Consider the following 144,179-nt stretch of genomic DNA (forward strand, 5'->3'; position numbering starts at 1 on the left):
ACTCCCGCACCCTGCGCCAGGGCTGGGGGAGTGGGCACCCGGCGGCCAGCGCTGACACCTGGCGGCGACCCAGCACCCAGCCCACGTCAGGAGCCGGCGCTGCGGGGCGGATCCCAGCGAAAGGTTACAGGGGCCGAGAACAAAGCGCCCCCATTGGGGAAGGCGGGCTAGCGGCCGGCGGCTGCGGCGGGAGAGCCACTTTCTAGGGACCCTTGGCAGCTCTTCGTCGGCCACGTCCCTCTTTAGAGAAGACAGACCTCCACCAAAGGTGGACAATGCATCCCATCCAAAGGCCTCCCTCGGCCGCGAGCTCCACGTTTGTCCCTCTTTCCCCGCGACTCTACTGGGCGGGCCAAGGGACCCGCCTTCCCTCCGCGCAGCTTCAGCACAAAGCCGAATCGGGGGAGGGGGAGAACGGATCCGAGGTCCACTCGCGTGGAAGGCTCTCTCGCCCCTCGGCCGTGCCGGGCACAGGAACGCGCTCTCCATGGGCAACACAACTTCAGCCGCTCAAAAGTTATGCTCCTCGGATCTCCAGCGTTCCGAGGCCAACTTCCCGGAACCTCCCGCTGCCAGCTCTGTGGAGCTCACCTCCGGCAGCCAGGGGAAAGCCCAAGGACCCCACGGCTACCCGCCAGAGTCCCGGCGCAACCCTGGTCCAGCTTCCTATTCGGCTCCGCTGAGCCCAAACTTGCCTCGGCGCAAACCACCCTGAGCTTGGGCTCGGCGACACCGGGCGCGCAAGCCCTGATCTGGTTTGAATTAGGATCTTCAGAAGGGACGTTGTGGCCGCGGTCACAACATCCCTCCAGGTCACTGGCGGAGGCCGGGCCGCCGCGGGGCCGAGAGCGACGGGGGTGGTGGGAGTGGGAGGCCCGGACGCCGCCGCGGGCAGGGGGACTCCAGCACATGTGGAGACATTTTACATAATTGAACGCGGGGCACCCGGAGCGGCGGGATCCGAGTGGCGCCAACGGACGGCGGAGGGAATTGGGACGCGAGCCCTGATTTCGGGGTTCACCGTCCCAGGACCCGCCGGGCTAGAACGAGAAGTCCCCGTTCCCCTCCCCCTCCACGTGCCGCTGCCGGCAGCGTTAGGTGGTGAGCTCCGGCTACCCACCGCCTCCCAGCTCGGCCTCGCGCCGCACTCACCGGCAGCGCCGGCTGCATGCGCAGCGCCAGCGCGCAGAGCCAGAGCCAGAGCCAGAGCGCCGCGCGCCTCATGCTGTCCAGACCGGCGGCGGGAGCTCGGCGGGCTGCGCGGGTCCGGGCTGGGACTGAGCGGAGATCCGGGCTGGCTCTGCTGATTGCGCTGTGCCCTGCTCCCTTGGGCGCCCGCCCAGCGCACTACTGTCCTAGGCGAAGACTGCAGGGTCCACCGGCCGGAGTCCGCTCCAGATAGCCGATTCCTCTGCGTTCGGCTCTGCTCTAGCCCTCACTTCTCCCGCCGAGCTCCGCCTTATAATAAACCCGCAGGCCTTTAGCCGTTGCAAAAACTAGCCCCCCACCCCCAGCTCCCTCAGGTCTCCGGGCCAGCCCCAGTCCCACCCCCTAAAGCCCCGCCCCTGAGCCACTGTGCCAGGCCCCTTGGAGCGCCCCACCCCCGCACAGTCCCCGCCCCCTAAGGTCCGATCCCGCCCAGCTCCCACCGGGCAGGGTCAGAACCCCGCCTTCCTCTCCAAGCCACAGTCGGGGGTAATCTGTGGTTCCCAGCGTTGGGGCTGGGCTGATCCTGGGCTGATGGGGTCCGGGAAGCACCCACTATCGCGTCGGCCCCGGTATTGAGGTGCTACCCCGGAGAAGGGCGGAAGGGGCGGTAGTTGGTATTATGCGGGCGCAAGTCTGCAGCGCCCTCTGGGCGTGGACTCGTGGCGCCCTCCAGGTATGCAGGACTCCCAGATTACAGTGAGAACGTTTTCGGGGGCGAGGAGCGGGGAGCAAGGAGATGAGACCTTAATCCTCTAGCGCGCGCGCACACACACACACACACACCCCACCTCTCTCCTGGCCGAGGATGGGACTCCCTGCGCCCGGTCAGCACAGGTGTTCACAAGCATTCACGTTATCCCAACATCCACAAAGTACTGAACACTCTTAGGGCTGTTTTTTAAAAAGGAGTTTTCAGCGTTTTTCTATAGAAGACAATGCCCTCTCTCTTCGTATTCCGAACTAAAAGGAAAAATAAATAACTGCTTTGTTCCCAGATGACTTTAGGCATGCCCATCTGAGAAGCACCGGTCGAGTTGCTGCTCCTTTGCTGTTCCTTCGGTGTTTCCATCAGGCGCATCGGACCAAAAGGCCACAGAGAGCCTGCAGGTGTGGGGCCAATGACCCTGAGAGCAAAGGGAAAGAACCAAACGGCCTCTGCCCACGATCTGGGTGCCAAGTGACCTTTACACCTGGACCTGGAGACTAAATATGGCGTCTTCCTCAGTAATCTTCCCCAAGCAGAGGGAAAGGCTTCTTCCTGTCCCCCTGCATTGAGAACCAGTAGGTTCTCCTAACGGCTCTTTAGCGTCTCAGAAAGTCTCCTGTGTTTTCCTTTTAAAGGACTAAAACTTCCTGGGTTCTAGGTAATGCAGGAAGGGAAACTGCCTCTGGACCCTAAATATCCCTCCACTCATGGAGCAGGTTTCCCTAGAGTGAGGCAGCCTCCTGCCACACTCTTCAAAGGTGACGACCACCTTATAGCACTTTGCATCGTGAGGGGAAAACAACATTGATTTGGGCAGGATTATTCAGTTTGTGGGGGAAAACAAACAAAAATACAAAACCCCATCAAACCGGTGATTTTTAAAATATGAAAAGACTGCCCATCAAACCCTCTACCCCATTTTTCCTATTTTGAAGAAGCAGAAAAAGATAAGCTATTGAACTGACCCACTTTTCCCCTCCAAATTGGGTTGCTTCTGTCCCTGATCCTGAATACCTATTTGATCTCAGGCAACCCTCCCTTTGGGGTCTCAGTATCCCCAGGCCTATGGGTGGTGATAGTTACTCATCAGGACTCTGGGGGGGCAGACACTGGGTATCTGAAAATCCTTAATGATGGATCATCTATCTCGCTGCTGGCTAGGACCTCATAGTAATGGCCTACCCTGGAGCTCAGGAAGTCCTGGTGGGTTAAAAATGTCTTTTAGAAACAGACCCTGAATGTATCTCCCAGAGGATGGTCCTCACAGTCTGAGGTCAGCTCTCCTGATCCAATCACTGGCAAGGGGAGTTTGCTCCCCAATAAGGGTTTAGATTGATCCTTTCAAGATTTGAATCTGGGAGAACCAATACCACATCCACAAAATGTTTCAGCTTCCTAAAAATCATCAGATGCATGTGAGGGCATTCCTACTTCAACCCCATGCTTATATTTTCTTCAACCCCATTTGGAGGAAAAATGGCTCAGTTCCATGTCTTATCTTTCTCTGCTTCTCAAAATAGGAAAACTTGGGGTAGAGGGTTTGATGGGCAGTCTTTTCATATTTCAAAAATCACCAGTTTGGTCTTTTTTACAAACTGAATAAATTTTCCCAGATCGATCTGTCTGTTTTGAAGGGGCAGGCTGAAAAGAGGAGGGGTACCACAGAAGGGCCCCATGACGGAGGTTTGGGGCTTGCCTTTGGCCTGGCTAACCCCTACCCAGCTCACATTTCCCCCTGCCCACACTGGTCTTCCTCCAAGACCCTTCTCAAAGGACTATGTACCCAGAATCCCATGTTTCCTCAGACCTCCTCCAGCCCATAAATGCGGCCCTGTCCCTCCCTGTCTACACAATCCACACATGACCCTCTGCCAAGAGATCCTGAGCCTTTACCTCATCTAGCCACTAAGGGGTCAATGCCTGGCTCAGCAGAGAGCCTCTGGCTTCCCTCCCTGGCACTAGGCAAGGTATCCATCCTGAAGTGTGTCTTTACCATGGATTATTTTCCACCATCCCTGGTGAATCACTGTGCTCCTTTCCCAGTAAGAGAAAGAAAGCTACTGGAAGGCAAGGCCAGCCTCCTCCCCTCCTTTCTCCTGTTTTTCCTTTGGACACATAGGACCTCATTCTGGGAGAAATGCTCTTGACAGGGGTGGCTGCTGGTGACAAGTGTGTAGGAAAAGCGCCCAGCACCTGGCTACAGAACTACCCCATCCATGCAATAGGCATCCACCTGATCAGGCATTCTCTGGGCAGGCAGACAGCATCTATCAAACTGGACGCACACTGACCCTTTCACCCAGGAGGTCTCCTTCAGTGCATTTTACTCCTCGAAAGAATTTCCAGTGTTCAGAGAGCCAGTATAATGCCCTACCCTAAAGGGAAATGGGAAAGTGAAATAACCATGAGCATTCCCATACTGTAATTCCATAAGGTTAAGACCCGACCTGAGAAGTTTCTTCAAAATCTATTTTTAGGTGAAAAGAGTGAGACTATATAAAATGTATACTATATATACATATATGTATATATTAATGTATATTATATATATTAATGTATATATGTTAATGTATATTATATAATATATACATATATAATACACATATTATATACATATAATAAAGATATAATATATACATATACATTATATAATGCATATATTATAAATTATATAATATAACAATAACTAAAGAGTGATATATATTTTCTTATTAATGGCCAAAATTTTCTTAAAACAAAAATATGGTGATAAATATATGATTATATATATGTATTACTTATGTATGCATACATATATACATAATATATGTGTATATACATGTAATAAAGAAAGTCATGGTGTAAATGGTGTAAGATGGGATGAGAACAGTATAAAAGAACTTTCATGTTTGTTCTGTTTTCTTAAGTGTTTATAATGAGAATATTTTATATATATATGTGTGTGTGTGTGTGTATATATATATATATATATATATATATATATATATATCGTCTAACTTTTTTAATTAAAAGTTATTTACTGACTCAATTAAGATGTTTCAAATCTCAATCCATAAACCCTCCTCAAGCACATTAAATAAAATGATGTTTGTTACTAATACCCATACCCACATTACTCACCATACAACCAAAACTCCGCACCCCTCAGAACCAAGCTCCTCCCACACGAAGCTCCAACCATCCCTGTGTGGCTTCATCCTCAGGAGGGCAGCAAGATGGCGGCATTCCATCCAGTATCACATGTTCATGGCTAACAGAGCCATGTTCAAACACGAGACCATTTCCTCCTTGTGTTTTTCCTGCGAGTGAGGAAATATCTCACAAAATCCCTCCTCCTCCATTTTTTCTCCCACCACACTGCCCCTCAAAGAGGGTCCCATGCTCTCCTGAACCAATCACTGGCAAGGGGAGTTTGCTCCCCAATAAAGGTTTAGATTGATCCTTTCAAGATTTGAATCTGGGAGAACCAATACCACATCCGCAAAATGTTTCAGCTTCCTAAAAATCATCAGATGCATGTGAGGGCCTTCTGACTTCAAGATAACACAAACACAGCTTCTTTCATACCAACTTCTTCCCATTGTGAGGCATTTGAAAGGATAGCTAGTTATTGTGAACCATATCAAATGTAATAAAGACTAATATAATGAACACCACAACCACCCAGTTTATAAAATTTTAATGTGATTTTTTTCTTTTCTTTCTTCCTTCCTTTCTTTTTTTTTGAATGAAATGAAGCATGGCAGATTGTGATGGTTAATTTTATGTGTCGACTTGACAGGCTAAGGGATGTCCATATAGCTGTAAAATATTATTTCTGGGTGTGTCCATGAAAATGCTTCCAGAAGTGATTTGAATCAGGAAACTGAGTAAAGAAGATCCACCCTCACCAGTGTGGGTGAGCAAGATCCAATTATTGAAGGCCCCAGTAGGTTTGTGTGGATGAAGGGCAGATTCTCTCTCCTTGAGTGGAGACATGCATCTCCTCCTATCGTTGGGCACTGGAACTCCTGGTTCGAAGGCTCTGGAACTTGAACTAAATTACACCACCAACTTGCTTCCATCTTGAGCGTATAGACAGCAAATTTGGGGACTTTTTGGCCTCTGCAATCTTGTGAGCCAATTCCCATAAGAAACTTATTCATATTCATATAAATATTTAGTTCTGCTTCTCTGGAGAATCCTTAAACAAAAACAACTGGATTTTCTCAATTTAGATTATGTTTTGAGATTTATGCATGTTAACACATATAGCTCTGATTCATTTATTTTAATTGCTGTATAATAATTCATGAAATTATTGTATACAAAAAATGTCACAACTTATCCATGAACATTTTGTTGTTTCTAGTTTTTTAAAAAAATATATATTTATTTTTTAGGTGTAGATGGACACAACACAATGCCTTTTATTTTCATGTGGTGCTGAGGATCGAACCCGGGTGCCACTCGTGCTAGGCGAGCGCTCTACCGCTGAGCCGCAATCCCAGCCCTCCAGTTTTTTGTTTGTTTGTTTGTTTTGTTTTGTTTTGTTTTCCCCTAAGATAGGACACACAATTCTACAGTCAGTTCTTTGTTTTTTGTTTTTGCAGAGGTGGGGATCAGACCCAGGGCCTCACCCATGCTAGGCAAATGCTGGACCACTGAGTCCTGAAGTCAATTCTTAAACCTGTCTTATTCATGCCCGGGTGAGACTTTTTTCTAGAAATGGAGTCATGGCTTAGAAGTGCAAACATCTTCAACTTTGCTAGGAATTATTCTAAGCAATTTCTCTAAGCAAATTAGTTTACAAAAGGCTTATAGCAAAGTATGCTTTCAACAGCAGTTAGGAGAGTTGCCAATTTTCTCCCTCTTCTGAGGCTGGACATTTTATATTTTGCCTACCTGGTGCAGTTTAAAGTGGTATCTCATTGTTGTTTGATTTTGAATGCCCTTCCCATCATGAAACATTTTGCTGAAGTCTTTTGTTGCTGACTGGTTGGGCAGACTTTCTGGTTGCTTCTCACATCTGTTCTTTTCCTCTTTCTCCGTAGAGATCCCTAAGTTTCAGCCGGGCTCATAGTAAATAAATACTACGTTTCCCAGCATCCCTCATAGCCATGTGTAGCTCTGTGATTAGGGTTTTGCCAATGGTACATGAACAGAAGTGGTTCATGCAACTTCAGAGGAGTATCAAGAGAAGGAAGTATGCTGTTTTCCTTCCCTTTTATCATTCTTCCTGACTGGAATGCAGATATAGAGGTTGCAACTAGAGCAGCCATCTTGGACCATGAAGTAAACTTGGCAACAGGACAGAGAAACACGTGAGAAGCAGCTTGGGTCCCTGGCCCAGAAAGCCCAGCACCAATCCTGGACTGCCCACTTAATCCCACTTCAATTTGTACATGTTAGAGGGAAAACTTTTTTCTATAAAATACTGTTATTCTGGATTTTCTGTCACTTGCCAGTAAATCTAATCCTAACACACAGATCAGTTCAGCCTTCGACACATGACTAAGTGGATAATCCCAGGAGACTGTAGGAAGACAGCTCCTGAGAAGAGGAGAAGGAGGGAGGACCTAGACACTTCCTTAGGCCTGGACTACATGTTCTTCTTTGGATGTGCCTCAAGCCATCCTGAAACCTTCCTCACTCCAGGCTCCAACCATTTTCTTTCTTTCTTTTCTTTTCTTCTTTTTTTTTTTTTTTAGTTGTAGTTGGACACAATATCTTTATTTTATTTATTTATTTTTATGTGGTGCTGAGGATCGAACCCAGGGCCTCACACGTGGTAGGTGAGCACTCTACCACTGAGCCACAACCCCACCCACAGCTCCAACGATTTCTAACGTATAGTTTCCCCCACTTGCTAAGCTGCCTCCGATATTTGATAGGATTTCAGCAAGAGAGAAAGAGAATAGCATGCCTTTTGTAAATATCATCAGAATTTACACAGCCAAATCAGAATATCTACTTCCTTTCAAGAGACCACACCTTTTACCTGATGCTGCCCATCCTCCTGGGGAGACCTAAAAACCCTTTTTTGTCTATGGGAATAGATTTCTTTTTTTTTTTTTCCCGAGGCGGAGAAGGGTGGTATACAGTCCATTCATCTGACAAGTGTGTCTAGAGCCTCAGTGTATCCCACCCCAGGAAGCAAGGCTCACAGTGCCTCCCATGTAAATGCATCCCTTGGGCCTGTGCTGTAGGGTCCACGTCTCCTGGCTCTGGCAGAAATGGTGCTGTGGGTGGACCCTCCTGCAGGACCACAGCTGCAGAGAACCTATGGGAGCCTGGTCCAGGGCTGGTTACTGGGGACACAAAAGTGAAAACATAAGGTTCTCATTTTCTAGAAGTTCAGTCTTTGGGGATAAAAAGATATAAACGATCCTTATAAAACAAAGCAGTGTGTATAATACTAGCTTGTTTACCAGCAGCTGGAGGAAACAATGGATTCCAAATGCAGGGACAAGGTTCCAAAAGGTTTCACAGATGAGGTCAGGGGCAGGGGTGGATGGAAGCCATTAGCCCCTGATCTTGGATGAAGGCAGAGGTTGGGGTAGTATATTAACTTCCTGTGGCTGCTGTAACAAATTACTACAGATTTGGTGGTTTAAAATAACACACAGTTATTCTCTTACAGTTCTGGAAGCCAGAAGTCCAAAACGGGTTTCACTGGGCTGCAGTTAAGATGTCAGCAGGCCGATGATCCACCCTCAGCTCTAGGGGCGACTCCTGGCCTCTTCAGCCTCTGGCAGCTGCCAACATTCCTCAACTAGTGGCAGCATCGCTGGTTCCCCCTGCTCTGTCTTCACATTGCCTTCTCATCTGTGTGCCTCCTTCTCTTACATGAATAGAGGCTGCTGGGCTCCGTGGTGCAGCCCTGTAATCCCAGGGAATGGGAAGGCTAAGGCAGAGGGATCACATGTTCAAGACCAGCCTGGGCAATTTAGCAAGACCAGGTCTCAAAATAAAAAGGGCTGGGGATGTGGCTCAGTGGTACCATACCCTTGAGTTCAATCCCCAGGAGTAGAACTGGTGGGCAAAAAAAAAAAACCCCACAAAACAAAAAACACCCAGGTGATTGCATTTAGGTCACACCCAAATAATCCAGGATAACTGTCTCATCTCAAAATGCTTAACGTAAACCAGGCACAGTGATTTGTAATCCCAGTGATTTGGGAAACTGAGGCAGGAGAATCCCAGACTCAAGGTCAGTTTGGGCAACTTAGTAAGGCCCTGTCTTAAAGAATTAAAAATGAAATAAAATGTACAATCAGAGATATGAAAAATTGTGCTCTATATGTGTAATATGAATTGTAATGCATCTTGTCATATATAACACATTGAAATTAAGAACAATTTGAAAAATTAAATAAAATAAGGGCTGGGGAATGCAGTTCAGTGGTAGGATGCCCTGGTCAATTTCCGGTATAAACACACACACACACACACACACACACACACACACATACACTTAATCACGACTGACAATTCTGTAAAAATACCCTTCTCCTCGCCCTTTTTACTTTCTTTCTCTTTTCTTTTTGTCCTATTTGGTAACACACACCCAGGTTATAGAATCATGATGTAGCTACCTTCTAAGGGCTGTGATGCAGTCTACCTTGGACAGGTAGAGCAGGCCTAGGCCATTCCTGCGGGTCACCGAGCAAAAGGTAGGCAGGAAAGCAAGGCACAGCTTCAGACCTGGAGGGAGTCTGCAGTGGCCTGGACCCAGGCTCAGGTTACCCAGCAAGAGCAGTGCTGCTGACACTAATGACCACTAACAGGCCATGCCCAGGCAAGAAGAGCCACAAACCTCTCGTGACGGAGAGACAGGCCCAGGTGGCATTTTGGAAAGATCCTCTGGCCACTGTGTAGAGCTCAGGCTGCAGGGTGGGAGACTGGAGGAGGGAGTTCGGGAAGACCAGAGGGACACAGATGGTGGCAATGGAGTGGAGCAGGAGAGTCAGAATAACGTGAGGTAAAGGACGCTGTGCGGCCGGAGTTGCTGGGCACCCTCCGTGTTTGCATCCGGCTTGTGCAACTGGCTAGCTCCAGAGGGGCCTAGCGAGCATGTGAAGAGGCCTCCAGGCTGGGGCAGCGCTGGGTACTGAAGTCAGGCGGTGGACACCACCCAAGGCTCGTGACTCAGTCTAGGTTGCCTCAAGGAGTCGCTTTCGTTGGAGGCGTGGACGGAAACTCTCTGAAAGGTAGGTGTGCCAGGGCAGCCACACCCTCCCAGGTGCACAAGGCCCCGTCACCCTGAGCCACTTCCTGAGGTAAGGCCACTGGCCCCCACCCCCCACCAGGCCTCCCCACAAGGCTGAGGTGTCATCAGTGATGGATGTGTGAGAGGCCCAGGGCTCCCTCTGACTCAGCACCCTGGTGGAGGAGAGAAGGGGAGCAGGGGTGTCTGTCCCGCCCACCCTCAGAGCTAGGGGTGAGCTTTACGAAGTCCCTGCATGTATGTAATTTCCTTTGGGTAAGTACAACTTCTTTGCAATTTAATTTGACCCTCTGAATAGGGGAAGGGTTAGTACCGCCCTCAGAGAGTTGAGGAGTGGGTGAGGCACACCTGTGGATGTTCCCTGCCTGCTAAGGATGTAGTAGCTGTCCACAGTGGGAGGTGGGGGTGTGTGCATCTCAGCCACACTGCCCTTTCTCCCTGTGACCTTGAGCAAGTTCCTGAAGCATCTGAATGCATTCTGCATCATGCATGGAAATTGCTTTGCATTGTACCCCCCGCACAAGGTGGGACCCTAGAAATAACAGAAGTGTTCTAAAGCCCGTCAGGGGTCGGGGGATATGAGGTGGGTTCTAAAAGGATTCCTGGGCTCACCAGCTGGGTTGTATAAGTTCTGGTGATTTTTTTGGTGCATGTACCTGTTTGTAGCACAGGTGTGCACATCTTTACTTACACATCAGGTGTGCCTCACCTCCAGCCCCGGGATGCACATACAAATTTACGTAACACAGGGCTGGGGATGTGGCTCAAGCGGTAGCGCGCTCGCCTGGCATGCGTGCGGCCCAGGTTCGATCCTCAGCACCACATACCAACAAAGATGTTGTGTCCGCCGAGAACTAGAAAATAAATATTAAAAATTCTCTCTCTCTCTCTCTCTCTCTCTCTCTCTCTCTCTCTCTCACTCTCCCTTTAAAATAATAATAATAAAAATATTGGCATGGTGTCTTAAAAAAAAAAAAACAACAAATTTACGTAACACATAAGTGACTGAGATCCTCCAACTTATGGTGACTGTATATTTCATTGATGAGACCATACGGGGCAGAGGTTTCAAAGTGACAGCTCTCAAAGCTACATTTGCCCTATAGAAGTGTTTTGCCCTTACAGTGATAAAAAACAGAAGGTGGCAGGAGGGTATTTCCATATAGGAATTGCACATTGAAAATCCAGACTTCTGCTAGTCATGGTGGTGCAGGCCTATAATTCCAGTTACTAAGAAGCTGAAGCAGAACATCACAAGATAGAGGTTTGTGAGACAATGTAAAGAGACCTTGTCTCAAAATAAAATGTAAAAGGGGAGGTAGCTCAGTGATAGAGTGCTTGCCTAGCATGTATGAGGCCCTGGGTTCAATCCCTAGTGCAAAAAAAAAAAAAAAAAAAAAAGAATCCAGACTTCTAACTGTTGTCTAGCAGAATCAGGAGAACTAGCACACTGGACCACATCTTGCCATGGCAAGGATGAGCTGAAGTCACGAGTCATTAGCTCATCACTACTTCCTGTGCCCTCAGGGATCTGAGTCCCAGAGCCTGGAACCACAGTTAAGTGTGCTGGCTCTGGCATCAGACTGTCTGGCCCTGCCATCGAGTCATACAACCTTGTTAAAGCCCAGTCTCTTCTTCCGTAAAATGGGCATAATAATATCACATGACTCACAGAGTTGTAATAGGAATGGTCTGAGTCCATTTTTTGCTACTATGACAGAACACCACGGGCTCAATAGTTTATAAAGAACAGAAATTCATTTGGCTCATGGTTCTGGAGGCTGGAAAGTCCAAGATAGAGGGGCAACATCTAGTAAGCATCTTGCTGTGTCCTCCACAGTAGAAGGCCAGAGGGGAGAGAGAGAAGAGAGGACCCAGCTTGTCCTTTTATAAAGAGATAAAAGACTTTATCCCATGCGTAAGTGCGGTGCCCCAATGACCTTAGCACCTACAAAGGTCGCACCTCCCGATGCCTTCACGCCATGGATCAAGTCTCCAGCAGAAGAACTATGGGGACACAGTCAAAGCACAGCCCGGGTGCACGGGGTTGAATAGGAACAGTACTCAGTGTCTGCACTTCTGACGGATTCTATATTTCTATTCTATCTGAATTTATTATTATTTTATCGTGTTTATTTTTGCTCTTATATTGAAGGGTGCAAGGAACCTTCCTCCGCTGGCTCAGCTTGTCCTCCTCGGGTCTTCCTCTGTTGGCTGACAATCCCTGAAGACCACAGTGGGTGCTGGAAGTCTCTCCTGGGCCCTGATGTCTCCCCTCGGCTGGATGCTGACCACCAATGCACGCGTGCTCCCAGGCCCGATGGGGAGCAGTGCCATGGCTGACACAGAGCCCCTGTGAGCTCTGATGGGCACCCGACTTGGTCCTCTTCCCATCCTCCTTTTGGAATCCTGTGGCCTGGAGTGTGGGTGAAGCTGGGAGGGAACTGCTTTGGGTGAGATGACTCAGCTGCAGGGATGCGGGGCCAGGAGATAGTCTCTGCCCTCCACCTTCTAGGGGAGACATGCTGCTTAGGCAGACAGAACCTCATTCAAGATACTGGGCCCAATGGGTGCCAGCAATCAGGCCAGGTTCAGAGGGGGCCTTCAAGAAGTGGGGAGACTCCCATGACTTGTCCAGTAGAACAGAGAAGGAAGGGCACTCTGGGCAGAGGGCACAGCATGAGCAGCACAGGGAGGCTGGCAGCAGGCATGCTTCACTGGTGGCCACCAGTTGTTGGACCCCTGCTGGGAAGGTGGCCTGAGCTGGGGTCACACAGGGCTGTCAAAGCCATCTCTGGGTGATGACCACTCCCATAGGTAGTAGGGAGAAGGGCAGTGATGGTCTCCTGACTCAGCTGGGGTGGCCCAGCCACCTTCCACTGCTCCAGACACACTCTCCTGTCTGGGGAGGCAGGCCAGGGGGAGAGCCGGAGCCCCTGCAGAAAGGTCTCCTCACCTCCATCTCATTCACCCGCCCATTCACTCACTCAAAACTCTCTTTAGAAAATAGGCCCATTGTTTTAAGAACAAGATTACTATTTGCTTATCATAAATCCAAACAGTAACAAAGCATATAAAATAAAACTTGAAAGTTCCTTTCCCCCAAGTTCACTCCTCAGGGTGACCACTGCTGTCAGGTTATCTGAGGCCTTCCAAATTGCTTTCTTCTTTTTCCTTTTCCTCTTCCTTTTCTTCTCCTTCTCCTTCCTCTTCCTCTCCTTCCTCCTCCTCCTCCTTTTTTTTTTTTTTTTGGTACTGGGATTGAACCCAGAGGTACTTCATCACTGAGCCACACCCCCAGCCCTTTTTTTTAATATATTTTTAGAGACAAGGCCTTTCTAAGTTGCTTAGGGCCTCACTAAGTTTCTGAGTCTGGCTCTGAATTTGCAATCCTCCTGCCTCAGCCTCCTGAGTCACTGGAATTACAGGCATGTGCCACTGTGTCCTATTGGTGGGGGCTTATTTAGACTTTTTTCTCTGCATTTATATATATATATATCAATGGTACCAATGTGAATGTACTATTGTGTGTGTTTTAATATCTTCTGCAAATTTGTATTTTTTGACTTAGTAATATGTCTTAGAAACATCTGTCATCTATAGGCCAGAGCTAAATATGTTAATGGCTGCTTGGGGGTTTGGGCTATTTGGGCTGTTTCTTGATTTATTTAGCCTTTCCCTTCCGATGGATGTCATTGTGTGTATGTGTGTGTGTGTGTGTGTGTGTGTGTGTGTGTGAACTTCTTATTTCAATGCACCTAGGCATACACAAAAGTAGATGATATGATGATCCTCCATGTATCCAACACTCAACATCAACAATTATTCATGGTCAACCTTATCTATATGAAGCTTTTACTTTTCCCCATCATATTTTGGAGTGAATCCCCTTGACTGTATGATTTTATCCATAAAATAGGTCACTAAGTATCTCATTAACAAGAATAAAATGCCCAGTAGGTGTTTAAATTTCCAGTCGCTTCATACTGTCACACTTTTAAAATTATAACCATCCACACATGGAAACCAGTTGACATCTTTCTTGTTTCTTAATCTGTAGTCTTTTCGAGTCTTTCCCCCCCCCCCATGTAATTTATTTGCTGGACACAATGGGTTGTTTGTCCTGTACAGTTTTCCAGCCTTGGATCTTGCTGAGCGTATCTCAAACATATGATCTAGCATGTTCCTTTTTCTCTGCATTTCCTGTATTAAATCTAGGCATGTGATCAATTCAACATCATTTTTTTTTTTTTTTGTGGGAAGCACTGTTTCCTGGATGATTCCTGGTGTTTTTCTATCAGGAGGTACATGCCTGCATTATCCATTAATTTATTAAGGATTACAAACTAATGCTTTTATAATTATGCTATATTTTCAGTACCAACTTCATAGAAACCTAACTTCCCTTCACCTATTACTTAACCACTCAGTGATACAATTTGTATAGAAATGATGATAAACATGATTCTTTTTCTTCATTCACTCATTTACAAAATAACAAACTGTCTTACTTGTATCCTCTAATGGTAACTAATCGCTGTGGTTCCCCTCCCCCTTTTAAGTTTCATTCTGATCTCATGCCTTTAAACATATTTGGTGTGTTTCACCCTCTGCAGTTATTATCCTTATGAATGCTGGGATTGTTTCATCTTGGGCCTCTGGGGGCATCCACAGGGTGGTTTTTACATGACCCAAGTCCTCTGAAAGCTTCCTTGCTTTCTGGTATGACCAGATGTTTATTACCCATCTTGTAGGTTTTCTACTCAAGATCTGCCATCAGCCATTTCTCCCAGCCTATCTTTTAAATAGGAAGTTGTTTATCAAGATCATAATCTGGTAATAGAGGCGCTAGTTGCTCCTGGCTTTGATTCTAGACCTCTTCTGGGATGAGATCTCATATTTGGAGGATTTTGAACCTCCTCTCTTCTTACACGTGTATCTGCTTACCTACTCCCACACAGGGTGTCCAGTTGTTAATGACCCCCTAGGCCAGCTTCCCCACCTCCTCATTATATCCAGAATGGACTCGACCCTCCCAGCACTGCCGCCATCTTCCCACCCCTGCCCCATCATTTTTGAATGTTTTGGTATCAAAACAGTGCTGCAAAACATTCTCATGTGAACACCTGCCTACGGCGTACAAAACGTTTTAGGGCAAAATAGACAGGTTGCATTGGAGGAGATTCTGAGAACTCTGCTAATGCTCTCTCAAAAGGCTGTGCTTTTAAATTGTTCCAAGTGCCTGTTCTGAGCCAGGTCCCGGAGGTGCACCATGACTCAAGCAGAGCCCTGCCTGGAAGGGCTCGTGGCTGAGAAGAGAGGTCACCAGGTGATGTAGGGCGATTCAGGAGGTGGGGCCCAACACTGGGGGAAGAGGGAGCTCAGGGAAGGCTTCTGCGAGGAACCAATATCCAGGTAGAAACCTGACTGCAGCGGAGCCACCAGCCAGGCAGAGGAGCAAGTGGGAAAGGACGTGCCAGGTGGACGAGGGTCAGCTGTCCAGGGCCCTGCAAGGGCCAGGACCATCCACTCACTGCTGAGTCACAGTGTCCCCCTAATGCTTAGGGCCAGGGAGAGTGGCACAGCAGAAAGTGAGATTGATGCCAAGATGTCCCTGAATGGTAAAGGGCCTTCAGTGCCAAGCTAAGGCATTGTCACCTGTGAATGTCACTGTAGCAGGCTGTTAGAGATCATGGCTGCTCATATTCAGTTGAGGAAGTCTGAACCAGGGGTGGGGTGGAGAGAGGGCAGGTGCCGGTGCGTGGTGTCAGGAACTCACACCGGGCAAGTGCCCACCGGGAACTAGGCCCTGGTTGGGGAGGGGTGCTCCTCCCTCTCTCTCTTCCTTTCTTCCTTCCTTAATTAATTAATAGGCTATTTTTTTAAAGGACACTTTTAAGTTTTTAGAAATATTGAACTGAAGGTACAGTGAGTGTCCCCTAACCTCTCCCCCAACACAGTTTCTCCTTTTTGGGCGGGATGGGATCTTGCTGTGTTGCCTGGACTCTTTGAGGGGATGGTCAGACTATGGCAGCTGCTATCAACAGTACATGTCATTTTTACGTGGCTACCAATTTTCAGTTTATTTGGATGAATACCAAGAAGCAGAACTATGGGGTCACATGGTAAGATCCCCTTTTCATTTCATAATATAGTGAATGCATTTGCATTGTAAAAGGTCCAACAGTGGGACTACGGATAACACGGAGAAACTGCCTTGGCCCCACCCCCAATCTCATACTGACTGACCATATTTTACAAGGAAAATGTGTGACCTGGAAATATAAGTTACTTCCTTCAGGCTCCACACCAGGAAGATGTGGAACAACTACCCGCCTTCCCAGGACAGAGGAAGTACATAGACAGGGAACCTCAGCTTTGGGGTTGCATTGACTTCTGGAAGTCACACCTCACTCCGAGACACGTCTGTGGGTAAGGTGTGTGCTCTCGGCAGAGAGCACTGGATAGGAGATTCAGGTTCGAGGGGACCTTGCCTGGTGGCCTTAGGAGTGGAACCCTCAGGCAGAGGAGATGGAGGAGACACAGCTCAAGGGTATGCAGGACAGAGGCTGAGTGCAGAGCTGAGCACATTGGGGACTCAGGGAGAGGCTGAGGGCAGAGGGCTCAGGAGAGCCAGCCCTGGCCTAAAGTAACATCCTACCTGGGGCATGACTGTCCCACGATGGTGGTCCAGGCGCTGGTCAGTATATCTTTCCCACATGATCTAAGTCAATAAATTGAAAGAGGTGAAATGACCTATTTCAATGCAGCCTGTGGACGCCAGGCCAGTTGGTGTAAAATCCAGTTAGAACGGTGGTCAGTGGTCAGAGCTGGGGAGATGTCTCACTACAAAAATCCTCCTTTTTAACTTGGACCCTGTTGTTGGAATGAGTTAGGAGCCTGACCTGCTGTCACCTGTGGCTGAGAAGGATGCCTTTTAGTCTGACATCTCTCCCACCCAACCCAGGAATGCTGGCCCCTCAGAAGACCCTGAGAGACATCAGGGAAAAGTAATAGCCTGAAAGGTGGGTGAGAGGTTTTCCCTCACCCCCCAGGCTGTGCTGGCCAGAACCCAGGCCTGACCCTGGGCCCCCAGACCATGCCGGGAGGGCACTGACGAACCAATAGAGACAGTGAAGGAATGGACTGAGAGGGGCCCGTCACCTATTAGGTGATAATGTATATTTGTCCTTTGACCAATAACTGGAAATTAAGGACAAGGTTGATCTCACCCAGACCGCTCACTCATTCACTCGCTCACTCAACAAATATTTATTAATATTTAGCCCTGTCTTCACATGGCTTTCTGTGCATGTTTGTCTTTGTGTTCAAACTTCCTCTTATGAGAACATTAGTTGTATTGGATTTAGGGACCACCCTAATACAGTGTGATCTCACTCCAAAAATCCTGCTTCCAAAGGGCTGGGCACTGTGGCACATGCCTGCAATCCCAGTGGCTCCGGAGGCTGAGGCAGGAGGATCTTGAGTTCAAAGCCAGCCTCAGCAACAGTGAAGCTCTAAGCAACTCAGTGAGACCCTGTCTCTAAATAAAATATAAAACAGGGCTGGGGATGTGGCTCAGTGGTCAAGTGCCCCTGAGTTCAACCCCCGGTCCAAAAAAAAAAAAAAATTCTACTTCTAAATAAGATATGATTTACAGGTTCAAAGTGAACATCAGTTGCAGGGCAGAGGCACCCAAAATTCAACCCAACACACCATGAATCACATTTACTATTATCATGAGAGGATACTATTATTCCTTCTTCACTCATTATTTGGAATACTTCTATAAAGAGGACTTATCAACTCTTTGGTTTCTTTGAGTTACAGTCTATACTAGAAAGTCTGGTCTAAATGTTCGCTCTTTTCCTTATCTAATTATTTTACAAGTAATTAATTGTTTCTCCAGCATCTCTAAAAATGATCCATTAAAACAAAAATCTTGATGAACTCATGGACTTTTGATGTGTTTCAATCTATTTGCAGTGATTATTTGGTGATTCTTAGTCTTAACAGTGGCCAAAGTTCCTAGTTTTGGCCAGTGGTACTCCTTCAGTTTATATTCTGGGTTCTTTCGACATGACCCACAGAGTTCTTAATAGTTGAAATTTTCCAAAGTTAGATATACGAATATATCCTATTCCACTTGCTTTTCTAACAACATGAAACTGCCAACCCTCCATCCAGAGGTGCAGTCTATATTCCCTTCGCTTTTAGTGCACTTTAGTGACTCTCCCTGATGAGGCTGTGTGACTTTGGAGACTAAGCCAAAACAGGCAATTCAGTTTCTGCTTAGTCTTTGCCCCCTCCACCTATCTTGTTCCCTCCGCCTTTAGAACCTAGGTCCCATGAATTGGGAAACCCCAGGTTACATAGAGAGGCCATTCTGACTGACAGCTCTTACTTAAGTCCCACCTGACAGTCAACATCAAATGCTGGACATATGATGGTGAGCTGTCAGATGATTCTAGCCACTTAAGTGTGTGAGTGTGTTCATTTGTTTCGATGGTCCGAGGGATTGAACCCAGGGACACTCTACCACTGAGCTACACCCCCCCCCCCTTTTTCTTTTGAGGCAGGATCTGGGTAAGTTGTCCAGGCTGGCTTTGAAAACTTGCCATTGTCCTGCTTTAGTTTCTCGAGTTGCTGGGATTACAGATATGTGCCACCGCGCTTGGCTCTAGTAGTTTCTTGAGTTCATTTATCTTCAGATTTCTTCAGACTTCCTTGGCTAAACGTTTTTCTCTGAATAGCTTTTGGCCTGAATCCTTCGGGTTTTGATATATAAGACTCTCACTGTTATTAATTTTGAAATTACTTTATATTTATTCCAGATTAGATGAGTTCTTTAATTTATGAGTTATTAAGAAGGCTATTTTTTAGTCGAGGAGGGGAGTGGTGTGTGCCGTGTGGCGCTCGCTAGAGCTACGGGTTAAGAAAAGTAAACATGGAGTACAATGAAAACTCAGTGGATTCAAAATCCATTAAAAATTTGAACCAAAGACCATACATGGAAGCAAATCAATGGACTCTGGAATATCCTTGGACAATCTTTACAAAATGGATTATCCTGAAATGGGTTTATGTTCAATCATTAATAATAAGAACTTTCATAAAAGCACTGGAATGGCCTCTCGGTCTGGTACAGATGTAAATGCAGCAAACCTCAGAGAAATATTCATGAACCTGAAATATGAAGTCAGGAATAAAAATGACCTTACACGTGAAGAAATTGTGGAGTTAATGCACAATGTTTCTAAAGAAGATCATAGCAAAAGGAGCAGCTTTATTTGTGTAATTCTAAGCCATGGTGATGAAGGAATAATATTTGGAACAAATGGACCTGTTGACCTGAAAAAATTAACAAGTTTCTTCAGAGGAGATTATTGCAGAAGTCTAATTGGAAAACCCAAACTTTTCATTATTCAGGCCTGCCGGGGCACAGAACTAGACTGTGGCATTGAGACAGACAGTGGCATTGATGATGACATGGCATGCCACAAAATACCAGTAGAGGCCGACTTCTTATATGCATATTCTACAGCACCAGGTTACTATTCCTGGTGAAATTCCAAGGATGGATCCTGGTTCATCCAGTCACTGTGTGCTCTGCTGAAACAATACGCTCATAAGCTTGAGTTTATGCATATTTTCACTTGGGTAAACTGGAAGGTAGCAACAGAATTGGAGTCCTTTTCTCTTGACTCCACTTTTCATGCAAAGAAACAGATTCCATGTATTGTGTCCATGCTCACAAAAGAACTGTATTTTTATCCCTAAAGAAATAGTTGATTTTGTTAGTTTGTATGCCAAGTGAGACAACAATATAAATAATACTTTGTTTTCTCTCCCACTTAAATTTTATCTAAAGATGGTACTTTGAAACATACCTCTTCTGCAGTAGAACCACAATGAAGCTACCTCAAAATTAGGTAGTTGGACTTGAATTTAATTAGGAATAAATAAATATGAATAATGGTGCAATTATTATGAGAGGAAATTATTGTAAATTTACATCTTTCATAATTCACAAGATTTAGTGATGCCATGCTATGAATTTTCAATAATTTATGAAGATTAAATGTTTCAGTAATGATGAATTTTAATATTTTCCTCCACACACTTAAGACTGTGCATTCTAGTTTTTGTCAAACTATATAAATGATGATGTGGAATTATGGACCTTAGAACTTGGGGGACATTGGCGTGTTCAAAGGCTTAAGCCTTTATCTTAGAATTGATAAATGGAAGTCAGCCAACTGCATTTTTACATCAGTTGTCATAGCTTATGGTTTTGTGCTATTTGTTCTGAGAATGTCTATTATAAAAAAATTATGTTTACTTGAAGAGAACTAAATATTTTAGAGAAAGTATGAGCAAGCTGAGTTGATTCTTTTAAGGCTAACTTGCAACATTAATGGACAGACAGAATCGTAACTCTAAGGTGCTAAGATCTACCAGCATATGTTTCTTCTCATTTGTTTTTATGCAAATCAACTTTACAGACCAACAAAATGTGTAAAGAACTAATATAAAAAATTCAATTTTTGATTGTTAGGCTAAACAAAGAACTACTACAGGAACATACTGAAATATGATGTGTACAATAAATAGTGAAAATATAAGGAAAGAACAATAAATGATCAGCTGGGCACTCCGTAATTTGAGAGAAAATAGTTTGAGCCTAAGATGTGGGACAGCCTATTCAGTGTAGGCAGAGCCATAGACTGGGCTTCAGAAAAGCACCACTGCTGCAGGCTGCTTGGCCCCGGGTCGAGCGGGCTAGCTGAGCTCCGCTCCTGCCGCTGCTGTTGCCGAGCACTGCCTGCCGCACCCCTGCTGAGCGCTTCCCTGCTGGGCTGTCAGTGCACGCCGGCTTGCAATCTTGCAACCCGGTTGGGCACAAAAACACAAGCCAGTCAAACTGAGACAAAGTTTTATTTTGTGAGAGGCCGTGTGCGTCCCCTAACAAGTGGGTCCACCACGTGTGTTCTACCTGAGCTGGGGGGGCTCCACTTCCCCAGGAACACCCTCCTACCATCCTTTCCCAACCAATGGGAACTCTCCCATTACAAGAGTGACATGAGTAACCTGAGTCCCGAAACGGGCCCAGGTAAACAGCAGGAGACAATTACCATAATGTAACTTAACATAATCATAATCTGAATGGCTGGTTGGCAGTCACTAAACCCAAAGGTGCCTGTATCAATATTTTTGCTGTGGCTCCTAGCACACCACCCCCCTGGTTTCTTACATGTACAGGTGTGCGTGTGGCAGATGCTTCTTAGGCATGTCATAAGAAGATGGACCAAACCAGAAACTTACAAAATGGATATTTTTCCAAGGTGGTGAGAGTCATAATAAAAATCATGGTATTCCTTGTGGTAAAACTTGTAAATGTTATTTTCTGAAGTTTACAAAGTAAAATAGTGGCAAAATTGTATGTAGTTATCTGAAATAAAAGGACCATGCACACAGGACTTCAGAAGCATCAGGTGGAAGCCTGTCCTGTGCACAAAGGGAACCTGGAGGCCAGAGCTTAGGCCCAGCCAACGAGGCCAGAATCCTGGCTTCCTCACACCTGGAAACATTGAGCCATTACTGACTATACTGGCAGGTCTCACTGGCTTTTGTCCAGCATTTCACATGAGCTTTCTTTTGCCCAAAGAAAGGAACTCATGTTTTAATTTACAGCTAATTGATTCGATCTATTGACTTTTTCTAAGACAATGTAGCATGTAATGGTATCTTATGATGTGTTCCTGAGTGACAGTTTTGTAAAAATTTGTTATTGCATTTTTATTTCAAAACATAAATTCAAACTTAAAATCAAAACAAAGAAGGCTATTTTAAAAATTTCTAAGCTATTTTTCTAATTCATTCTAAAATATAGACTTTTCTAATAGATACAGTTCTCTCTCTAGAATATAGTTTTGATCCCCTTAATTCTACAGTATTCTACTCAGTGAATGTGTTCTGTATGATTTCAGCTTTTTGGAATTTATTAGCCTTTTCATTATGGCCTAATAAATACACTGAAAAAGACTTGGAAGTTACATTGTTAGCAGCTGTTAGCAGTGAGTGGGGGAGTGGAACTGAAGGGTAGTGGAGGTAAGGGGAGAGTTTTTTGTACTTTGTGTGGTTTTGATTGAATTTTTTTTAACCATAAGAATTCATTCAAGCATAACACTTTTTTTTTTTTCAGTGCCAGGGATCAAGCCTAGGTCCTTATGCATGCCAGGCAAATACTCTATCATTGAGTCACACCCCCAGCCCAGTGTAGACCATTGAGCAGAGCAGCTGATGAATCCCATAATGGCCCTTGATTGAGACAGACCACTTAAACCTGGCATTCTTGACTTTGGCTCTTTCTTTTGGAAGCATTTTCTAAGTACCTAACATCAGGGTTCAGGCAGAGAGAAAAGCATCTGGTCTGGATTTCCAGAGGTTCAATCTGGCTGGAGAAACCCACGAAAACAAGCGATTGCAGTATTTAGCCATCAGAGAATCAACACATTTTACTTGAAGTCATGATCCCCTGTATCTGTCTAAAGAAGTCTCCAGGGACTTCCAGGGATGATCTAGAAGAGTGGGGCAAATTGGCTCATCAGAGAGAGAGGCAGTAGGGTTCCAGATTAGCAAATGAAAGCATGGACACACAGTTAAATTACAGGTACATTTTTTAGTATTACTATATCCCATGCAATATTGGGGAGATACTTATAATAATAAAATTAGTTGTCCACCTATGGCTTTAGGTGCCAATTAATCCAGGAAGGAAAGAGGATGAAGAAGAGGGTTAAGAAGATGGGTTCAGTTTGGGACATATTTGGGGAAGATGCAGTTGGAGATGTTGGATTTTTAAGACTTCAGGGTCTGGGTCCTAGGAAAGAGATTTGGGTTGGCTAAGGTATGACTGCTAGGATATAAGATGGAGTTGGGGGCAGTCATGAAATGACTGTTGAAGCCACCGAGTTGGTGGGTGGGGATTCTTTCGTTGTGCAGGGAGGTAGGGCACGTGTGTGTAATGCCCAGGAGTGATGGGCTACAAGTAATTAAAGGAAGAACACTTCTGGAGCTTAAGAGACTCCCCAAGGTGCAGGGCAACTTGACTTTGGGAAGGCCCCCCCAACACGCAGCAGGATGGTGGGAGGGCAACGCAGCTCAGGCCCGGCCGGCAGGGGGCGCCTCAGCCTGGGCAGACCTGCCGAGTCAGGCCTGATGAGCAAGCTGAAATCCCAAGGGTTGAGGGTGTCTAAGGCGACTCAACCGTCTAAGCCGATGCTTGCACCCAGCTGTGGGGTAGCGGGATTCTGGGTCACCTGGAGACAGCCCTTTCCTGACAGCTTGGACCTCCAGGTCCCTTCTTTGTTCTGCACCCTACCCGGAAAGGAAGTGGAATTGGCATATAAAGTCATCCTCCCATTCCAGGTGGCGACCCTCTCCCTCCTCAGATCTCGGGTGCCCTCTATACCCCACTCTCAACCCCAGACCAGAACCCGTTTTGAAAGGCGTGGAACAGAGCCGCTCTCAAACATCCCTTCCTTCTCCAGGAGGACCCCATCCCTGGTGTAGGAGAGGCCCAGCAGGTGCTTCTCAAGGCTTCCTCCCCTAAGAGGCCTGCACGGGTGATTCAGTGCCAACTATGCAGTCATCCCCTTCTTCCAAATTCTGTTGCTTTGTCCACCCTGTTGGTGGGTTCTTTGCAGCACTGCACCCTTCACTCCCCTGCTCAAGAACCTGGGATGCCTCCCTATTGCCAACTACAGACTTGCTTGTATTCCAGAACTTCATTCTGTCTGCATGCTGCATGCTCTGGAGCTGTATCAAAGCATCTAGAATACCACCTGACACAAAGTAGGTGCTCAATAAATCTATCCCAGCCTCCCAGTTGTCTCATCCTAATTTATTTCTATAGCTCCACCTAGCTTTCGCCCTGAGCTGCACTGCCTACAGTGAAGGCAAGGCCCTACCCCGATTTTCAGCAGCTTTCCAGTCACTGCTGGGGACCCAGGCCACTCCTGTAACGTGTGAGCAAATCACCTCAAGCAGCCCTTGACTTGCCATAGAAGTCATTGATGGTTGGGCTCTAAGGAATTAGTAGGCAACATTCTTTAATAATCTTCTGACTCAGAAGGTGACACCTGTGATTTTTAAGTACATCTTCACTTTGTTCAGGCAGATGCCGAGAAGGAATGATTTAGAAAGATCTTTCTCAATTCAGTGCTTTTTTTGCCTAGAAGTCAAATTAGCATAACTTTTCTGAGCAGTGTTATTGTGGTTTACTTCAGGTGGATGGACACACACTGAAAGTTGTTCTTCACTTAGCTATAAACCTGTGGCTCAACTCTAAAACACATTAATGAATCATCAGATAGCTCTTCACACCCAGGAAACACTGAATTGAATGAAAGGCTTCCTTGGTGAACATAAAATTTATACTGCAATGTTAACCAATGAACTGGAGAAATGCCCTATGGAGGTACTCAAGTTTACTACCACACACCAGCACTGGGTTCCCCAGGGTCGAGTCCTCTCCAGCTCTGAGGTTCTGTGCACAGCAGTCAGGCTCCAGGCTCTTCCCCAGCACGACAGAAAACGTCCTGACACAACTACCTAGGACACTAGGAAAGTGGACAGTATCTTTCTTAGGTTGGTAAGCTAGGGTAGAAAGAAAGGGTAGCTAAGAATAAACCCCAATCAAGATAAAACTAAACTTGGGAAGAACCCAACTTGTATTTTCTTTAACCTCTGCCCCAGGTTCATGGGGAAAGGAAGCACATACCTGTGTGTAAAGGTATGGGATTTAATTTTCAAAACAGGTTTTAAGATGTATCATTTCCCTAATCAGGAAACAGGCTCTGTTTCATCCTATGAAGAATGAAACTAATCATTGCATGCAATTATTGTTAGGTCTAATATATTAATCAAAAGATGGGATTAACACCATTAGAAGGATGTGACCCCAGAACACCATCCACTGGATAAAAATATTGTTTTCTTTAAGTCGGAATAAACTTGAATGGGCAATCTTAATTATAATTGAGATGCAGAGGGTTATTTTATCTAGAGAAAAACACAAGACCAGGTTTATTTCATACAATGTTATTCACACATTTTTCATTTTCTAATTTATACATAATATACAAAGAAGTGAAGATAACATTTCAAATGAACCAATAAGAGCCAGGACTTAGACAAACTGGTCCAGAAACAACCTATATCAAAAGGAGACACTCAAAGAGTTGAGCTTAAGTGGTTCTGCCCAGTTAATTTCTTTATTCTGAAATGTCAGACTTTACTAAAATTCCATGCCAACATACTAAAAGGTAGAATAGGGAATTGGGGTGGGCAGCAAAAATGGCAGACCATAAAGTTTCCACAAGAACAGGAATTTTTCTAGAATATACTTAAGTATTGGGAGGGTTGTTTCCCAATGTAACATTCTCTAGGACTTGGAATTTTTAAAACTGCAGTGATAACTGCCTGTGCCAACAGAGTATGGTAAGGATAAAGGCAAACTAGGAATAACTGTATTAATGCAGGAAAGTCAGTACCAATCTCCAACAAGAAAAGCTTTGATCCTGAGACCAGGGGCTGAAAGTGGAAAGAAAGGTTTGACACGGGGTGAGACTCTTGAGGCTGGCAAAACAAAATTAGGAAAGGATGAAGAGAGCAGCTTTTTAAGGGACTGGGGAATACTGATAACTATGAAAAGGACATGCTGATGAGCCAGTGTGACTGAGAAGGAACAGTGAATGACAAGTGGTTGGATTTAATGGCGTCACCAAGGAATGTCGGGTTAGAAAACTAGAATAACAACATCCAACATAAAAGGTATTCCTGGCACCCCAATGTTTATGCTATTATTTTAAGGTTCAAGATATGAATGGCTAAGTGATAAAATCTTTAAATTCAATAATATTGTGCTCAGAAGATTGCTTTTCTTCTGCAGACCTCTAGTAAAAAAAATCCTTTCCATGTTCAACTCATGACAGATAGCATGTTCATTTTAGTTTTCAGCATTAAACATAAATGGGTCAACATAAATGTTTATACAAAATACTGACTTCAACAAAATACAAAGCACTTTCTTTATCTTTCAGAAACTGAATATACAAAGCAAGTTTTTTTCCAAAATATTTTCATAGGCAAAGGATTAAAAACGATTTTAATTATACACATATGGTCACAATTTTGCCTTAAAAAGATTGTTGGGAAATGTACATAAGGCCGCTTGTAAATGTACATCATGTTACTGTTATAATGTCTTATGTCCAGAGAAAAAAACGTTATCATACAGATTTGCTCTTACTTGGGAGTAGGCTATTCAAAAATACAGTACTCTTCTGTACAAAGAAAAAAAAAATCACATCACATTTTAATAAGATGGAAAAAGCATTGGCCTCCTTGGTAAGCAAATATCTCAGTCCAATACTTTCTATTATGCACAATACCCTGACTTCAATTGAAAATGATCCAAATCCTAGCATGTCCGTATTAACAGAGTCAACAACTATGTTATAAAACAAAATGTTTCTCACAATAATAAAAAGAAAGCTGGTTCATACATCTGAAACCATATAAAGATAAAAAATTTTTAAAAAAATCACTCTCAATTTGGAGAAATAAATTTACATTATACAACACTATATTGCCAGGTCAAAGAGGGCAGGGACATAAATGTACACTAAAATGCAAATGTTTCCCAAAGAGATAAAACAAATTCCATTTACAGCATGAAGGTTTACAAATGTACACCTGTACAACCAAGGAAAGTGTTACTACTAAATTAGCAAGGCTTTTATAATAAACATTGAAACAAGATTTGCTTTTAAAGTGTAAACTTACATCTATTACTACACACACAATGCATATATTTATAGGAAGCAAAAAAAGCTATCTGAATATGTAATCATGCTTAAATGTTGAGCTATCAAATTCACTTTTCAGTGGCCCCTTTTCACCTCTGTTTCCTACTTTCTGCATCTACTAGGAAAAAGCAAAATAAAGCTCAACACGTCCTCAACATGACTGTAATTCTATAAGCAAAACAAAATACAAATTTCCACTCTTTCTCATTGCAAACCAAACTGAAAAGTTAATGTGAAACTTCTCATTTAGTGCACTTAACTGGATGAAAGTGTCACCATGATTTTTTTTCTCCTGTTTCCTAACTCTTACAACAATTACATATGTAAGTATATACAATACTTCTGTACATTGCCAGAGACATTATAGGGCAGTATTTGTATTAAAAACCACATCAACCGTAAATAATGTTAAGTTCCTTTTATCTCAAATCATTTTATTCTTGTCTTAATTGCTGAGTTTTTATTTGCATGATAGTTTGTGAATTATCAAAATACAACTTAACTTTTTCTTTTTAAAATATTAATAATATTTATGCAGTTGATTGTTAAATCTGTTATAAAAGGCTTCACGCAAAGGAAAAAAAAATAAGGACTATAATTCTATATACATCTCTATAAACCTGTTGTGCTATGGGGTTGTAGACCTACCAGACTGCAAGCCAGTTTTTTAAAAGAATACTGTACTTTTTCCTTTAAAAACTATTTTTATGACTTTACAAGGTAAAAATTTACAAAATATGTGACAACTTTTTTTTTTTTTGATACAGTTACATCATATACAGGCATTCTGTGCTTTGCCAGCAATCCAATCTGATAGGTCTCCATTCAGGGCTGAATATAATTTATAATTCACCACCCCCACCCCCCAAATATACACAAGAACCTTAAAAAATTTACAAATGGATGAATAAAGTCAATAAATAGTTTTGCATTAAAAAAAATTGAAGATTCATAGTTGAGTTGTGTTTTGATAATTCACAAAAGAAATATTCTTCTCACATAGTTAAATCATCTTCCTTCTTTTTTCCTTTACAGCATTCCATTTGGTGGTCCTCCAATAGGCCCTAGATCTGGGCTATTTTTCAAATAATATTTTTCCAACTTGGCCAGTATATGCTTCCCATATGTGTATTTGCGCAAAGTAGTAATGTGAGGTCGAATCTGAAAAACAAAATATCTGCTTAGGAAATCTGTTATTTTAGGTTCTTAATTATTGTTGTTGTTGTTCTTTAAACCAAAAAAGTATATATATAGTTGTAGTTGAACACAATACCTTTATTTATTTATTTTTATGTCGTGCTGAGGATTGAAACCCATTGACTCGCATGTGGTAGGTGAGTGTTCTACCACCAAGCCACAACCTCAAATTCGGGTAATTCAGAGAAATAATCACAATTTATAATTTTAAATTCAAAGCAGTTCTGATCCATTCAATTTCTCCAAATATCTGCTCTCAAAATTGTTAAATGAATAAACAAACCACTACTTTTTAAAACAATGTCACATGCAAATAGAGGAATACATAATACAGTGGGAAAGTATCGTGAGGGAGTAATAACATTCTTTAAAAACCCTATCTCTATCTTTCCTTCCAGATTGGCAAGGCTAAAAATAAATATAATACCTGGATTGATGAGCATAGTATAGTAAAATAGGCACTCTTCTCACATAACTAGATAGGCAGACACATATCTTGCATGAGATTTTTTGAGTGCAACTTGGCAGTATCTATTAAAATGTAAAATGTTTACATGCTTTGACCCAGTCACTCCATATCCAGAAATCTACAACACCCAAACATTTAATTATGCAAGTTTTTAATATAAATACTTATAATCTGAGTTTTTAAACATGATGTTGGCTTATAAAGCACCAATAAAAATTATGGAAAAAAAGAGACAAAAATAAGCACATACTTATATAATCTGAGTTTTAAAATACGATGTTGGCTTAATAAATTATGTAGCTGTTAAAAATAAGATCAAATTTTTTTTTTTGTATAATTTTAAGCAGAAACACTGAAGTAAAAAAACAGGAACTTTAGTACAAGTTAAAGGATAGATTTTAAAAATTGGCACTATAATTAATAGTAATTAATCATTATATATTAGCTACTAATTGACCCCCAAACACTTTTATGGCAGGAAGGGATCTAAAGCCTTTAAGTCCCAAGTTTTCAATTCCAAGTTATCACGGCAGTATGTTTGTTGCTCAATTAAGGTTTTTATAGGTGCTCTGCATCTGAGATAATGGAACAAAATGGGTTAAGAGATCATTTCCCCTCTATATGAAGAAATCCAAAGAGGATATAAAATTTGCTTCTGTTTCCTAAAGAAATAAATTTAGAAAAAGTTCCAGAGCATTAAAATATCATTTCTTCTTCTTCTTTTAAAAGTTTTCCTATAGCCATTAACAATTTCTTAAACAGTCATTAGATTCTAGGGAGAAAACAACCTCAGAAAGTATTAGGAGGTATTACTACATGAGGTGAAAAATCATATTAACCCAAAATTCTCTTTGGAAAGACTTGACCAGTTAGTGGGAAAACCTAATTACATTTTTAAAGATCAATGTTCAGTTCATGACTATGAACTAAATAAGAAAGGGGAGGAAAAGAATAATGTTAAACATAGGTAACAACATTCATGTGGATTTTATGAACAGGTTACCTTAAGAATTTAATAAAAAGAAAATCATCTATGGAAGGTTATCCATTTTTTTTCCCCCTCTCCAGTTATAGCACATACAAAGAAATTATACCTAGGCAAGTTTAAATATGTAGCCAAAGTCACACAAACTATGTATTACCTTGTGCATGATTATCTTTCTCTGAGCAGGTTCAGCCATGTCAATCATCTTCTGAACCACATAATTGGCATACTGATCCTTCATCATGGTGTATAAGGCACTGTGAGGACCATCGTTCTGGCAGCAAACTTCATCAATCAGTAAAGCTCTCTCAGCACGGGAGGCATGAGTAACACACTTTTCTACCACATTGCTAGAAACAAAACAACCTTGTTATTTTTTCTTAGATGTCTATAACTTTTCAAAGAATTTGCTCCAACATATTAGAAAACAGAAGAGGCATTAAGATGGGGTTTTCTTGTTTTACAATTACTTTAAAATCAGGAATTTGGGTTGGGCCATGTGGTGCACACCTATTTTAGGCTGAAGCAGGGCCACAAGCTCCAGGCCAGCCTGGGCAACACAGCAAGACTCTGTCCTAAAACAAAATAAAGTACAAACTAGCACACGTGAGGCAATGGGTTTGATCCTCAGCACCATGTAAAAATAAGTAAATAAAATATAGGTATTGTGTCCATCTACAACTAAAAATATTTTTAAAAACATAATTAAAAAAAAAAAAAAAAGGCTGAAATGCAGCTCAGAGCAGAGCACTTGCCTGACATCATGAGGCCCTGGGTTTGATCCTGGGCACCAAAACCCAAAACATCCCCCCCCGCCTTTTGCTACCACCAAGAAAATGGCACCATAGAATAACCCACCTTTTGACATTTGCAAATTTAATTATGGGTGTTAAAATTATAATCCAAAAAATAAAATTACATTGATAATAAAGTCTGACTTTCAAAAACATGCACTGAATACATCTGCATTTTCTTACTGGTCTTGGGGATCAATATTTTCTAAATACAGATTCAAAAGTGGAATAAATGCGGATAAAAGCAATTAGTTATGTGTGTTTAAGAAGGGGAGAGAGGAAAACAAAAATGAAGAAAGAATGTTCTGTATGCACGTTTTCTTTTGAGACTTGTATCTTGCTATGTTGCCAAGGCTAGTTTCATGCTTATGAGAGCTCTATCCACTGTCCTGTTCCAACATTCTGAGTAACTTTGTCTATAGGTATATGCCACCATGCCTGCCTTTATGTTCTTTTGAAAGTCACCAAGAGATGAACCTTCAATGATATATACTTTATGCATTCCTGGTGAAAAAACTGAAATTAGAAAATATTACAATACCTGGCAAATTTGTGTTGACTCAGAGCTAACACCTTTCCTCTGATTTCAGAAACAATTTTGCTCTTGTCTTCAGGCCGACCATGTTCTAGTACATGCTGAATAACATAATTGCCATACTGATCCTACAGACAGATATTTAAAAATTATTTCCTGTTAGCTGTTTCTTTAGAATAATTATGATTCCTTAAAAAGATGTTAAACATTTGCCCCCAAGTCTAGAGAATCAAGAACACAATAAATTAATTTTACTGTTCAATAATAAATTATATTTCTTAAAACATACACACACTTCAAATTATTAAAGAATTCATACCTGTACTAACTGCTCTGTATGTTGGTGAAGTTCTTCCAAGATGGGTAAGGTCTGTTCTGCAGTACAATGCTCTAGAATACGTTGAATTACTCTGCAGCCGTAAGGATGGGTTGAAAGCACAAATACCTTAAAACAAAATAATTAAAAATTAAACTTCTGATATTTTTTAACAGTTTTAAAAGGTAGACAGATTTCTGATTCATGTTTACTACAACCCCTACGATGACAGCAAAAACTGGGAGGTTGTGGGAGAGAGTACTGAATTTATAGATAAAGATATTCTGACTGAAAGGAACTTAACCAGAAGATTGAGGGTATGTGATATTGTTGAAGAATGGAGGAAGGGTAGTTTAGAGCTGAGTGTGTACCTTCTTTTTAAAACCATTGAGACTTCTCCTTAACTCCCTCTCCCCAGGAAATTTGGAAAACATGTGCTTTATAATTTTAATAGTGATTATCTTAACTTCTTAAAATAATACTACCAAACTACTAAGTTTTTCAACTTGTGGGGCGGAGGGCAGTGAGAAACACTATCTAATGACTACAAAAGAGGCAGAAATTAATGTACATCTACTGTCTTGTCTCTTTATTTTTATATGCACATGCTGGTATTATCTTGAGACTCAAGAAAAAAACATGTTAATATTCAAAATATAAAATAATGCCCCGATAACAAATCAGAAGCCAAAAGCAATCTTACTTGTCCTTTGAAAGCATCAATGATGAACTGCAGTGACTGTGGCTGAACACATTCAATACATTTTTGTACAACGTGGTTTCCGTTCTGATCCTTCACACATTTGAGTACATGACCATCTAGCTCCTTTACCATTTCACTCTGCAAAGATGATGCCATTTAAAATTAACTAATCAAACAACATAACAAGATTAGAAATACTTAGGTGAGTAAAACATTATACTCAAAAATATTTCCTGTTTGTAATTTTTTAATATGAAAATTAAAAAATATTCCCTGAAGTATAATTAGAAGAAACCATTGAAACTGAGAATTATTAAAACATACTGGAGGACTGTAATGCTAATGATACATGTTGAAATATAACCTAATGATGCTGAATTTGCATGGTAGACAAACTTCTATCTTCACTGTATACACCTTCCTCTAATCAATCTTAGCTGGTAAAAACACATGTTTAGAATTCTAAAGTTCTGTCCTACTTAGCCTCTCTGCAGTCCTCGAAAAGGAATAATTATTTGTGGTGGTACTGGAGATGAACCCAGGGACACTTTACATGGAGCTACATTCTCAGTCCTTTTTGAGACAGGTCTTGCCTTAGCAACTTATTGCCCAGGCTAGTCTTGAACTTTATATCCCCTTGCCTCATTCTCCCAAGTACCTGGGATTACAGGTGTGATCCACCAAACCTGGCTTTCTTATATATTTTCAATGTTGGTATTTGTGTACACCCATCCACACACACCCATTTATCCATATTATTTTTGATTCTAAAATTTATTTTTATTACATGACATAAAAATTATTTTCTAAACTTACTAACATTACCTTCTAAGAAAAAAATTTCCTTAACTATGTTTTCATTGTAATATAGAAATCATTTATACATAAGAGTGTTTGTGGCAATTAATGTCATAGTAAAAGTATGTTTAATCTCATATAAGAATCCCACTCAGGGTCACTTCATAGGGTACACATGCATATATGTACAAATACACACATACTTAAAATTTTGTTACTGGTGCATCATAATTATACCCAACAGTGGGATTCACTTACATATTCCTGTACATGCACATAACAATATAATATGGTCAGTTTTATCCCCCAGTACCCCCCCTTTCCCTTTCCTCCTCCTTCCACAGTATTTTAAAATTCAGAGAATCAGCATTTATTCTTATTCCCTACTTTCAATATTCTTGTCTATTTCAAATAATTTTTAAACATTATTTTGATGTTTACAGTAAAAGTACCAGGAGTATGTGACTAGACTTGCATTAACACTTATTTACATTTTCCACCCATTTCCTCATTTAATTTATATGTGTTTTCTTTAACATATCACGGGCTGGCACTGTAGTTCAGTGACAGAGTGTTTGCCTAGAACACAGAAGGCCCTGGGTTCAATCATAAGTAGCAACTATGACAAGCAAAAAAACATGCATCATTTATCATTATTCTTGTATATAGTAAGCACTCAAATATCTTCAATGAAAGATATAGAAGGGAATGATTGGAGAGATCAAAGATCTGCTCTGTAACTTTTAAAGAGTAAGGAGTTATTTTAGACTTATCAAAAAAATTTAGTGTAATTTTAGAAATATCTAAAAATTGAATAAAATATTACAAAATTTTTTTCTTAACTTACAATTACCTGCTGGTCAGAAGAAATAGACTCTAATGCTTTTTGAATAACACGGCAGCCATACATCTGTAAGGCTAAAGGCAGAACATGACCACGAATACGAGTAGCCAAGGCTAGTTTTTGATCCAAACTTCCAAACTGACAGAAAAGAAAGTAACATTAATATAAAGTGACCATATTATTAAATCTTAATAAGATGCTTTGAAAAATCTGTTCAATCTGTTTTTAAAATATACCTCCCTGTTTTTTATTAAGTTGCATTATCTAAAATTTTCTTGTTACTATCACATTAACTACTGTTTAAAGTAACATTAGTCTTTTAAAGTTACGCATATTCATTTCTAACACACCCCCCAACATCTTTAATATGTGAACTTTGGAGCCATTCATTCAGACCACTAAAATTTTCTTATCCAGGTAATTTTCGAATAGTATTCTGATACAATTGAAGAGAAAAAACTGTTAAGCTGTTCTACAACAGATGTTTTAGGTAAATTACCAAATAGAACACACAAATTCAAATAAAGAATACAGTGGTATTCACTAACTGGTTCACCTAAGACTTATTCCTAAGATTTTACAATCCTAGGAATTAACAAACTTTAAAGTAGGTCCACATGTATAAAATCTCCCAGCCCTCATCTACTTTTCTGTTCCCATGAATGTGCTTTTGTAGATTTTCATGTAGGTGGAACCCTATGTTTGTCCTTTTGTGTCTGGTTTATTTTTAGCTTAACGTTTTCAAGGTTCTTCCATGCTGTACCATGTACCAGAAGTTCATTCCTTTTTATGGATGAATAATATTCTATTGTTTTGTATATAACATTTTGTTTATCCATTTATCTTGCTGATGGATAGTGGATCATTTCCTAACTTTGGGCTACTGTAAATAATGGTACAACGAACACTACTGTTCAAGTTCCTGTTTTTTAATTTATTGCATCATTTTATATTCCTATCAACAATGTATGAGTGTTACTTTTCTACATCCTTACCCATACTTGATATTTTCCGTTTTTAAAAAAATTATAGCCATTTTAGTAGGTATAAAGTAGCATCACATTGTGGTTTTGATGTACGTATCCCTAGTAATTAAGAATGTTTAGGCATCTTTTCATGGGTTAATGGCTATCTGTATTTTCTGTGGAGAAATGTCTATTCAAATCCTTTATTCATTTTTCAACTGGGTTGTCCTTTTTGTAGGACTTCTTTATATTATATTTAGATATAAAATCATTATCAAATATATGACTTGAATATATTATTGTATAAAAGTGACTTATCTATGTTCAGAGCTTTTCTCAGCTTTAAGTATGTGGATTATAATTGAATACAAATATGTATGCAAGCTTACCTCAAAAAATTTCTGTATAACATAGTTGCCAAAAACATCTGTCATTAATTGATAGGCTGCTTGTAAAATTTCATTAAATACCATCTGTCGTTCGGCTGGAGTAGCTCTCTCTAACTTCTGCTGTATGAACCTATGTTGGGGAAAATATTAAACATCACGACAATGAATTGAAAATAAGCTCAGCAAAATCTATTTCTTGAGTATTATACTTCCCTCCAATCATTTTCAGAAATATCAACACACTTTATATGTATATAGTTAGCTTGTAACAAAATATAAATATTATGAAGTGTCTCTTTATAACATCTTAAAAAAACTATTAGATGATGTAATGTTTTGAACGACCAACAATAAAAAAAAAAAAAAACTATTAGATGAATAAAAAATGAACTTAAAATAATCTTTCTTTGTTTAGTTCTTTTATGTTATAATCAATGAAAAGGAAATATAAAGACTGCTGGTCATTTGTTTTTCAATATATATACATGCTAAAAAACATCTATTTTAGAATATAAAGAAAACCTTAGAAATAAAATTCAAACACAAATGAATTACTAAGTCACTGTAGGTGAACCTTGTAACTTAAGAACTTTCAGTTATAGGGAGATAAAATTTGTATGCATCTAAAATTACTTGTTTAAGGGCTGGGGCAGTGGCTCAGCAGCAGAATGTTTGCGTGGCATGCCTGAGGCATTGGGTTCGATCCTCAGCACCACATAAAAATAAAATAAAGGCATTCTGTCCATCTACAACTACAAAAAAATTAACAAAAAAAAAAAGTTTAAAAAAAGTTCTTATAAAACAAAATAATTTGTTTAAAATTACAGGTTCATCATAAACTAAAAGATACAAAAAGAGAAAACTTCTCAAATTTAATGTTCAATTCCGTTTTTTGATATCTTCAGAATGCTAACTCAACACATAACACTCAACATAATTGCATTTTAATGAAGTCACACTGAATACCAACTAATAAAGCAACACTCATGTGTAACTAAACAGAACAAAAAGCAACAAAAGTATTTAACCACATATATATTTCTATAGTTTATCCTAATGTGAAAAGAAAAAATATAATCCATGTTGGTTTTAAGAGCTTCCATTGTCAATGCAGGTTAGCTAAGCCAAGACAAGAAAAATTTACACTTTTATAAGATAGTAATTTTCAAAGCAAAAATAAAGCAGGAAGTATCACAAATTATAAATACCTACCTAGAACCATGCTGGTCTTGAGAAAACTCAACTATATGTCCAATCAAGTCTCTAAGTTGAAGGTTTGGGAAGCGGTTGTTTCTGAAATCTTCCAATAATCTACTGCGGCCAGAAGGCATAATATCAGACCTATTATACCGAAGCCGAGAAGGAGGAAAGAGCTGGCTGCTGGAGCTAAATAGACTGGAAGTGCTTGAAGCACTTCGATATTTTGCTTCTGCTCCAGGTGCTGCAGAGATATATCGTCCACTACCATTTGTCAGTCCTCCTACAACAAAGCAGCTGGTCAGCAGATAGTTTTGACAAAGTTATTTCTCAAATAAAAGTTACTTTTGTAATTAGCTAGTAAACAGATTAAAATCTATTTGAAGTATTAACGGAATAACACTGAGTGTTAAGTCTGTACTCTTTGAGAAAACATTAAAAATACATTGTCATATATACTTCTAGTAAAGATAAAACACCTTTTATTAACTCAATGTTTGGAGCTTAAAAAAAAAAAGCCACACAATATTAAGTAATGATTCAAAGTATACACAATTTTAAGAGATTATTACATTTTAATTTAAATATACTCTCCATAAAATACTATTCTTTTGCAGACAAATAGTAATAAAAAACAGTAGTTATTCCCAGAGCTTTAATCACTTATGATGAATAAAAAAGCTGGTAACTAATGTCCTAGTCAACATAAGAAAATTAAAAGGCAGTCAATAGAAACAAAAACAAATACAAGAAGGAAATTGTTTTTATTATAAACAATTTATAAGTACTTGACAGTGTCCTTTTAAAAATGAAAATGCAAAGACCATTGCAAAATGCAGATTTTAGTAGTTCAGAAAAATCAAATCCACCATCACCTATTATTATATACCAACTCTGTTTAGAGTAGAGCGATATAGTCAGTCAGTTGGAACCATGGGGAAAAGATGTTCCTAAGGACACACTGTCAGTGCAAAGCCATACAGAAACATTAAAGGCCAAAAGGAATTATGAAGGTAGGGAGCAAATAGGAGTTTAAATCCTCGAGAACAAATAGGGTTAGAGCACTCTTATTTGACTCTCTGTTCTTACAGCCCTAGCTTTAATTTTTTCTACAGCATATTATACATTTGTTTATTAGAATCGAGTAACTCCTCCAATGTTAAGTGGCATCAAATTACATCGATCAACAGGTTATATAACCTGGCACGTAGAACAATGTCTAACATATAGCAAGTGGGTGCAAAATATTTCCTGAATGACAACTAGAAGCATACATATTTTATGTAGCATGGACTGCCTAAGGTTTCAATGTAGCATATCTTGTTTAAAATGTGTGTAATGAACAGTTCATCTTATACAACATCACTAATAACAAATTCTTGTTTTGTTTTTTCTTTCTTCTACATACATAACCAGATGAAATATGCAACTAAGAGTTCAGTGTTTGAATATTATCAATTTTATCACTACTTCCTACTCTTCTAGTCCCCATTACTTGTTTACATAATTTCATGAAATGTTCATAACAATAAATAATAACTAGCCCACCTGATCCTTTAACAATGCAATTAGCATGACATTTAAAAACCCTACTTTAATCTGGTCTTTATCACATCCCATGTCACCGGGTTTGCTCTAGCATCCTGGCCCTTTTTGTAGGGTAGAGTAGTTTACTTTTCAGTGTTTTTACACACATGAATTTTATTTCTCCTTTCAAAGGCTATTTTGAAGATATGGTAAAAAATCTACAGCATCCTGTTGAATATATCCTCAAACCAAGTTTTCAAATCTATTTCAAACCTATTTCTCATACAAATTTCCTTGTAATACACTATTTCCTTTTTGTACAGTAACTGTTCACTTTCATGCCCCCAAGCCCACTGGGTATTGAACCCAGAGGCGCTTAACTGCCCGAGCCACATCCTCAGCCCTTTCTGTACTTTTTTTTAGAGACAAGGTCTCACTGAGTTGCTTAGGGCTTTGTTAAGTTGCTGAGGCTGGCTTTGAACTCACAATCCTTCTGCCTCAGCTTCCTGAACCATTAGGATTACAGGTGTGTGCCTGGCATACCTTATTCTTTACTAAGATTTTCAATACCAAATTAAGAAATGCATACTTACCCCAGGAAATGACCAAACCAATTTTATTTGGTATCAAATGTCCTACCAATATCTACCAGGAATGTCTCCCATATCTATATTTCTTTAATTCTGTTCTATCAGCTCCTAACACCTAAATCCTGATGTAATCTTTACAAGGCGATTGCTAAGCTGCCTTGAGTTTTAAAAACCTTAGACTTTCAGGTCTAGAAAAACTAGCCTCAATTATAAAATAAGAAAAATTCTTTTACCCAGTAGGATACCTGCCTTACGTTAATTTTTACTCAGCATTTAAAACCCAATTTATAATATTCATTAAACATTTTAAATATGGTAGTTTAAGCATTGAAAAAAGGTCATCTAAAACCTTGAGGTTAAGGAACATTCTAACAAAACAATGGACTATACTCATGTTCTTCAAAAAAAAGGGGAAGGTATAAAAACATCAATCTCCTGACTGTGATAACTGTGGTTACACGAAAGACTATCCTCATTTTCAGGAAATATATACTGATGAATTTATAAATTCAGAACTTTATGTCTGCATCTTCAAAGAATCAGAAAAATAAAATTTGTGTTTTGTGTGGAGGGCATAGGGAGATGACGATAAAATGAACATGGTAACATGATAACTTTTGGAGAATATGAATGAAGGATATCCTGGGATTTTTAAAACACAAGTTGTATACTTTTCCCATGATGCTGAAATTATCTCCAAATTAAAAACACACAAACCAGTCACCCATATTTATACTTCTGATGTTCGTAGTCTAGTGTGCTGCCCCTTACATAGGTTATCTTTCAAGTTCACTCATAATTTGTTGACAGTAAACACTTTACATTTTTACTAGTAGAAATAATAAGACTTTACAAGTTTTTCATTAATTTCTTTGAGAGATCTACTGTTTTACAATCTTTCCCTATTAAACACCAGAAGCCAAAAATATTTAAAAATATAGGGAAAAACATGGGAGAAAAGCAATGCAACAACTGAGAAACAAAAAGAATCTGATTAGCCTTTGTTTTCTAACCTCTTGGGATTGCAAAGACAGGTCCTCAATCTGTGCGACAAATCATTATATTCTTTTTAACAACCAATTGATGATAAGTAGGAAAACAGACTTCTGAGTCTTAGAATTACCTTTCTTAGTTTAAAAAAAAAATCTACCTGATGGCTATTCTGATAGAACAATCTGAAGAACAATGAATTCGATCAAAATAATTTATTTAAAGGCTAATTTTACAACATGTTTTACTACTAATTTAAAATAAAAATGGCCATTCAAGTAGATTTGGAGTCCTGCACAAGGCACAACTCCATATAGGCCAAAAGGGAGAGTATGTTTTATAAGGCAAGGCTCTGGAATTCTTCATAAATAAAAAGATAATAATGAAACATAACTAGTTTAGTTGCAATAAGAAAGAATCAATGACACAAAATGGGTATCTGGGAAAAAAAAAAAAAAAAACCTAAAAGTAGTCTACATTAACTTCATGCCTAGCCTGTAGAGGTCCATTTAGTAGTTTTAGCTCAATCAATTTTCTTTTTCTTTTATTTTTATTTTTAAGAGGGGAGAGGGGAGGGAGGGAGGGGGAGAGGGGAAAGGGGAGGGAGAGAGGGGGGGAAATTTTGATATTTATTTTTTAGTTTTTGGCAGACACATCTTTGTTGGTATGTGGTGCTGAGGATTGAACCTGGGCCGCATGCATGCCAGGCGAGCGTGCTACTGCTTGAGCCACATCCCCAGCCCCTCTAATCAATTTTCAAAAGAAGTATTTGAAACATTTAAAGTAGACTTCAACAACCATGGATAATCTGACTTTCTGCTACATCTGTCTGCATGTTGCTTGGTTTTAGTGGTAAAACTCAAAGTTGAGGAGTGGGGGAAAAAAAAGACTTCATGGCAGTGTTTCTCAATATACACACAAATGACTTTGGGATTATGGTAACATATTTCTAAATACTCGTAGTTTATAGAATAAAGTAGACCTTGGGCCCAAAGCATATAGTAATTTATTACTTTGTTGAGAAAGAAAAAAATTATTACTTTGTTGTGAAAAAAAAAAACTCTTTATAGAGTATAATTCAATATACTCTCTGGACATTATACATGGTCTTTTTATCCTTCTGTACATAGGCAGCTACCACTTACTACTACCACTTACTTACTTAATATTCTCTATAAGACTGTGATAGACAAATTTGGAATAAAATGATACTGTGTTGTGTCCTCCAAAGTCATTTTTAAAAATGTTTAAGCCACTCAGTTGTGACAACTTGTTCTATAGTAAACTTCCAAGTTCTTCTACCTTCTATCCATTACCCAGATGGCTAAGAGTTTGTTGGTGGACCAGAGGGCCAATTCCATAGTGTTGTTTTGTCCCTCCTCTCAAATATGTTCGTTTAAGTTCGAATCCCTTATACCTGTAAATACGATATGATTTGGAAACAAGGTCTTTGCAGGTGTTACCAAGTTAAAATGAGGTTATACTTGACTAGTATGGGTTCTATCCAATGACTGGTGTTCTTACAAAACAGAGACATAGAGAGTGCTATGGAAATGGAGGGGAAGTGATTTATCTACAAACCATAGAAAAGAGAATTGCCAGTAACCACCAAAAGCTGGAAAAAGGCAAGAAAAGATTTATTCTCCAGAGACTTTTAGAGCATGGTTATACCTATGCATTGATTTTAGATTTCTAGACTTCGGAATTGTGAAATAAATTTCTGCTGTTTGAAGCCACCCAATTATAGTAATTTGTCACAGTAGCCCTATAAAAGTAATACAAATGCCATTCTTTTTTCAATTAAAAAAATCATGTATTAGCTTGAATACTGAATGTTAAGAATATTTATATAATACAAATGCTTAAATGAAGATATTGAAGTCATTATGATTGATTAAAGTTAAAACAAAGACAGTATTTTTTTTTTTTTAAAGAGAGAGTGAGAGAGGAGAGAGAGAGAGAGAGAATTTTTAATATTTATTTTTCAGTTCTCGGCGGACACAACATCTTGTTGGTATGTGGTGCTAAGGAGGATCGAACCCGGGTCGCACGCATACCAGGCGAGCGCGCTACCACTTGAGCCACATCCCCAGCCCAAAAGACAGTATTTCTTTCCAGATTAATATACAAATGACTCAGGCGTATGGCCCCCCCCCCAATTTTTCAACACTCAAAAAAATTTTATGTATTGCATTTAAAGTATAAAATTATTTTTATGTTTCTCTAAACTGGCAAGTATTGGTAATATTATTTTATGATGCTTTAAGGTAACACTGCTATACAAGAATGTCATTCTCCTAATAAACCCGAGACAGATGTATCTCCATTTCACATGTGTGACAACATACTTAAGCTGAATAACTCATTCAAGGAAGCATTATGTAGTAGACTGAAAATTGTTTACTTTTCTTTTTTGCAGTACTGGGGATTGAACCCAAGGGTTCCCCATCACTGAGCTAAAATCCCAGCCCTTTTCATTTTGAGACAGGTTCTTACTAAAGTCACCCAGGTTGGCCTTGAATGTGTGTAATCCTCCTACCTCAGCCTCACAAATAGCTGGGATTTCAGGCAGGCCCTATCATACCTGGACTACACTAACAATTTTTAAATGTCTGAATGATTCACTCTGCTGTATTTAATGAAAAATATTTAATGTCATAAAATTTAATGTCATAAAATTCTAAATATTGTTACCTAGATATTTTCCACATAGAAACCAAAATTTTATTTTGTTTTTGGTACTGCAGATTGAACTTAGGTGTTTAACTACTGAGTTATAACCTTAGCCCTTTCTATTTACTTTTATTTTGAGAAGAGTCTCCTAAGTTGCTTAGGGCCTTGATAAATTGCTGAGGCTGGCCTCAAACTTGTGATCCTCCTGCCTCAGCCTCTTGAGTTGTAGGTATTATAGGTGTGCACCACTATTACTGTCAAGAAACCAAAATTTTATTCAGGGAAAGGCTGAGGGTACAGCCTTCAAAAAACAAAGTAATCCTCGTTCAAAGTATAATCTTTCATATCATTTTAATAGGCTACTATTAAAAGCATAAACATGTCATTAAGATATAAACTTAATGACAATATATAAGCAAACATAAGATATAAACTATAAACCAGAGTTCAAAATAAAAATCTATTGCTTCTATTCTTATTATGATTCTCTTCTAAAAGCAATTAAGAAACCTTACCTTACAGTCTCAAATAGTTGAACTTAAGCACAAAAACAAAGGTAAAGGGTGATTGTCATCACAGAAGATACTTAATATACTCTTCCCTCATTCATCAAAGATCATGTTTAACAGATCAAGTTTTAATATAAAAACAATGTAGTCTTCAGTCTAGTACTATATCATTTTCATCAATAACTTTCCTTGCCAATTTCCATTATTCTGTCAAAAGGGGTAGAATTTTGTATGGTTTTAAAAATTGTCTGGATTTTATAACTTTTGTGACTGATGAACATGAGAACACTTTAAAAACCTAACCTCACCACTTGACAAAAGAGTAAGTACTGGGTAAGCTTCTACTAGCTGCCTAATATGGGCACATGGATAAAAGTTATTTCAGCCTTTCAGATTCATTGGACTTTTCTTTGGTTAAAACACTGGGTAATAGTTAATAAACCATTAAATTTTATCTGTATTTTCTTTTAAATACTGCTGCTGAAACTGCCTTTCCTGGTTGGGGAATAAGAAAATTGTAAAAGCTGGGAGTTTTCTCTTAAATCATGATTAATAAGGACTTCAGCCATTTTAATTAAAGTTCCCTTCATAAATTAGGACTACTGGCACACTTATTTCTTGATAGGGTTGTTGTCATGATGGGAAGAGGGTTGAACTGGGAAGATACTATGAAAAATCTTAAAAACCAAGAAACACACTACACACACACACACACACACACACACACAGTTCCACCACTGGCACAAAACTTCATTTTCTTAAGTGCAACAATTCAATATCCCTAATAAAAAACCAGAAATCTGAAGTCCAAAACAGTGCCAAAATCATGCCACAAGTGGAAAATTTTTGTATTTCCACTTGGGACTACATACGAAGGGTCTCAGTTAAAATGCAGACACTAAAAATAATATATAAAAGTATCGTCAAAAAGCATGCAAAAGGTACACAGGTTCCATCCCCAAGATCTTTCACTATGTCTATGTAAATATACTAAAATCTGAAAGAAAAAAAAAATCAAGACTGTTATCTGAAGAATATGGTCTGACATACTTTGAGAGAAAGTATATTGATTGAGAACCAATAATCCATTAATGTAAAAACAAAAGTAGCTAGTGTTTTTGATAAAAAATAGATGTGTTAATAAAACAATGAAACAAAACCACCTGAATTCAACTACTCTTGAAGTTGCAGAGAAAGGTCTGGGACTTCTGGTTTCTAACCTGGCAGGAAAAATAAATCTAGAACAATTCTAATATAATTCAATTGGCAGTAAATTTGCTACAAAAACCATGAAAGAAAGACAATAATTTTATGGAAAGAATTACTGAAATTAAAGTATACTTTATATACTATACTGTAGCTGTTGTTTTTGTATATGCTACCGAATTACAAACTTGATCATAATACATAAGAATAGTGATTTCTCTTTCTAGTCAAGCAGAGAGGTTGGCATGCAGGCATTTGATATTGGTTGAATTAATAAGTAAAAACTTTGATCATACATAAAAGTTTTAAAAAGGTAAGCAATAAACCACATAAAAGATGAATACATTAAACAGCAATGAGTCTCAGTAATTATGAATAAAACTTGCTATTTAGAGTCTATTTAACAATGTTTAAAAAATCACATAAAGGTTATCATCTTTAAGAAAAATTTGAAATCTGAAATCCAAAATAATTTAAAAATTATACTTAAAAAGTATTTTAAGAGCTCTTTAAGATTAAAAAAAAACATTTATTCTGGATTAAGGGTTAATTATTAGCAAGTAAAAAAACAAGAAGACAACACACCAACATTCAAACTCACTTCTTGCATCAGGTCACAAGAGGTTAAATTATATTTTACTACAATGTTATAAAAAGTTCAGAAAGATTCTAAAATTAGGAAATAAGATTCTTTTAATTCATTCAGACAGATATTAGACTGAAACAAAACCATCCTTCAAAAAACAGAAAGGCACCTGAAATAAGCAAGATTGGCCTGGGCTCACAATTTTTGTTTTGCCTCTCAATAATTTCATGATCATAATAAGCAAGTCACTTCCTTTAAGAATGAACTTTGTGTATGCATGTGATGGTTTGTAGTGAGAAACAGAAGTCAAGGTTCATTTCCTCTCATCTGGACACCAACTGCTCCAGCCCAACATATACACTGGAGTGGGACCTGAGTTACAAAACAGGTAATTAAATGAGCAGATCTATTTCTAGATCCTCTTTTTGTTCCTCTGGTCTATTATCTATCCTTGAATCAATACCATAATCTCAGTCACCATAGTTTCATAGGCTTTGGTATTTGGCAGTATTAACTTCCCTAAGTTTTGGAACTGGGGGTCGAACCCAGGGCTTTGCGAATGCAAGGCAGACGCTTTGCCACTGAGCTACATCCCAGCCCAAGATTTTCTTGATTATTCTTGGTTTAGCTTTTCCATTTACATCTTTTAATCATTTTTGTTAAAAGGTATTAGTGACTGAACCCTGGTGTGCTCAAACTCTCAGCTACAATCCCTGCAATCCCCAGCCCATTAAATTTTTATTTTTGAGACAGGGTCTTCGATAACTTGTCAAGGCTATTCTTGAATTTGCATTCCTCCTGCCTCAGCCTCTGGAGTAGCTGGGATTACAGGCATATGTTAGTAACAACGCCCAAGTTCCACTTAAAAAATTTTGAGGCAGTACTATATATATATATGAGAGAGAGAGAGAGACAGACAGACACTAGAAGAAATCTGGAATCTTTATAACACTAGTCTTTCAACCCATACATATGGCGAGTCCTTCCATTTAAATCTTCTTAAAAGTTTACAGTATAAAGAATTTGCCCTTCTTCAACTGGATGTATTCCTAGGTACATCACAAAGAAACAATCTTATGTGAATATATTCTCTACAAATAAGATACAATTTTCAATGTCATCTCAGGACACATGCTGTTTTCATTTTAAAAAGTTACTTGCTGAGGCTACAAATCCCTTATGAAGCAAATGCACTTTTTTTTTCTTTTTAAATGGAGTTACTTTTTGGTCCTGTGTTTGCTTGGTGTACAACAAGTAGAGAGCAATGATATAAACTGGTCTGTGAATTGTTGGTAGATTTTAAAAAATCAGTTTTTAGAAGTCATAAATTTTTAACATAAACCTGTATGTAAGAATCACATTTTTGAAAAGACTCATATACCAAATTTACAGTTTGTACCTAAGATATGTTATAAAATGTAAAACTTTGCAAAAATTGATAAAAAATGGTAAATCACAGTTAAAATTTTCCATGTAAGATATATAGATTTACTTCGCAGCTTAGTGAAAGTATAAAAAGTTGAGAAGATGAAATGCAAATGTAAACAATAAAATGACAGTTAATGATATACAGAACTGAGGTTAGCAAAATTTAAGAAAAAGTTCCAATTTGCAAAATATATATTGGAGGCAACACTTCAAAGCACACATAAAAGGAGGTTGCACTTTTTGAATTTTCTACCTTTCATCACATAAGCTACACCCTGTCCCTATTTAAAATATGCAGTGGTACACAAAGTTCATGTTAATGGAAGGCAGGAAGGAAGAAAGAAAAAACATTAGGGAGATGTTGGAGAACAAAGTCACAGACTCATATAAAATACATGGGATTCTGGACTTTCAGGCTAAACAGCAAGTCAGACACTGGAGTTAAGTTGTATGTAAATTATGATTTTTTTTTTTCATTTGGTGTCTTTTCATGTGACAATCTTTTTTTTTCTGTATTATGAAAAGTGTAGCTTTAGGTGGGCATTTCATTCCAACAAAATGCACAAAATCACTATGACAAGCAAAAGCTACTGCTACACAATTACAAACTGTTCACTTCCTTTTGATATGTATATAAAAGAATATCCCCTCACCTAGGACTAAAAATGTTTCAGATTTCTGAGTTTTTATATTTTGGAATATTTGTATGGAATTTACTGTTTGATCATCCCAAATCTGAAAACTTGAATGAAATACTCCAATATTAGAAAATTTTTGAGTGTCACTTCCGTGCTCAAAACATGGCTCTGATGCCAAACTACAGGGTTAGCTCAAGTATTTTCTAGTCTTAAGTTTGTGATTACCTTAACTAAATTACTGGTGACAACATTCTTAGACATTGAACCAAAGAGTCAGATAATGAGATTAAAGGGCAACAACAACAACAACAACAAAAAACCCCAAAAGGGTAAAAAGTAATCACTGTTAATCACTGGCAGAAAACCAATCATCAAAAATTCCTCCATTCAAGTAATAATTCAATTTCTTCATAACATATTTCCTACTAATCAGTAAATAAATGACTGTTAGATCTATCAAAGAATTGCAGTAGTGTTTTAATTTGCGGGAACCTATAAACAATATTCTGTTAAGATGTGGATGTGGCTCAAGTGGTAGCGCGCTTGCCCCGCATGCGTGCGGCCCAGGTTTGACCTCAGCACCACATACAAACAAAGATGTTGTGTCCGCCGATAACTAAAAATAATAATAAAAAAAAGATGTGGATGTGTCAATCCCTGAGCTGCCCATTTCAGATGAACAAATATTTGGACTTCAAAGGTGCTCAGATAAGAACTTTTACATAAATCTCTAAAATTAAATAAAAAATAGACATAGTAGCCTAGCAATTATATATATACTTTAATAAATAAAAGAATAACTTAGGCTACAAGAAGATAAATGGTTTCTGAAAGGCTGGTTAGAATATACTACTTATGTGCTTGGTAAAATTGTTCAATTCTTTATAGAATAGCATAATAGAAAAAGTGAAGATAATATTAGGAGCCAGAATTGCAAGCTACCCTCAATTTTGTCTGAGCAAGTCCCTTAGGATCTGATTTTTGATCCCATCACTGAGACAATCTATGTCCACATCTAGGATGAAATGAATACGAAGGTATTTCAGAAAACGACTATGTGCTCTGGAGTTAAAGGAAATCTGACTTGAAGGACAACAGCATTTTCAGTGATAACTTCAAAATAATTTATATTGTTCTTTGCTTTAATTAACAAACATAACATACATAGTACAGAAAAACAGCACATGGCCTTATAACCAAGTTGGTCACAAGGCTAGCATTTTAACAAATAACAAAATTTTTTAACAGAAAAAGTGATACTAAGAGTTAACATTCTATTTTTAATACAAAATATTCTGATTAGGATTAAGAACAGATTACAAAATTTTCCAATCTATAGCAAATTTAAACACACTATTTATTTACTGTATGTATGACATTATCTTCTGAACTGACAGTGACCTTTCAATAAATGAATCTCATTGAGTTAGGAAATACTCAATATTCTTCATAAAAAGTACAGATGTTCCTTGACTTATAATGCAGTTACATCCCAACAAACCGATCATAAACTGAAAATACTAAGTCCATAATGCATTTGAACACACAAGTTATGTGAACACCCTAGCTTAAGCCTCACTCATGCTAAATGTACTCAGAACACTTACACTGGCCTTCATTTGGGCAATATCAACTAACATAAAGCTGACTTCATAATAAAGTATTGAATATCTCATGTATGTACTGAAAGCAAAAAACAGAATGGAAGTATGATAGGTAGGCATACTTTTATACCGCTAGAAGATGACTAAAAAAATAACTTCAGGCAGAAGATTTCTCAATCTCTTGTGTTCAATATAACACGAGAAGAAAACAATTCATTTAATGTTGAATGTTAAACCTAAAGCCCAGAATTTTACATTGCCTTGTGCATTTCAGGTTAAATCATTGAAGTTCTCTGTTTCTTTCTGCTTCTTTCCTGACCTCCAGTAACTTAAGTGCTGTTTTTTAAAAAAGTAGTCAACATGGGAACCATTCAGAAAAGGCTCAAGTGGCCAAAGATGGTATAATTTTAGGGTGTTTCTCAGAACACAATGGACTAAAACAATTTCCCCCAAAACTATTAATCTGTAGGTAACAATAAGGATAAAAATCCATGAGTCATCTTTAGAGACTGCCAAAACATCGACTATTATTCTGAAAGTTATAAAATAAGGGAAAAGAATCAAACATTATCCTCAGTCCTGTATGAATTGTCTTTCAGGTTAAGCTCATAATTAATAAGAAAAATTTTTAAATTTTTTTCAAAATTTGCAGATACTAAGCGCAAAAGAAATACAAAATTAAGAGTATAACCAATTTGCAAGCTCTGAAGAAATATTTAGGTAATGATCAGAAGTTGCTAAAATGATCAGAAGATTTGGCTGGCAATTTTACAATGGACACACAGAACCACACAGAACCACATCTTGCCAAAATAAACCAACCAACCATGTTACCAAGTCTCTAGATCAAATCTCACTTACAGAAAATATAGACCGACAGGCACATGTTAAACACCACCAGTAGGAAGCAGTCATCAAACTCAAAAATGTGGGAAACTCAATAGGACAAAGTTTTAAATTTTTTTTCCTAATAAATAAATGAAAAGGGCTGGGGATGTGGCTCAAGCGGTAGCGCGCTCGCCTGGCATGCGTGCGGCCCGGGTTCGATCCTCAGCACCACATACCAACAAAGATGTTGTGTCCGCCGAGAACTAAAAAATAAATATTAAAAAAAAATTCTCTCTCTCTCTCTCTCTCTCTCTCCTCTCTCACTCTCTCTTTAAAAAAAAAAATAAATGAAAAGAAAAAAAGGAGAAACAATTGCAGATTTTAAAAAAATCAAATAAATGCAATGTATATACTTTATTTGGACTCTCATGCAAACAAAACAACCTAAGAAAAAAATACATTTAACTAAATTAGGAAAATCAGATAGTAAATTAGGAAAATCAGAAAGTTAACGAGAAATTAATTTCAAAAGGTGTATTTTTTTAAAGTACAAGACTAGAATTATTTTTTAATACTTCAATACATTAGAAAACTGGGTTGCCAAATGATGAATATTTTCTCTGATATAAGGAAGCTGATTAATAGTGGAGTTGAGAGGAGGAACATGGGAGGATTAGTCTAACTCTAGATAGGGCAAAGGGGTGGGAGGGAAAGAGAGAAGGCATGGGGTTTAAAAAGAAAGTACATGTATGAAGACACCAATGGTGTGGATATACTTTATGTATAACCACAGATTGTACTCTGTATGTGTAATATGAATTGTAATACATTGTGCTGCCATATATAACAAATTAGAATTTAAAAAAAACAGGGTTGCAAGTCTCAACAGAAATGTTCTAGGTTATTATAAAAAATTAACACTTAAAACTTATAAGCTGAATAACTGTTCCTCAATCAAAAAGTGACTACTAGTCTTCCTGCAAATAACATATGTTGAAAATACCTACTCTTTGGGAAAAAATGAATCATCTACTTTGTAAAGTCAGACAGAATGTTGCTATTAGAAATTTCTATGAATTTCAAAAAACTGACAATCAAAGGGAGGGCTGGGTTTTAAAAAAAAAAGTTTCATTATATACTTTGGGAATACAGATCTCAAGGCCTACTGATAATTATAATGATTATCTCTTAAAATAAAATCTCATAAGAGAAAGTACTAGAATTCCAACCAATTCTAATGAGACAGAGAACTTATCTATATTGTACGCGTGTCATACATATGTAGGCTGAGTAAAATGATTTACAAAAATGAATGTGAATTCATTTCTAGTATAATTTTATGTTTCAGAATTTTTGAAGACTCGACTCAAAAAGTCATCAGAATTTTAAGACTTGACTCAAAAAGAAATCCATTTCAAGGATATAAAATTTAAATATATATATTTTTTAGATTAGGGAATGTGGATGCCTTCTATCATGAACAGTATGAAAAGAGAAAATAAATGAAATCTGAATTATTTTTAAATTGACAAACTAATCTTTGTTAATATTGCCAGCTGTATTACTACTAAAGCAAAGGGAAATTAGGGGATTACAAAGGAAAATAAATAATACAGATAATTATTATTTGAATCAGAGCTTGTGTTTGAATACTGAATTTCAAGATCAAGGTAAACTAAGGAGCTTAACTATGGATATTAAAAAGTACTAATCTGTAATAAAGAACTGATGGTTCTAGTGGTAATTATTTCCCCAAACTAACTAGAATTCCTTTCTAGGCAAATAGTAGGCTAGATTCTTTAGAGAAAAGCAGAGAAGCACTTATCTAGATTCAGCTTGATCTAACGAGGTATCTAAAAAAATAATTTATATCCAATATATAGAACAATGCCATTTACAAAGGCTCTGAAGCACAACACAAGCATTAACAGTCGAATGGGAATCTGATCTGAAACCTATCTATGCAAAGATGACAGGACATGACAAATATAATTTAACAATAAAACACAAAACTAGTATGAAGATCTATTCTTAGATTTCCTGTGCTCCAAATTTTTGATCCATTTTAAAGGCATATATTATGGGATGAGTAGGAGTGTCTCAGTAGTAATAATAGGAGCAGAGACTGAGCAACTCCAGTGACTAAGAAGAACAGATGATAAGTAAAGATATTAGGCTAAAACCCAGTCATATTTGGTTAAGTCCATATAAATAGTTTAGCAAAGATGATTGAGGACTCCATCTCAATAAATTAATTCATTGTATATATTCAATATCTCCAAAAGAACAAAGATCCAAAATTGGGAAAGAATAACCACAGCCTAAAAAAAAAAAAAAAAAAGGAAGGAAGAAAGCAAGGAAGGACCAAATGAAACTATCTCACTGTACAATAACATAAATTTAAATGATGATTATGGTAACATATAACTTTATTATATGGACAATTACTGCATTAAGAGCTTAAGGAAAAAAAAGTTATACCCATATGATTGGGAGTGGCAGGTTCCACTGACTTTCTAACTTAGATTCTATCTGCTTAAAACAGCAACATTATTTTTGAAACCATAAGCTAATTTAAATCATTCCAAGCACATAAAACTCAGCAACAGAATCTTTCAGTTTTAGTTGAGGTAATTACAGTTAAAAAAAAGAATTCAAAATCTAATTTTTTTTCATGAGGGAGAGATTCATACAGAGCCTCTAATGTCCAAAAACCCTTCAAAATACATTGTTATCTAGACAGATAAACACTTCCCAAAGAGGGATAAAAGGTAACCGTAAACTTGATATCTGGGAGTGGGGACAATTTAAAAATAGAAAGTTCTATATATTCTAGTTTCAGGGGTATAACAAGCCTAAAACTTTTTTCCTTTAACATACTGAAAGTAAGAGAAGTACATGGCCCAGGTCCATCAACTTCTCTAACAAACAAACATTAAAATCATATCCCTTGATGTAACTCTTTAGAAAAATGGTGAGCATTTAAGGGACAAAGCAAAAACCACTGCACTAAACTAAATTATTTAAGTTCAATTTCTGTGTGAAGTAGTTCAATCACTACTTTTCTTATGGTGTGCAAAACCTTTGATAGTGAAATTTCTCTTTCACTATCATGTAGAAACAACTCCTCAGATGCTCTAAATAACACAAATCAAAAGCACAGACAAGGAAAAAAAAAATCACACCATTGTACTCTGTAAAAGGAACATAAGATACAACAGGGGGTCTTTACCTTACTGTACATTAGACCCTCATTTTGGATTTTCAGGAAAGTAGAACTTTTTCAAAAGGCTAATAGCTAAAAGCAAAAGCAATTTGGCATGTTTTATCCAACATCAAATATTTCACATATATTATAAACACACACACAAACACACATACATGTATACATACAAATAAAAAGGGTTTTGGTTTTTTTTTTACCTAAATGCAAACTGGATGAGGATCCATGTGATGAAAGTGATGGCGGTGGCGTAAGTGAATGTCCTGGAGTTTGGCTTGGCAGAGGCATGCCTATTGGACTTGGAGAGGAGGAAAATCCCAGACTATTGTAAAATGGTTGCCCTATGGGTGCTAGGCTGCTACTAGATCTTTTGTACAAGTCAGAGCTAGTAGATAGAGACTCTCTCCTTGTGGCACTACTACTTGCAGAACTGCCAACTGAAGAAGAAATAAAAAAAACCCTAATTACATACAGTGTTAACTGAATAAAACCTATCCCCAACTCTTGCTGGGCAATAACAGATGTGATCACAATAATTATTTTTAGAAACATTCTGGAGAAGATAATTACTGTGATAACGATATGCTGTTATTAATCATAAAAGGGTATAAATGCACCCCAATAAAGTAACCAAATACTTAACAGAGCAGTAATGTTTCATTATTTCACACATTCAGCACTGACATGTACGATTACTGTGCTTTAATACCCTGGTATGATTTATAAACCCTGAAATTGCAAGTTGTTTGCTTTAGGACACACTAAAGAATAAACTCAAATAAGGTTTAACTTTTGGTATTATCCTAATCTATGGAACCTGGTTCTTACACTTTAACTCAATGCCAAGAAAAGATTATGCTAACAAAAGGAATATTAATACATTTCCTTCACCATTTACATTTGATTTGGCTGCTGTGTTCAAAACATAGCTCTTTATAAGCCCATATTGGCCCGAATATTAGTCAGTGTGTAATCCAGATGGGAACTAACCCGAGTACTGTTCATACTATACATTCTCCATATTCTTCAACAACTAATATTACAGTACATATATGAAACTGCTGAACATTCTCTTGGGAAATTAACAATTCTCATGACTGTCACCAAACCAAAGACATACTTTCACTTCCAGGACTCATCATTCCTAAGGGTCTACCTAGTACTGGCCTCTTTGAGTCCCTTACTCAAAAAATTCTGCTTTTTTTCATGTTTTTTTCTTTTTTAATAAGATGAAATACAATTTATTGTATCTCATATTCCTCATTACATTACATGCCAAATTCTTTTACTTCTCTTAACCTATTTTTCTTCCTTTTTCCATTCCACCAAAAAAAAAAAAAAAAAAAAAAATCACAATAAAACCACAAATCACCCTACCACGTAGGCTTTGGTAAGCTATGCACACTCAGAAGATCAACCCAAAATCTGATTGTTAATCAACATATATTTGGATAATCAATTTCTTTAGCAGGTGTGTTTGAGGGCTGTTCCAAACTTCCAATTTTCAAGTCCTCTTTAGAGCCCATTATTTAAGTATACCTTCCTTCCTCTTTCTATGCACTCGCTTCTTTTAACTCAATGTCTTTTACATCTAAAGAATTTCTTATTATACTTCTTAACCTGCCAAATAAGGTTCTGAAGGACAAGCTCTATATTCGGACCAATATGGCAATTCTTTTCAAGGAATTGTAAGTTTCTATTAAATCTTGGATTTCTAATCACAAGTCATATATGTCATACAGACTATGAATTAAAGAAAACAATTAGCGGAGTACATGATGGGTAAACCAAGTTAAAGTTTATAACATAGATAGGAACCAAAATTACATTGGTTTTGCCAAATTTAAAATTCTACAATGGACAAAGGAAAAAACAAAACAAAACAACAAAACCCAAAACAACAACAACAAAAAACCAGGCTTGTGCTACCTACCATATTAGGCACAATATAATGCTATTCAACCTTTTATATCAGCTAATGCAGTCTCTGCAAAACAGATCGTGCTTTAATATAGCTTTTCTGGAGTTGGTTTTGGCAAAATTGGCAATGTATGATACATTAACTATGCTAATTTAAAAGGACACTGTCAAAGCAATTTTTCAAAAACATTTGTATTAAATACTATATTTTAAATTCCTATTTATTTCAAAAAATAATTTAACTGATGAGGAAAAAGATATCAGCTCTCTAATGAGAACATCAGCATTATCATTCCTCTGGCAACTAACGAAAGAAACCAGTTTGACATGTGCAGTATTTCTTTCTTCCAGAAGGGAAAAGTCAAGCCAAGCATTCAAAAAATAATTCGAAAATTACTTTAAACATTAAAAAATTGGCTCCTCAGGTTTTATTATGTCTAAATTATCTGCAACTTCATTACATAAGAAACAAAATCTACCTAAAATATCTAAGGTTAGACACATGATGGAAATTTTAATCACTCATTAACTATGTATAAGATATTAAATTACAAACTTTTGATTATTAATAGTAATTTAAAAATAAAGGTCACAGGATCATGATTTAATTCCTATATTAGAATGGCTAAGCTTCCTGGCCAATTATATTACAAACTTGGGAACACTGTTCAACAATATTTCATCATAGGTAAAAAAATGATTGTGTGTGTACATATGCACACAACCCTATTATATTTTAGCTTTCAAAAATAAACTTACAATTGCTGCAATGTGAAATGGCAGTGGACTTATTATAAGGGGACATATGTGCAGCACTTAAATGAATTCTCAGAAAAAAATCGAAGAGGAAGGAGAAGATGATACACAGCATACTAAGTGACTGTTAGGGGTGGCAACTGCTCAAGCCCTCTTCAAACAAGATACAATGCACCTTTCGGGACCTGGACACTGGAACTGAGTAAGCAATGCTTACAAATAAGGAAGGCATGAAAGTTAAGTTTTTGGAAAAGAGGCAACTGAAGGGGACAAAATGTTCATGCCAAACAGTTCCAAAACATAGAGGAAAAAAGACTTTAACAAATGAGAATCTGGAAGAATTGAATAGGGGGACCTTCAAACCTATACCAGACCATCAGTGACATACTAATAAGAAAGGGAACACAGAGCTTTTAACAGCGTTTTACCCCCTGGACTATTTTGGTTCAACAAACTCAAGTTTAGGAAATAATTATTTCCACAAAGTTTATTTATTTATTTATTTTTTGAAGTTATATGTTTTTTCAGTTTTCATCAGAATATTTAGAATTCTTTGGGGAAAACATACCAATTGTGTTACAATGAGTTTTATAAGAATGTTCAAGCTGTACTGCTAAACTCCAAAAGGAATGAAAAAAGTAGAAAAATTAAAAGAACGAAGAGCCTCCAAGTTCAATGGATTTTCCCTCAGAAGTTCTTAAGCCCATTCTTTAGGCCACCTCTCCTGTAAATATGAAAGGTAAAGAGCTCAGAAGACACTTCCTCAAGCATCTGATGACTGACATTGTATTAGTTTGTCATTTTCCACACCAGAGAAGAATGTAAATTTGATGTGGTAGGAATATAGATAAGAAATAGATATTAAAGATTCTAGGACATGTGGTTGTAGCTCAGCAGTAGAGCGCTTGCCTAGCATAAGTGGGGCACTAGGTTCAACTCTCAGCACCACATAAAAATAAATAAAGGTATTTTTAAAAGGGGAGGGGAGCTTGGAATGTAGCCTAGTGGTAAAGTGCTCCTGGGTTCAATCCTCAGTCCAAAAAAAAAAAAAAAAAAACTACCATATGATGTTACAGAAATAGAAAATCTTTGAAGGTCCAAATTTAATCTCTCTGCCTTGTGAAGGCTGTCAATTTTAAGGGTAAACTGTTTTTTCCTTATGTGAAGACATTTAAAATTATAATTTCTTGAGTGTTATTTAAAGCTAAAAGATATAGTTTTAAATAAATAAATATTTAGTGACAAATGCTAACTTTTAATTTAAAATAAAGGTAAGTACACTGGTAGTTTGCTTGATTCTTTTCTTTTGCAGAAGTGGGGCATATATCCCTGAGCTACATCCCCATTCCTTTTGCAAAAATTTGAGACGGGGTCTCCCAAAGTTGCTGAGGCTGGCCTCCGTTTGTGATCCTTCTGCCTCAGTCTCCCAAGTAGCTGGGATTACAAATGTGTACCACCATGCCCAGTTCACTGTTAACTTTCTAGGGGCTTATTTAGAATGTTTCACTATATCAAATATATTTTAGGCATTATGCCAAATAAAGTAAACCACATGAATCTCAAGCATTTAGAAGGAATCATTCCATAAACACACAATTATTATTTTTATAATTCAAATTTTAAGATGGTAACATATTTCCTCAAACATTAACATTACATGGAGAATAAGGAAGAGTAATAATTAGCATGTAACACCATTTGAAACAAACCTTACTAAAATAAAAAATACAGTAATAAATTCTTAAAGCTGTGGGAAAAGGAAATGTATTATATTTGAATGAAGGATGTGCTGCTAGAAATGAGCTAAACACTCAAGGCATTTAAAAGCCGTGCAGCAGACATTTTTCTTTCATAAAATAAAATCAATAATCAAATACTTTGTGTCCTTCCTATACTATATGCTATTATTGCTTATCTTAATATTAAAAACACAAATATCTCATGTCCACTTAGCAGAGCAAACTCAACTTACAAACTTACCTGATGAACCAAATCCACTGAGAGCTGAGCCTATAGCAGCACCCAAAGAACTACCACTTCCAAATCCAAGAGATGTACTTCCAGGTTGACCAGGTCCATGAGAAAACAAAGAACTGCTCTGGGAGCTATTAGTCAAAGAACTGCTCCCGTAAAATGAATTAGACTGCAGATTAGTGCTTGGCTGCTGCTGCTGCTGCTGCTGAGGTGGCTGTGTGCCAATTGGCCGAAACAGACCATTTGTACTGCCTGTAAGACTGTTTGCAGTTCCTCCAGCTGCTGCTGCTGCTGCTGCTGTAAAACAAATTTCCAAAAAACTACTTAGAAAATCATTCTTTATTTTAAAAAATCATATCTCAAACAACCAGAAAACGATTATCCTTCAAGATGTTAGTTATACTTACCAGCCTGTGCTGCTGCTGAACTAATTAAAACAGGTGTTGGAGCCATTAATCGAACTGGAGCTCCAAGGCCAGTTCTTGCTCCAGGGCCAACCACTAAGGCACCGGTCTGATCATAATAGGCAGTTGGAGCTAGTACTTGATAACCTAGATAACATAAAGTAAATGTTTACTAATAAAAACACTTACTACAGAAAGCATGTTTATTTTCCCCTGCATTTCTGTTTTTTGTCAATCACAACAGCTATTTTGTATTATCAGTATAAAACCCTTAAATATCTACCATACGAAAAACAACACATTTAAGAAGGTGTTACTAAAGAAAATTACTAGAATGTAATTAAACCTTTTTTCTCTAAATTTTTAAGAGCTACCTTCAGCAAAAATGCCTTTCACTTATGAACCACAAAAAGAATTATTTTCCTTAATACAGAAACTATAGGCTATCAAGGGTTGACAGTAGAAAAATATAACCATTTAATCACTTGTGATAGCATAGGTAGGAAGAGTAGAGGAACACTATAAAAATGTTTGTTTATTATGAAATTTCAGAAAAGTTCTAAACTAAGTGCCTCACTGCGAACATTCCCTTAGATTTTCATTTGTAAGCATCTCTCCAAAAACCTAAAATATAAACTGACAAGATACCTTAAAAATCGTAATTGTTAGTGGGCACAGTGGTGCACACCTGTAATCCCAGCAGCTTGGGAGGCTGAGGCAGGAGGATTGCAAGTTCAAGCCAATCTCAGGAAAAAACGAGGCACTAAGCGACTCAGTGAGACCCTGTCTCTAAATAAAACACAAAATAAGGGCTGGGGACATGGCTCAGTGGTCGAGTGCCCTAGAGATCACTCCCCAGTAGCCCCCCCCATAAAATCATACATGTATTAGTTCCGTTGTAGGCTTGAGCACAAGGCAGGTAACAATTCTTATTAGGAGAGTCAATCTTACCTCTTAGCAGTCCTTCTCACAGAAATCCCTCCTCTGAACCCAAGATTATTCAAGTAACTATTTTGTAAGTGCACTACAAGTAGAGTTCTAGAGGAGCTATAAATAATGATGGCTACTTTAGGGGGAATAAAGCTTATTTCTCTCCTGGAATTCAGGTTGAAAAAGGGCACCTTACACAGTAATAATAATTCACACCTGATGTATTGGCAATTTCTAATAAAAGTTTTCAAAAACAGAATATACTCAATTATACTCTAACACCAATTCTTGAATTTTATTTTGTGAACACTATGCTGAAGCAAGTCACTGTAAAATTATAGTTATAAGGCAGTATGAAAATGTATTCAAACACAGTGGGATAAATTCATTTCAATAATAATAAACTGTGCTGGGATAAACACTTCACTAAGGTTGACATTTTCATATGCATTTTAAGTAAATACAGCAATTCTGACCAAGTATAAAGCATTAGCACAATGCTAATATCCACATTACTAGTAATCTCACACTGTAGATGCCAATTGATAGTTTCAAGGCGTACACGTGTCCTAGTCCTAAATTCATGACATAAAGAAAATAACTTTTGTTAAAAAGTATCATTGTTTATTAAATCCTAATTAAAAAATAAAAGTTAATCCATACGAACATTTGACTGCAAATACTCACAAGGTAGTATAAATTCCCAAACAAAGGAATTTGCCTGTAGTCCCTAAGACAGTTTATTTGACCTCCTCAATCTTTCTCAAACCCATTCATTCTCCTGATTGCCACTACCCTATACAACTAGATCTATGTGGTCTATTCATGCTCTTTTGCCCCAATTCTATTCCCCATTCTCCAGAGTGATTGCCCCCCCCAATATTTTAATTGGTTGAAAATAATGGTGGGATCTGATGTTACATTATAACAATATAATCTGGCCAGTATCATTCCCTAGTACTTTCCCTCTTCTCCCTCTCCCTGTTCCTTTTCCTCTACTGATTTTCCTTCGATTTTCATGACACCCTGCCCCCACCTTTTTTCTTCCCCCTTTTTCCTATCTAGCTTCCACATGAGAGAAAACAATATGACCCTTGACCTTCTGAGTCTGGCTTATTTTGCTTAACACAATGTTCTACAGTTGCATCCATTTTCCTGCAAATGAAAATTTCATTTTTCTTTATGGCTGAATAAGACTCCATTGTGTACAAATACTGGTAACATTTTCTTTATCCATTCATCTGTTGATTGTGGAGACCTAGGCTGACTCCACAGTTTGGCTACTGTGAACTGTGCTGCTATGATCATGAGTATATAAGTATCGCTATATAATGACTTTAATTTTTAAAGATCAATACCGAGGAGTGGTACAGCTGGGTCATATGATGGTCCATGCCTAGTTTTTTCGGGAATCTCCAGAGCAATCTTTATTTAATATCACACCCTGTTCAAAACCTTTCAATGGGTTTAAAATGAAAATCATAACTCTGAATCCAACCCACAATGAATTTGTTGCTATGTTGGCCATTTTCTAGTTTTACTTTCATACCATTTTACACTCTGGGAATAAGGAAGTTTCAAATTTCTCAAGGGCACCTTTGTTTCCTTTTACCACAGGGCTTCAGTGTATTGTTTCCTCCCATAGATGTTTTCTTTCCCTCTCCCATTCCCAACTTAGCTTAATTTATTGTTTATACATCCATTCATTTGCAAAATATTCATCAAGTAGCTACCAAATGCCAGGGAGTCTTCTGAGTATTGGGATATTAGCAAGAAACAATAAAGAGAAATGCCTTTACTCTTGATATTACTTTCTACTGCAAACAGACCAAAAAAAAAAAAAAAAAAAGTCAAAAGAGTATGTTAAGTATTACAGAAAATCAGATAGGGAGAGTGGAAAAGAAGTACTGAGTAGTCATAGAAGTTCTGATAATTTTAAACTGGGGGTAAAGAAGAACCTCTATACAAAATTATTTATGAAGAAAAATTGGAGGAGAGAGAAAATAAGCCAGTATGGCTGAAACAGAGTGATAGAAGACGATTAATCAAAATGACTGATCAGGGGACAATATGAAATAGGAGAACCTGGACAGAAAGCTAATCCAGGTGAGAGATGTAATGGTGACCATATTAGAGAAGAGGGAAGAGTTAGATTGTGAGACCCAGCAGCTAGACATGAGACTAGACTTGCAGTGTTAGGAAAAAAAGGAATGAACTGTTCTTCCTATGTTTGGCCTAAGTTTTAAAACAATGGAGTTGTTATTTACTATGCAGTGGAGATGGACAACACAAGGCATTTACCCAGTCTACATTTTTGTAATTTATTAATGAGATTCTGCCTAGTATCTTATGATTATTTAATCTTCCTGACACTAGTTACTTATGGCTTCTATCATCCCACCGCCCCCTTACCCAAGTACTGAAGACTGAACCCAGCAGCTCCCTGTAAGATATAGCTCAGTCCACAACTGAACTATATCCCCAACCTTTCTTTTTGATGAGCCGTTCTGAGGCTTACAACTCTTGAGTCTTTTGAAAGAAATAGTTCTGAGATAATTGATCCTTTTGATTGTATGTGTGCTATTTCATTCACATCAGCATCTATCTTTATTATGCTCTTCCTTATGTTCTTTGGCTTTATTCTCCTCCTTTTAGTTTTCTAATGGATACACAGTTCACTGACTTCTAGTCTGACATATGCTTTAAATATAGACATTTCCCTTTTATGTAGTTTTAGTTGCACTCCACAAGTTTAAATTTTAATAATTAACTGTAATTCAGTTCAAAAGTCTCTAATTTCCATTGTATTATCCTTTTGTAACTGTGATTGTATGAGTGGTAAGGAAAGGGAAGAGATCAAAGAGGGATAATACAGATGGCACAAACAATTATGCAGAAAGATTAAATAGAAGACAATGATCAGAATGTGAAAGATAAATGCAAAAGATAGAAGGTAGAAGAGTTAAGAATAAGACTTGAAGAAATATCAATTTTCTCAAGTGAGCTCTTTTTAATAGCTTTATACTTTGTAGATGAATATGGAAAGCTGGAGATACTTCATGCAGAATGGAAATATAGAAGGCATTAAAGAAAGGCTTTGAGTGTGGGAATCATGTGAACAGCCCACAAGTTATTGAGACATACAAATACTAAATCTAGTAAGGTTTCTCATGATTTTTATATTCTTATTTCTAAAAAGGCTAAATGTGGTAGGCCAAAAGGTTAAGGAAAATAATTTACTGTAAAGACATATCCTACAAGTTTTACCAACTTTTATCACTACTCCAAAAAGATAACAGTATTAAAAAAATGTTTTCTTCTAGAATTATCAACAGAGTTCACTGTGGAACAAAACAAAACAAAAAATAAAGCAGAGGCTGAGAATATAGCTCAGTGGTAGAGCTTTTGTTCAGCATGAATGAAACACTTTGATCCTCACACTACCAAAAGAAAAGTTAACAATAAAGAGGTTTCTCATAGAATAGAAAGAACAAAAGTAAATATAAAAATAAATTCTAAGATTAAAGTTGATAAAATATAACAGAAATAATAAGTAGATAAGAAATAATAAGATAAACAAACAAATAAATAAATAAATAAATAAGAGAAGAAATAAGATTGGAGCTGGGGTTATGGCTCAGAGGTAGAGAGCTTGCCTAGCATGTGCGAGGCACTTCGTTCGATTCTCAGCACCACATGTATACAAATAAAGATCCATCAATAACTAATAAAATTTTTTTAAAAAGGGAAAGAAATAAAGACTATCAGCTAGCTGAATATGAAGAAAAAACAACAAAGACATTTATAAGAAATAAATATAGGACCAGCATCAAGAACCTAGACTGATCAGTAATAGTTTACAGGCAGCAGCAAATATACATAAGACAGAAGCATGTTCTGAATTCCAGGATCCACAGAGAACCTAGTTAGACAGGAAGCACTATTGTTCTCTATGACTCCCCTATCTATGGGTAGTTAAAATCTAAGAAGAACCATAGTAGTCTTAGTTTTAATAGCTTTCAAAAACTCCTGACTCACTTCTTTTAAGCCCTGATTCCAGATGCCTATAATAATGTCAGCTTCACAGTCCATTTCCCAATAGGTTGCTTGTGCCAAGGTTTCTAATCTACAATGGCACCACAACAGTAGCTTCCCAGGAAGGAAATATATATAGCTGTGGTAAAAGAATAAAATTCAAGAATGCCCCCTAGTCTACTATTATTGGTACTTCAGGGATAAAAAGTATGAAACTATCTTTTATCCAGAGAACTAGACGAGATGTTAGACTCAGAATTAGAGAACAGAATAAATGCAAATTAATATATACATCCTTAAAATAACACATAGAAATATGTGTCTGCATAAAAGAAACTTTTGATATTATTAAAGATCTTTTCCAACACTGAACACATTTTCTAAATGATCTGAATAGAAATGTCATAATCTTACAATTAATGGAAATTGGAATTCACATTTCATTAATAAGTAATCCTTAACACACAAGTAACCACTCATATGTCAAAAGTGAAAATTAGCACACTTACTGATATTCAAATGTGGCCTTTAAATTTTACCTTTACAACTAAAAGGGTTGGAGATGTACCTTAATAATAGTGAATGAGCCCCTGACCTGTAGAAACTAAAAAACAAAAACAAACAACCCCCCCAAATAAAACAAGAGGTACAATCCCCAGGATCCCCCCGAAATTAACCACAGTATAAACAAAACATCCTGATTATGCACTTTGGTCTAAAGAAAATATTTTCCTTCCTCCACTATTATTACAGTAATCTTCTATCTAGTTTCACCAAAAACAAATCAAAAACAAACCACTCTAATTGCCCTTTTAGAAAAGTTGTACAGTGGCAATAGACAGAAATTTTATACTGTGATTTTCTATACATTAGGTCTTCATAAGCATATTAGAGACAATGTTGCTATCAGATTATAAATAACAATAGTTTAAATGGGTATAAATAGGTTAAACATGATCAGACAATGTTGAAATTAGAAATATTAGTTGCAAACTTTTCAATATTGACTAATTAAATGGCTATTCTCACAAGGTAGGAATGGCAAATAGGTTTTTGTCTTATATGCCAACTCTAACCAACTGGTTTAAGTTCTAAGCATTATACCAAAAATTCTGGGCTAGGTTCAGCTGAAAAGACGCTGTGGTTCATGTTACAAAGAATTTGATATACATATCTGCTATTCAAGTCACTAAGTCTCATGACCTCAGTATTGATTTAAATTATTAGCATGTGAGTTCTAAATAATCTTTTACAAGGTAGGCAAGACTTCAAAGACACTTCTGATTTATTCACTCTTCAGGATGGACAGACCACAAATATCATTTTAAATCTATTCAAATATCTACAAATTCCAGCACCCTGCAAAAAAACAAAAAACAAAGCAAAACAAAACAAAACCCCAAAAAAACAAAACCAAAAAACTACAATTAACCAATTATATACCTGGCATGCCTGTAGCAAGACCCTGACCAAATGCCAAAGCTGGATTTGCAGCTGCTGCAAGTGATTCTGCTTGCTGCCCTTGCTGACCCTGATTGGGAGTAAGAGGACGCTGGCCTGCTCCAGCACGAAGAACCTATAAAGGACAGATGGCTTTCTTAAAAGCATTATCATATAGTAACAATTTACCAAAGACAATTATGTGAACACATTTCATACAATGAAAATTTATATTTTAGCATGAAAATTACACAATACTTCACATAAAAAATATCACTGGCTCTTGACAACTTTAACAATCAATAAAGCAACATGGAGGTTCTAGAAGGTCTGAGGGTAAAAATTGTTTCTAATATCAATATTCTTACCAAGGTGGTGTTTGTTGGTGGAGGAGATACGGATATTTGAGATATGAGAGCGGGGAGGAATGAAAATGAATGAGTAAGACTAAAAAAATTAAAATTATTTTCTAAGATTGAAACTGAAACACAGGAAGCTTATAAGAAGAAACTCTGGTGATCTGTTATGAGATTATGATACAGAGCAAAAAATTCAAATCAAGTTTTCAAAATTCACAAACACAAAACAAAACAAAAAACAGCTGCTTTCTAAACATAAAACTTAAGTGAAAAAAAACCACCAAAATAACATTAAAACAAAGTGAAAAGTTCTGGAGGCAGGTCAAGTTTTACTACTTTGCTGCACACAGCTGTTTTAGTGTTGATATACAAGCATGATGAGCTTAATCATAAAGTTCACAAATAATTCAAGACAGAGTAGATAAGTAGATTCACTGTAAATTTACCACATTCGTCAGCAATACACACAGGTGTGTTAAATAATGTTGTGATATGATGTACAAGGACTAACCCAACAGAGCATCAATACAGTATAAAAATATAGTAAAGAAAATTCAGAATAAAAAATTAACAGTCAAGTAAGCAATGCCATTGTATTAAGTTGCTTCTTTGATATAAATATGATGAATATTAACAGTCAGAATTGTGATATTTTCCAAATAGTTTGTTTGCATTTACCTAAGAAAGGGGTTGATATAAAAAAAATCTCATGATAAACATTTTCTTTCTGTTTTAAGAAATTAAGGATGAGGCAGAAAGATAGCAATTTGAGGCCAGCCAGTGATACTTATTAGCAAAACTCTCTCACAATAAAAAGGGGTAGGAGGGGCTGGGGCTGTAGCTCAGTGGCAAAGGGCTTGCTATTTACAAATAAAATAAAGGCATTCATTCTGTCCATCTACAACTACAAAAGAAAAAAAAAAAAGGCTAAGGATATAGTAGTGGTAGAACATCCATGGGTTCAATCCCCATTATGGAGGGGGGAAAATAACAATGTACCTAATAATCTAATTTTACATTGGAAACATACTAATATTTAAACTTGTAATTTAAATACCTGGATAAAAATGAAGGTGTAATTATTTTGATAGTAAAATTATTACTGCACTTTTAAGTGATAAAACTTAAAAATTGCTAGATATTTTAATAACAGAAATGAAATATAACCAACTCTTTGAATTCATATAATACTAATCAGGAAAATATGCAAAAATAGTTGTATACCAACTATACAACAGCTACTATGTTTCACAGAGGAAAAAAGAGAGAGAGGAAAAAACACTTTCAACACCAAAGAATTCTCAGATATTATTTAATGAAGGAAGGCTTACCTGTTGCTGTCCAGGCTGAGCTTGTGAGGCTGCTTGCTGATTGGCTGTATTGTTTGCTGCAGCTGCAGCTTGTTGCTGAAATAAGTTGGCTGGATACACCCCCCATGGAACACCATAATACTGAGGTGGAACCACGGCTGGACCTAAACCCCATCCAAACAAAACAACAACAAAAAAACCCAACAACTAGATTTTATATTACCACTGGATTATAAAAGGGGACAGGTATAAGACTTAAGAGCAGAACATGTCCTTAGACTCTTCTACCCACTTACATGAGCTATATCCTTTCTCCTTTTTCTGATTCTATTAGGAAGCAAATATCATTCAGGTTCGGACTATTAAGAGAGGAAAGTATTCAAGAATGACAGCTATGGTTTTAATGGAGATATGTGAAGCAAAGCTAAATACTACCAATAAACTGACAGGACACTTAGTCTTATATTCAACATATACATACTGCCAGTTATGGCCTGATACAGATGAACACAGATAACACATTCAGGGAACATTGGACAACAAAACTTGTTAGAATTTCTTATGGTCAATTTGTTACTTCTCTGAAAACGAATACTTTCTGATAACTGAAATGAATTACATCACCCCCCCCCCGCCTTTTGCTTTTCCAAATATAACATAAAACTAGGGTATATTTGGGTACCAAGCTTGCTACAAAAGTATCTGAATTGCAAGCATTCAATTTAAAAATATTTTTCATATTTGAAACAAAATTAGCCACAATTCTCACAAAGCAATAGAAAATTATGTGAAAACAAATGAGACATCCGTGTTTATGTGGTTAGAAAAATGAGACTAGTGAGTCAAGACAAGAACTAGATACAAGCTCAGAGAAAACCTGAGGTAAGAAAGCAAATTAGAAAATACAAAAGAAATTGGTCCTGTTCTATTCTACTTTGTGCAAGATATTTGATTTGTGAAGAGCAAATAGAATTAATTATATGCACAATAAGATGAATTTTTTGGCTTTCAAAGATATCATTAAAATGAATAAAATATCATGATCTCTAATTTATACAACACTCTAAAACTTTATTAGTCAAAATTTAGAACATTTGCTTTGTATATTTTAAGAAGTCAAACTCTCATTTTCCCTTTGTTATAGAAGAAAATGAAGCCAAATAGTACTGACCAAATAACTAAAATGAAAAATTATGTGAACTTAAATGCAAAAAGTATTTCTAAAGAACACAACCTATAGCATGGAGTATTAAAACATTAAAAAAAAATCTTAAGTTTCAAAATCCTCAAACTCCTAAGAAAAAAAAGTACACATTGTAAAAACAATAGTCACACATCTACCTAGATCCTCACTCGCTAACATGGCCAGAATCCACTTGTGGGTACTGAACAATTAAAAGACAGAAAAGACCAACTAAGATGAGCTTTAAGAGTATAAACTTACAAAGGATTTTGAAGACAGCATGAAAAAAAATCTATTATTAAAAAATATTCATTATATGCTCAAATATATCTCAGATCTGTTGACCTAAATCAAATGTATTATTGAGATAAATTTTACCTATTCTGTACTTTTACAGTGTGGCTACCAGAAAATTTTAAAGTTCATTTTCTGGCTTACACTGCATTTCATTGTACAGCACTGCTACCTGAGTCCAGAATGTGAGGTATGCCTATTCCCAAACTAAATGACCTCTTAAAGTTGTTGCTTTCAGTTTCATAAGTAAATGGTTCTCCGTATGGCATTATACCAGCACTAACATCCAGTTAAACGGCACTAGAAAAGCTCACATTATTGAGTTTCGTGATATATTATTTCTACACCAAAAGTCACTGACTATGAGAAGTTAGTTTTAATCTACTAGTTAAGTATAGAGCAAGATTTTGAAATTAATATATTTCGCTCACTTTTTAAAAAAGATCTTGAGTTTGAAAGTTCAACTTCCCAGGAAAAGTAGACTGTTCAACAGGCATGATAACAAATAAATAAATACCTGGTATTATATTAAAAACATCAGATTGATAAGTGATAATCACTTCAGAGATGATATCTTTGAAAAAAAAAAAAAAAAAAACTAGCCCCAGTCTCAAGTTTTGGAATACAGCCCATCAGCAGACTCACTCCAACAAACACATTTCTAAGGCCAACAGCAACCCATTCTTGCCTCTAAAAACAACATAAACCACGCTTAACTCATTTCTGTCTTTGTAGTCATTTTAACCTAAAACAAACATTTCCCAACAACCTTACATAAAATCAGCAAATAGCATTGCTCACTAAGACTGTGTCTGAGCACCTCACAACTCTTCCTCACTGAAATAAGCAACAAATACACTAGGGGTGTGTGTGTGTATGTATGTGTGTGTGTGTGTGTGTGTGCGCGCGCGCGCGCGCGCTAAGGATTGAACCCAGGGCCCTTGTGCACGTGAGGCAAGCACTCTACCAACTGTATCCCCATCCTCAATACACTAGTTTTCATGTCAGGTTTTTAAAATTTTTTAAATTTGAATTTGTTGTATATGACAACAGAATGCACTACAATTTACATTATGTATAGAGCACAATTTTTCATATCTCTGGTTGTACACAAAGTAGAGTCACATCCTTCGTGTTTTTATACATGTACTTAGGGTAATTAAATTAAACCCCTATCTCTCACCATGCATAAAACTTAAGTGGAACAGGACCTAGAAATTAAACCAGAGACACTGTGTCTATTAGAAGAAAAAGTAGGCCCTAATCTCCATCATGTCGATTAGGCCCCAAATTCCTTAATAAGACTTTTATCGCACAAGAATTAATATCAAGAATCAATAAATGGGATGGATTCAAACTAAAAAGCTTCTTCTCAGCAAAAGCAACAATCAGTGAGATGAATTGGGAACAAATTCTTACCACTCGCATGTCAGATAGAGCACTAATCTCTAGAATAAAGAACTCAAAAATTTTAACACCAAAAAAAACCCAAATGACCCAATCAATAAATGGGCCAAGGAACTGAACAGACACTTCTCAGAAGATACACAATCAATCAATAAATTTATGTCAGATTTTGAGTGGTAATCTTGGGCTTTGAAAATTTTCAGGAAGTTCTTTTCAACTCCATCCTACCTTTTCCCCTTCCTTCTGGTACTGGGAACTGAACCCAGAGAGGTGCTTTACCATGGAGCTATACCCCCAACCTTTAAAAAAGATTTTTTTTGAATTTTAAGATAGGATCTTGCCAAGTTGTTGGAATTACAGGTGTGCGTCACAGAGCCCAGCTCTGTCCGACACTTTTTTCCCAGCTGGCTTGCACATTTTAACATTACTCAACTTTAAGATCTATATTCTCTCAAGACTTCTAAAGATCTTATACTACCCCTGACTCGGATATTCACACTACCTACCTCTAATACATTACTTTCCATTGTCTCTGTAGGTATTAAAATGGAGATGCACAATCAACAATAGAAGATTTCTAAAATTAAAAAAATGAAAATGCAAAACAACTACATAAAGAAAAGAAAAATAAAAGGGTTATTGCTTAGGACTTTCCGTGACATTACAATTGAATAAAAAATAAACTCCCAGAGGGGCTGAAGCTGTGGCTCAGTGGTAGAGAGCTTGCCTAGCATGTGAGAGGCACTGAGTTCGATTCTCAGCACAGCATACAAATAAATGAATAAAAAAATAAAGGTCCATCAACATATTAAAAAAAAAATTAAAAACAAAAACAAAAAACTCCCTGAAAATTTCAATCCATTCTGGATGTTTCAGTTTTTCTTAGGAATTGCAAATTGCCCAAACAGATAAAAATAATGCTTAATCCAAAATTAAAACTAAATTCATAACAAACAACAAAGATGAACAATAAATTACCTGCTAATGTTGCTGCTGCAGCCAATCCTGCTGCAGTATATGGATCGGTCCCCGGAGGAGCAGCACTAATAATATATGGATTTGGCACAAATGCAGCTGGAGCAAGGCCTGCTGAGAACACACCAGCTACATTTAAAAGGAGGAGAAATAATGAATAAAAATGCAAAGTATATTTTCTTCATTAAGTAAAAACATTTCTATTCTGAATCTGGGAGGGGGAAGCAAAGCAGCATTATAATGGTTCAATTTTTTACTAAGTGACCCTGTGTATGTAACAGTAACTGATTCTAAAGTTTTTTGTTTAAGATGCCGGTATACCATCAATTACCCTGTATGTTTTTTTTGTGAGAATTAATTCCACTCCTTGGAATACCCAGGAGTACTACAAGTGTATGTTCACATTTTTTTTTTGTTTGCTTGTTTTTAGCCTTTACTAAATATAAAAGTGAACTTAAAGTCACTTTATTTAAACTCTTCTTTAGTTCCCTATTAACTTGAGGACAAAGTCAAAACCACTTAGTATGAATCAGGAAGTTTGGCAGACTTCATTTTGGTTATAACACCAGTTTTATTTCATTTATTTTTCTACAGCTCATTCATCCCATCAACCCTTTCCCAAATTTAATATCCCTCCTCTCTGACTTTCTATACTGTTTTCTAATTGGTAATTGACTTTTATTGATGGATAGAGTGCTTTGTCAGGACAGATCTAATCCTCCTTCCTTGTGTTGAATTCCTAAGCCACAGTATAGCTTACTAAAGACTGAATGAGAAACTACTATTGAACAGTAGTAGTTTTAGCTTTAAACATTTATTATGTCCTACTACCCTACAGAACTTTTAAATTCTTTGAAACTGGGTTGTCAGGGTTTTCTCTTCTGGAAAGTAACTGAGATAAGTGAATAGTAAGGGAATAGTGGCCTTATCTAGGCCTTAAAAAAAAAAAATCAAGATTCTGAAACTACTTTAAAACCTTATTAGCTTTCAAAGTGTCTATGACTATGAACCACAATACAAAATACATTTCAGATCAACTTATACATAGAGAATAATGCCACAAACAAGTCCAGCAGAAAAGATTTTACTGGGACTGAAGATGAGACTCAGTGGTAAAGTGCTTGCTTGCCTAGCACATGGAAGGCCGAGGGTTCAATTCCCAACACCCACAAAAATCACCTTTTGCAATTCCAATAAACTCTATATTGTGCAGCTCTTAATTTATTACTTTTCACATTATCTGTTTGATTTTTTAAAAATATAGGCCACAACCCACAACAGTGATTTCATGTACAAGTACAAACAGCCAATTTCAAGAACTGTTTTATAAAGGAATTAAAAATTATAGTGTGGGCTCAGTAAAATCCCCTTCATTTGCTCAGTCATATTCTTATTCTCATCTGTCAGGAATTTCTTTATCATAAGAATAGAGAATTCTATATTAGTAAAAACTAATACTAAAAAAAATTCTACAAGCTAGGCCATCCTTGATGGAAAAATATTTTATGGTTTACCATAAAAATCATTGTTTTAAAACATTCAAATTACTATTGGAATCTATCAATTAGAAAATAATTGGCTTATACCCTTCTCAATTTTTAACATTTGATATTGTAGTCTATAATATTTTAATATGCTTTTTCCACTTGCCAAATAATAATAGATCTTTAAGTCATAGACCATAGCTCATTTTTTTTAATGGCCACAAAGTATTTATGCTATTGTATAGAAGAAACATAAATAGTCTACTACAAAAATACATTTTGATGGTTCATAATCTCTTACTATAAATAGTTTTCTTTTTAAACTATGTGGGTCTCTATAGTATCATTGTCTTATGAAAATTCATTTAAATGGGCAAAAACACAAAAATTCTTAATCCATTTCCAGACTATCCTCCAGGAAATTGTACCAATTTACATTTCTATTGAGAGTATTGGAGGATGCCACTCACACTCTCACCAAAATAAGACCAAAATAAACTTTTTAAACAATTTCCAACCTGATAGGTAAAGTAAAACACTAAAATAAACAAACAAAAGCAACCATTTTGTCTTAATTTGTGGTTCTGATTCTCAGTAAAGCAAAATTTATCAATCTTTTTATACTTTTTTCTCATTAAATTTCCAATCCAAAAGGAATGAGGCTCAATTATCCTACCAAGCTATTTTCCAAATAAACATTCTTTATTTATTGATTTGAAATGTCAATCAGATTAAAATTCATGCCATCACGATACTCTAAACACACAAACACCCACACCCACATATACACATACACACAAGATTGTTTTTGTTCACTAAACTACTTGTATATTCCTGGGCTAATACCACATTGTTTTAATTACTATAAATAACAATAAGCAAGTCCTGCTCCACAATTTTAGCTTTCCATTAATTTTCTAACACAAACATCAAATTTCTAAGTTTCAAACAAACAAAAAATATCCTGTTGGAATTCTGACTAAGCATTCATTAAATGTACAACCAGAGATATGAAAAACTGTGCTCTATTGTATAATATGAATTGAATTGCATTCTGCTGTCATATATAACAAATTAGAATAAATAAAAATAAGAGTCAATTTTGGGAGAAGTGACATTTTTACAATGATGATGCCGAGTTTTCTCCCAAAAGCCTGTGTCTCCATTTTTTCAAAAGTTCTAGAAAAGTTTGTAGTTTTCCTTACAAATGCCTTATGTATCTTTAGTTATTCCCTATTTCACTCTATAGCTTGTTATTTTCATATCCTTATTACTATGCAATGCTTCAGTGTTCTGGAAGATTTTTAAAGTTTTACTTCCTATTTCATTTTGTCTTAAATAATAACAGCCATGTAGTTATGCAGTCTACATAGAACTATTTTTTTTCAATAGTTTTTACTTCCAAGATCCAGAAATGGTTCATTTTGCATCATTTTATGATGTGAAGACCTCTAAGGATGTCTGACAGCTTAAGGCTTTTATTTTCTAATGTTCTGAATGTTTTCAAAGTTCTTTTTAAAATTTAAAGTCCCTTTATTTTTATACCTTGAGTGTGAACTCTGTTGCATGACTGTTGTAGCTGACCTTCCTTATTTTTATTATTATTTTGTTTGAAACACTATCTTTTGTGAATTTTTCCTGCATTCACCTGTCCACATTTGGTATCAAAAGAGCCTCAACTACATCCTAGAAACTAACCTCCAAATCAAGCATTCTATTAATAGTTTGGGATTCTTAATTTATATAATTAGCATTACTCAAACTCTAATCCTGGTAGTTTATTTCTCTTGTAGGTCTTCACAGGCTTTATTGCCAATTACTGCTATCAGTTTTCATTCAATGTCCTGTGCTGTAAAAATTCCCAGCTGTCTACAAAACTTTATCTTTTCCTTTGAGCTCAAAAGCAGATGAGCAGAGTGTCAATGTCCGTTTTTAAAAATATACTACATCTATTATCACCTTTTGGCCCACTCTATGGGCTAAGTGTGCCCTGTTAATCCCTTAATTTTTTCCTTGTTTTACAAATTAGCTAAGAACAGTCTGAACATATTTAAATGGTTGAGGAAAAAATTGCTAAAAGGAAAGTATATGAAATTTGAATTTTAGTGCCAGTAAATGATACTCATTCACGAAACATTTATGGCCACTTTCATGCTACAACAGCACAATGTAGTAGTTGTGACTGAAATCATATTGCCTACAGAGCTAAAAATAGTTACCAGTTAAATGGCCCTTAATATATGAAAAAGTTTTATCAACCCCCATCCTAACATAATCTTTACAGTTGCACTGACAAATGTGGCAGTTACTAGCCCATATAATCCCTGGGCATTTCAAGTGTAGTGTAACTTGAGATTAGCTCTAAGTAGGACAATGCATATCTGATTTCAAACACTTAATATGAAGAAAACAAAATTTCTCATTTATAAGCTTTCTACTGATTATTTTTTGAAATGATAATAGATATAATGGGTTAAAATAATCCATTAGTAACAAACAAATTAATTTTATGTATTTTTAGATTTTAAAATCTGACTACCAAATAACTTAAAACTACATATTTCTATTGGATAATGCTAAATGAGCCATCAACCAGCCAAGACATGACTGAGCAAACTTTGATAAAATGTATTAATTTTTACAATCAGTCCCTTTTAAGGGTGGAACTAAGATGTGGTGGTCATCTTAGATAACTTATGCTTTCTTAGAATAATTCTATCTCAGTCAGGTTTTCAAATTCATTTGAATTATCTATATGGTTTCAGAGTTCTTTTGCCACATCTTTGAAGGTCATGTAAATCTAATATTACTTAATGCATTACATGATTTTAAAAAATAGAATATCTCTAGAAATTCTTTTTATGAAGCAGTATGTTGAAACAAAAACAAAAAAAAAACAGCAAAAACAGAGAGACTAAAGTCACTTTAATATTGATGCAAAAGGGGCTGAGGATGTGGCTCAAGTGGTAACGTGCCCACCTAGCATGCTGTGAAGCACTGGGTTCGATTCTCAGCACCACATAAAAATAAAATAAAAGATATTGTGTCCACCTAAAACTAAAGAAAATAAAATGATGCAAAAATCTTAAATAAAATATTAGAAATTGAAAAAGTATGTTAAAAGAACAAATGAATGTATACAAGTCATTTTTATTTTAATGAAAGCAGGATTTCATTTTAGAAAATACCATTCATTAAATCTACTATATGATATTCAAGATCTTTCATGCATGTTTAATGAATGACAGGAGGTTATTTGATGGCAAAATATAATATTAAGAATAAATATTTAAACTTATATGACAAACATAAAGCACTCATGAACAACACTAAAGCAGACCTAAATAATCAAGTAAAGAGTCATTATGACCTGGATAAGAATACTTAATATAAGGATACTAATTTTCCATAAGTTAATTAGATAAGTTGATTCTGAAGTTGTTATGGGGGGGGGGGAGACCCACAATGGTAAATTGGCAAATGATGAAAAAAAGTTTTAAGAATCCAAAGAGCAACATTAAAACATATCATAAAGCCCCAAGTAATATAAACTGTGTGTTGCATGAACATACAGGAGTCAGTACATTTTTAACATTACGAAAAGAAAGGATTAAGTACATGGATAAAAGGAATTTAGGAAAAAAAGACAAAAGAAAACAAGGCCTGGGTGGATGTTGCTATTAAAGGTCAGCTACAAATTTGGACACCTTTGATTAAAAACAAAAGAGAAATGTGGGACCTAGGAAACCTTACTGCACTGATACAAAACAATAAGAAATGAAGGGAAGAGAACAAACTTAGCATTATTTACCCTTCCTTCCACAGATTCTGATAGAGTATTAACAAGTTCTTTAACTAGAAAATAACTGAAGTTTAGTTAAAGTCAGATAAAATAAATATGGTTCCACAACATCTACACATGTAATAAAATGACTAAATTATATACAGTACCAGTGTCACATTACTGGTTTTGATACTGTGCTGTAATTATAAGATGTAACCATTAAGGGAAACTAAACAAAGGAGTATGGGATTCTTTGCACTCTCTTTGTAAATTCCCTGTGAATTTATAACTATTTAAAAATAAAAAGGAAAATCCCCTACTAGCAAAGTTTATATGCATTAACAAGATTTATATGTATTAATAAGTAGTAAAGATTTGTACTTGATGGGGGGGTGGAGTAGGGAGAACAACAAAATCCCAATATAAACAACATAATATGTGCCAAGCTTGAACTCTAGTAGGTTACAAATAAATAATTCACAAATCTAAAGGTCAGAGATCACATAACTTAATAAAAAAGAAAATATTTTGAGAAATTTTCTTGGAATTCCTATTTCTAAACAATTTTTTAAATGAACACTTTTACATGAAAGTGAATACAAATAACCACACTTGAATGTCCAGACATTTAACTCTAGCCTTCACATGGGGAGTGGGGGTAGGGAGACAACACAACACTTAAGCACTGATAAATTTTATCAAGTTTGAGATCTTTATTTAACCAATGATGCAAATTATAATCAGAGTAGGGCTTGGGGATGCACACTGGTAATTCTACATACTTGGGAGTCTGAGGCAGGAAGATCACAAGTTTCAGGCCAGCAGGGGTAACTCAGTGAGACCCTGTCTCAAATTAAAAATAAGCCAGGTACAGTGGTATGCACCTGTAATTCCAGCAGCTCAAGAGGCTAAGACAAGAGGATCACAAGTTCAAGGCCAGCATCAGCAACTTATTAAGGCCCTATGCAACTTAGTGAGACCCTGTCTCAAAATAAAATAAAAAGGGCTGGGATGTAGCTCAGTGGTAGAGCACCAGGGGTTCAATCCATGGTAATGCCAAACAAAAACAAACTAGAAATAATTCTTCCTCTAATCAATACTCTTGTCATATAATCTATTACTGTTGATCTCAACAGGATGATGGGATGTTTCAAAAATAAACAAAATAGCACCAATTGTTAAATGGGAAAATAAAGAGTAACAGTCTAATAACTTTAAACAAGATTTTTCTAACACTGTAGTCAAAAAAAACAATTTACAGACTCACCTATATGTGGCTGCTGAGCTGCTGCTAATGCATATTGCTGCTGTTGAGCTGCAGTTAACTGCTGAACTGTTAGTGCATTAGTTCTCTGAAAGAGCTATTAGGAAAAATATTTAATACAAATATTAATTTCAAAATATTTCACATCTAATTAGAACGCTGTGAATAAAATATTTTAAACACGTATCAGAAGCACTCAAATGCAAGGACATTTTAATCAATAAAACATTAAATGTTCAAGAAACTCCACCATTCATATCAATGCCTCATACTACATTGGTTATACACCAGTATATAGTTACAAGGACTTTCTTAAAGAAAGAAGGTGTATGCTTTACCTGCTGCTGGGAATTGTACTCAAAGAGGCCTACAGTAGCTCCTGAAGAGTCCATGGGTACCTGGTTACCAGGATAGTCAAACTGTAAGGAATCCAGACCAACTTGTTCCATGGCATCCAGATTCTGAGTTTCAGGATTTGAAAATTCCTCAACAAGTGGCTTATTAGCTGTAGGATTAGGAAGAGGACCCAATCCTTCTGGGGGATTAGTATTGGGGCCGAGGCGCTCAACTACTTCAGTTGGAGAGGCTTGACGACTTCCAGGAGTACGACTGGGGAAAAAAAAAAAAAGAAGAAAAGCATTATGTGTAAATACAAGTCAAAAGGTAAAATGAGAAAGTATGAAAATAATAAAAAACAAATAGTTATAAAATATGAAAACAAATAAGGCATTCTGAGTCACTAATCATTTTATATCTCAGGTCCACTTCCTTATCGAGGAAAGATGATAAGGAATGATGATAAATAATGGACCTGGTGGTTCCAACTAACAACTAACATTCTACTCTATCCCATTTTCCCCCCTAATGTAACTTGAGAGGTGACTTGGTTTCAGCCGGGTATGGTGAGATTTTCTATAATCCCAGCTATTTGGGAGGCTAAGGCAGGAGAATCACAAATTCAAGATCAGCATGAGCAAGGTAGTAAGACCTTGTTTCAAAAAATAAAAAGGGCTAGGGATGTAACTCAGTCATAAGAGCACCCCGAAGTTCTATTCCCACTACTCGCCACCCAAAAAAGATGACATGGTTTTAGTAGTTTTTATATTATTAATAATCACTCTCCTCAATTTCAATATTCTAATGACCAACTCAATTTTACCAGTAGGAAAAACTACATAGAATTACAATCTAGGCTAATACAATCTGAAACCTTGGCCTCAAATCACAGACAAAATGAATGGTAGATATAAAAATCAAATTATTATGCAGCATATGTGGGAAAATTCAAAATCAAAACCCATCCATCATTCTACTATCCTGCCCACCTGCATGTAATTTTGTCATAACATCTTGCTTACTATTATTTAGAGGAAAAAAAACTGGCCATAGATCATTATGGTCTTCATGACTTAAGAGGGTGAAACTTGCTAGACAACAGAAAATGAAACCAAATGAAGACCAGAAAGGCTGACTCTTGACTTTTATGTTATTTTATTTTTTTTTAAACAATTTTCCTCTTTTTTTTTTTTTTTTAAGAGAGAGAATTTTTTATATTTATTTTTTAGTTTTTTGGGCAGATTCTACATCTCTGTTTGTATGTGGTGCTGAGGATCGAACCCGGGCCGCATGCATGCCAGGCGAGCGCACTACCGCTTGAGCCACATCCCCAGCCCTCTTGACTCTTTTAAATATGACTTTTGAGTAGATCATTTCATATCTCAGGTCCATTTCTCTAGGATGAGAAAGGATGATAAATAATGGACCTGGTGGTTCCAAATAACAAGAATAAAAGAAACTGTTTATAAAAGTCCTCTATGACAGGTATCCAGAGATCATCTTTATCATACCAAATTGTTTCAGTCTAAATCACCAGAAAGAAATGTAAATGTATAACATATGTATCAAAAATTAAGGCAGGGCACACAGTAGAACATGCCTATAATCCCACAGACTCAGAAGTTTGAAGCAGGAGGATTCCAAGTTGAAGATCAGACCCAGCAACTTATCAAGACACTGTCTCAAAATTAAAAAAAAAAAAAAAAAAAAAAAGACAAAAAAAAAGACAAAAACAAAAAACAACAACAAAAAAAAACCCCGCTGGGGCTGTACCTCAGTGTTGAAGGGCCCCCTGGGTTGAACCCTCATTATCCCCCTACAAACTCTCTTGCTGGGCATGGTGGTACACACCTGTTAACCCCAGCAACCCTGGAGGCTGTGGCAGGAGGACTGAAAGTTCAAAGTCAATCTGAGTTTCAAAAAAGGGCTGGATATATAGCTTAATTCTAGAAAACTATGGGTTCAAACCCTATCATACAAAAATATTTTAAAATAAAAACACAATACCTTTCTCTACTATACTATGGCCTCTTTAATTTTCCCCAAGAAATTCAAGTTAGAAACAAATTAAACATCAGTTTCTTTGCAAAAACACTCTTCACAGTCTCAATTCTATTCTTACCTTTTTCTAATCTTCATTATAGTCTGTATTTTCATCATAAATATTTATACAGAACTCTTTCACTTACAAAAAACAATCAGTTTACTGTTCTGAGAACCATGCATTCATGGTATGTTCAAACATAAATATAATTAAGTTAATGGCAATAAGTATTTTACCTGGCTTTTAATGTGAGTTGTTATGTCCATCTAACTCTGTCCCTAAATTCAGGTGCTCCACAATGACATAAATATGCTAGCATGCAGAGAGCAGTTTGCAAAGCCAATACCCAACTATAAGAACTCTTCTCCAGATAGTTAACTAAATATACATTTTACTTAAAAATCAGGCATTGTCCTTGCAATATTAGATGATTTTAAACTCCTTTCCTCTTTAGCCATATCCACTTGCATGGGAAAATTTCAAAGTTTCATTTTTTCATTTGGACCATAACTGGAAAAAAAAAACAAAACTGAAAGGATTTTGTTTAAAACCAGCCAATTAAAAACAAAACAAAACAAGTTTTCTTGGGTCTTTCATTCATTTCAGTTCTACTATAGGAATGTGTATGTTGATATGTCATTTAACATACAGATTCACAACATGCTGACATAGTGATCGTGATGGCCACAGTATTTTTTGAAACATTTTTTTATATTGCCAAGTAATGATTAATATTGCATTTAAATTAATTAATGATTTTAAACACATATCCAAAATAAAATTTGAATGCTTATAAATTTGGTATTAATATTTTAAGGGGAAAAGTAAAAACTTCCACACAAAATAACTCAAATACCAAAAGCAGAGGGCATTAAAAAAAAAAGTCATCATACTATCAAGTGGTGCTCTTGCTATAGTTAGTGGTGTATTAACACTTCAATTATAAATGTTTAATCTGAAGGGTTTATAATTAACTGAATATTAAGTGCAGACTGTTTACTAAAACTTAGGAAAAGAACAAAATCAGAAAATGAAAAGGTTTTAAACAAACAGAACAAAATTTCGCATTAAAGAGGTTTATAGGTTTTGGATGCTTTTTTGCACTCTGAACAGATAGAAACACTGCTGCTTTTAAGAAGCAATGTTATTTTGCTTTGGTAATTTAAGGTAATAAATGCAACCCACCGTTCACCTAAACTCTTGTTATCTAGCATTCCACGGTTCACAAAATCTCAAAGGAACTATTCATTTTCAGGTAAAGTCTTCAAAATATCTGATTACTATAGTGTAAAAGTATATTAAATCAGTATGAAGTAACAATTCCTAAGATAAAGATACACTGGCTAATTTAGTGTAAAAGGTTAAAGAAGTACTAAATGCCTAAAGACAACTACAGCTGGATATGGTGGCACATGCCTATAATATCCCAGCTAGTAGGGAAACTGAGGCAGGAGGATCACAAGTTCAAGGCCAACCTTGGCATATACGCAAAATCCTGTCTCAAAAGCAAAATTTTAAAAAGGGTGGGAATGTAGTTCAGTGATAGAGCACTTGCCTAGCATTTGGCCCTGGGTTCAACCCTTAGTACCATGCACAAGAAAAAGAGAGAGAGAGAGAACACTAAAAAAGTGTTAAGAATTCTGAGTTTTAAGCTAACTTTAAAAAAAAATTTTTTAATATTGTAGATAGACATAACAGCTTTATGTGTATATATACACACATAAATATATATGTACATATACATATATAATTTATACACATAAATATACATTATATATATATACACACATGCAGTGTTGAGGATCAATCCCAGTGCCTCACATGCTAGGCGAGCACTCTACCACTGAGCCACAACCCTAGCCCAGAGCTAACTTTTGAAGTCTCTCAGGTCTCACTAAATTCTAACAGAGGAAAAAGTTCAAATTTAGACTATATCAGCAGAAAATTAACAGCAGCTTCTGATACTAATCCTTCAATAGAATATACTGCTTTAGATCCTGTTTCGAAGATTTATTTTTAATTGTTCATAATCATTAACTGTTTTTTCTTATGAAAAAATAATTGTCCAGATTAACACCACGTACAAAGGAAATAAACAGAAGTTGGAAAAATGTCAAAATCAGTCACATCAACTAATTGTAATAATCCTTAAAAAGAGATAACCTTTTCTTCTCAAAAAAGTTAAAATCTTACTTAAAATCTTTGCAATCGGCATCCATTCCATTTGGCAAACCTCTGCCATTTATTTTAGAATCATCATCATCTCCTTGTTTAAGATCTCTGTTTTGGTCCTCCTCAAATGGAGAAGCCTTGCCTTTTTGATCTCCTTTCTCAGGTCCATCTGTTTCAGCATCTCTAGTGCCCTGAGGAAAAAGAATCTGTTTGATTCTGAATACTTAATAGAACACACAAAAAAGGCACCATTTGGTGACCTAAAACTACACTATTGTGCATGTAAACGAGAGAAAACATTGAAACTTATATTTTAAGTTCATAGTCAACTATTTTAGCAAATAGCAAAAAATTTGAGTACAGATAGTGATTTATAACAGAAGGGCTAAGGCAACCTTAACTATAGCGGTGCTAGAAAAGCAGTAACACCACAAACTAGATTAAAATATTTAATGCATACGCAATATCATTGGTTACTTCCAGATCGAGAAATAAACAAGGGTCCAAACAGCTATTAAAATTTCCTTTAAGAAGTAGGGAAAAATAAACTGACTTAAAAATAAAATATAACCAAATAACAAACAAATATTTTTAAAAAGTCTTTATTCAAAATACTTACAAAAGTTCCTTTCCTGAAACGAGAATCCAATTTATCAGCAGGAGAAGAACTTAGTACATATTCTACCATGCTCACGCCAAGGCCTCCACTTTCTGATCGAGGAGACAATATTGCATTTACTTCACTGTTTCCATGAAAACCCTGTCCAGATCTTCTCTGCACCATAATAGGCTGGGACATTGAATGATCTGTTTTGGAATAAAGATTAGAATTACAAATTTGTACTTTCAAGTTAAACAAAACGGAGTTTCACAAGTATACTAAAGTAAGAAAAATCAGCACTTCATTTTATTTTGAAGATTATTATTATTATAATCTTGTAAACAGCTTTTCATTCTATAGAAAGAAAAATCAAACCAAAAAGGTTAATGGAAGTGGAAATATTAATCTGAAAGCAAAGTTGCTTATAAGCACTATGTCAAAAAGTTAATATTCTTTTGGTGAGTCCTATGAAATCAGTTTTTTTTTTTTGTTTGTTTATTTTTAAGGGAAAAAACAGAAAACACCTTCCAAACTGGCAGTATTTTCATAGTTCATACTGCTGTCACACTAGAAACATGAATGAGTCGGGAAAAACCAATAATACCACAGTATTTCCTTGGTGAAAAGGCTAAATATCATCTTAAGCTTTTATTTAAAAAACACCTCTTTTGACAGTCAGGGCTTGGGAAAGCCTACAATCCCAGCAGCTTGGGAGGCTGAGGCAGGAGAATCAAGAGTTCAAAGCCAGCCTCAGCAACAGCAGGCGCTAAAGCAACTCAGTAAGACCCTGTCTCTAAATAAAATACAAAATAGGGCTGGGGATGTGGCTCAGTGGTTGAGAGCCCCTGAGTTCAAGCTCAGATACCCCCAACCCACCCCCAAAATTAAAAAGATAAAAAACAAAAATCTTTTCTAGCTGGGTGCAGGGGCAGATGCCTATAATCTCACTGATGAGAGGCAGAGGCAGGAGAATTACTAATTTGAGGCCAGTTGAGGCAACAAAACACTCCTCGGTTATTCCCTGGTAATTCTCAAAAAAAAAAATTATTCACCTGATACAAATTCTATTTTTACATATTTCTATGATGAAAAGAAAAATAATAAAAGCTAGCGGAATACAAATAAAATTAACACATGGGAGGCAACATTCAAATAGTTTTTGCTGAAATCTTTTCAAAGGAACCAGTAAGTTACTAGTTACTTCTGGTTCACTCACAAACAGGTACAATACTGGATGTTATATCTTGCTCTTCAACTATCCAGGTTGAGCATCACTGTGGTATTCAATTATCATTTAATTTAACTATAATTCATAACTTTCAATGATTGCTACTTTTGTTGAACTATATTAAAAAACATTTATTTCACTATGTATATCCAGGAGAGATTAGCCATTATGTCCTTTCATTCAAACATTCATCCACAGTTTAAAATACTGATTTACAGCCCCTTGTACACTAAGCATTATGCTACATTCGGAAAATTCAACAACAAACAAGATAATCTCTGTCCTCAAAGAGCACAGATTTAATAGAAAGCAATCATAATAGGATAAAAGTGCTTCAATAAAAATAATCCAGGATATTATGGCAATAGAAAAAATGGAGCTTTGATTTTTCCCAGTCTTTGAGTGAATCCCAAAGGAAGTTATATTTAAGCCAAATATGAAGGGTAAATAGTTTAAAGTGTGGGGGAAAGTGAGAGCAATTCAGTTACAGAAATCCACTTTTCAAAGGCCTGAAAGTACCGGGAGAACACACTGAAACTGATAATCACAAGTATATCGATTTAGCTGATGTTATGGTTTGGATGTAAGGCATCTCCCAAAAGTTCACATGTGAGACAATGAAACAAAGTTCAAAGGAGAAATGATTGGTCTACAACCTTAACCTAATCAGTGAATTACTCCCTGATGGGATTCACTGAGTGATAACTGGAGGCTGGTGGGGTGTGGTTATGGGTTTATATTTTCATCTGGAAAGTGGAGACCTCTGCTTTCTGATCACCATGTGATCTGTTTCCCTTGCCACATTCTTCCACCATGATGTTCTACCTCACCTGGAGCCCCAAGGAATGGAGTCTGTGGTCTATAGATTGAGACCTCTGAAACTGTAAGCCTCCAAATAAACCTTTCCTCCTCTAAAGTTGTTCTGGTCGGGTTCTTTAGTTGCAGCAGAGAATCAGCTGACTAAAATAGCAAACAATGAGTATGGTATAGGAGTAGGTCTCCTGCACTCATGGAAAATCTTTTAAATAAGGAATGACAAATCCTTTAAACAAGGAATGTATTATTCATATTTGTATGTGCTTGAAATCTACTAAATGTTTGTTAGGCAAATAAAATTCCATTCATTTCTAGTTTTCTCATGTTTTTTGGTAAAAGACTAGTATTCATCAAAATTTTAATCTATGCAACTAAAACTTGGGAGAAACGATAGAAGAACTGACTAAAATGATAAATTTGATATTTCTTCTATCTTCCATCCTGAAAATAATCTTTCATTTCCATGTTCTGCTCAGAATGCTTGCATGTGAATACGTTATGGGTCTAGTATGTTTCTGTTTCCCAAACCTGGCATATTACCTGTTTGTTAGCACTAAACTGAAAGAAAATTTCCAATATTTTAAGGAAATACCAGCCTAAATTAGCTATTACCAAAAGTTTTTGATCTATTTGATTGAAAATGAAATTAAAACTTCTTTTTTTTTTTTTATAATTTTAACATTTATTTTTTCTTAGTTCTTGGCAGACACAACATCTTTGTTGGTATGTGGTGCTGAGGATCGAACCCGGGCCGCACGCATGCCAGGCGAGCGCGCTACCGCTTGAGCCACATCCCCAGCCCTAAAACTTCTTTTAGATCTCCCTAACCTTTGAGTTTTAGCTTTTAGGCAATAGTTTTATTGGGGAATTTGGTTTTTTATTACTTTGGGCATTTTGCATAGGTAAAACAAGCTGCATTAAACTCAGCAATAAAAAGAGAAAACTTATTTGTAAAATTTATGTTAACAGTTCTGTCTGTACAACTCTCAAATTTTACTAATTAAAAACATTTCCAATATATAATGGTTTACAACTATGTTTTTCAATTTACCAATAAATACTGAAACTCCTACAAGTTATATTCCTTACATGCCAGTTCCTTTTCTCCTTAAGAGTTTCTTAGCTCAAACTGTCTCCTCACTCCTTTTGGAAATCAAAAACATTCATCTGCACTTTTCTAGGAGTTTTATGTCACTAAGACAATTAACTTCCTTTCTGGATGTGGCCAATGTCTAATAAAGCTTAACTGAGCAACAACTAGATAAATCAGTCATTGTCATACAAGACTGTTTAAGTATGCCACAGACAAGGGTTAATTACCACAAGAAAATGTGAATTATAATGACTTACAAGATCCTATTTTTCTCTGAATACTATTTAGGGATAGGCAAGGTTTTAAAAAACACTGAGGTGGAGGGCTGTGGGGGAAAGGCAGGTGACATCCTAGGGCCAGGGCCAGGGTGGGGACTGGAAAAACACAAAACAAACATTGAGTTTATTCATAATTCTCATGCATACAACAATAACTTACGAGAAGTTCCCCATGCAGTCTCTCTCCATTCATCATCCCCAAGAAATATGCCTTTTTGTCCATCTTTTGTTGAATCATCAGGTTCCCAAAACTTTTTGGTAGGCAAAAGCTATTTGGGAGGAAAAATTTACATTTAAATTTTATTCAAATTACAAAGAATACAAAGGGAATAGCAAACATATCACTAATAGTACACATTAGTTTTTGATGCTAATGAAAATGAGAATGATTTTTTTCTAAATTTTCCACTAACAGTAAAATAACTCCCTGTTTATGTTTATGTACTGGTTCTAATAATTCTGAATCTAAACAATAAATTAAAGTCCACTTCTGACTACTGTTTTTCAAACATTTTTCTTATGTGGTTTTCTTTATATGTAAATTTCTTCAAAATGCCTATTAAACTTCTTACTCAAAAAGAGATCATTAAAAGAATGATTAACATTTTTCTTTTACTTTCAAGAACTGCCTTTGGACAACCTCCTATCCTACAACATCCAGGATAGAAAATATTTTTTCTTTCTTACTTCAGCCATTCAATGACAGTGAATTTCACAATTCTTACTAGCTCCTGAATACTATGAATCCACCAATTCCAAATCAGAAAGCTATAGATGATAGAAAACACACACAGAAAAAAACCTACAGATACTTTTGAAATAACAATCTTAAGGCCCTATGCTAGACAGTCTACATGGTGACATATACACCATGTAAAAATTGAGTTAATCAAAATGTATAATTCCTAGCTATTCTTTAATATCCATTCAGGTCTTTCCTTGCTACTATACGTGATGCTCAGGAGACAGTCTTGGCATATCTGTTTGAATATACAATCTTTCTGAGACATACATTTGATATTTTAAATAAGCACTCATAAATAAGACACTCTCAGCCCATAATTAGGTGCCCAGTCCTTCAGTGCTAATAATCAAACATGTTGTATACTTCTAGTAAAATACATATCATACTAAATTACCTATGTGTGCTTCTTTAAGGGCATGCTCACATCTTCAGAGCTCATAAACATATAGACTATGATAAAATATAACTAATACTTAAATTGAGGTCTGAGAGAGAATATACTGTGGGTGGGGGGGCGCTAGAGTTTGAAAGTGGGAAGGCAAGGTAAGGAAGGAAAAAAAGCATAAATAAAATACAGTCAAGCACAAACGAAGGCAAAACTTTAGAAAATGTAACATGTGGAGAACAGCATATAAGAGAAACAGATGTTGGAAGGCCAAGACTTAATACTGGTAAAGCTAACCAGGTCAATTATGAGGACTCTTAGGAGACATGTTAAGTAAATTGGATGTTATACTTAAGTAACAAGAGAAATTAAGACAGGTTGGCAAGACAGCTGTTTTGAAAAACAACTCAAGTTGTAAGGAATAAGAGATAGAAGGGGAAAGACTAGAGACAAAGAGACCAGTTTAGGAAAATTACAATAGAGTCAAAGCAGCAAGAACTGAAATAGGGTACTACTAACAGAAAGAACTGAGAAAATAAAATGGATCTGAGAAGCATTCTAGACAGTCAAATTTGGACCTGAATATGGATAATGGGAAAAGGTGGATAAAAGGGATACAACCTTAGTAGCTGGATTAAAAAGATAATGATAGGTGTCATTGACTAAAATTAGGGAGGTGGAGGAGTTTGTGGTGATGTTTGGAGTAGATCAGGAGAAGCAGCTCTGAAGATAGGGGTATAATATCAATTTAGCCTTGTTCCCATTTCACAGATCTTTTGCTAAATAAGCAAATTTTTAAAGGAAACAAAATTCTGTTTTTTAAAATAGAAAAGTTTTTGCATTTAGGATCTTCTTGGCTATGAATAATTATAGATATTTACACAATCATCTACTCTTACCAAAGTTCACAGTAATTAAACTACAATAGCTCCATTCCTTCAATTAAAAAAAAGTCACTATAAAAGATTCACGTAAATATTCAAACAAAATAAAAAGCTGATAATACTAATATTACAGCATCATTTGATATATTTAAATAAACATTTATTCATAGTAAAACCCAAATTAATCTCTTAAAAACATTGCATAAGCAAGTCATTTCAGAAGGATGAAGACTATCCCTGAAATAAAGAATTGTTTGCCCATACTTCATGAAGAAAAACATTTCAGTGTCAAAACAAGAACAAATAAGGAATCCAAAATAGGTACAAAAAACAGAAACATGGGGGAAAAAATCTGTTAACACTTACCAAGTGTGAATATTTTTGTAAAGCACTGTACTACGACTCTCTTGTTAACACAAGTTATCGTGCATAGGAAACAAATTTAGTAGTTAAACTTAATACTTCTACCAAAGATCTAAACATTCTAGAACTTGCTTTCTGTGGCAATTCAGACAGTGATTCAAATACTTTTCGAGAAATCACTATCTTCTGACCAGGAACAGGTTAAAATGGACTAAATCTAAGAGCAGGCAACAATTCAGAAAAAAAGATCAGTTTAAAAAAAGTTTTTAGAGGTTAAACAATAAATTGATGTAAATTTGCCCCCAGAGATTTTTCTTAGAAATATAAAAAACAAGGCTTAAAAATCCTTAAATATTTGTAAAATATATTATTCACTACCACTTTTTATTTATTCCCTAATTCACAGAAACTCTAAATTAAGGTCAGTACACTGACCTATCCTTCATCTCAGATACGACTGAGTGTACATACAATGTTCTTTCCTTGGACAGTATTTATGGCTTGCCTTCCCCATTTAAAAAAAAAAAAAAAAAAAAAAAGCACCCCAGCACATTGTTTCAAAAATAAAATTAAATCAAATTCCCACACTAATAAGAGAAAAAAAATTCCCGCTCTAGCATTTACTGAATTACACTTATACATCAGAGTTACATAAAATCCTAAGACAGCCAAATAAAGATAATCCAAGGACTTAGAAGAATTTAAAACTAAAAGCCCACATCATTGTTTTAAATTAAGTGCTCATATAACATCATCCAAACTAGGACACTTTTGAAAAAAGGGATGCTATGATAATAATTATACCTAACAGATATGTAACTGGATTATCCTGGGCAAATCATGATGCAAGGTCTCTCTACTTAAAATACAAGTTCATAAAAGACAAAAACAGATACTAAAACCCAAATTGTACAGGGAACAAAAAACAGAAAGCAATTTCCTAAAACCTAAGAATGGTGCTTTTCTGGATTTCATTTTTTTAAGGATATAATATTTTAATATTTTTAGATTTTTCAATTCATATCACTTCCCCATCTTCTCCATTCCTAATATCCCTTAATACTAACCAACTAACAACAAATATAGACATTTCCAAAGGAAAATAGCATTATAAATAGTCAAGACAGGCAGGAGTTCAAACTGCATTCAGGTATTATTATGTGGTGTGGCCTTGGGCCAGTTAATTATTCTTTCTGAACTTGTTTCCTTATCTCAAAAGGAAAGATAATAAGCTCTGGTCGTAAAAGTTATAAAACTAGAATGAAATAACATAAGTAAACCACTTAACACAACCAACACACAGCAGTTACATAAATATTAGAAGCTTTTACAAACCTCAAAATAGAAATCTTTTAATATTATACACGAGACAACTACTCATCTGCAACATTAAACTGGCTGGGCTGACTATTTCAAAGAATTACATCATTCATTACATTCATTCATTAGTCTAAGAGCTGTACGCCTTCTTTTTTTCTTGAGTCAGTTTGACTATTCTAGGGGGAAGTTTAAACCCTATTATTTAGGAAAGACAGTTGCTATAGTTACATTCTGCATAAGAAAAAAAGAGTCAAAAGTTAAATTGATCAAGGTTATACATATAATTAGTAAATGGCAGCAATCGGATTGGAAACCCTGTATTGGAAACCCTGTATCTGTTTAATTCTAAGGTCTTTCTCTTTGCATTTAACTACCAGAGAGTTCTTTTCAATTATAGTCTAATTCACTGATATTTCTGAAAATTTCCACTAGTTAAAAATGAAAGCAGTTTAAGATATTGTGATATTCTTCCTGTTATCATGGACAAACTTTTGTATAGAATTACTGAGACAGGATTTATATAAACTATGATCAACTTTTTAAACACTATCCCTAAAAGCTATCCATAACTGCTCAAAGTTAGAGTATTTGAGAGATGTGACTCATACAACACATTATTTCTATTTCTGCTTCAAAATAAGTCAATCTTACTCAAGCTCATAGCACTAGTGAGAGATCTGAAAAAAAGAGAAGTTTCATTACTACCCTATCTAATGTTTTCCATTTTACCATACTACATAGGATCTTGATGCAAAAATTTACTTTAAAAATTATTGTATCAGAAAAAGGAAAGAGCATTATTTATCGTACTAAGCTATGAAAATATTCTCAAAATTAAACATACTAATTCAATGATTTTAAAGTTAAATTCTGGGTTCCCTAAAGAAATTTCAGGCAAGGTCCTTTTTTCCATTATGTAAAAAATAAACAAGTACCCAGCCTAATAGCCTCGAGATGACAATAGTAATGTGCCTCTGAAGTGCACTACATATATTAACAATGCTGAATATCTCCTATGAATGCTTTGCTCTTTTTAATCCATGTGACATAATGCAAATCAGCAGAACTTTAGACAAAAATTGCTATTAGGCTTTTAAAAAAGAAAGGGCAAGCATGAATAGATGAATACAAATCTGTTTCTATTTCTAGATGAACAACCAAGAGATCGTCCTTCTGATGATGACTTGTAAAGCTACTGTGATCTACAAAAAACAGTACATTTGAAATGAATCCTATATGTAGATGCAGTGCTTTGTACATTAGAAATTTACAACACTTAAAATATAATAAGCAAAACTTTATCATAAAAAGAATAGAACAATCCATTAAAAAAAAGGATTTTGCATTACCATTAAAAAAAAAAAAAAAGACACAAAAAAAACCAAACAAGCAATTTTAGAAAACACAAGAGCCAGAAACTCAAGGCTGCTTTTATTTATTCCAATGAATGAATTCTGGGATAAAACAAAACCAAAAAAACCTCACCTGTCAGGAAAGGAGAAGACTGGTGAGAGAGAGACAGGCAAAGAAGGAAATCCCAGAAGGTTCCCTGCTGCCTGTGAGATGAGGAAAGATAGAAAGGCTTGTGGGAGAAAACCCAGAGACAGAAATCTGAGGTTTCTTAGTTATCTTTTAGAGGTAACAACAGTAATTGGTAAACTATTATGAAAAAAAAATTCATAAAAACAGCTTATTTAAGAATACATTTTTACTGGCTAAAGGTCACAGATACACTGACTGGTTGCTATCCAACAGGTAGTAAAAGCAATCTACACCTAAGTGACTACACTTTTGTTCTGCATATCTGACATGTCCATTAATAAAGTCTGGATTTAAGTTTATATAACATACATTCAAACTACCTCCTCTTTTTCTAAAACCTTTTTGCATCCCCAAATACTCTTTTAACTACCATTTCTAATGATGACAAGTTTTGGAATTATAAAGCTCTTTAGATTTATCAAATATTAGTTAGAAAGGGGGGAAAAGAATCTATTTGTAAACACATAAACAATATACATTTGGTAAGTAAAGTATAAATATCAGAATTAATGTAGGAATGTGACTTTACTTGCTCTTAAGAAGTTCAAGTCTGTCACAGACTAAAAGGCTGAAAAACTGCTCAAACCTGCTTTTAAAATACATCATTCTATTTTTCTAAAGACCACAGAAACAAGTGGCAAAGAAAGAATATAAGACCTTTCTGCCTCTTTTGTTTCCCATAATGTAAATAATGCCTAAGCAAGTCACTGTGCTGCAGTGAAGGTATAGTTTTTTAAACAAACAAAAAAAACCTTATTTCCTCTTTCAAATTTATCTTAGGGCCCAGAATTTTACCTTGTGCACTGGACTAACAAATTTATTTTGGTAATACTTAAGCTTAAGCACCTTAACTCACCCTTAAATCAGTCCTCTGAAAATGACAAACTCTTTGGAAAACGCTGTTCTGAAGAAAGGGAGGGTTAGCTAGCTGCAGGGTGCCCTCTTGTGGCCCAAAGGAGTGACTGGACTCTTTTTCTGCATCTGAAGAGCACAGCATTGGATGGAGTGAGTCTCATGGCCGTCTCTATCTACCAAAGTAAAATAATCTCCAGGTGCAAGCAGTTAATTACACATCTTAGGTCTGTTTACTGTTATTTTCTATTACCAAAGTCCACACTATGTTAGTATAGTATAGAACATGACAAAAATAAAGATGACCACAAGAGTTTCCATAATTAAAATGTTCTAAAATTTCATTAGGTGTATGGAAAACTAAGTATTTTAGCTGACTTAAAATATGTACTGGTGAGGTTAAATTGATGCCTCAAAGAAAATCAGATTAACAGGAATGATAAAATTAATTTTAAAATGTGGAGTACCTATTATGCTAGGCATTCAAAGCTAGCAATTTACAGGAGAGACAAATATAATACAAACTGTAACCAGTAATATAATAAAAGTATTTATAAAGATCTAGGGAAAGTCAGATGAGAAAATAATTCATTCTACTATAGATAGCAACGGGACAATAGGTAAGTCTTTTCAATAGAGTCCTGTCAAGAATTTAGAAGTTTATTAAGCAAACAGCTTTGGTGAACAAGAGAGATTTTGGGAAGGGAGAATAATGAACAATAAGCAAACACAGCATACATACATAAAACGGCAGAACAAGGATAAAGGAAGTTTTTCTTCTGAGTAAAGCTAATGATGTATGATTCATTACCAAAATATAATACATCTATCCAAGTGAATCAAATCACACTAAATAAATCACTGAAAATTACTTGCTATAGGTTTAAAAACAAAGCAGCTGAAAAAAATCACAACTACATAATTTCACACAGCCAGAGATTTAAAATAATAAAATAAAACCCATATAGTTTAGAAAATATAACCACTATTTTTTCAAGATTACTGTTTTTAAAAAAAAAAATGAGTCTTAACAGCTCAAATAATTAAAGTGAGGTATAAGTTCTTGGTATTAGTAAATATTTACCTCTCCCATTCCCCGAGATTCTAGTGCAAGAGCTTGAAAATCATGATTCATTTCATCCACAGATCAAACCTGTTGAATAACAAAACCAAAAATTAGAAAGAAAATTTTAAACAAAGTATAATTGTTTTTACATTATATTGCTACTATTACTAATATTAGCATGTGATGGGCAAGAACAGATTTCTGTGTGACAGGTTTTTCTAAATAGAGTACATGAGAGTAATCTACTTTAAAACTATGAGATCAAGAGTTCTTGAATTATTCTGCATGCTAACAGAAAACTTTATTCTTGAGCAAGAGATGAAATCTGGGTGTGGTGAAGCACAACTATAATTCCAGCAGCTTGGGAGGCTACGGTAGGAGGATCCTAAATTCAAAGCCAGGCATAGCAACTTAAAAAGATCCGTCTCAAAAAAAAGGGCGGGGAATATGTGTGGTTCAGTGGTTAAGCATCCCTGAGTTCAATCCCCGAAGAAGAGATGGAAACAAAGAAAAAGCAAGCTCAAACATTGAAATTGGTGTATTTTTATGTTTTCCTTTATATTATTATTTTGTATTACTTAATCCTTTTAAGATTTTTCAAAAATTCTCTGCTTTTTATTATTTAATGTTAAAATTAGTACACTCAATATGCAAGTAGCAAAATACACTCAATCAATAGATTGCTTTAAGTGTTGCTTTTAGACCTAGTTCTAAAAGAAACATATAAATTATTGTGCAAATAGTTGTAGTATGAGTACTACAACTTAAGAATAATTCTTTCCCGTTCTCTTCAAACTAAAGCCTCTTTCTATATCTTTCCATTCCTGAGAGTCTAAAAAGTGTTTTCTACCTTTTATAGGTGATAGTGTTGAGTCAGTGGCTCCTTGACTCCCACATTAATAATGCTGAGCGTGGGAAGACCACTGAAGACTAAACCACCACAAATTTATAGCTTTCAAATTCTACTGGGAAAATCCTCTAATTTTTCCCAGTCAATTCTTTCACTCTAAAAACTCTAGTTTGATATATGAAAGCACGCCTCCCTTCCATTAGTACTACTCTCTGTTCCTACTTGTCTCTTATGACAATTATTCTTTTTAATTTCCTAGGTCTCCAGTTGCTTCTTATCAAACTCCTACTTGTCTCCTCACTCTTTAAATGCTACTGTTCCTCAGTATTCTGCTTAAGATACTCTCTTCTCTACCCTTTGAGAAATTTCATACACCACCAATGCTTTGAGAGCTATCTACATGTTAGCCCCCAACCATTTGTATCTATCAAATCTTTCAAAATTTCTAATTATCTATTCTCCTTCAGTTCCCTAGATATCACAGGAAATTTCAATTTTATTATTCTTTCTTCCCATTTTTAATTATTTCCTTTCTTACACTTAATGTCCAATCATTTGCCAAGTTCTGCTAAGTCAAACTCCTACCTCACTTAAATCTATCCATAATTTATCTAGCAAGTATGGTTGTTGAGACCTCAACCTTTACCTAAATCAATGCAAATCCTCTTCCCATCTTTCCATCCTACAATCTAATTTCCAAAAATGTCATCAGTCATCTTTCTAAATTGTACTCTGAACAAGTGACTCCCATATTTTAATCTTTCACTAAAGATAAAGCTCAAATTCCTTATTATGGCTTATAAGAGATAGAACTGGATTCAAACTGTATTTCTGATACCTGGAAGTTCTACAATTCTGGACAAGTAATCTAAATTTTTTTTCCCCTCAACTTCCTCTAATGAAGACAACAGCAGCAGCCACCATATAGACTTGACTTGCTTTAACAATGAAGTAGATAACACGTAAAATTTTGACTGGCACCTAAGTATTCAAAAGTCAGCTATTAAAAAGAGCTTTCTTCTATTCATCATACAGTGATGGGATAGTAAGATATAAACATACAAAACCATTTTTTTTTTTACCTTACACCTTAACATAAAAATTAAAATGAATCACATGCCCAAATATAAAGCCTAAAATTACAAAACTTCTAAAACACAAGAGAAAAAGCTGGGTGACATTATGTTTTGTAATGAATTTAGACCAATATCAAAAGCAAAGTCCATAAATAAAAAACCACATTGGACATCATTAAAATTAAACCTACTAGCTACAAAAGACACTGTTAAAATAAGAACACAACATCCTAGAAGAAAAATATCTGCAAATTATATATCTAATAAAGGACTTATGTCTAGAACATACAAAGAAATTTTTAAAAAGAGGAAAGAACAGAATCAAAAAATTGGCAAAAGATCAGAACTGATACAATAACAAAGTAGATATGTAGATAGAAAGTAAGCTACTCTTTTCTCATGAACTTGCTGGAAAAGCTCTTTAACAGATCTACCAAAGTAAACATTTCATTCATTCTTCCATTATTTAGTAAGCTTTCACCAAGCACTTTCAAGCAAGACATAAGAGAAGAAAATGAACTCAAACAGGATCACTGTTCGGAAAGAGTTTATGTAGTTTCCTACATTGCCTGGTAATGGTAAAGTAGCTTGCATCAGACCAAAACTGTCTACTAACTATAAATTTTAGAAACAAAATAAAAACAAACCAATAGAAAGCAATGGAAAACAAGTACTAAAAACCAGAAAACGGAAGATAGTCTACACTTAAAATAAAGAATGGGTAGTAAGGTTTTTTTTTATAGCTTTTTTAAATTTTTTTTTTTTTTTTTTTTTTGTGTGGTGGTGCTGGGGATTAAACCGAGGGCCTCATGCATGCAAGGCAAGCACTCTACCAACAGAGCTGTATCCCCAGCTCCAAGGTTTTCTGTTTTTTAATGTTTTGTTTTTTTGTCTGAGGCCAGGTCTGGGTATGGAGGTGGGCCCTAACTTTGCACAATTGGTTTTACCCATTCAGATGTTAAAGAAAGTGAATAGTATGGGGCTGGGGATGTGGCTCAAGCCATGCGTGCGGCCGGGGTTCGATCCTCAGCACCACATACCAACAAAGATGTTGTGTCCGCCGAGAACTAAAAAATAAATATTAAAAAAATTCTCTCTGTGTCTCTCTCCCCTCTCTCACTCTCTCTTTAAAAAAAAAAAAAAAAAAGAAAGTGAATAGTAGAGAAAATGTGGGCTGTATTTGATTTTGTTAACCACCAGAAAAACTATATACAGATAAGGAGATAACCTGAACATCTCCATAGTTTTTTACTAGTACTGTCACTGTAATTTACTAGCTGACTGTTGATAAGAAAGGTCAGTGAACTTGGACAAGGTTAAAAGATAAAACTTACAAGTAACTAGAATTCTAGAAAGAAAAGAGAATAAGAGAAACAAAACCAAACCCTGAAAAAACAATGACCAGAAATTTCCCCTAAATTTTGTAAGAAGTAAATTTACAAATTCAAGAAACTCAGTGAATTCCTGGCAAAATTAAAAAAAAAAAAAAAAAGGATAGAAAAAAAAATCGCACATGTATGCCTGTAAAAAGCAAAGAGAACAGAAAATCTTGAAAGCAGTCAGAGGAAAAACAACATAATTACATAAAAGGGAACAATAATTTGAGCAACAGCTAACTTCACACCAGAAACAATGGGGTCTAGATTATACAGAACAAAACAAAAGTGCAAAAAGAAAAAATGCAAGTCACAATTTTCTATCTGGTGAAAATATTCTCCAAGAATAAAGACTGTGATAATCATGTGTCACTTAATGATGGGTATATGTTCTGAAAAAAATAAGTCGCTGAGTGATCTCATCATTGTGGGAAGATCACAGAATATACAAACCTAAATGGTACAGCCTCCTACTCTTAGGCTACAAACCTGTACAGCATGTAAGTGTACTGAATAATGCTGCCGACTGTGATACAATGGTAAGTATCTATGTATCAGACATACCAAAATATAAGAAAGGTATAATAAAAGTATGGTATCAAAGATAAAAAAAAATGATGCATCTATATAAGGTACTTAACTACAAAGAGAACTTGTGGACTGAAAGATGCTAGGTAAGTGGTGAGTTAATGTGGAAGCCTAAAACATTACTTACAATACTGGAGACATTACAAACAAAATTAATTTGGGCTGCACTAAATGGCCTTTCCTTTCTTCAATAAGAAATTAAACTTTTATTATTATAACTAATAAAAGTTTCCTCTTTAAACTTTAGTTTAAAACAAAAACATTATACAGCTGTACAAAAATAATTTATGTCCTATATGCTTTCTTCAGTTTTCCTTTCTCTTTTTAACATTTTAAACATTTGATTAAAAACTAAGACATAAACACACATTACGCTAGGATGATCAATACTGTTAGTGAAGAAAAATCTAAATAAAGCTTTGTGTTTAGTTGACTTTAAAAACCACTAATTTTGGAGGTCATGCAGCTGAGTAATATATTATTAGCCTCCCACTAACTTGGCCATAGATGACTATAAATGACACCTCTGACTGGAGCAGCCTGAAAGGTTAAATCTGTTGCCTTTCGATACCTCCTCCCCAAAACAATTGACTGCAAAATTAGGTATTTCTTTGAAAAACTAAATGATACCAATCATAAAATTTACTTATCTGCAACTTTTCTGTAGATTTATAGAATTTAAAATACCTGGTGGTCTTCAGTTTTGTTTTTGTGGTACTGGGGATTGAACCCAAGGGCACTCTACTATTGAGCTACATACACACCCAAATCCATTTTTTAATTTTGAGACAGGGTGTAAATTGCAGAGACTGGCCTCAAAATTGGGATTCTTCCTCCTTCAACCTCCTGAGTCACTATGATTACAGGCATGAGCCAAGAAGTTCAGCTAAGGGTCTTCAGATTTTAACATCAAAGTATGAGCCAAGAATTAGCTAATCTTATTTCTTAAATAAAATCATTTTAGTTGGTATGCAGGCGCACACCTATAATTCCAACAGCTCAGGAGGCTGAGACAGGAGGATCTAGAGTTCAAAGCTAGCCTCAGCAAAAGCAAGACACTAAGCAACTCAGTGAGACCCTGTCTATAAATAAAATACAAAATAGGGCTGGGGATGTGTCTCAGTGGTAGAGTGCCCCTGAGTTCAGTCCCCAGTATCCCCCTAAAAAGAAAAAAAAAAAAAAATCACTGTATATATAGTGCAACACTACATCGTGTGCCCAGAAATGAAAAGTTGTACTGTAATTGTGTACAATGAATCGAAATGCATTCTGTTATCATATATACCTAATTAAAATATATAAATTTTTAAAAAGAAAAAAAATCATCTTTAACTTTGCAGGACAATCATGTGTATCTAAAAAATTATAGGAACTGCCCTAGGAGACAGAAACTGAGCATTATCAAAGGATATTCTAGAAGAGAAAACAAGCCCTGGATGACTTAGACCCTGTACAGTACTTGGCTTTCCTGCCCATTGCCCTCCCCCCACCAAAAAAAAAGCCCTTTGTGCCCCCAGAGTTCCCTAAGAAGGCCTTTATTGGTTATAACTTCCCATCTTTGGTTTTCTAGCTTTCTTAAAAGCCTTTTTTCTTGCCCCAACAACTTGTCACCAAGTCACTGGCCTTTTTCAAAGTGGTTAGTAAAAGAACCCAGGTTCAGTTACAATACCAGAATCTTCCATCTCTTGTCCCATTGGTGTGCGGAAGGGGCAGTAACACTTGCAGAGTTGTTATCTCCTATGGTAAGAATGCTTTCTTCTAGACTAATTCCCAAATAGTGACTGTTGTTTTTCTTTGTTATAACTTCCTCATACCTCTCATCTTCACTTCTCTCAACAATTTTGCATATAGGATCATAGGAGATACATACATACCTAAAATAGCTTGTCTAGGGAAAAAATATACAGAATCTCCTTGGCCAATTGAAAACATAAATCTATTGTTCTGAAATTCTGATTCCTCCTTATATCTTTGGCAAAATCTGGAGGCCTGAATACTATTACAAATGTTAAACAGCAAGGTTTCTCAAAGGTACACCATTGGCACTGCAGAGAGATGAGTCTCTGTTGTGTTTGTGGTGGTGGTGGTGGTAACAATGGGGCTGACCTTCGAACAGTAGGATATTGGGCAGCATCCTTAGCTTCTACCCACTAGTTGCCAATCATGCCTTTTCTCCAAGTACGACAACCAAAAAAATGTCACTGCACTTTGCCATATGCTTTAGGGGTATGGTGTAGTGGGAGGTAAATCATAGCCGGTTAAAAAAATCACTGCCTCGGGGCTGGGGATGTGGCTCAAGCGGTAGCGCGCTCGCCTGGCATGCGTGCGGCCCGGGTTCGATCCTCAGCACCACATACCAACAAAAATGTTGTATCTGCCAAGAACTAAAAAAAAAAAAAAAAAAAAAAATTAAAAATTAAAAATTCTCTCTCTCTCTCACTCTCTTTAAAAAAAAAAAATCACTGCCTTTCGGAATTAAACTTCCAGGATTTTTCATAATATAACCTGTTCTATTTCTTATTTCCCAGAACTCTTTTAACTTTTTTACTTACATTTTTCTCTCCCCTCCAATGAAGAAACACTTCAAAAATTCTTGAAAATACAATAAGCACCCATAGTTCTTTAATACTTAATCTTTGATTTTATGTTCTTGGAATATTTTTTTCCCTTATGAGACAGTTTTTTTTTCCTTTCTCCCCATCTTGGTTCTTTTTAGTTATACATGGCAGTAGAATTCTGTTTTATATAATTATGTAAGCACGGAATCTTAGTCTAAAACCCCGTTTTTGTTGCTGTACATAACCATAAGATTCACTATTGTGTGTTCATTATGTACAAAGAAAAATTATTTTGGATTAATTCCACTGTCTTTCCTTTTCCTACCCCTCCCCTCCCTTAATTTCCCTTTGTCTAATCTACTGAATATCTATTCGTCCCTTCTCATGGAGACATTGTATATGTGGCCGGTGGTTGACCAAAATGTCATTCCATATGCAGTGCATGACTGGATCGTGAAATATATAGTCTGAGCTTTTTGCTCTGGAAAACTGTGATGGGATAAGTGTCTTTTGTATGTTAATTAGATGACTGATTGGTAGCTGGGTGCCCTTGGCCTCAGGACAGGGACTGGTAGCCAGGGGACTAACATGTGATTAGAGGGTTGGAACTTTCAGTTCTACATACTCCCACTTCTGGGGAACAGAGAGAGGTGCTGAAGGTTGAACTGTCCAATGGCCAATGAATTAATGCTTACCCAACTGAGGTTTATACAATAAACTAAAATGATTGAATTCTGGAGGCTTCCAGATAACTGAATTTTTCAAGGTTCCTTACCCTATGCATCTGTTCCATCTGGTTCACCTGAATCCTTGGTAATATTCTTTATAACAGTTGGGTAATGAAGTGTTTTCCACAATTATGTAAGCTGTTCCAGCAAACTGATAAAACCAAAGGAGAAGTTCAAGAAAACCTCTGATTTATAGCTGGTTGGTCAGAAGTATATGTGACAACTTCCTTTTTTGTGACTAGTATAAGAAGTGGGGGACATTCTTATGGGACTGAGCCATTACCTGTGGGATATGAAGCCATCATTTGATATAGCATTCAAATTCAGGAGAACACCTACTTAAGAATCCTCTGCAGAACTGATTGCTTGATGTATGGGGAAATGTCCCCCAAATATGTGGAGTCACAGATAATGTTCTGCATTGTGAGAGTACAGTAAGGGAAATTAAATGTGGTTTTTCCCCTACAGCTTATACCTTGGTGTTAGAAGTGCAAGTACAACACTGGCTTACAGAAACACATGGTTTGGAAATAGAAAATGTGAAAGGTTGAGGGGTGAGAAACTTTTGATTTCTAGGTGGCTCCATGTATGGAAGCAACAGCTATTCTGTGCTTGGTTACTAAAGGTTGAGTTACCAATGGTATTTAGAGATAGATCAAACTCCCAGGGAGCTGGCTCACTAGAAATTTAAGGAAATGCAAACAGGATAAAAGCCAAAAAAAAAATACTAGTATCTACAACAGCTAAAATTAAATTAAATGAAGTGCTGGGTCAGACCATGATGCTAGAGCAACCTCAGATATCAATGAATCTGAGTTTCAGTCACTTATTCCAAAACTGTCTTTTATTCTACACCTAAGTACCACCAGCTTCCTGAGGAGCAATTACTAAAATGAATTCTGAGTAATTAATTTAGGAGCAATAGTTTTTTTTAAAATAAATATTTGTTTTTAAATGCTACAACAGGAGAGCATATTAGGACTCACACAGGACCCAAAGCTCACTATGGTATAATCATGATAGCTGGCTATATGTGATCCAGACACACAGGAGTGCCAAGCCAATGTTAACCATCAGGGCTCGATTTTTAACTTTTTCATTTATAATACTCCCACCATTTTTTTTTCTTATAATGAATGGGAATTTCAGATTTCATCTAAATGGAGGTGATTTCATTATTTTTCAATGGCCAGGGTAGTTACAGGGAAATGACTTTAAAATTATTAAATAAACACTTCTGCCTTCCCTACACAGCAGCTCTTCAGAATTAGCTTTTCAGTTTAAAGTGTTACTGTATATTTCAATCATGAGGAAGAAAATGTGGGCAAGTCAGTAGGACAAGAATAAAACATTTTTTTCAATTCTCCTATAATAATCTCCATATTGACAATAATAAAATTGAAAAGGGAAGGGAATCACACATTTGCTATTAAGTGGTACTCAAAAGAAATTTTAATGAAATGCCAATCTTCTGTCTTTTAAGGTATAAATGTTGGTATCATTAAATGACAAAGTTAAAATTTGGACATGAATTTAATGACTTTACAAGTTGAATGACTGATCTTAGGGAGACAATTCTTCTAACAAGCAATAGAACCTTTTTAGTAATTGGTTACACAATGTTGAATTAACCATTCATTAGAAGAAAATTTATTCAGGAGTTAAGAGTGTAAATCGTCTTCAGCTTATTCTTGTGTCATTAAAGCTTGAAATTCACCAATATTATTTCTTTTAATGAACAACTAGAATTTACCATCATAGAAACTTTTCTATGATCAAGACCCAGCATAATCTTGAGGTAAATTTGAAAAGTTTTTTGAGATTCTAGATTGTTTCTTGACACAAGAAATGGCAATGTCTCATTTCATTCAGTCTAAACATTAGCTAATTTATCTGGAAGATTATTACTGATTTATGTAAGAAAAATAAAGCACCTTAAATAACCTGTTTAGGTCCTGTGATGGTTTGCATACTTACTAAAGCATAATCCAAATGGTTTACAAATAACTTGTCAAGAACCAAGAATGTGCATTAATATTATCATATCACCGAGAAAACTGATCTTTCTGTCAACTTTTCACCATATGCCTCCTATAAAAATAAGCCGGGGGCTGGGGATGTGGCTCAAGCGGTATCGTGCTCGCCTGGCATGTGTGGGGCACTGGGTTCGATGCTCAGCACCACATAAAAAAATAAATAAAGTGTGTCCACCAAAAACTAAAATAAATAAATAAATAAGCTGAGAAGTGGTGAAAGCATTTAAAGTCACAATAAAAGGTATTAAAACACATACCACTAATCATATTTTCATCACTCTTATATAATTAGTTATACTCAAGATAGAAATTAAACTCTGGAGTCAAAGGGACTTGCCTTCTAAATGTTCAATATATAAAGAAACTCAAAATGAGCTCTTTAAAAAATGTGAATTCAGATCATGAAACCAACTCGTATCTGGATAATGACTATATTTAATACACAATGTTTGCTTTAATAGGAAGACAATAAACAATGTTCTTCCTCAAATTTTTTGCACTGCTAAAGACATTTACTAAAACAAATGACTAATATGTAAAACTACTTTCCAACTAACTGATCCTCTATTCCTAGAGCCTACAATTACTTTTTTTATGACTTAAGCTGCTTATGACATATTCCTGGCAGTTAACCTCCTTGGACATTTTTTAATAAACCTAACCATTGAGCATCAGTGGCATCCAATACTAAAATCCTCAAGAAAACTTTCTTCCCAGCATGTTAAGTATTTTTGTAAATCTGCCAATAAAAATCAACTTATTTAGTAATTCATTATCCACGTGACAAATCCAATTTAGGTATTTATAACAGAACCTCATATATCATTCAGAGCCAGGTGTAGTGGGGGGCATGTCTGTAATCCCAGCTACTTAGGAGGCTGAAAAGGGAGGATTGCAAGTTTGAGGCCAGCATCAGCAACTTAGCAAGACCCTGCCTCAAAAAGTAAAAATAAAAATGATTTAACATTCGAAGTTTCTACTCATTATCAACATCTAGTAATTTGAGATTTTTCTGAAGGCAAAAACTGAATCACACTTTCCTAGAGTCATTGAATAGGTCACTTAGTGCTACAATTTGGATATCGAAAATTCCCCCAAAGGCCCATGTGTTAAAGGCCTGATTCCCTAGCCCATGTGGGGTTTGGGGGAGTGATGAGCCCTTTAAGGGGTGAAGCCTAACGTGAAGAATTTAGGTCCCCGGGGCATACCCTTGAAGTGTATTCAGGGACTCCTGTACCTTTTTTCCTTTCTCTTTGCTTCTAGGCTGCTCTAAGGTAAACTTCCTGGCTTGCTATGAGGTGAGCAGCTTCCTCTGCCACACATTCGTGCCATGATGTACTACTGCCTTGCCATATACCCTGCCATATACCCAAATGCAACAGGGCTAACTGACCATACTGAAACCTTTTAAACCATGAGCCAAAACAAAACTTTCCTTTAAGTTGATTATCTTGAGTATTTTGTTAGTTAACACAAAGTTAACTAACATTTAGTTGAAGAATAAAGGAAGAACCCCATCATCAGTTTTTACATTTTCTACTTATCTGTGTACTCCATGGGGAGAGAATATATGCTCATTTCACTAGCAAACCAAAAACACTACAGGGTTGGGGGGACTGTATTATTAGCTCAGCTGTATTAAAGAAAAGTCAACTTTTATGTTATGAATGCAATTTGGCATAAAAGTCAGTGTCGTCAACATACACATTCCTAGAAATCAGAAATCTCTTTCTATGACCAATTTTCTACCGTCTTTTTCCAACCCAGGATTGTATTTTCATAAGTCCTCATTATTAGTAAGAAAACTTAGGCTTTTAAATACTCCTTTAATATGGAAAAATGCATACTCCTTTAAAATATGAATATAAATTTTGAAAATGGAAATAAAAATTTCACACAATGTTGAATATGATAGATATTCAGGGGTTCACTCTATTTTGTCCACTTCTAAATTTGAAAATTTCTACAACAACAAAAGAAAACCACATGTGGCAGAAGTATTATGAAGAACATGTGAATGAAGTATTTACGCTGGGCCTTGAAGAATAGGTACATAATTCAGACAATATTCACTTTAAGCCAAGAGATCACACCAAATACTTTATTACCTAATTCTCATACTATGCAGCAAAGTAGGTATTGTATTCCTACTCTACAAATACAGAAATTGTGGTTATTTCCCTACCCTAACAGACAAAGCTACTAACATGGCAAAGGATTCAATATTATCAAGACTCCAAAAGGCTCATGCTCTTTCCCATACCAAGCACAAACTGCCACAGGTGGTAAGAACTTTCTCCCTATTTCCCTTTAATTTACACTGTACCAACCACGTGGATGGCTCTTTATTATTTATCTCTTTATATGCAAATCCCACAAATTCCTCAAAGTCTGTCTCAAATAGTTATGAGGAGGCAAAAAGAAGGATACTGAGAGTATTATTATTATTAGGATGGAGGAAAAAACGATAAAATATTTCAGGAAGCTGAGCTTGACAGCCTAAGTGTGTAATCTCAGCTACAGGAAGGAGGATCCCAAGTTTAAGGTTAGCCTGGGCAATTTATTAAGACTGTGTCTCAAAAATAAAATTTAAAAAGGCTAGAGATGTAGCGCAGCAGTAGACTGCTTGTCTGTCATGAATGAGGTCCTGGGTTCAATTCACAGTACTACCAAAGTAAAAAACAAAACAAAACAAAAAAAACACTCATGTATCTAAAAACAGGATACTGCATGTACATATATATACACACATAAAAAATAATCACAGTGATGTTTAAAGATTAACAGAGGTCACATCTGGGAATTAATATATGATTGTTACATTTTACTGTGTTTTAATCTTAGCCTATTTTCCCCAGACTACTTGTGTTCTTGAAAACATTTAAAATATATACCAAACACATTTACACAGTTTCCACTTCAATGTTAACTTGAAAATCAACGACCTCATAGGATAGTTAGTAAAATGCTACATCTGAACACTAAAAACAAGTTTCTCTCAAAGGAATATGTATGTTACTACCATATGCAAACAAAACTATATTTTTCCTAACATAAATACTGCTGTACATACCATGTATCATGACTTATAAAGGACAGAAAAAATCTCTCTTCAATAAACAATCACTTAAAAATATTCTCATTTAGTTTCATTTGTAAGTTTCCAGTAGTTTTAGAGGCAATATAAAAGAATTTACACGTATACTTAGTACCTATTATATCATAAATATCTCTAGCCATACCTTCATGACAATTTGGTTTTAACAAAGCAAAAACCGCACTGTAGATCTAAGTATTCTCCCATCACCTAATTTTAAGGAATAGTTACATCCTAATTAATTCTGCCTTCATCTTTTGTTACACTCCTCAAACTGAAAATACGGAATCAAATGAATCATATATTTAAACTCAAATATATTTGACAGTATGCCATTATATATGTGACTCATATACTTCTGAAAATATTTTGGTATTGTTCTTTGAAGACACACCAGGAAGAGGCAAATTTTAAAAATGTTGTCATTATTCCTAGTATCCATGACTATCACTGATGTGAATTTGGAAGATAACAATGGAGGCCAAAATACTCCCGGTTCTGCTGTTCTGTTTCACTTCTCACAGCAATGCACATAAGAGGATTAATAACTAAAGAAAGGTAACCTTTGGTATCTAGAAAGTTTAAGCATCTGGGGTCAAATATACCACGGTAAATTTGGGATGGATCAAAATTACGGCTTTCTTAGTACACAAGATGAGGACCTGTAATTGATTCCCAGAAAGCCAAATGCAGACATTTTGAAACTTTTCATGTGCCCCTCAAGAATTATAAACACTACAATTTTAAGATCACTCGTTCTCAAACCCTCACATTACATCAGAATCTAGATTGCTAGGCTTTTAAAAACCAGAGATGCCAGGTGCGGTGGTATATGCATGCCTGTAATTCCAGCAGCTCGGGAGGCTGAGACAGGAGGATCTTAAGTTCAAAGCAACCCTCAGCAATGGAGAGGTGCTATGCAACTCAGTGAGACCCTGTCTCCAATCAAAATACAAAATAGGGCTGGGAATGGGGCTCAATGGTTGAGTGCCCATGAGCTCAATTCCTGGTAGCAAAAAACAAAACAAAACAAAACAAAAAACCCTACAGATGCTGAAATCCCACCTGCCCAAGGCACATGTATAAATTACTCTGGGTAGGGAGATAGGCAGGCACAGAAATTTTTTTAATCTGCAGGAGTGACTAAGGGATGTAACCCTTACATATCATTACGTGGCTAAGGAAAATATACACAACGTTGCAGTTGAAAGGTTGGTAATTTTCCTCATGGTATAAAAGAAACCAGAATCAAAAGATCTGGATTATAGTTCCAAGGCTGTCTCTGGCAGAATAAAGTGGGATTACTTAAACCCTCTGATCAGGGACTAGGGATGTGGCTCAAGCGGTAGCGCGCTCTCCTGGCATGCGTGCAGCCCGGGTTCGATCCTCAGCACCACATACAAACAAAGATGTTGTGTCCACCAAGAACTAAAATAAATAAATAAATAAATAAATAAATAAACAAACAAACCTCTCTCTCTCAAAAAAAAAACCCCTCTGATCATATTTCCAGATTTGCAATCAGAAAAACCTCCCTCATAGGGTTACCAAAGACCAAGAGAAGTAATACATTGCTTCCTAAAGTATTAATGACTGACCACAACAGGTGAACATTTTTTGTTTGTTTAAAATCAATATAAAATCTTTTGACCCGAAAGATTCTCTTCTGGGAGTTTACCTCACACAAACAACAGTGTCAAAATAACAAAATTGACTATTATAAGAATATTTACTACACCACAGCTTATATGGTTTAAAAAACTAAACTCAACATCAGGAAAATGATTCAAAAACAATAAAAGGTCATGCACTAAAAGTTATTACTAAAGTTATATGTACAAATACTCAGCCAGGTACCCTGGCACAGGCCAGTAATCTCAGGGCTTGGGAGGGAGGCTGAGGCAGAAGGATCACAAGTTCAAAGTCAGCCTCAGAACTCAGTGAGACGCCATCCCTAAATAAAATATTTTTAAAGGGGCGCGGTTGGGTGGAGGGAAGGAGCTGTGGATGTGGCTCAGTGGTTAAGTGACCCTGGGTTCAATCCCTGGTTTAAAAAAAAAAAAGTTATATGTACTAATATTTTAAAAGTCTATGGTGTTAAGTAAAAATACCATGTTGGCTGATATATATAGAACCCCATTTTTATTCAGGAAAGGGAGGGGGACAACATATGACTCTTGTAGGAAATATGAATAAATACATACTTCAACTTTAGTAAAGGAGAAGACTGCTGGGTCTGTCTTTGTATTTCTCGTGTTGTAAGGCTCATTGATGTTAGGGGGAAAAAAAACCTTTTTTTTTTAAAAGGTCCTATATCCACCATAGCTTAAATGCACTATAGTTTCTGAGCTTTATCACCTAAGAGTGATAGTAGAAATATTGTGCTATTTTTAGTCCCTATTAGTACCAGGCTGAATGCTTAACAAGTGAAAACTTGTCTCATTTGGCTATCTAGTAATTTGCAACTGTTACATATTATCAATTAAAACACAGAAACAGAAAAATAACTTAAGCGATGTTAATTAGGCTGTTTGAATGGATGGTCAGAGATAAATGGAAAAAAAATAAAAACCACTTGAAGCAGCACACTCCACCCCCCACCCTCGGGCAATGCTAGGGATCAAACCTAGGATAGTTCTGTGCTAGGTAAATGCTCTACACTGAGCTAAATAAACCTCCAGCACTTTAATACATTTTTAAAAGGATGCTCTCTTTAGAATTTTTCAAAGCATGGTCTTTATTCACTAACTCTGTTTTGGTTGTTTTTTGTTTTTTTGGTACCAGGGAATTGACCAGGGGCACTTAACCACTGAACCCCAACTCCAGCCCTTTTAAATTTTTTCAAGACAATACAAGTTGCAGAGGCTGGCTTTGAACTTGAGTTCCTTCTGCCTCAGCTCCCAAGCAGCTGGGATTACAGATGTATGTCCCGGGACCAACACCAACTAATTTTTCTGCATTCTGTACACGTGGTAAAAATAAGAATTCATGCCCTATTTGAACCAAATGTATGATATATGATATGTCAAGTTCACTGTAATGTTTTTGAGAACCAATAAAAAAAAATCAGTTCCCTGTCCAATACCTTTAGAATATGCTGTTTCCCTGAATCCCTAACTCTCTGGCAAGCTGAGCACATGCTCAACCTCCCAGTGACTGTTAGTATCACAGTAAAGGTTCTAAGAAGGCCTCCAATTAAAACTGTTTTAACTTTAACCCAGTATGATCTTAACTCTTTATGTAAATATCAACACACACAAAAAAAGAACTTAAGTAGTATTCCCAAAACAACTTACAGAAAAATGAATGTGACCTCTATTAAGTATTTCAACTTTCTCGTGTAGGCTAGGTAGAACAGTGATTCAATTTTTGTCTATAAAATTCCTAACTTGTGACAGCTTAAGGCTTTAAAATGTTTACTATGACTTATGAATAGTCTAAGAATATACAAGTTATACAAATCTTTGAATTAAGAACCTTTTTGATGATAAGTATAAATTAATGTTTTTGTTTTTTTAAACAATACTAGAGAGTGAACACAGGGCCTCACACATGCTAGGCAAGTGCTCTGCCACTGAGCTATATGCCCACCCCTTTTTATTCTGAGACAGGGTCTTGCTAAATTGACCATGCTGGCCTCAAAGTCGGAATTCTCTTGCCAAGAATAGCTAGAATCACAGGCATGAGACACTGCACTGAGCACAAATTTTTATTTTTAAAGTTCTTCACGTATTCAAAGACTAAATCTTGAGTTTGTGATCATTTAAAAAAATTTTTTTAGTTACACATGGACACAATATCTATATTTTATTTATTTATTTATTTTTTAATGTGGTGCTGAGGATTGAATCCAGTGTCTCACTGGGCCACTGAGCCACAACCCCAACCCAAGTTTGCAATCCTTTGTTTCCCAATAAATCAAACCAATTTTCTAAACTCACTTAAGTTTAAAAAAGGGAAAGTTGTTGCTTAGATAACAAAAAGGACCGAGGATATAGCTTGGTGGTAAAGCATTTGTCTAGTGCATGCAAGGTCCTGGGTTCAATTCCCAGTACCACAAAAAAACAAACAACAAACAACTAGACAGACTCGCTGAAAAAGAAACCAAATGAATCTAGGTTACTTTCAAGATTAAGTAGCAAACTACATATTCATATATTTTTTAAAAGTTTCTGTGGTAGAAAGACTCTTCAGTATAATTTAAGTAAAATTTACTCTCTATTCATTTAAATGGAAAAATGTCAACAACTTACCTCATAAGAAATACACACAATAAAACAAACTAAATTCTTGTTTAAAATAACAAAGCAGATACTAAGTTGCTGAGGCTAGTTTTGAACTTGTGATCCTCTGCCTCACCTTCCTGAACTGCTGGAATTACAGGAGTGCATCACCTCATCTGGCACAAAGCAGATACTGAACAACAAAAGTAGTACATAAACTCTAAATTTACTATCTTACTTCTGATGATCCAAGACAAAAGAAGAAAAAAAACTGTTATATACAACCTCAAAAAAAACTGTTATATACAACCTCATCCACAAAAAGAAATGAGACCAATTCCCTAAAGGCAAATTAAGCATTAAGCACTAAAACAAAATTTTTGTATGGGATATTATAAAATACAGCTGTAAATAGAAAATACCTTCAACAACATACCCATAACAGATACAAGGTTTCATAATCTAACTATTCTTAGTCCCTCCAGAAAGTTATATACCTAATTCCCAACATAATCTAGAAATTCCATAGTTAATTATGTAATGAATTAAAAGAGAATATGATCTAAATCTTCCTAAATTAAATCCTGATTTCCAAAGTCTTCAAGACTGTTCATATTAAATGAAGCCCTTCATTCTGATGGGCTCCTATCACTCTATACCTTTTGACAATTCTACTTATATATCTGTACTTTAAACTCTTGTCAATTTCCCCCATCAAGATCACTTTTACATTTTAGTCTCTCTGGTTGAATACCATTTCATTCATCTTTTGGCTAAAGTAACTTCTCTATACTTTTTTTAAGATTCAGCTTTACCCCTTATCAAAAGCTTTTCCTGATCCAGCATTCTCTACCAAGGTAAGAACAGCACCTTTGGGGCTGGAGATGTGGCTCAAGCGGTAGCGTGCTAGCCTGGCATGCATGCGGCCCGGGTTCGATCCTCAGCACCACAAACAAAACAAAGATGTTGTGTCCGCCGAGAACTAAAAAATAAATATTAAAAAAGAAATTCTCTCTCTCTTTAAAAAAAAAAAAAAGAGAACAGCACCTTTGTAACATCACCTCCATGGTAAATTTTTTCAAGGCTACTGTGTTTCAAACATATATTCTATCAAGTAGATGATAATGATTTTCTTTACCCCCGTCTTTATTTACATTAAATCAAAACACTGACTTGTCACCTATTCCTCTTTTCCTTTCACATTTTATATTATTTTTTTTTATTTGGAGATATGTGTAGATATAATGGTAGTGTACTGCACTATAATTAAAAGTTTAATTCTTTCTCTACACTTTACTGTGAATTCCTCAAGGTCAAGGACCGTATTATCACCAAAACCCAAGGACAATTTGGCACAAGATAGGCCTGCAACCTTAAATATGTGTGCAGGTTTCGGTAGTCCATCCTGATGAAGAGATACAACTTAACAATATTCAGACTAACAAATATACTGAATGCTCTTCAAACAATACTCCATGAATATTTCCTCCCTAAGAATTATAATTTAAAAAATGGCCATGTATCTTTAGTGAGAGCCTAGAGTACTTCTATTTTTGCTGATGTAAAAATCATGTAATTTAGAAATCAAAAGAATAGGGCATGGAGGCCCACACCTATAATCCCAGTAACTTGGGAGGCTGAGGCCAGCCTTAGTAACTTAGCAAGGTCCTAAAGCAACCTAGGAAGGAAAGGCCTGTCTCAAAATTTGAAAACAAGGGTCGGGAGGGAGGGCAGCCTAGGAATGTGGATTTGTGGATAAGTGCCCCTGGGTTCAATCCCTGGTACAAAAAAAAGAACAACAACAAGAAAAAGAAAAAGAAACAGGTAAAACCTGGAGCCATCATTCCTCTCGTAATGTCAAAACTAAACTGGTTCATGTTGAATTGGTGTTAAAGATTTTTTTGAGTTTTATTACAGAAAACTTCAATGCTTTGCATTTAATTACACAGACAGTTCTGGTAAAATACTATGGAGATATTCAAGTGATCTCCTTTTCTGTATATAGTTTCTCTGGTGGTTAACAAAATCCAAAACAGACCATATTTTCTCTACCTACAATTTGCCTCATTTGACTGCCTAGTAAAGGTCTTTTAACATTTAGATGGATAAAAAATTGTGCATAGTTAAAACAATCTCATTGATCCCTAATAAGTCTTTCGAAACAATGCCTAAAATCAAGAATCAGATTAAAAACTAGAATTCGTATTCTTCAAATGTCTACCACTAAAACAGAAATCACAAAGATCTATTCTCAAACCAAGTCTTCTACATATTTATTGGTGTTTTCAGGAATGAATACATATATACTCACACACAATCCTTCCTTTCTTTCCCATTCCACCACACATTGTAGATGTTGAGTGTTAACATTCTATTTTCCTAGATATTAACTAGATAGTTTTTAGTACCATTGTATAGCCAAGTCCACCAACTCTTTTTTCAAGGCTACCATGTTTCAAATATATATCTGTCAAGTAGATAGATAATGTTTTTCTCTACCCGTCTTATTTGCATTAAATCAAAACATTGACTTGTCAACTATTCCTCTTTTCCTTTATCATTTCATATTACTTTCTTTTTTTGGAGATATAATGTGTGCATATGTGGATGTTTCTTAGTACTCACGTCTTATGTCCTTCACAAGTGATAGAATAAAGAATTTAAGTGAAAACCAGAGATATGTAACCTGAAAATCAGTAGGATTACAGTAGCTAAATATGCAGAGTGAAAACAATCCTCTTGCCAACATGCTTGAATGACCAATCATTTTAAATTCTTTAAAACACAGCAAAATATAAAAATGAATCTGCCAAGAATCAAACAAAACTTTCCATTAAAAAAAAAAAGTCAATGAAAGACAAATGTTATCTACAATTCCACTAAGAATTAAAATCACTCTCTAGGTGATACTTGTTAATTATGCCAAATGTTAATTTTTCACTTATAATAAAGAAGTTTATCTTTTGACTTACTGGAAGGGGGAAAAATCACTTAAAAACTATTAACTGTGTCTCTAAACATAATGCTATCTAAAACTCTTAAGAAAATTCATTTATCATACACCTTCCTGTATAAATGTAGTGCTTCATTTACTGTAAAAGCTTGAAAAATCTCTCTCCATAAATGCACTTTTCAACACACAAAGCACAAAGTTTTTTTTTTTTAAGAGAGAGAGAGAGAGAGAGAGAGAGAGAGAGAATAAAGAGAGAGAATTTTAATATTTATTTTTTAGTTTTCGGCGGACACAACATCTTTGTTTGTATGTGGTGCTGAGGATCGAACCCGGGCCGCATGCATGCCAGGCGAGCGCGCTACCGCTTGAGCCACATCCCCAGCCCAGCACAAAGTTTTTAATGAAAACTGTTTTCTGTCTATATACTGTCAGAGATAAAAATCACTATTAAAATATTAGCTTCTGAATAATAAGATTTGAGGAAACTTTTTTTCTACCAAACCAGAATTCAGAACTGAGTAAAAGACAAAAAGACTGAGGGTAATGCAAGCATCTCCTTTACTCCAGATAGAGCCACAATGGAAGGCTTAAATTAGGTATACGCCAAGTGAGTTTCCTAACATCATGTCCCCTAATTATTCGAATCCAGTCATGAGTAGCACTGGACAACTACCGTACTCTCCTCTACAAAAAAGGGAGTCTATCCCTTGTGGATACAGGAAGAGGCAAAACAAAGTTTTCTGCAGGGGCAGGCTCCCAAAAAGAAAGGGAGGAAGGGCCTCAGTCATACTGGATCAGTTCCCTCTTAAAAATTCACCAAATGGAAGAATGAGAAGGATAATAGGAGGCAAGTCAGACTTGTTATGCCTTTTTATAAACAGCAAGAAACCTATTTAATAGGTCACAAATCAATTTGCCCAGATAGACGTACAATTTTTATCTTAATCACACCTGTTAGCAAAATGGCCTCAAGCTGTGAATTCAAGTCAAACAAAGCCATGTGACATTTGAATATTCAGATACTGTAGTTTATTATTTTTTTTAAATTCTGTTTAGCTTAGTTGTACTCATTAATTTTAATATGAAAAAATACAGAATATTTTCATATCCTCGAAATTCAACAAAATCTTTAAACCACAAAATACATAAACCTGAGTTCAGCAGATAGGAACCAACCTCCACTTAAAATTATGAGGACTTTGTTAGTGACTTCTTAATTTTAAAAAGGAGGCAGAGTTGGGATGTAGCTCAGTGGCAGAGCTCTGGCCCAGCATGTGCAAGGCCCTGGGTTCCTTCTATTTCCAGCACCAGGAAAGCATAAAGGAGGCTGGCTGTCTGATCACAAAGATCGGCTCTGAATGTCACCACCTGGTCCAAATTTCTGCTCATAAATACTTTCGCTAACTTGGATAAGTGTATATTCTGGGAGATAAATTATCTTTAACCATCAGAAAGATTTTAAACAAGTTTGGAAAAATTTAAGAAAAACAAAATTCAAATATCAATATCTGTGTTGACTGAATTGTATACATTTGTAATGCCTAAGAAAATTTAGCCTTGTAAAAATCAATTTAAATGTATTTAATTTTTGGATTCTTTAAAAAGTTACTTTGAAATCTCACTGAACATTGAAACATTTAAGGGAATTGTGAACTCTAGACAAATTAAGGAGACTATGTTAAAACTAAACCACTAAAATTGTTAGGGGATTTAAATTTGTTAATGGCAAATCTACCTGGAAGGTAAAAATAGCTAGACTTATACAGGAACCCAATAATAAAAAAACTTAGAAGGAAAAAAACCTGAATTTAGTCTGAAGCTTTCTGATATATAACTTTAATTTTAGTGTAACTTTTTTGGTGTATTAAATAACTGCCCTCAAAAATACCAAACCAAAAGCAAAACTGGATAGATCTACACAACTTCATCAAATATTGGAATTTGAAAGACAGTCTTGACATGAGGGAAATACCATCAATTATTTTATTTACTCATGAAGTAAATAGTTTTAAAAAGCAGAATGGATACTAAGTGAATAAAAACAAAAACTTACTAACCAATTAAAAATATTCATCATTCTATTTTTAACAGGATTCCTGGCCAGAATTTCTTCAACCATACACTAACACTCCTGGTCACATGGTGAAGAGTCACCTATGCAACACAAACCTAAGCAAGGAACAAGCCCTGAAAATTCTAAGGGTAGCTCCCTTTATTAAAATTGCTTTCTTGACATACAATATCTTTACTGGTATTATATTTCTCTTAAGCGTTTTCCTTAAAGTTTTTTAATCAAAAAAAATTCCGCCACTAGTTTTCTTAAGTACCAAGTCTCGAGGTGATTTGTCTTATTGCACCTAACATGTCGGCGATTCATGCCCTTCCCCCAAAAGTTTAAACATTAGAATGTAAAGCTAAGAAAAGTGGGTTTTCTCCCGCTGTGTTCTCAGAAGTAACACCAACCTGCACGTGTGTGGCCATAACTTTTCACAATGGATTTCCCCCAAATTTGACCCCATTCAGACACAAAACTACTGCTCCAGTACCTGAAGCCGCTTACCTTGCCTTGGGTTTTGATTTACATATTTTTCTGAGTATGGAAATCTGTTCCTCGAACAAAACAGAACATTCCCTACGAGTGGCACCTAAACAACACGAACCCGAGTCACTGTTTCTTTCACACCCACATCGGTCTGCCCCAAGCTCCTCCTGGACGGCGGGGCCCTCGAGGATCCCCACACTTGTTTTCACGAACCCACTTCTTCCTCTTCACTTCCACCTCGCACGCTGCTCGCGATCCACCCAGCCTCCCCCCACTCTCCGAGCCCCGAGCGCCGGGGGGGGTGGCGGGCAGACTCGGGGTCTCCGACACCGACGCACGGGAGCCGAGCGAGAAGCGGTGGCGGGCCCGGGCCCGGCCGGCGGAGGCGCGGGGGAGGCGGCGGGAGGGCCGCGCCGCGCACACCCCCTTCCGGATCCCCTCCCCCTGCATTGTGCGAGCGGGCCCAGGCCGCCGTCGGCACCGGCGCCCGCAGGCCCCGTCCGCCCTCCCGCCGGCGGTCTGCTCCCGCCGAGGCCGCCACACAAAGCCTGGAGCCAGCCCCCGCGGCGCCGAAGGACGAGCGAGGAAGCACGCGCGGGCTGACTTACAGGGCTGCTGCGGCCGCGCTGCCTCAGCCGGGAACACCGACCGTTGGGCACCGGCGGCGTCGCTCTTGGCCGTCCTCCCCCTCCTCCGCCTTCGGTGGCGGCAATGTCTTCTTTCTCCTCCTACCTCCCTCCCCCCCACCCCACCTCCTCCTTCTCCTCCCCCTCCTCCTCCTCCTCCGAACCACCGAAGTACCGAGGGTGAGACACAGAGACTCACAACAACATGGCTGCCACCGCCGCCTCCCCTCCCCCCCGCCCACCGGCGCGCGCAAGGCACTCCGGGAGAAAGGGGAGGGGGGAGCACTCACCGAGGCGCGGCTCCTCTCTGAGGTCTGCGTCTCTTCTCCCGCGCTCCGGGCGCGGGCCGACAGCGCTCTGCGCGTGCGCACGTTCACGCTCGTGCGCTCCCCCGCCCTCCACCTGCGGGCTCGCGGTTGAGTCTGGGCCTTGGCTACTTGCGCTTTCCTATGCCCAGCCACGACTCCCAGTGGGGGCACGCGGACGGCGCAGGCGTGGAGTTTCGGAACGCTGTGTTCCGCTGTCTGCCCGCGTGGGGCCTGGATTTCCGAATTCGCTCACCCTGTAGTTCAGCTGCCTCCCCTGTAGTTCATTGTTCTCCTCCAACTGCTGTAGGTGTGGGCGCTCACGCCCCCAACTCGGGGGGTACCGCGATTTCGCCTTGGGGATGCTGGTTCCCACAAAAGCTGGACGTTAATATAAGGCTTTAGTTTTGACCCTTTACCTCTCCCTCCACCCAGATGTTGAAGATGCATATGGGTTGAAAATTGCACCCGTGTAAGTGAACTGTCACTCTCCTGGTGGCTGCTCCCTGAACAAGTGGATCCAGCTCTGAACAAATTGTGGGCCCCATGTGTTTGACCAGTTTAAGTACAAAGGTAACAGAGGTCTCCAGCTTGTTCACTGGTTCTTACTTGAGCTGTATATTCACCACAGATTGAATGCATTCTCCTTCCCAGTTTACGAGCTAGTTGGAGACTCCAAACCTGCCCTGGTGAGGTGTAGCCCTTCTGGCTTAGAATCTGCAGAGAAGTGATTACTTAACGGTTTGGACCCAACTTGTGCCCTTGTCACAACTGTAATGTGGGAGATCAGGGGCATGGGCATGGGCACGCATGTGTGGAGCTTGTTCTCTACGGTTTGCACAGTTCCCGAGTCTGACATTCTGTACTTCATAAATATCCAGGGCCTTGTAAATACCTTGCTTAATGTACAGTTTTCACCAGGCAACTGTAAGCTCCACCAGGGCAAGTGCCATGTGCATTTTGTTCCATGTTATGTCCCCTAGTGCCGCTTAGATTTTTTTATAAGAAATGACTGACATCGAAATCCATCTGTCTTTGTTTTGTGTTGCTTTAACAGAATGCCAGACTGACTAATTTGTAAAGAAAAAAAAATTTCTCACAATTCTGAAGGCTGGGAAGTCCAATACTAAGTTGTTGCCATTTGACAAGGGCCTTCGAGCTGTGGCATCCTATGGTAGAATACCAAAGGCCAAGAGAGAATGGGAACTCAACTGCTTTTATAACAACCCATTCTCTAGATACACACACTCCCTTGATAATGACATTAATCCTTTCTTGAGGACAGGTCACTTATGACCTGATTACCTCTCATTAGGCCTTCCCCTCCCAACCCTGTTGCTTTGGGGATTAAGTTTCTAACACATGAAATTGGAGACCCATGCAAAGCATAACATCATCTCAAGTCTTCATCTCCAGCCTGAATTTCAGGCTTCTAGATGTTTCCATTTAACCATTTCTTCCTGTCACAAAACACATTAAGAACTAAAGTTACACCCATCCCTTAAGCCCAACTCTTGCACTATCTTCACCTACTCATCCCCCAAATCACTCCTCAGAACCTGCCTTATTTCTTCCTCTTATTCCCCCACTCTCCACACAAATAACTTTGCCAAACCTTGCAGATTTTTACTTCCTAAATATTTCTGTAGAGACAGTTTCTTCCTCAGTCTTCCCACTGATAGAAGTTTCTTTCCCAGGTCTGAATTTCTGTAGTGGGCCTGTAATCAGCCTTCCTGTCTTTGGTCTCACTCCCTCCAATCAGTTCTGCTCACTGCCATGTAAATATGCAAATCCATTTCATGGCACTACCTCCTTCAAGCATTTCATCTCCTAACATCTGCACTAACATTTCCCATGTGTGTGCTCTGTTCATTGTGATAGATGTTGTTTTAAGAAATGCCCCACAACCAGGCACAATGGCACACTACTGTAACCCCAGTGTCTCGGGAGACTGAGACCAGAGGATCACAAATTCAAAGCCAGCTTCTGCAGCTTAGCAAGACCCTATCAAGAGAAAAAATTAAAAGGGATAGGGGTGTAGCTCCATGATAGAGCACCCCTGAGTTGAATCCCCAATAATGGAAAAGAAAAAGCTGTCCTGTCATCAAATGAATGTGGGAGGTTCTGGGACATATACATTTTGACTGCCTTCTTCCCTTTCCATTGGGCTGCTAAAGCAGAAGAGTCTACATACAGTTGTTTAGTATGGGTGGAAATACATAGACCAATCAGAGGCTATACCTCAGAATATGGAATTGGGACCAAGAGCCCCCAATATCACTTAGGAAGTCACTTGAATCTTTTAGACTAATTTGCCCCACCATATAAGTACAGAACCTGTAGAGAAGAGTGGAATTGAGAGAGAATAATAGAGTCCTGATAGTGTTTCACTTCTACTTGTTCCTCTGCCTGATTGGCTGCCTCTGCAGTTGGAATCTGAAAACATGCCTGGATCCTTATAACAAATTCTGCTTTTTTGCTAAAGCTTGATAAAGTGGGTTTCTGCTACAACCAAGAGTTCTAGCTGAAAGCCATTCTGTGCATCATAGTTATTATTTATTTGATGCTTAGAGCATGCAGGTACTTGTCATTTAATGCCGCCAGTATCCCCAAAAGCAAGGCTGGCTATAGGTATTTGCACAAGGCCTCAATTAGAAGGATTCCTTCTATAATTGATTTAATGCTCTTGTCACATCCAAAAAGTCTTAATGGTTTTTGGAAAAGCAGCCCTTCATTTTCATTTTGCACTGAAATTTGATAATAGCCTGTTCTGCCAATGAAGTATTGTCTATTTGAGAAAAGGTTTCTTTACTGCAGGTAGACTCTTAGCACCTTTAAAATCAAAATAGGCCTTCTAAATATCCAAGTGAGGGACATAGTATGCAACTTCCCAACCACATTTGACCCTAGAAGACTCCTTTTCAGAGATTCTCATGGTTTTGTGTTCTGTAGGACACAGATTAAAGCCCAGCCCTTTATTGATCTGACTCTGCTTGTCCCTATCTCTGTAGCTCATGATTCCCTCTGCAAGCAGTTTTTTGCTTCTGTGCCTTCACATATGCTTTGCAATCTGCCATGCTCATTAAGCACTTCTGATTATAATTGGCTTCTCTTTAGATTTACCTACAAAGAAAGAATGCACTCCTCGGCTAATATTAATATCCTGTGTGCTTGGTAGTTAAGGTGGACATTGTAATTGACACCTCAACAGCCATTCTAATCACCTGGGAGCTTGTTAGAAATGGGAATCTTGGCCCCTTGCCAGACTCACTGAATCAGAATCTGCATTTTAACAAGATTCCTAGGCAATACCTATACACAATAAAGTTTGAGAAGCTTTAGTAAGCCAATTACAATAGTCCCATCACGCTTGCTAGAAATCAGTTCTGTAATGGGTGTGCCATATCCATTTTGAATCACTGAGGCACAAAGAGGTGCCAACTTGGAGCCTCTGGGGAAAGAAAGCCCATCTTTCTCTCTCTCCTGGATGTAAACATGAACACATGTTGCCTCAGTTCCTGCTGACAGGCATCTTATGCAAGAGAAATCAGGTTGTGGCTGAGGCAGAGACGACTAGTAACCTAAGTAGTTATTTGTTCTCTCTTTCTTCCTTACCACTAACTGGTCCTGATGCAGATCCTCCTTTGGGGTAGAGGAGCGACAGAATGGAGTATTCTGGCTTTCCAGTCATAAGCCTTACACTTTGGAAATGTGTCTCTGTGGCCTGTTGAGTCAAGTTATTCTCAGCCAGAGTTGAACATCTAAATCACCTGGGGAACATTTAAGACCTATCAATTCCCAGGCCCAACCCTCTGAGATTTTTGTTTAATGGGTCTGGGCTGAAGCCTAGACATTGGGATTTTTAAAAAGCTCTTCAGTGGTTATAATGTGTAGTCATAATTGAGAACCAGCAATTTAGACAGATCACATCCAAGAGCATAATGCCATTTGAATATTCCTGAAGCAAATGCCTCCTTCCCACTGAGATAGTTTGTGAAACTTCTTATAAACTCATTTTACAACTGTTATCTTTATAAAAATAATATAAACCCTTTATAAAAGTTCCAGAAATACAGAAAAGTTCAAATTATCTCGATTTTACTATCACAGAAATTAAATTGTCCATGTTTGGTGAATAATGTTATTATACAAATACAGATAGAAGGATAGAAAAAAGATACATGAGGTGACATTAGTATTCATAGGCTCCTTCTGCAAATACTATTTTAAACATACAGTGTCAAATTTATTTTTACTCGAATTGAGCAAAAAAAAAAAAACATTGGCGAAACTGCTCAGATGCATGTTACTTCACAGGAAAAAGTAATTCATAAAAGACTTTTCAACGATTAAACAAAATTATAAAAATCATTAGTAGGACAGAATACCTTCAAATTATGTGTTTCAACATTGGTTAGTACTGAGTTCCCTGCTACTGAAGATAATTAACACTCTCACTGTCTGCTACCTCTTTCTCAGACTTCTAAGTTTTCCTTATGATTTTTTTTTTTACTCTGTCAGGCTTTATATATTTATTTTTAATTTTATCCATCATTTCTTGAATTTCAGTATTTACTGTATTTGCTCTTCACTGGTTCTTTATTTCTTACTTCATTTTGATTTGGTCATATGGATTTTATTACATATTAGTTAGCCTTTACCTCAACAATCATTTATTAGATCACAATTCTGTGGCTTGGTGAATTGGGCTGAATTCAACTGGGAAGTTCTGTGGATCTCTCCTTGCTCATTTACACAGTTGCCATTGGCTAGTGGCTTGGCTGGGCTGGATGGTTGAGGTCTAACTATCAGTGAAGGTGCCTTACACATCCACACCCCCCACACCAGCAGACCAGTTTAGGCTTGTTTACATGGGAGCAGAAAGTGAGAATAGAAGTTGGAAGATCTAGGCTTGGAATTCATACAGTGTCCCTTTTTGCCGCGCCCAGAACGCTAGCTTCATACTAGAGGTTCTAAGCATAGAAGTTAACCAGTGAGATCAAAATAAACACACATAAACTCAAATTACCTTTTTCTTTGACCAGATCTGAGACGGCTCTCCCTCTGGCTCCTGCCTCGAGCCAGCTGGTAGGGCAGCGAGGTTACACAAGAGACTATCAGGAGAGAGAGAGAGAGAGCATGTCAGAGGATGGCATTTTATTGGGGAACAAGAAATTCAGGGAAAAATTCCATCCAATGAAGGTCGATGGGGACAGCATTCCAAGGTCAGGGTCAGGATTAGTCTCAGGGTCAATGGTCAGTCACACCCCACACGGATGGGCTCTCGCACCTAGAAAGGGTAGGGATTAGTTCTGACACAGTTTAGCCAGAACGCCTCACACCCACTCAGGGAGGTGCCCAATCACGTGCGAGAATGGTTTCCCACACCTTTTGCTACAGCTTATTGGTTAAAACAAAGCATAAATCCAGCCCTGATTCAAAAAATAAAGAAACAGACTACTGTTTGATGGAAGAACTACAAAAAAAAATTGTCCATTTGCAATTTTTCATGACAATCTCATACTAACTTATTTCATGTTTGAAAATGCCTTCCTGTTTTATTGAAATAATAAATATTATTTGGTCTTGCTTTAAAAAAATTATCCTCAGAACTTCAACACTGCTCTTATGAAAATGTTGAGGCTAGTTTGATTTTAACCTACGTAAGGTTTTTTCCCCTACTTAACCACAATGTGTCTCAATATTCATCATTCTCTAACAGATTTTCCTGGTGTTACAATATAACCCTTATATTTGAAAAAATAACATCATTTTAGAGAAATTTTCCAATAAAATATTTCCAAATATTATTTTCTTTGATCTTTTATAGATTGTCTACTTCAGGGATGACAGTTCTTCTTATTTGAAATATATTCATCCTCCACATAGATCATCATCTAATTGCTTTAGTATCTTTGCTTTTTTCTTCTGAGATTACAATGATTAAATCAATCTTCTCTCCATGTTATTAATTCAGTTTGTGAATTAATAATGATTCATTGCCAAATTATGCAGTGGTGCAAACTCATAGTAATGTTTTGATTTCAGTGTTATCCTAGTCCTATAGTCATCCTTTTCATCTCATTCTGAGGTTTTGTCAAGTCATTTGTACTGATTATTATTCTGTTGTGTCTCAGCTCCACATTTGGCAATGTTAAAGCTGGGATCCTGCAGACTACACTTTACCAGCTAGCTCCTTGTCAGTGGACAGCAGTAGAGACATTGAAAGGCAGGGAAAAGGTCTCAGAATGACCTCCAAACAGCACATCACCCCCACTGCAGTAGCTGGGTACCATGTCTAACTTTTTTGCACACTCCTAGAACTAGTTCATGGTACCATCTCAGAAGGCTGAGCAGCAGCTGAGAAGTACCCCTCCTGAGAGTCTAGGACCAAATTCCATGAGCTGATTTTCTAAACTGAGCAATCAGGAGCAACAAAATCACCCATTCTTTGGAAGTATATGTCCCAGCTGCATGGGGCTCCTCCTCCAAGTTTATAAATTCGGATACCATCCACCTCTTTCCTTTGTCTCCCCAACTCCTGCACTTTGTTTTTCTAGGAGTGGTAGCTCTTACTGCAGTTATCAACTCTGTTACTTTACTGACCCTTTTTGTTTTGTCAGTTCTTGAATGCCCATTTAACCAGTTCCTTGTGTTAAATGCTCTCTGTTAAAGTACTGAGTATGATTTCTGCTTTCCTGGTTGGACCTTAACTAATGCATAATCTTCTCCAACTTTTTCTATTGAAGTCATGTCTTCACATATAATATCATGTGAAGTCATGTTATTAAATTCGTTTCTACAATAAGCATCTACAGAAAATGTGACTTTTTTGGTGAAATAGTTGCTCATACACCTTTATTATCAAATTTTCTGCATCTTTTGTTTGTTTAAATGAACCTATTTTAGATGATATTGCTAACGCTTATTTTTGAAACAGATTTATTGATACATATAATTGATATACCATATAATTTATCTATTTAACATGTACTAGTGGGGGTTTTTTTTATGTCCACAGATAAATGCAACCATCATGAAATATTTTAGAATATTTTTTATCACTTCAAAAACAAATAATAGGGCTGGGTTTGTGGCTCAGTGGTAGAGTGTTCACCTAGCATGTGTGAGGCATATGGTCTGATCCTCAGCATCTCATTAAAAAAAATAAATATATTGTGTCCATCTACAACTAAAAAATAAATCTAAAAAAAACAACAAATAATATACCTTTAGGCTATTGCTCCCCTATCTCCCCAACCCCTATTTCTAAGCACCCATTAATCTTTTTATCTATACAGATAATTTGTCTATTCCAGACATTTTATATAAATAGAATAATATAAAATGTGATATTATGTGACTGGCTTCTTTCACTTAACATAATCTTTTAAAGATTTATCCATGTTGGAGGATGTATCAATACTTTATTCTTCTTATGGCCATATAATATTTCATCACATGGCTATTACACATTTTGCTATTAATTCATCAATTAATGAACATTAGAGTTGTTTCTACCTTTTGCCTATTATAAATCATGCTGCCACGACTGTTCATGTACAGGTTTTTGTGTGGCATGCCTTTGTTCTTATAGTATGGTTTCTTTCAGAAGCTGTTCTTTCTTTTGTGTGATATGTTCCTCCGCTTGAGGTATGTTTGCTTAATGGAAGAGTCATTGTTTTTTGTTTTTATCTTGCTAATCAAAGTTAGCAGGAACAGACCTCACACACTTTCTTTTTCCTTTGAGCTAGTACAAGTGAAATCTTTTTGTTGGTTGTTTTGTTCATCTGGAACCAGTGTATCTTCCCTTCAGAGCTAGAATTTGAGTCCTGAGGTACAACTACTTCTCTGAGTCCTGAGGAAACTGTGGTGGTGGTGGTGAGGGGGGAGAGCTTACTCAGCACTAAGTTAAATTTTTGCTGGAGAACCTAGATTCTGGACCTAGATCTTAGTAGAGCTCTTCTGGAACATTCTTTGCCAAGGCCCAGTCCAGCAAGTCACAGGTCTATTTCATTTCCATGGGCTTCAGCATGTTCTGCCAATTAAGAGTACCCTTGAAGATGTCAATCTAGATTGACATCTGCTTTGCTTCTTGGTTTATCCCACCATAGCAACCTGGTATGTTAGAGTCCCATCTCAATACTAAAATAAAGCAAGTATGCTGAACCAGGCAATGCTTAGCTGCCATAAGTCTCCTTCTTCTTCCAATACAGAGCCTGATTGCTTCAGGATTTGTATATCTGCGCAGTTTGGTTTATATCAACTTCTCATTTCCAAATTATGAGGAAATTTCTTAGTGTCCATTGTCTGATGAACTTCCACAACACTGAATAATACCTTATTCTTCTTCAAGTGAAACTCCAGTCTAAAGTAGAGGATTTCTCCAAAATAAAAGCTTTCTCCAAAGCTTTTATTTCCAATTTCCACAATGTCTTTCTATCATTTTGATGGTATTCTAAGGAAACCCTACACCAAATAAAGATTTTGCTGTGGGCCAAACATGGACTATCTGTTGTTCTTCCATGACATAATAAAACAATGGGAATCTTATATTTGTGTTGTGGTTCTAGGAACATTTTTTTCTAGCTTACAGAGGCTAGTGCTGTTATAATCCTCTATGTTCTGTTGACCATCAAGGAGAGACCAACCAAATATTAGAGGGAAAGCCAGAGGCATTTCCCTGAGTACAAGCATGCCTGGATAGGGTGGGTTTTCCCAACTTGTTATGGTTTCTCAAGGGGGAAATCCTGGCTCTTCCTTATATTTGAGCATAGCAAAAAGCTTGGCTTTTCTTGGCTTACAATAAAGATTGTAGGTTTTAGACGTGGAAATCTATGACCTTATCCAATGTCTCTAAGGCAAGAGCAAAACTTGACAGAGACCTTATCTCATACCCAACACTTCCTTAATTCCCAGAGCACAACCTGCATACCATTGAGGTGATTCTCAGCTTGTGAGAAGGTGAGTCAGGGAATCAAGTTATGCTTTTAAGTTAAGAAATAAATCACCATTAACCCATGGTGTCAAGGAAAACTTACTGGTACCTTCTACTTCATAGATTGCTAGGAATGGACATTTTGGAAGTAGTTTGTGTTTTTTGCTTGTTTGTTTTGTTATTAAACTGGAGATACATTCCTACAGGGAAAAAATATATAAAATACTGAAAACTTCCTGCTTCTGCAGCAGGCTTGGCTTCAGTGTTCATGATCGCCTTGTACTGTATGTAAGAATGGCTTTTCTCAGTCAGCTTGCCTGCCCGCTCGCTCCTCCCTCCCTCCTTTCTTCCTTCCTTCCTTCCTTCCTTTCTTTCTTTCTTTCTTTCTTTCTTTCTTTCTTTCTTTCTTTCTTTCTTTCTTTCTTTCACGCCCCCTCTTTCTTTCTTTCATGAGAACTGAATTCAGTGGCACTTTACCACTGAGCTATATTCCCAGCCCCCCTTTTTTTTTTTTTTTTTGTTTGTTTGTTTGAGACAAGGTCTTGCTAAGTTGTTGAGGTTGGTTTCAAATTTGTTTCTCCTCCTGCCTCAGCCTTCTGCGTTGCTGAAATTACAGGCAGTACCAACACCACACCGGCTTCAGTCCTTTTTCTTTTTTTTATTTTGAGACAGGGTCTAAGTTGCTGAGGGTCTTATAAGTTGCCTCAAACTTGCAAGCCTCCTGCCTGAGTTGCTGGGAGCAGAGGTGTGTACCAATGCATCTGTCTATTAGTCAGTTTTCCATTACTATATTGAAATGCTTGAGTTTACTTAGCTTGTGGTTTTGTAGGCTGCAAATCAAAACAGCACGGGTGCTTGGTGAGGAATCACATGACCATGTCACATCACAGTGGAATGCATCTTGGTGAGAGCATGTGCAAGAAGGAAAGATCACATGGCAAAACAGGAAGCCAGACAGTGGGGAGGGCCAGTCTTGCTCTTTTATAACAATCCTTTCATGGAAATTAACTCACTCCAGGAGACCAATATCAGTCCCTTGCAAAGTGGTGCCACCAATGACCTAATTACCTTGCACTAAGCTCCACCTCGTAAAGGTTCTATGACCTCTCAACATAAGATCTTTTAGGAACACACTCAAACCCTATCTAAACAATAGCTGAAGCAATTTAAGATATCCCTTCTGCTGGATGTGATGGCACATGCCTGTAATCGCAGCTACTCAAGAGACTGAGGCAGGAGAATGGCAAGTTCAAAGTCAGCCTGGGCAACTTAGTGAGACACTGTTTCAAAATAAAATTTTAAGAAAAGACTGGAGATATAGCTCAGTGGTAGAGCTCTCATGTAGCCTGTGCAAGGCCCTGGGTTATATCCCCAGTACCACGGGGAGCGGGGGAGAGAAAAGATATTCCTCCCATTGCTCAAGTCACAGAGAAGACTAAATCCAGAAACAAACAGTATGTCAGGGAAGATAGAACTACCCCACTGTGTGGCCTTCTCAGGTTGAAAGTAGAACTTTCATTTTATAGAGCATATTAGAGAGAAACCAGGCCTCTTTGGAATATAAATGTAAGCAAAAAGGAAGAATCCTTGACCATGGGAGCAATAGTTTGAAGCAAGAAATAAATATCCCAGAGCAAATTCCACCATGTGGGACTATCTCAGTGTAGTGCCCACCACAGAGGACCTGGAAGAATCCTCAGGGAGAGGAAACCTGAGAGGAAATAACTATACAATTGGCTATACTACTTATGGATTTTCATCTCCTTCTGAGTGAGGAGAAACTGGATTAAACCCTTCTGTATAGCATTTATAATTTAGTATCTATGAGATTTTAGAGTAAACCCATTATGGTTCTCATTCAGGGAGAGAATTCTTCATACACAAGGTTCCCAAAAAAACCTCAAGGTTTTGCCATAGAAGATATTAAAGCTGAATTCTTACTGAATAATTCATGTCAAAAGCCTAGCACATACAGTGGTCAAAACAAGGTGAGTAATTGCCTTCAGGCTGCTATTTTACCAGGATTCTTCTGGGTGTGCTGTATGGTATTTGCACATACCAGTGCACACTGAAGCAGCACCTCTGTGCATGCAACACACTCGTGCACTTGGACCCACATACCCACCATCAGGAGTATGATCCTCACTGTGTCCACCAGAATGCATATTTGTAGTGTTACCAGCTTCAGTGAGCTAATGACCACTTTGCCTAGGTCCTTGTCATGTCATTTCCTCACTGCCTGATTTTCATCTTCTTTTCAAAATAATACAAGATCCCAGGGTTGAAAGCATTTCCTCTCTACAGCTTTGTTGTTCCTATTTTCTCAGATCTGAGTCATCCCTGGAGTCATCCTTGACTTTTATCTTCCTCTAAAGCCTTGCATGCAATCCACCAGAAATTCCTGTTGGCTCTGCCTTTAAAATGTGTCCATTTCCCACTACCTCCACCATGACCACCTTAATCCAAGCCACCATCATCCCTGAGCTGGATTACTGTAAAGCCCCCTGTCTCACTGCTCCCAAACTCACCTAATTCTAGCTTAGTTCATATACAACCAGTGTATCCCCTTTTATTTTTTTATTAGATCTTTATGGCTGTACATGGTAGTTAGGTTCATCCCAACAAACTCAGACATGCATGGAAATCCATTTCAGTTCATGATCACCCCTTTTCCTTCCCATTCTCTCCCCACTCCTTCTGTATTCTAGTAGACTTCCTTTTACTCATCTATTAATATGTATTTGATTGGTTCTTTCTCTCCCCCTTTTTTTATTTTACTGTAGCTTCCACATATGAGAGAATACACTTAACCTTTGAGTTTCTCAGTTTGACGAATTTTACTTAGCATGATATTCTCTATCCATTTACCAGCAAATGCCATAATTTCATTCTTTTTAATGGCCGAGAAGAACTCCATTGTACACACACACACACACACACACACACACACAAACACACACACATATCACAATTTCTTAATCCACTTACCTATTGACAGGTATTGAATCTGGGTGATTCCCTAATTTAGCTATTGTGCTGCTATAAACATTGATGTGGTTTTGTCACTATAGTATGCCTTTTTCGATCTTTGGGATATAGCTGGGTTCAATGGCATTTCCATCCCTAGTTTTTTGAGGAATCTCCAAACTGTTTTCCAGAGTGGTTGTAGTAGTCTTCAGTCCCACCAAGAATGTACAAGTATACCTTTCTCCCCACAACCTTGCCAGCATTTATTGTTGTTTGTATTCTTGATCATTGCCGTTCTGACTGGAATGAGATGAAATCTAGTTGTGATTTTGGTTTGTATTTTCCTGACTCCTAGAGATCTTGAATATTTTTTTCATCTATTTATTGACCTTTTGTGTTTTTTTTTTTTCTGTTGAGAAGTTTCTGTTTAGTTCTTTTGCTCATTTATTGATTGGATTATTTGTGGTTCTTTGGTGCTAAGTTTTTTGAGTTCTTTGTATATTCTGGATATTAATCTCTTCTCGGACAAGTAGCTGGCCAAGAGTTTCTCCCATTCTGCAGGCTCTCTTGTCACCCTCTTAATCGTTTCCTTAGCTGTACAGAAGTTTTTTAGTTTAATGGCATCCTACTTACTGATTGTTGGCTTTATTTCATGTGCTTTGGGGTCTTGTTAAGGAAGTCAGTGCTACCACCTATATGATTAAGTGTTGATCCTATGTTTTCTTATAGTTGTAAATAGTTGTAAATTTTCTGGTCTAAATCCTAAGTCTTTGATCCATTTTGATTTGAGGTTTTTGCAGGGTGAAAAGGGTCTAATTTCATTTTTCTACATGTAGCTATCCAATTTTCCCAGCACCATTTGTTTAAAAGGGCTGTCTTTTCTTCAAGATATATTTTTGGCAACTTGTCAAATATCAGATGGCTGTAGGTTTGTAGATTTGTCTCTGTGTCTTCTATTCCATTGGTCTTCATGTCTATTTTGATGTCAATACCATGCTGTTTTTGTTACTACCACTCTGAGGTATAATTTTAGATAATGTATTTTGTGCATTTCATTTTTAAATTCATGAATTGACTTTTTTCACACTTTTCAACATCTTTTTTATACTAACTTTTCTTTGCATTTTTTTCTGATTTTTTTTCTGAAGGATTTTCTTTTTTATTTCATTTATTTATTTGTAGTACTGGGGACCAAACCCAGGGCTTCATATATGCTAGGCAAGCAATCTACCAATTGGGTACATCCCCAGCCCTATTTTTATTTTATTTTGAATTGACACAATAATTGTACACATTCATGGGGGTCAGTGTAATATTTTAAACACATATCCAATATGTAAGGATCAAATCATGGTAATTAGCATACCTATCACCTCAGATATTTATCATTTCTTGGTTGTAAGAACATTCAAAACCCTTTCTTCTACCTCTTTTGAAATGTATATATATCATTGCTAACTATATCCACTTCACAGTGCTATGGAACATTAGAATTTACTCCTCCTATCTGAAGGTAATTTTGTAACTGTCAACCAACCTCTCTTTAGGCCTTCCTTCCTTTCCCAGTGTCTGGTAAGCACTATTTTACTCTCTACTTCTATGAGATCAGCTCTCAGCTTTCACTTGCGAATGAGAATGTGCAGATTTTTCTTTCTGCATCTGGCTTTTTCCAGTGTGTTCCTTTCATAAGGTAAATTGGGTCATGCCACTTCTCCACTCAAAACCCTTCATGTCACTTGGAACAAGTCCAAAATCTCTACCATGGCTTCATGATCTAGCTCCCTGTTACCTCTCAAATCTCTCTGACCTTCACTCAAGCCACATTGGACATGCCAGATATGCTTGCTTCACGGTCTTTGTGATTTTACTTCCTCTGCCTGGACCCATACGCAGCTTGCTTCCTCACTTCAGGGTTCTGCTCAAATTCCCTATTAAGACCACCTTCTTCAAATGCTTTTCCTCAGATAGTACATCCACATTCAGATCCTCCCCAGCCATTTTCTACTTGCTTACTCTGATTTTTCCTCTTAGCACTTGTTACCACCTTAAAATGTTGTTTATTCATTTATTGTCATCTCCCTGCACTACAATATAAGCTCCACGAGAGCAGGGACTTGGTTCTGTTCCCTGTGGCTCCCCAGCTCCTGGACAACACTAGAGCAGGGATTAAGGAGAATGAAGGATGAGCTCATCACAGGAAGGTGTCTATTCCTCCTGCCTAAGAGTCACAGGGGAAATAGCTTTGCCCACATTTCCTCAGAACCTGTGTGACACCATGCCTCAGAAGGCCTCTGCCCCTTGCATAGTGCTATCTGCTCTGCTTCTGTCTCCCCCACAGCCAGTAGCTGCCCCAGGATAGAGACCGAGCTATGGCAGAGATGATGCCATGAAGCATTTAGGATGCTGTTTGGAGGAGTGCAAGTGCCATGAAATGAAGTCACCTAAACCAGTCTGATGAGAGTGAGGTCAGAATTATATCCAGACTGGAGATTCATGGGGAGTCCCAAATCTCACTCTATTTTCCTTCAGGGGAGGCAAAAATTGTGGCAGGCGCAGAGTGTTCTTGCTGAGATACTGTAGGGAACTGGGTGCCTTCCCAATACACAAAGCACCTGTTTTCCATAAAAGCAGCTGTTGTGGGTGAGCAGGCTTTACTTCCAGAATCCTGCATTCATTCGACAGACATTTACTGAGTGTGCACTATGTGTCAAGCACCATGTGAGGTCTTGGAGGGACTGTTCTAGGTACTGAAGTTTTCTGGGAATATGGGCCACAGGAGCCCAGGGAAGGGGCTCCTGGTCTACCACGAGAGTGATCACACGCCTTAAGTTTTCAGACTTCCCTTTTGTCTCCCTGGGGGAGGGAGCTGCAGGCAGTGAGTATAGCTGTCTCTCCGCATACAGTGGAGAGCTGTGTTTCCTATGCCACTAAGAGTGCTGGTGACCCAAGGAGGCCTGTGCAGCCTCTGGAGGTTCTTTCCACTGCTCCTCATCATGGAGACCCCTCAGCCCCCTCCCCTAAATGCTGCAAACTCCCTGAAAGACTGATAGATATCTCTATGTCCTGTTGCGCTGTGCTTTGGCCCCAGAGCTCCACCTGCTAACATGCTGGAGCCTGTCCCTGGCAAGGGCTTGTGACTTGCTGCGGCCAAAGAAAAGGAGACTGTTCCAAAATGGAGTGCAGAAAATGGTGTGGGATGTGTTACTTTGGGGCAGAGTATTTGGGGTGGGGGTGCCAGCCAGTTCTATGGTTGAGGAGATCTCCAGTACAGACATAAGAGGGCCAAACTATAAGCCAGCATCGTTGAAAGCTTGGAATAGAACTCAGGACCTGACACTGGAGTGTAGGTGCTAATGCCCAGGGCCAGCTGACAGTGACAGAAGTGCCCCTGAGTGCCAAAGGCCTGGAGAGTGTGGGGGATCCACAGAATCTTCAAAGGGGCATGACAACTCTGAGGTCTTATGGGTTGGCCCAACCCATCCACCTTAGACATGGGCCATCTCAGACTTCCAGTAGGATTCTGGCTGGACTTGAGTGATGGTTGTCTTCTCCCTGGGGACTGGAGAGTGTGGAGTCACCTGTAAACACTTGAGTGTGCATCTGAAACAGCTGGGTGAGGCTAAAACTGTCAAGAACCGGCATGACCTCATTTCCAGAATTTGGCCTTTCCCGTCCACCTCATTTTGAGTTGTGGTTATGACCAGCCTAGGGGGGCAGGGATTGACCTCACCAGGAGAAAGAAGTGATGTCAGCATTGCTTCAGTTCACCTCTAGGGGTGCTCCCAACACTGCTTCTCAGACTGAAAGGAGGAGTTTGTGCCTATTTTCAAAGGAAGATGCATCTTACAGACTTTCAGAGAAACCATTTCTATATAAGAACACTGGGAGCTCTGAATGCAGGGCCTTGGTTTTTCAGGGCACAGTCCTACCACGTACTTTGGAGAGAACCCAGACCTAATGCAAGGTTGGCCAGACATTTGCAGTCTGGCTGCCAGGGCCGTAATTGAGCACCATTCTGAGCAGAGAATCTGATGAATGACAAGGAAGAGTAAATCATGGGCCTCAAAATACCTGAAAGAGGAGCTACTGATCTGGGCTTTCATTTCAGAAGGAAAAAGGTGGGAGGTGGCTGAGGACTTCATTATTATTCAAAGTTAGTGTTTTTTGTTTTATCTTATTTGGCAATCACAGGTTGCTAAGGTCTGGGCATTTGGGTGATACAAGCAAGAATGCTCCTGTGCTGAAGTGGTAAAATATTTTGCAAAATCAGGGAAATTTCTTCCAGGAGTCCAGCATCTCTGGCACCTCTGCTCAGCAGCTCTGGAAACTTGGGAAAAAGCATTCTTAGTACAGACTCTCATTTTCACGAGGGTTATTGTCCTTAAAGGAAGAGGTAAGGTGCCCCTGGTTACAGGATCATGAATAAGGACATTGACAAAGAAGAGTGGGAGCAGGAGGGACACAGGATTCTGTCACATAGCTGACAGAATGATACGTGAGCACTCAGGAAATAACCCTGGGATCTACCCCTCTTGCAATACTGGAGGGAAACTTTCAGGGCTCTGGAGTCTGAGGCAGGCAAGAATTGCAAATCTAACCTATGGGTGCAAATGTAACTTCTCCCACTTGGGTTTAACAATTGGGGGAGGTCAGTGTTAGGACTAGGTTAGGACAGTCATAGCCAGCAAGCTTCAATGTCCTTCTTCCTCCCAAACCAAGAAGGCTCTGAGGTTGGGCTGAGCCTCAGAGCACTGGCTCCTTCCCTTTGCCCCATATTTTCCTGGCAGTTCCCAATTCTCCAACCTTACTCTCTACCTGCATTTAAAGTGCCCAGGGTCTGCTGATCAATGGCGTCAGCCTAGCTCATATCTACATCTTCCTGTAGATGAATGGGTCATAGAAGAATTAAGAATCCTATCCCCTGGTGGGTGTGGACTGTTTATATATTAATAAATCCTCACCAGGGGGATCTTGGAAATTGCTGGTTTCTTACCTCAGACATCAGGTAATTTCCTTTTCCCATTGACTCCATTCTACCCCCCATTTCCCATCTGCTCTCCTCCCTCCTCATACTCCCCCCCCCCCCCCCCCCCCCCGTTACACCCCATACAGTAACACACCCTATAAGTGCTGATCTGAGTAGAAAAAGCCCACATCATCTAGCTTCTATTTACTGGGCTTTTGTGGGGAAGATTCAGATAGGGGTGGATTATTGGGAAATTCTATTCCCCTGGGATATTCACTGGCACTTCACCTATTCATAAAGCCCCTTCACAACATGAACAACAAATAGCCAGCTAACAACTGGTCATTATTGTGCTCTAATAATGCCTATCCGGGACAGTTTCTTGTTTGCTTTGCCAACTCTAGACACCATGAGCTAAACCACAATTAGCAATTGAATTCATTTAACTTGCCTTTACAAGACCCTAGAGCCCTGAAAAATTGACTTACACAAATAGTTTCATTTATATTGCATGAAAAAAAAATCTTTTCAGTTATTTGGGAGAGTTGAAAATCACCAATACCTCACACAGTCTAACATTAGTCAATTAAACAATGATCACAAATTCTATACAGCTCCACTGTCCAATACGGTAGCCACTAAATATATATTTATATATATTAATTAAATTAATATATTAATTAAAATGAAGAAAAATTAAAAACACGATTTCTCAGTTGCTTGGACATTATTACAAATGCTCAAGAGCCACACGTATCTAGTGCTATTGTATTCGCACAGTTGCAGAACACTTTTGGTATCACAGGAAGTTTCATTGTATGTGGCTCTGTTTGAGGGTTTCCCTCTGGCATTTAATTCAGTCTCTTCACCTTAGGGAATTGGCGAAACCCTTATCTAGATGTGATTAATGAAAACATTTCTGTTCTGGCCCTGTCTTCATCTTCCTGGTTTATAATCCTGATGCTTTCTCATCCGTGTCCCTCAGCCCATGCGTGCTATCAGGCTTAGAATGGTCACTTCTTGAAATCTTTGCTCATACACCCATTTATGAAGACTTCTGTTTTTCCATCTATGATTGCTTGGGATTTACATTTTCAGTACAGAATTCTCTTCTACTAGCTTTCTGTCCTTATCTTATTTCTGGGATCTGGTCTATGTAAAGGTCATAAAAGTCCTCTCCTTCAGGATAACTTGTATTCTTAGAATTTGGGGTCTGCATTTCTCCTACAGATAACATAGAAGATAGCACAAATTACTGCTATGGCTTAGGGAGTGAGTACTAGGAGTTTGTACTAAAACCTCTCTTTTTTTTGAAGCTTGGCTGCTATCCTGGGAATATGAGGCCCTACCTTTTCACAAGTCTGAGTCAGTGAAGTGCCAGACAGAAAGTCAAGGGCCCCAGAGCCAGTGTCTTTAGAGTAGCCTGCTTGTCCTTTAGTTCAGACTGCCTTGGGCAGCTGTAGTTACTAGCTCTTACAGGCCCCGCAGAGCAACTGCCTCTGCTCAACTGATGGGGAACAGATAGACATAAGCTGTGCGAATATGAGGGTAAGGGAATAATTCCATAACCTGGGCTCCCATATGCTTTCACTTTTAGAAAGCAATTTGTCTGCATCCCTGATTGGCTTAAATCGACAGGATATATTATATTCCTCAGCAAACTACCTTTTATCTGTAGGAGAAATGCAGACGCCAAATGCTAAGAATACAAGTTATCCTGAAGGGGAGGACTTTGTGACCCTTATATAGACCAGATCCCAGAAGTAAGATTAGGATAATTTCCTTTAAACATACAATCTGTAAGAACAGGTTCCAATTAGAACTACTCAGCATGGGCCAAAGTGACCTAGAGTTGGTCTGGAGACTTGAAAGTCTGATGTTATCCTGCTGTCAGTCAAAAGTCAAGATGTGGACCTGGGTAGAACTCTCTGGAAACTTCCCTAGGACCCCCAATGAAATTGGAGGACAGGAGAGGCATGTAATTTCTCTCCTCTCTAAAAGGACCTACTCTTTTCCTTGAGTCTATACCCTTTCCCACTTTCCTATCCCTTCTAACTCATGCCTGTTATTCTGAGTGACATGTCTGAAATCTTTTTGGCTTGATTGCAGGGGTAAAAGGGAGCCTCCATGCTATTTCAACTTCCTGGAAAGCCTCTGCCTGGTAACACAACTAGAAACAGCTTCTGTTGAAGTCCCGAGATGGAGAGAATTAACAAGACAGTGGTGTGGGGTCAAGGCAAGGGCTGGGTGATGGGGACTATGGAGGAGTGAAATCGACCTGGAAAGTGTCTATCATGTCTCTCATCAGCTCTGGCGCCTTCATGTTATGTGTCATGCCTGGCATTGCTCTTGTCCACATGGACAGATGTGGGGCCAGCCTCAGGGTCTGGGCAGCCGTGTCAGGGCCTGTATACTATGCTGAGTTAGCACACAACCTGGTTCCTCTCTGGGCGTGAGGAGGTGTCCTCCAGTTACACCTTACATTCCCCTGGCTCCTTGCCTGCCTTTCTTGTCACCTTTGTGTTGGTCCTAATAACCAGCCAGCCACAACTGCTATCATGTCTCTGAGTTTCACTGAGTGTGCGCTGGCTCCCTTTAGCCTTCCTCCTTACTGCCCTAGGCTGTGGGCAGGCTCCAAGACTTCAGGCTGGACTGCCTCCCACACTGTGCTGAGACCATTCTCACACTGGTTGGGTTCTACCACCCTGTGCTGAGCTGTCCCAACATGTCCTCACTGGCTCAGGCTTCCACACCCCATGCCAGGCTGCCCTCCAGCAACGACACTCCACTTACTCTACCTGGGCTCTGAAATCCCAGGATAGGTCACTCTTCACCTGAGACCCAAGCTCCAGCACCAGTACTTTTGGGGGTGCAGCACCCCCCACTCCTCCCTAAACATGTGCCTTTGTGTGTGTGTGTTTGCCACCAAATGGCTTTTGGGCTGATCTGATTTGCATGGAAAGGAAAAAGAAAGAGGACTAGAAAGAAAAAGGATTCCTTTATTTTTAACACCTACTAACTTTACTTGTATAATTATTGGCAGTGATTGTTTTCTGTCAGTTCGCCCTGGTCCACAGTATGTCGAATTGCCTTTAATTTCAGGACCATTTTCTTGCACTATTTGTTCACTTCTATTGTTTTGCTTTTCTTTGTTGGGGACTGCTCACGTGCTTGTTGGATCTTCATTGTCTGTCTTCTGTATGTATTGATTTCTTTATAATTTATTTTAAAGCTGAATTTCTGGGGTTGGGGATGTAGGTCAATGGTAGAGCACTTGCCCAGCGTGCACGAGGCCCTGGGTTTAATCCTCAGCATGGCAAAATTTTTTGTTTTATTTTATTTTATTGTCTAGCTCTGCCCCCCCCACCCCGCCTCAGTGCTAGGGATGCTCCAGGGATTCGCAGGAGGTCTGTCCTTTTCTTCCTTATTAGCATCTTCGTAGAGCTAGAATATCTGTTAGTGGGGAACAAACCTAGGCTCTAATAGACACTGACTGGAGTCACTTTCTGTTCTCATCCCTTTTATTTTAAATTATCCTCTTCTTTACAGTGCCAAGATCTTATAAGTGGTGAGAGTTTCTAATTGTTTTACGACCATTTACAATTCCCAACCTATAATGTTCCAAGTGGAGCTCCATCTAGGCTCTCAAATCTTTCTGCTTGTCCCAACTATACTTATACATCTGAGCTGGGATTTCTTAGAAATTCTTGGAAATATACATTTCCTTCTTGGGGAGGTGGGGTTTAAAGCTAGAGCAAGCAGAGCTATTAGAACAACTAAAACAACCAGAACAGCTAGATTTAGACTTCTATGATCATCACAGGCTCTAAAATCCCTTCCCTACAAGAATCACCTAAAATTTATACTGAATGCACAGTCCTTGCTCCTGATGCTGATCCAATAATAAGAACAAAGTTCTGGGGCTGGGGATGTGACTCAAGCAGTAGCTCACTCGCCTGGCATGCACGCGGCGCTGGGTTCGATTCTCAGTACCACATAGAAAATAAAATAAAGATGTGTGTCCGCCGAAAACTAAAAAATAAACATTAAAAAAAATTCTCTCTCTTTTTCTCTCTCAAACAAAAAAACAAAACAAAACAAAAACAATAAACAAAGTTCTGAAAAGAAAAAGGAAAAAAATTTATTGATTTTCTAGCAAATGAGAAAGGCAAGGACTCACAGAGGCTGCCATTCTAACTGTGTGTGTGTGTGGGGGGGAGGGACAGATGGCTTTAAAAAGGGGAATGTCATCATTCTGTTGCAAGAATGAGGTCACAAAACTTTTTTAAAATTTATTTCTTATATATGACAATAATAGAGTACATTATGTTCATAATTATCCATTCACAGCACAATTTTTCATAATTCTGTATTTAAAATTATGCTATTATACATGAGCTCTCTCTCTTTTTTTTGCATTACAATTCTTAATACACCTTTTTACCACAATTTATCATATCTCTGTTTGTATATAAAGTATATTGACACCAAATTCACAGAATACATGTATGAAGATGTGAATATTTTTTTAAGAGACAGTGAGAGAGTGAGAGAGAGAGAGAATTTTTTTAATATTTATTTTTAAGTTTTCAGCGGACACAACATCTTTGTTTGTATGTGGTGCTGAGGGTCGAACCCGGGCCGCACGCATGCCAGGCAAGCGCGCTACTGCTTGAGCCACATCCCCAGCCCTGAAGATGTGAATTTGGTGTCACAAAATTCTTTAGTCTGGAGAGAACCTGAGGCCTGAGACTCCAGTCACCTAGGTTGTTTTGACTTAGCACAGCAGGTTTCTGTGGACTCCCTGATGCCATAAAGAAAACAAATACCACCAGCAAAAGATAACAGACACACCCAGCAAAAGCTTTTTCCTGCTGGTTGCAATTCTTACCTGGAAAGCATAATATAAGTGACCTGTGACCAGTCAACATCCTGTGCTATTCTTGCCTACCACTACAATGGTAACCACTGATTTGCTGGAATCTCCTTCCTGTTCTTTTTAAATCTACGCCCAGCCACCATGCCTTATTCTGGGCAACTAGAACTCCTGTTTTCTCCCCAGGTGTCCATCCTCATTTTGTCTTGAGTGAACTCTTTGTTCTCACACCTGGTGTGCTTTGACTCGTTTTTTCAGGTTGGCACTGTATATATTGTTTACAGTACTTCTTCTTCTTCTTCTTCTTCTTCTTTTTTTTTTTTTTTTTTGTAGATTTACATTATGTGGCTAAAAGAGTTCTCTTTAGTTCCTTTCCATTTTTATCATAAATAATACCAAATTCTAGCAAACACTATTTTTCCTGAAGCTGCAGACATATTTTTCTCTCTTAATTTGTTAATATGGAAAATAGTTTGTTAATAGATTTTCTGAAACTTAGATAACTTTGCATTGGTGAGATAAAAACCCAATCTCTCATGATACATTTCAAAAATATGCTGTTGGATTCAATTTTTAATATTATGTTGAGAAATTAGGTTTCAATGTTCATAAATAGATTGGGATTTTAATTTTTCTTTCTTGTTCTATTCTGTTTGGTGGTAGTATTCTAGCCTCATAAAATGATTTGGGTGACAATTTCATTTTTTTTCTTTTTTCCAAGAATTTGTATAATAGTGGAATTATCTATTTTTTTGAAATTTGGCAAAATTTTCATGTAAAATTTTTCTGGACCCGTTCTTCCTCCTCCTCCTCCTCCTCCTCTTCCTCCTCCTCCTCCTCCTTCTTCTTTAACCTACTTAAAGCTTTAGCTTCTGATTTAATTTATTTAATGATCATAATAGCACACAAGGAATTTTTGTTTTGTTTTGTTTCAGGGTTGTTGAAAAAAAAAATTCCATAGTGTTCTCTTGTTCTCCTTTTAAAAAGTTAATTTTAGTTGTACTCAATTGTTCAAAAATCAAAATATTTCAGATCTCAGTTCTACTCCTTTCATCCTTTTCTTTCATCCCTTAGAAAACCAGTTTGGACTCATAGTGTTTCTTCTTTCTTCTGGCATTTGTATTTCTTATTTATATATAACAGGAGAATATTTCTGTCTTTTAATTCTTTTATACTTTCTTTACATTGTCTTATAACTTTGTTTTTCTCATGATCTTCATAATCCATTTAGATTTTTTTCCCTCAGTACTGGGGAGTGAATCCAAGGGTACTCTACCCTGAGCCATATCCCAGCATGCACCACAATGCACCCAGCATTTGGATTTTTTTTTTTAATGGCACAAAGGTAAGGAAGCTGGCTGTTTCTACTGTGTCAATGTCGTATGCTGAATAATTTTCTGATTTAAGATGTAAATACATCTGACTGTCGAGCCTAGGCCATGTGCCCACACTCAAGCGGCAGAGGAATCTGGGGACTTTTTTGGGTTTCAACAGTGGGATATAGGGCTGGGGATATGGCTCAAGCGGTAGCAAGCTCGCCTGGCATGCGTGCGGCCCGGGTTCGATCCTCAGCACCACATACAAACAAAGATGTTGTGTCCGCCAAAAACTAAAAAATAAATATGAAAAAATTCTCTCTCTCTCTTTAAAAAAAAAAACAGTGGGATATAGGCTCTGCTTCATAAAGCAAAGGACTCTTCAAATATCAAGAGCAGTTCAAATGCTGGGCAGCCAAAAATAATGACAAGTGTCATTGTATAACATATTTTGCTGTCCTTTTTCTCTTTTCTGAAAGGGACATTTTATTATCCTGTGTTTTCCTCCAGCATTGTTTATTAGGTATTTTGGAGATGATGGGCTTTATCATTTATTGTATGGGTTGCTGTATGATGATGTTGAACTATATCCTAAACTTTCTGAGAAGAATGGAGACCATTAGAGATTCTAGACTCAGCTGAATATGGCAGCTGGAACAATCCTTAGTTGTTTCCCTTTGGGAAATAGGATAAGTCTATCAATGAGCTTTGGCTGTAGAACAAATGACCTTAACATGCAGTGGCTTTAGACAGTAATTGTTAACTAGTCAATGATTCAGTGGGTCAGCAGTTTGGGCTGGGTCCAGTAGGCAGTTCCCTAGTCCTAGCTGGGCTGGCTCAAGCCTCTGTGGCCTTGCTCCAGTGTCTGAGGCCTCCAGTCACTCGCATTTCTGGCTCCTGGCTCTTGGTGACCAGGGTAATTAATCATGTGTCTCTCACTTTCTAGCCCATTCAAATAATGGATATCAGGGCTCCAGGTGAAGTAAGATTCAATGTGCAAGCACTTTTTAAGTCTGTTTGCTCTGAGTTTGCTACTGTCACATAAACTGACATGGGACCAAATGCCAGTCTGGCATGAGAGGGGCCAATGGCATGAGAGCTTGGAAAAAAAAATGGTTAAATCTCCAGGAATTTTGCAAGCTGGTTGTTAAGCAGCTAGTACTTTGACATTAGTTATGGCGAAAATATTTACACCAGAGAAACTGGAAAACATGCTAAACTAGGGCTTTTTCGTTCTCTTTTCAGAGAACCAATGTATCAGTATACTTAGGACTACCAGAGGACATGGATCCACCCACAAAGAGGAATTATTGCAGCTGTTTTGGAAATGATGCATGAAAGTGAATGTGGTCTTCAATGCCTTCGAGGGTCACAGTTTTTAAGCAAAATCATGATTAGAATTGCACATATACATAAGATAGGTTGTGCATATATTGAACAGTCAAGGGATACATCATAGTGGTCATTCACTTTTTTTTTTTAATTTTAAGCATCCTTTAATTTTTTTTCTATAGCAGGCCCTGTTTGAACAAAGCTAAGCCACTCTCATGACATAGTGATTTATCCAGGACAAAGCACAAAGCCAAGTTAATTCAACTGGAGTTATCCTTCAGGATTGTTTTCAAAGTGAAATTGGGAGAGGAAAGCCTCTGTCCCCCCTCTCACAAATAGTGATGTGAGCAAACAGCTGCCAGTCATAATTACCTTTTTGTGGAGCACAGCCAGCCTAAGAGAAAAGCTAACAGAAATTTGCATTAAAGAAAGGAAGAGAATATTGAGGGAGAAGGAAAGGGAATGGCTCACCATGACCCTCCTTGCTACATGCCTACGATATTACTGTATATGTTGCACAAACAGGTGATTTGCTGAAGAGGTGATGGAGGAGAAGAGCAAAGAAGGGATGAGCACAGCTGTGCAGAGGCCAGGATCAGGTTCATAGGGAGTGGAGTAAGGGGGACTGGCTACAGTGGTGCATACCTGTAATCCCAGCGACTATCGAGGCTGAGACAGGAGGATCGCAAGTTTGAAGCCACATCAGCAACTAAGCAATCTAGACCCTGTTTTAACATAAAATATAAACAGGGATAGGAATATAACTCAGTGGTATAATCCCCTGGTTTAATCCCCAGAACCAAAACAAAGCAAAGGATGGTATCAGCGAGGTCTATGAAAGCACCAGAGCGTCACTGCTAGACCTCCAAGGGAGAGGTGACATACTGTGCAGATCTCCTTGGCTGAGAGTTGGAAGCCTCTTTTCTACCCACTCCTTTGTGTTCATTTGAGGTATGGTCACAGATAGTGGCAGTGACACTGAACAATTGAAGGAGAAAGAGACTTAATACAGGGAGGTAGTAGGTTACAAATGGTCACCAGGGGTGGAGGAGCTGACCAGAGGCTAAACTTCCACAAATGGCCCCTCCATCCCACCTCCACAAGAAGCAGCCTGCCAAGAAAGCCAGCATCCTGCCTCAGCTTCAATGCCCATAAAAACACGCCTGTCTCTTTGCACCCAGAACGTAGGTCCAGCTGCTGAGATTTCAGCTTCAGTATCTAAGGAAAAGACAAATGTCTCAACCTGGCTTGACTAGCAGAAACGCCAGAAGCCACAGGAAGGTGCACTCACTTCTTAACCTCACTCCTTTGGGCAATGATAGTTAACAGTTTCTTCTGTATCCTTTCAGAAAACTTCCAAGCCCACACAAACATATAGCTCTGTGTGTGCATGTATGTGTATGTGTGTGTGCAGAACAAATGGGATCATACTATTGGTCTGGTTGCTGACTGACTTCAAGGACAACTGTTTGGATGCCTTTTCTAAGAGAAGAATCAAAGAATACACTGTTTTTTGTAGGAAGATCTCCCTAATCCCCAATTTTAACATGCAACCAGGGTCCATGGGAGTAAATGTAAAATATTTGGCAATGACATTGGATAATGCAAAAGGCACACAACTTGTTGAGGATCCTTTGAAACCAAGTATTCTTTGTAAAGTTTGAATGTATATATGCATATCTTTTTCCTTTAGAAGTACAAAGCTCCCATAGTTTATGAAGGCGAAAATGTATATTTACTTTTTTTTTTTTGGTACCAGAGATTGAATTCAGAGGCACTCAACATTGAAGCCACATCCCAGCCCTATTTTATATTTTTATTTAGAGACAGGGTCTCACTGAGTTGCTTAGTGCCTTGCTTTTGCTGAAGCTGGCTTTGAACTTATGATCTTTCCTGTCTCAGCCTCCTGAGCCGCTGGGATTACAGGCATGTGCCACTGTGCCCAGTTTATTCACCAATTTTTTTTTTTTTTTTTTGCCTTTGATGATTCTTGAAAAATTCAAAAGGGAAGGATAGTTCACTGCTGCTGTGCCAGACACTGTAATATAGAGTTTATAGGATTTGCTTCTAATTATAATTATCATCTTTATTTATTCACATATATTTCATATCCACATATCATATGTTCACATATTATTTAATTATTTATATATAATAAAAACTGTACAGTTATCCACTGATTTTTAAAAAGGCAGAATTTTATAGTTTTGCCTAAACGTAACTTCAAAGCTTTCCAGAGCAAAAAATAAATACAATATTCTTTTAACAACAACAACATAAAATGAAAAAAATCCCTCAAAAACTAGGGCAAAAAACCCTAAAGAGAAAAAAAAATTGAATCTAAGAGTAAATGGCCTCCATAGGCCTGATTTCACACAAAGGATGATCAGATCGGTATATCCCCTAGTCAGTGCCACCACGTCAGACTCTGGAGTTAATGATAAAAGACAGAAAAGCTGAGATGGTGTAACAGGAACTGGGTGGAAAGACAATGAAGTGCCTCCAGTCTCATCTCACTTCCCACTGGGCCCTGAAATGGGCCAGGGAATGAAGTGACAATTGGCTGAACGAAATCGCTGAGGGTCCTGGGTTGGTGTCTTGGTTCCAGTGGCCCTGTTTGGGGCAGCTCCTTTGTTTTTTTTCATTTGTGGTGCTCTGATCCTGGAGCCACCCTGGGTGGTTCATCATCCACCTTCAGTGTAGCCTCTGCAGTGTGAATCTCAGACTAGGGCACAGGCCAGGGAGATCCTGCTAGGCTCTGCTGTCCTGAAGTTCTGAAGTCAGCGCCCAGGTCTGGGGCATGAGCTCCCTGCCAGGAGTCTGGTGGAGCCTGGCTGTGCAGTATAGGAGCAGGTGAGGCATACAGTGAGGAGATGCAAGGGCAGCTGGGCTCAGACAGTGCAGGGCCCAGTGAGGCATTTGGGTTTGATTCTAAGGCAAGAGAGTTTCATAGCAGCGGTGGAGAAGAAGTGGTGCTTTGGAAGAAGAATCTGGCTCTTGGTACTGAAAGAAAAAGAGGGATGAGGGCAGCTATGCAGGTGACCTGGATAATAGCAGCAGATCTGAGGGGTCTAAGACTCATGTGAGGGGGACAGCTCAGTCTTCTTGGTTGTGGGTGAGGTGTCAGTGAGTCTAAGGCTGCAAAACCTGTGACTAGGCATTGCAGATTGTGTTACCTGGGAAGAAGTCTCTGAGCATCCTAAAGGTTGACCTGTTGATTGGTACTTCTCTTGGAATCAATACCTGTATAAGGGAGGGGATGGAACTGAGCAGGATAGGGCAGATGGAGAAGATGAGCTGCAGTGGCAGCCTCAGAGGAGAACCTGGCTGACATTGGGGAGCTATAAAACTGGGATGACCCTACAGAGTCATGTCAACTCTACCATGGTTGGATTTTTGTGTTCCCACATGGCTTGGTCCTTGGATGTGGACCTTTCTGTGAAGACAGAGAAGACCTAGTTGGTGGTTCTCTGTAGCTAAGGAATCTCGAAGAGATGAACAGCTAAGGATTTCCTACTGGCAGTGATCTAGTAGTTGGGGAATAAACCCCTCATTCCCAAGTGGGACCCTGGTGACCCAGCACGGCATACACCATATCAAGGAAACATGGTGAGACTCATGGAGAATAGAAATGCCAGAAGGAAGACAGAACTCTGGAGAACATGCTGAGTTTGTGGGATATGCACAGAAGGGTAATTGGAAGTATAGGCCTTAAGCTTTGAAGGGAGGTCAAGGACAGAAAAACACATTTAGCAAAAACAGAGGAGAAGTCAAAGAAATCAATGTGATAGTTGGAATCAGAGGAAGAAGGCTCCTGAGTTGATCCATATGACAGCTGGTCCCCAGAAGGGCCCCCAAGAGGAGCATTTGGAAGAGCTGTGGGTTCAGGAATTCCCAGACTGGTCAGTGCTTGAGTGAGCAAGCCCTGGTCTCACTCTACCTGAAAGAGCTCTCAGACACTGAAGAACACCTTGGATGGAAATATTGACTGTGTGGTGAGAAAGAGGATGGCCCAGGGGATGGGAATGCTCTCTCCAGGATGCCTTTCTCCCTTCTCCCTACTCCACCTTTCATGCTCTCCGCCATCTCCTCTGCCCCTTCCCTTCTCTGAGGTGCTCTCTTACCCTCCTCTGTGCAGTTCTCTCTCCTGCCGTGCCTCTGAGCCCACTAGAGGGCAGCATCTGCCAGTCCAGGTCCCAGGGTCCATTCATCCATCCTCTGGGACTTGACCTGTGTCCTGCCCTCTGGTAGGGGAACAAGGCCAAGATGACCCACAGACTCCTGCGCTGCTCCTCTCTCAAGACTCAGTCCTGTCCGTGTGGGCCCTTTGTGGTGGGAAATGTTGTGTTTGGGACAGAGGGCAAGAGCCACTTCTTGGTCCTGCCTTCTGAGGCATAGACACTATGGCCAGACACTCTTGCCTGGACAGATGGAAACATGGGATCAGAGAAGTCCTGGGACCCAAACAAAAGACTGAGAATGAGCCATCATTTTCCTTGCTCTCTTGTGGGGCTGAGTCTTAAGGAATAGGGGACTGGGCCATTTGTGTCTCAGGGTGTTCTTGAAAGGATTTTTTTAATACCACTATTGCATTTGCAGGTAAATGGATGAAGTTGGAGAGGATAATGCTAAGTGAAGTTAGCCAAAAAATCCCCCCAAAACACAAATGCCGAATGTTTTCTCTGATATAAGGAGGCTGACTCATAGTGAGGTAGGGAGGGAGAGGAATAGACAAACTCTAGATAGGGCAGAGGGAAGGGAGGGGGCAGGGGGCTGCAATGATGATGGAATGTGAAGGACATCATTATCCAAAGTACATGTACGAAGACATGAATTGCTGTGAACATACTTTATATACAAACAGAGATATGAAAAATTGTGTTCTATATGTGTAATAAGAATTGCAATGCATTCCGCTGTCATGTAGTTAAAAAATAAAATCAATTAAAATAAATAAATAAATACCACTATTGTCCAGTATATTGAAAGCCCAATGTCAGCCCCTGGTCTGCTCCATGTCCCCTCACTCTGGACTTCTGAAAGGCCCCTGTGATCAGAGGTAAGGGAAGCTGTGTCTGAGCAGCATGCTGGAGTCAGCCCTGAAGACACAGTCAGGCCAGGAGAAACTGAACTTTTCCAAGTGAGAGGAACAAAAATGGAAGGACCTGGTTGGGGAGCGGGCATGCTGGGAGGAAGACCTAGACCAGCAGGTTGGAGACCCCACTTGTAGGCCCCAGCAGCAGGCCCTCTGTACCATCTCCCAACCTCGTGGTTTCACAGGGGCGGGCCAGCTCCTTTAGGTTCAGAGAACAGCCCCCTCCCCCAGGTCAAGGAGGGCTGAAGGGGCTTAGGAGAAGGTCAATGGCTCTGACAGTGTCCTGTAGACCTCTAGATACTGGGACTCTTTGAGCTTCAGGACCCCAGTGGTCTCATTTCACTGGGAATCATCAAGGTCAGTTGATGAGAAAGGTCCCGAGGCTTTGTGGATGTTTGGTTTTTCTGAGTTCTCCTTTGTTGTCTTCAAGTTTGTTTCCTTTTGGTTATTTTCTCTTTCTTTAAATTTACCCAAACAGATGAAACAGATGACAAT

At 37.6% G+C, this 144,179-nt stretch overlaps 2 protein-coding genes and 1 pseudogene across 9 annotated transcripts in view; 1 reads left to right on the forward strand and 2 right to left on the reverse strand.

The window, feature by feature from the left end:
• Sdc1 (syndecan 1) overlaps window positions 1–1,443 on the reverse strand; it is a 21,755-nt gene extending 20,312 nt beyond the window's left edge. Inside the window, exon 1 of the mRNA XM_026404275.2 lies at window positions 1,153–1,443. Coding sequence (XP_026260060.1) covers window positions 1,153–1,224 — 72 coding nt within the window. The 5' untranslated portion in view covers window positions 1,225–1,443. The remainder of the gene's footprint in view (window positions 1–1,152) is intronic.
• A 17,625-nt stretch (window positions 1,444–19,068) lies between these two features.
• LOC113199051 (caspase-3-like) lies at window positions 19,069–19,740 on the forward strand (annotated as a pseudogene).
• A 7,172-nt stretch (window positions 19,741–26,912) lies between these two features.
• Pum2 (pumilio RNA binding family member 2) lies at window positions 26,913–114,110 on the reverse strand. Of its 8 annotated transcripts, XM_077792101.1 has the most exons (23): window positions 113,872–113,889; window positions 91,255–91,323; window positions 90,175–90,299; window positions 89,262–89,332; window positions 84,240–84,348; window positions 80,683–80,870; window positions 80,085–80,254; window positions 75,850–76,120; window positions 75,515–75,608; window positions 68,983–69,108; window positions 65,142–65,284; window positions 63,455–63,587; window positions 57,050–57,193; window positions 56,649–56,939; window positions 52,193–52,429; window positions 36,206–36,473; window positions 34,994–35,123; window positions 33,643–33,777; window positions 31,998–32,135; window positions 31,298–31,423; window positions 30,985–31,106; window positions 29,807–29,999; window positions 26,913–28,159 (listed from the first exon to the last, which is right to left on the reverse strand). In XM_077792101.1, the coding sequence occupies exons 6-23, from the start codon at window positions 80,860–80,862 to the stop codon at window positions 28,028–28,030; spliced, it is 3,033 nt and encodes a 1,010-aa protein (XP_077648227.1). In that variant the 5' UTR covers window positions 80,863–80,870; window positions 84,240–84,348; window positions 89,262–89,332; window positions 90,175–90,299; window positions 91,255–91,323; window positions 113,872–113,889; the 3' UTR covers window positions 26,913–28,027. The 8 variants fall into 8 exon arrangements, with proteins under 8 accessions (XP_077648227.1, XP_077648223.1, XP_077648225.1 ...); XM_077792097.1 differs by lacking the exons at window positions 89,262–89,332; window positions 90,175–90,299; window positions 113,872–113,889 and adding an exon at window positions 114,089–114,110; XM_077792099.1 differs by lacking the exons at window positions 89,262–89,332; window positions 90,175–90,299 and having other exon boundaries at window positions 33,649–33,777; window positions 113,872–113,982.
• Window positions 114,111–144,179: the final 30,069 nt, after the last annotated feature.

Source organism: Urocitellus parryii, chromosome 12 (genome assembly GCF_045843805.1).
Source record: "Urocitellus parryii isolate mUroPar1 chromosome 12, mUroPar1.hap1, whole genome shotgun sequence".
NCBI lineage: Eukaryota > Metazoa > Chordata > Mammalia > Rodentia > Sciuridae > Urocitellus > Urocitellus parryii.

What these genes read in the sequence shown, in the direction of transcription:
- Pum2 (XM_077792097.1), bottom strand. Translation starts at nt 91,305, where the DNA reads ATGAATCATGATTTTCAAGCTCTTGCACTAGAATCTCGGGGAATGGGA. An exon ending in TTCAGCAGCAGCACAGGCTG is followed by an intron (nt 56,940 to 57,049) that starts GTAAGTATAACT and finishes TTTGTTTTACAG; the next exon opens with CAGCAGCAGCAGCAGCAGCT. An exon ending in TTATACAGAAATTTTTTGAG is followed by an intron (nt 33,778 to 34,993) that starts GTAAGCTTGCAT and finishes CTTTTCTGTCAG; the next exon opens with TTTGGAAGTTTGGATCAAAA.